The following is a 144,179-nucleotide window of genomic DNA, read 5'->3' as shown; positions in this document are numbered from 1 at the left end:
CTTTTATTATATATCCTATTGAGCTAAGGATTCCACCAGTGAGCTTCATTCTTGGTGCTTGTTATGGCCTTACTTCTGGTAGGTACAGCAGCCTCTATGCAGCCATTTACATCTTTGTACAAGGATTCTGCGAATAATTTTGCATAGGTTGCTGTGATCTTGGGGTTTGGGGGGCATTGAATTTTGACAATCTGTCCCATAATCAGATGCATTTTCCTTTAGATTAGTTACAGGCTTAGCTGGGTTTCCTGAGATGATTTTTTATTTTGAAGGAAACAGCTTTGCAATCTAACCTCACAAGTAAGGATGTGACACGTGGTCAGGGTGCAGTGCTCTCCCTTGTTGGTAAGTACTAGGTCCAGTGTTTATGACCTCTGGTTGGAGCACTCAGTAGCTGGTCTGGGGTGTTTGTGTTATTACATTTCAGGAAATGGTGTGCCTGGGAGTTTGAGGCAGTGTATGTTTCCCAGTTTATAAACAGATAGTTAATGACCCTCATGAAGAGGGAATTTTGCTGGATGTTGAGAACTTCTAGTTGATCTAGTTATGAATTTTGAGTTCTTTGGGGCATAGATTGTGACCTACAGTTAGCCAGGATATAGTAAAGAATTTTATCTTTGTTGACCTGCACTGGAATGAACTCCAGGGCATAATGTGTTTAACCAACATGGTGCATATTTGTTGTTAATGTAGATTGAGACACCTCCATCTTTGGCCCCTGTCTGTGCTGCTGGTCTAAATGTGTGGAAGGTGCTGTATCCTTGCACTGCTAGAGGACATTCTGCAGCTTTAAACCAAGTCTTGGTAACAGCACAGATATCTATATGCTCCAGAGTGAGGAAAATTTGTAGGGTATGGAGTTTCTTTTTGAGGCTCCTAGCATTGGGCAGCATAAGGTTACTTTGAGTATTTTTTTTTTTTTTTGCTGTGTTGGTTCTTTATGACTTCACACATGTTCCCACACCTATGCCTTCAGTTTATTGACTAAGGGACCTTTCGCTTTCCTGGTTTGTCAGTGCCTGACAGTCATATCCAAGGAACCCACTGTTAGCACTAGAATAAAGGTCTTCCTTCATCAGTGATAATCAATAGTGTACACTTTGGTAAACACTGACACTAGTGATGGCCACATTTCCTTGCCACTTCCTCAAATGCTGTTTTGAATAGGGCTAATTCAGGCACACATCTCTGACCACCTGAAGTATATGGAAAAGCATTTCTGTAAGTAGGATTTAAACCTATCTGTCTAGATGCATTAAACAGACATTTCCAGAACATCACAAGCTTCCTGGGTTTGTCCAACCATCATAATAGTGACAAATTAAACTTTTATGAGGGTTCAGCTTCAAAAGAAAAGGAAATCCCTATATGTAGGGATTCTTTCAAAGGTAGCACAAACACATATGACAGTAGGAAAAATATATCCAACAGAACCATGATGTATTTAAGAGTTGCATGTCTAAGGTATATTAAGCAAGCTTGAAAAAAGCTAGTCACTGGTGCAAATAATTGTGATGATATCATCATTCACAAAGGCACAAATGATATTGTCATCAAAATGCCACCACTGTATAGTAAAGGCAATTAGGAACTGCCTCAAAACTGGCAATATAAGTTCACTTTTACAAAATTCATGCTGAGAGCACCTACTAAGCATCATTCAAAGTGGAAAATCAACTGAATAAGTAGATATTTAAGGAAAGTGGCACATTTGAATGATTGGGATTTCACACAACACTCTTCACTTATAAGAAGTGCTTAAATGATCAACACAGATGCTGTGCATTTAAACAAAAGGGACAAGAGAGCCTTGTGATGAAACAATAGTTTATTAGATATATTCAGAAGAAAAATGACAATGTTATAGTTGTCAGGGCAAATATAAATATATGTTAGCAAATAGGGTTGCTTTAACTTTTATGACAATTCAATTTTTGATAAATAGAGTGTTAATTTTAAATAGCTCTTTAGCATCCTTGAACCAGGATATAGGTGTGATCACAGGTGGTAAAGGAATAGTGAGTTCTAATTTAAAAAATTATAATACATATATAGTAGCAGACATACCATGCTGGGAAACAGAGGCTGAGTGTTGTTGTTGGCTAAATTAACAGAAGGCCACACGACTAATAATGTGGTGAATAAAAAAGACTGCATCAAAATCATTTCAAATGTTAGGAAAATCAATGTTCCAGTAACAGATTTACCAATATCCTCAGTTGAGCATGGATCTATAGGAGCTCTTATGTTATCTGCAATCTGAATGCACACAATATAATGGCATGGGGAAGTTTTCAATCTCCATGGTACAATCTGGGAAGGGGTCACGATATAAAATGTACTTAGAAACTATTTTAATAGTTTAGAGGTGCTGGACTACTTCAGGCAAATTGTTAACAAACCTTCCAGATGTAGCAATATTTTCATCAGGCATGCATTCCACATCATATTAAATCTGGTAGCTGCTAAACTCAAATAATTTTTGCCAGGCTGCAACCAGTGAGTAGTTATGATAGCCATGAGCGTACCTATAACCACCCATCAGTGAATGAAGGAACCAAACATCATGAAGTTTCACTGCAAATTACCCAAATGTAAAACAACTTTTGCAAATTTTGGAATGGGAAAAATGGAACATTTTAAAAGATTGTATTTTCAAATTTAAGATTAAAAGAAGACAGACAAAAATAGGTAGGGGACACTTGTATCAATTTTGCAATATAAGTCAGGAAACAAAAATATTCCCAGAATATAGCAATGAGCTGCTTAGGAATCAGGCTTTCAAATATTAAAATCAATAAACAATGCAAGCTGATTAAACTGTATGTTAAGAAAGATCAAAGTGAATAATACAGGGAAGGTCATGGAAACTAGTTTTAAAAGTATTAAAAAGATTAACACTATCTGTATTAGAGGGGGATGTGTATCTTCAACAACGTGCAGAATACAATCCAAGTCCAAAATTGTCTATATCAAAAAGTCAAACAATTCACTAATTTGACTTTAAAACATAGCTACAACACTACATCTAACCCTAAATGCAATCCAAACCTTACAGGAAAAGTAATAGTAATAATAAAACACAGTTTTTATGGGGGGGGGTTTGTTCCCCTAGAAATACCAACTCCAATGTCAAACAACAGCGAGAGGAGGCAAACTCTCATGACATACTGTGTATGCTGTACTCAAAGCTAAGCAAACAGCAAAAAGTGTAAGTGAATGTAATGAAAATGTTTACTTATACTTCTATTACCGTATAATTTCCACAAAACTTCATCTGCATATATTTAAAAAGGGAAAAACAATAATCAACTACCAGTCCTATTTCACACCTCAACAAACCAAAAGTAGCATAACTGAATCCAGTAAAAGATTACCTTACACTGGTACTAATGAAATGCATACACACAGTTGACTATTGCAGCAACTAATGCATTAAGCATCAATGATACAGAACATTAAAACTGTGACCACCTGCATTTAGACCACATGAAAGGAACCTGTTCAGAGTATACACAAGGTGAGGAATATGCTACATGTCCAGAATATAACTGTACAGAACTGGCATTCAATCAGATATCAACATAGTATATATTTACCTGGAACAGTCATATTTGCTATCACTCTATGATGTTACCACCAAAAATTCTTACAGTATGTTGCCTCACAGCAAGAGGTTCTCCCGTTAGATTCTCAGCTAGTGTGCGGGGAGTGCCTTCTGTGTGGAGTCTGCATGTCCTCCCCACGGGTCGAGTGGCGTTCCGAAAGACATGTGTGAATGGGTGTGCTTTCATTGAAGATTGGGCATCGAGCTGGCAACTCGGCTCCGTGAAAATCTACTGCCAATCATTAGCAGACCGGAGTTCTGCTGTGGCGACCCCTAACCGGGAAAAAGCCGAAAGACAACAACAACAACAACAATGGTTACATGACCAGCTCAGCATCAGCCCAGAGTTACTGTAGAATGTCAGTCATACATGTACATTTCACAATGGACTACCCAAGTATAATTCTGTACATGATTTACTATGATCTGCATTATAGTTCTTTATCTGATGTTAAGAAACTTAATAAAGCTCTACATTTAAATATTAAATTTGTTATGAGTAAGACGTTTTATTACACTCAGCTGATGATAAATTATAATGCTTATATGACACCTTCAAAATAACTTCAGTTAATTTGTCTTATGTACCATGATATGCAGCTTGTCTAGTAATGAAAGATAACATGCTGCAGATTTATGGTATTGCCCTTATTCCCAAAGGCTTTAGGATATTTTACATATGAAGCTTTCCAAAGTTGGCCTTGGCCACATTCTATGGAGTTTGCAGAATGTTAAACTGCATTTCTCTCCAGTGGGAATAAACTTTTCTGATGCAAGAATACTGGCAACATTATTTGTGCTAAAGAAATATTATATTTCCACTAAATGGCTGTTCAGAAAATCAGCTTCATGGGGAAAACTCCAAGAAGTAGCTATAAAATATATGAAAACCTGCAAACTTATTCACAATAGTAAAACTACAAAACTTTGCTCAGTTGAATGCTAGGAAAAAATACCATGCATCATTTTTTGAATATTAACCTCTGGTAATCAGAATTGATTACAAATGTTGAGATTATGCATAATCATCGGTTTTGAATTTTACAGAGAGCTTATTTTTTTTTTTTTTACTGGTTACAGTGTTGTGCATAGTTGCAACAGCAGATGGCTGCTGCATATGGCTGTTTTGGTCTTACACTGGAATGTTTTCAGGTAGACCACTATTCCTGCTGCTTATTTATATTTACTTATTATTACCGTTCAATGTTATGCTTTATTATAACTTTGCTGTTTAACTGTTCTTTACTATAAGGTTTTAAAAAAACTAATACAATATAGTTTGAGAAAAAATCAGTCAATAACAGTTATACTTGCTTTCCATTTTGGTCAGGGATTAAAATGTAAAACATGAATAAAATATATCCATACTATTAGCCATGGGGATTATATGGGAAGGTACTGGCAGTACATCAGGCAAACTTACCTATGCACCATTTAGAAATGGCATGACTACAGTATTGCACAGAGGAAGCTAGGGCACCACATCCACAGGTGTGCAGAAAATATGGCACTTTACACACTGGGAGGACAAGCCATGGCAGACATATGGTCCCTACCCTGATAGTGCAGACACCTTACATCATTTGGGAGGGTGGGACAGCTCCTAGACCTTTGTGGACAATGAAGATATGTCCAGAGTTTTGTATTCCTGTGGGCACTGATATATTCCAGTACTTTCTTGCTGAAGTAACTGGAGAAATGGTTCCTACATCTCTGAAAGATGAGTTGATTGTCCTCATTCTGCTCAGAAGCTGGAAGACATTAAAGAAAATGAAAATGTACAATGTACATGCATATGTCATACAAGTGGACTGGAAATTACATATTACATTACAATAAAAAGCACCTATCATATTTACTATAAAGCTCACGGAAAATGTCCTTAACTTCTTATTTTCATTGGTGAGGAAGGTCAAGGTGATATTTTGGACACTGTAATGATGCCTGCACAGCTCACCTGAGCAGGTGATACCAGTTGCAGCAGTCATTGTCCTGGCAAAGCAGTGCTTGGCATTCGTCTCATGCATAGAACCTTCATAGGAAGTTCTCAGCAGACAGTCCTGGTCATCTCTGTACATTAAGTAGAATATAGACAATTAGACCACCATTTGTTAGCCATGCCACACACTGAATGCCCTCAGAAGACTTGGCCAGTTCACAGGTCACAGTCTAGAGGAATATGGAAGCTCATCGACATCAACACACACATTTCTATCATCACATGATGTGCAACTACAGGCACCAAAGCATCTTGACAGTGCTCAATGCTTCCATATAGTTGTTAATAAATGCATGGTGTGGCATGGTAGTATTTGGGTCTGAATGATACAATGATATGCTTGTCTGAAGGCCACAGAACCCACATCTCATTTCATTACTGGCATTTAGCACTTACAGGGCCCATGAAAAAGTTTAATATATCCATGTGGCTACTGGCATTACTGACCCACCAATACATGCACAGTGTGCTTTGCGGCCAGTCATGTGGGTACAAAATCAATGCAAGAGCCGAGAATTGCAGCCTTAGCTCATTGTGCATTACAAGAAAAGTGCAATTCAGGGAAACACATTCATAATTTGCTCATTAGCACAACTTTCTTAGATTGCATGAGAAATACTGTCAGACTGTGGACTTTGCTGCCTTTAATCAAAGAAAGTGGTGATTAAAAGGAAAGGTTGCTTGACATCTCAAAGAAATGCTGTAGGTGGATTAGACACTCTAAATTGGCCCTAGGTGTGAGTGCTTGTGTGTGTGTGTGCCTTCCATGGAAGGTTGGGCACCGGGCTGGCAACTGGACACCATAAAACTCTACTGCCAATCATGAGCAGACATGTGATCCACTGTGGTTACCCCTAACCAGGAAAAGCCAAAAGAAGAAGAAGAAGAAAAGGAAAGGTTGCTTTGAGATTTGCAGATGTACTACAGCTGAAGTAAGTGTGCAGAGGGTACTGCCAGTGTATCTTGGGGAATTGTTTTGATACACCACCTGTTCTTCTGGTTTTGATACAGTTATCAACCACTGACTGCTGAGTGGGTGAGGGGGACACATAGTGGGGGTTGTCAATAAGCAATGAAGTTTACTTCCCCAATGTTTTGCTCTTGACAAGCATAAGGCATACTTATTGAAGGTTGGCTAAAATGATCTTCTAAGGAGGCTTGGTACAGGCAGTTTGACACTGCCGAGTAATGTTTGCCTTCTTGTTTATCATAAGGGTGCAAGTAGTTTTCAGGCTGCTTCTCTGTGCTGAGTGGAGCTTATATATGGTTAAGGTGCTAATTTTGATAATGCTCCTCCTTGTTCTTTGGTGGGTAGCAGGGAAAATGGTTTTCAAAATGTGAATCCCTGGTTATGGCTGTAATGAGATGCATTTTATCATGGGTCTCACTGTTGTTGTTGTCTGTGGGAAACACCATACATTTCAGAATCGCATCATTCTGTTGTGATGTTGGAGGAAATTTGATCTTACAAATATTCCCCTTTGTTGGTGTTTGGGGGAGTGGAAGTTACATTTCAAGCTGTGCTTCTCTAGTGTTCCTTACTTGGGGGAGGGGGTTCCTTTTCAAAATGTGCTTCTGTGTTTTATTTATGGATGAAAAGACCTGATGATAATTAAATACAATGAGTGCAATACAGCTGCAACATGTATAGCTGGCCCATGGTATTGGAGGCATACTGACACATACATGCACCCCTCTATCTGGGGGCTATCATAAAGTTTGTTAGTGACATTATCAGGGGTGGCTTACTTTACACATTACCCTCACTTATGGGCATGCTTCTGACTTACCTGTTTTTTGATTGACAGCTTGTTCCATGGGTGAGGTGGGTGACATTCAAAGGCACACAGTAAGTAGGTGATACATGTAGCAACTCACCACTAAGGGGTAGTGGTACATGGGGACCCCAGCTATATCCATCCATATTTGTGGTGGTGGCTGTACCTATGCTGTACTGGAGCCATGACACACAGATCACATGTCAATATGCAAAGATCTGGTTGGGCTGCAGCAGCAGGTTTCACAGGTAAATGCTGCACTATGTAGTGTGCTAGAGGCACACCTGTAATTGGTTGCAGACTACTGAACTTTGCATGTAGACTTTTCCTCTGTTTGGATACAGTGTTTCACATTTTGTGGAACTTGTGGACTTTATGGTGTGGTACTGAAATATAGGTGCAGTGGATATCACAGATCAACAGCTTAGCATATGTATTCCCTCACATTTATAGTGCAGTATGGTACCAAAGGAGAGGAAGAAAATAGAGACGTTCTCCCAGGCAGAGAATGAAACCTTGCTGCATGCCAACCATGAAAATGGCTAGTGGATCTTCACTATGGAGCAAAGAAACTGGGCCTCCTCTAAGTCTGTCTAATGGGATCATATTGTGCAAGCAAATGCTTTCAGTGGTGATAAGTGGCAGCAAAATCAAGAAAGCTGGAGGGCTGCCAACATGATCTATTATCTTTATAACAAGACAACCCACATTGTAGAAGAGTGGATGGCCATGGGTGTGAATCTGTCTACACTGATATCCATAACTGACATGGAAAAGATCCTGGCATGTCTGTCTGAGGAGCATAACAACTCTTTCATACCTGACAAAGCAAATGACATTAGTGCAGAACTTCACTGACCACCACAAGTGTCAGTGAGCAATACTCCAGGTGGGTATTTATATATATACACACACACACACACACACACACACACACACACACACACACACATATCTATATCTGTATGATAGATCGATAAATATAGATAATGAAGTGCAAGGCATTAGATCTAAAATCTGACCCATGAAAGTATGGTAATTTTGTTCATATAGCCACATCAGACCTCAGCTGTGACATTAGTCTACACAAGGTATGTAGCCTGTATTTTTTACATGAAATATTTTATAATTGAAGTCTCACAGGTATCTTGGAGACACACAAAGCAGCACTGACACAGCTACATGTGTCTGTCTGTTTTCACAGCTGCTTCAATATGTTGATCCTCCAATGATAATATAGGCATGCATTATGTCAGGAAAATACCATTGACAGCTATGGCTGCCTTGTGAAACCTGTGGCTGTGGCTACGTTGGCAATATCAGGAAAACATATTATGGCAAGCATGTCACCTCCCATCCCCTCTTTTAACAGACACTGCTCTATTACCTGTTCAATGCAGCCCTCTTGGGATGCCATAGCAGGACAGTAACAATTCTACCCATTTCTGAATATAAGTGATATTACTGGCTGGGATTCACAAAGCTTATCTTGAGGAAGAATCCTTAACATGGCCAGTTTCCTCTTTACAGTAAGCCTTTCTGATTGTTATACCACTTTACAACTGAGGTTCCCATCATTGGGGGCATTGCAGTGGAGGCCAGTCTTGCTGTTACAGCTGTATGCTAATATGACAATCTAAAGGAGGAGCTAATACTAAGGAGCCACATGTTCTCACATGGAAATGCCACTAGCTTTTGCCTTATGCTGCAAGAGATTCAGACAATTGCTCAACAGAGTGAAATTTAACTGATGGTGGAAAAAGTGAATGTTGTCAACTAATGCTAAATATTCTCTCCCATGCAAGCAGCTACAGTGCAGGAAAGTTTATTGAAGACATGTTGGGGGAGCATGTGTAAGTTTCTGTATGTGTGTGGATGTGTGCATGCTCATCTATAGGGTCATGAATAAAGCTGCATGAATGCAGACGCATATATGTGCATGTGTGTGTGTGTGTCTGTGTGCCAACATGATGCCACCTCAAGGGTGAACATTACTGTCATCAGGACTGACAGCACTAGTGTTAGCTAATGTGTGATTTAGTGAAATGCTGATGAGTCACTCTTAAGATCTTTCTCATTGTAAACATAGATGTATATAAATCAAAATTTCTAATCATTGAAGTATTTGACACACTCACTGTAGGCATCTACTGCAAGCAGTGAGCAACATTCTGAATCCTCATGATTATTATTTCCAATCGGTATAATAAAACAATTTCAAAAAGACTTGTCCATTAAAACTCAGGCTGCAACTGTTTGTTTGCATTTAAAGCCAGAAGCAAAATATAGGAATATTTCATAGCTAACTGTCTCAATATTTCCAGGAAAAATGCCATAGGAGTATGTCTAGTTATTTTAAAGGTACAACCCTTTATAAAAAAGGCTAAATATAATCACAACAGCCATTAGTTTAGCGCAGCTTTCTTGAAACTAGTAGTACTGCGATAAAAAGCAATGACTCAAAAGGTATCTGTGAGACTTTTTGTGGGTGAATATCTAGAGTGATTAATGTGCATGGATTTCTTATGAAACATTTATTTAGACAAGCAAATGTCCCAAACAGTTTTCTGAAATGAATATGCAATTTATTTGTAACATCACACACACGTGTGTGTGCGTCTGTGTATATATATATATATATATATATATATATATATATATATATATATATATGGACCTACTTCATTTGCCCTAACTTCCGACTGACCGACACCCATTTTCCCGACCCCATTTGACCAAAATTTCATTTGACCAACACTTCATTTGACCGACAAGTATTATTGGCAAGTAAATGGGATATGCCCCCTTCCCCACTGTAGTGCGACCCTGGAGTTAGAATGTATAGTTAAGGGGGGTGTGGGGGGTATGGTTTTGGCCACATGACTGTTGAACATTTGAACGTTCAATAATGTAAAGGTAACCCATATATATATATATATATATATATACACACACACACCAAGAAAAAACACTGTATGCACTTGAGGAAGACAAAATAAAACCAAGAACTTTAGTGTGTGTTGGAATTAAACTGTTTAGCATGCTAAAGTTCTTGGTTTAATGTGGTCTTCCTCAAGTGCCTACAGTGTTTTTCTTGGTATTTTTATTTTTACACTGTATGCGGCAGTTTTTCTTGGTATATATATATATATATATATATATATATATATATATATATATATATATATATATATATATGGATCTACCTGAGATGGTCGACAAGCCATTTGATCGACACTCAGTTGGTTGACAGTTCATTTGGTCAACAAGCAGTTTTATGTGGGGGGCTTCGCCCCCCACACCCCCCAATGTAGGGGGCTGTGCCCCCCACCCCCCCTAACTATATATATCAACTACAGGGTCGCACAACATTGGGGAGGGGGACAAATCTGCTTGTCGACCAAATGAACTGTCGACCAAATGAGTGTCGATCAAATGGCTTGTCGACCATCTCAGGTAGACCCATATATATATATATATATATATATATATACATATATATATATATATATATATATATATATATATATATATATATATATATGCCTACTGAACATAATCAAAAGACCCAAATGCTGACATTCAAAATGTTGACCAGAAAACATTGAAATATCAACAATCTTGGCACATACCAAAATAAAACCTAAAAAAAAAAAACAAACAAAAAGAAAAAACACTGTTTTTCACAGGGGGATAAGCCCCCCCCCAATGCAGCCCCCATGTGTGGGAATGCATCCCTCTCACCCCCTACTAATTATATATACTAACTCCACCACTGATAGTATTGGAGAAGGGGCATATTTCTAAACCCCAAGAAATTTGTGCTCTCCTACAGTTGTCAACCTTGTGCTTAGTCAAACACATTTTAGAGACTAAACAGATGTCAACCAAGGCGACATTCAATCAAATTCAGTACTCATAAAAGATGAAGAGGGATGTGCCAAGGAAACATTAAGGAAATTCAGTGACATTCTCCTGAGGAAGCATATTTAATCTTGTAAAAGCAAAAGATTCAGCTTTGAGTTGTAAGAATGGCAGTTTCAATGCCAAACAAGGGACTTAAATGGCAAATTAAATGGTTCTGAACTTGTTAAAGAAATGGGAAATGACATGCATTAATTGTTCTCTTAAAGAATATCTTACCATGGTCTGTGTTGTTATATATCATACCAGTAAAAGTGATTATGGCAATTGTAAACCAAGTATGTTATAATATGTGACACATCACTGTCCATTTCATATATCATACACTTTTGTATTCCTGCTTCTTTAATGAACATTATTTTTTGTGCCAACATGCACATCATTTCTGCTTCTTTAGTTAGTCCAGGGTTAGCATTTTTTCTTAAAAAACTTTGGCAGTACCAAGTACCTAAAGCCATTCAAAGATACAGCTGGAATGTTCATTCGTATTTCTTTGGAGAGAGTCTTTCCATGATATCCATTCATTACAGAAGGTCACATGAGTTTTCCATTTTTTAAGTTGGATGTCATTTACATGCACGTCATGCCACATTTATGTCTTTGTCATAGTGGAGAGGAAGCAAATGCTTTTATAGATAGCATCAAAATCAGAGATAAACAAGTACTCCATGAAACTGTACGACATGTAAATTACAAATGGGCTATCTTTTAAGTGAGACATACACCTCAAATAACATATGCTATATAGTAAATTATCAATGTAAAATATCATCTGAATTTCGTATGTTGAATGGCAAATGCAGAGACTTAATCTAAACAGCAAAATACAACTTCTAACACTATAAAGAGATCTGGGAAATCTAACCATAGTAAAACCAATTATTCTAAAACAATTCTTCAAGAAGACCAGAAAATAAAGGCATAAAGTTGCTGACAAATACTAAAATTGTTAAGAATCATTTATTCTATCAGCTACATATATAAACAAAAATAGCCACTCTTTCCGAAATGTCAGTTAAATACCAGTTTCATCACAACAGGGCAGTCATCAGTTTCCCATTTTGAACAGCAAGCTCATGTTTATAAAACAGTTGTATATAGTAACCTGAACAATAAATACCAGTGTACTTCATATGAGGCTGGAATAATTAAAGTTATTCTTCAATTTTCACAGTGCTAGGCCTTGTACCTTTTGTTATTTTCTGGTATTTGCACATCGGTCTTGTAGTGCAAGTTATTTTCCTGTTGTTTGCCTTCTTAAAATAGCATGGCTAAACTATTTGTTCCTCAAACAGGACTGCAATATTAAATGTTGAAAAAAAATACATGTGAGATAAAGCAAAAGTTGTCAAAGATCTGATTATTTTTATGGAAGTCAGATTATAAAAGAAAGATACACACACACACATAAACATATACATATCTATATCTATCTATATGTAGATAAATATAGAGTTATAAATACATGTGCATATGTATATATATGCACACACATACACATACATCAATTTATTCATCTATCTGTGTATATGCGTGTGTGTGTGTGTGTGTGTGTGTGTGTGTGTGTGTGTGTGTGTGTGTAGTAAAAGATTAAAGCAGCTGAGACCATTTATAAAAATGCAGTGTATTATGTACAAATGAAAATAAGACAGGTTCTTCAAAGCAATTACAAAGTCATGTGGCTTAATTAAATGCAGACTAATTAGCATGAGCTCCACTGGGATTTTGCTGGCAGGAACAATGCCCGATTTCTATTTTTTAGGGAATTCTTTCACTGTGGCTGGTTCTGTCTCTCAGAGTCACTCCTCTGGATGGATCCCCTTCTAAATCCCAAAAGCAATAACACCGCAGTTCAGAATGATAAGACGATAATACTGAAAACTGACAATCACGAATGATTGCTATTTCCCAGGGCAAGTAAGCACTTGCCCGGCATGTGGACATATGCCCTTTTGCCCACTGTAGTGCGATCCCGGAGTTGGTGTATATAGTTGGGAGGGTGGGAGGGAGCAGCCCCCCCACATTGGGGCTACTGGGAGTGTAGCCCTCCCACCTACGTGATTTTTACATAGGTCGGTGTGTTGAACTTATGTGATGGACAAGTGTTTCCTTTCCCTGTGAAAAATTGGCCATTAGTGATTGTCAGCCTTCGACATTCTCATTTCGAGATTCTGGCATTCTGCTATTTGGGATTTGGGATTTGAAAGGTAATCCCTCTGGACACCTGTACCACTTTCATCAAGGACAAATTTTCTTTGATTGGATGTCCCTCAGCCTTGTTTTTATTTTACATTCACTAGCTCATTAAACAATTTTTATCTCACTAGTATAGGAGGTATCTTTCTGATCTTAAAGAAACATGTACAATTGAACAGAAACATTTACTTCATCTTAAGAATCAGCACTGCATTTATAATTTATTCTTTATAATAGCATCACAAACAATATTTACACATCTACTTGCACATTTTAGGTAACTTACATTATTTCAGTTGGTGAGAACAATCATGTATAAAGCATTAAGTCACCGTGTACCATTCATACAAATTCTTCATCTCACTGCTCATGTCTGTTATATATGAAGTTGATTAAATCATTGTTGAACTATGACAAAGTGGTTTAGTTATCCTTTTAGTAAAAAATATCATTGCAATTAAACTTAACTGAATAAGAAGCAACATACTAATTGTAAAATTACACTGGTGTCAGTTAAAATCAATTAATCCATATCCCTTGAAGTGCAGATAAATAGTAATTCAAATGATAATATAAGAGAAATTATGCATATTTGTTAGCTTTGAGCAAGCTAGTGATATGAAGGCACCATGTAACATTTCATATTATATCACTATTGCATTTTTTAGAAATTGGTGTACCGCATGCATATATGTTGTTTTACATGTCGCATTATTATATGGTAGTATTTATAGATATCTGCATGTTTATACCATCGGATCTATACTGGATGATCGAACCTTCAAAAGTTCGAGGGTCATATGATAGAATTTTTGAAAGTTCGAATGTTTTAATGGAGATCACCATACAGTGCAGAATGGGAAGATTTCTCTTTTCTGTACTGTAGTTTGATCTGGGAGTTGGTATATTTAAAGAGCGTGAGTGTGGGGAGTGCAGCGGGGCTTTCCCCCCTGCTTAAACCGTTCAGGTAGTTTATTTGTGTAGTTTATTTTTTTATTAGATTTTCAAATTTTTAAAAGATCAATCATATGATATCAACTATATGACACTCGAACTTTTGAAAGTTCGATTATCTAATATAGACCCTATACCATCAGTGATTCAGTTCTTGCGGATCTGTAGATAATGCACTGAGTTAAGAAGTTGTGTGTTGTCAGAACATTTGTAGTTCTTGCAGTATTTACAAGTCAGGTTTTATAGAAATGTCATTAACCTAATTTAGAAAGGCATGTTTTACTGTCTTGGTATATCATGGATTTGAGTCCATTTCACAGAAATGAGAGTGCGCATCTCATATTAGAAAGGGTACTTTGATATACAAGAAATTGAAAGAAAAAGGAAAGCAGACCAGAAAAAAAGAGAAACTGATGATGTTACATTTCTTTAATTTCAAAGTTACGTTTTTGACATTATGGCATTGTTGGGGTGCAATCCTAGATCACTTGATAGACTGTGACAAGGTAGTCTGCTTTATAGGACAGTTGATGTTTTGTGCCATGATTTGAAATGTTTTCTAAGTAAGTAACTGAATATATTCTGAATATATTTTAATCAGTTATTTGCAATAACTGGTGACATTTTTTAACAGATGAATATGTTGTTAGATCAATGATGTTCAACAAACACACTGCCTTAGTGGCATTCGGATAGCACTGCCCTGCTAAAATACCTCTGGCAGTCTACCACAGCCGAGAGTCCCTCCCGCTCCCTGTCTGTGAGTGTGATGTACCAATCACCTGGCAGTACAAGGACTGCCTTTCAGACACATAGACAGGACCCTTTGAGTTTTTTGGTGCCATAGAAATAGAAGGATTTCTTGGAAGACTGCTCCTTACTCTGGATCTCTTCAGCTGCTCAGCTCAGACAACAAGCCCTTTTGGATTTCATGCCTTCCCTCGGCTTTTTTCTATCAGTATTTGAATAATGCATTCTGCTGATGTGTGTTTTTTTGGACTGGAAAATTGTATGCACTTGGGGTTTTACTTTACCTGCATTATATGATTTATACTGTTTATTTTAAACTAATTATTGGTTTCCTTGAGTTTTTTAGCTATTGTAATGTGATTATATGCTCACTGGTGAATATTTAACATAATTAATTTAAAATAAGGACATTTTTGTTCAGTTCCCTTCATTGCTTCATGCTTCCAGAGCTGGAAGATAACTTTGTCTGTTATTTCTATTAATTAAAAGCTTAATTTGAAAGTTTTGACATGAAAACTTGCTGTTTTTTGTATTTATTCTTTGGAGTTATAATTAATTGATGTGACTGAGTAGTTTTGTAGCATTTATTATTATTTTTTTCATTTAGATTACGATTTTGTCATCATTTTGTATGTAAGGCATTTTCTAACTAGAATTGTACAAAAGTTTATACTTAATTCCTTGTCTAAGACAATTTTATGCTGTTTCTAATCATTTGGGCTAAAACTAGACTTTGTTTATTACATTTGGGGGGCTTTAATGACAGGTATTTTGTGCTTTGAAGTGTGTTACTGACACTACTGTCATTTTACTCAGTGCAGTAATCAGAAAAATATCCCTTCAGAAATTGGCTTCAGATTGCAGGATAGAGGGGGAATGGTGGGTTTTGTCCATATTTTTTGTCCCCTGACTTGATGGACTCAGATACTGTGACCCCCCTCCCCCCATGCAACTAAACATAGAAATAAATCAAGAAATATGCCTCAACCTACAGCTTCTGATTCCACAGTAGCCTTTAGCAGGCTATTGGACAACTTGGCTTCTTTTGCCTCTGGTCTACCAGTCCCCTGGTGTGCTGTTAGTACCACAACTCTGCTTGACACAAAAGTCAGACGTGTCCTTAGGGGCTGTACCATTGCCTCATCCAGGTGCAGGGGAAGTCAGAGGTGTAGAATATGTTGTCATTGTTGATACATCCCCTCCAGGGATTCTTCAACTAGTGAAGTGCATACAGAAAAGAGACAGATGACCCACCACATTGAAGGGCAAAAGTCTCTGACTGTTCCACCTGAGCTGATGGCTATGGCTAGATCTAATGTTCGGGCAGTTGCTTCTGGGGTGCAAATGTGGGTTATGAGTAATACCAGTCCTCCCACCCCTACACTCCCTCCCACCATTCAGCCACCCAAGGATTCTGATTTTGAAGGGGATCTGGAATCAGAGACTTCTGAACTGTCAGAGTCTGGTCAATCAGTTTCCTCTGAGGAAGAACACATTCAGAAACCCAAAACAGATGCTTTATTTTTCCCAAATGCTAGCTAGATTTAGGGATGTATTCAGTTGTGAGTAATCATCAGCTGCCCCTGAAAGCAGCAGGGTTTATAACCTTTTAGAGGCTGAAGCCCTGGATGTGGCGATCTTCCCTCCATTTATCCCAGTGTTGAAGGATATTTTTATAAATGCTTACAATTCTCCACTGCTGAATGAGTCACTACCTAAAAAATGTATTTAAGAAATTCAGGGTGTTCTCAGCCATCTCTGACCTCCAAGCCTCCTTGTCTGCAGAACCGGATTCTGTGTCTTCAGCAACCTCTTCTAGTAGCAAGCTAGAGTGGGTTGATATGTGCAACTGCCCTGATTGCAAGGTGTTGTGAAGGAGGAATCCACCAATCTCAACCTCTAATTCAATATCAGCTTTTAAAAGCTGGTATTGCATTTGTAGTCAAACCTGCATGCTGTATCATTCTGTGTGTCTTCTAAACTGTTTCTACAATTTAAAAGTTAAAAAAAAAAAAACAAAAGGATAAAACTTTTTGTAACTAAAACCTAAGTGCTGTAGTGCTCTATGCAGGCAGGGTATAAACTGTAGCAAATGTTTGCTACGTTTGCAGCAAACAGTTTGCTGCAGTGTATTAGAAAAAAATATTTATTTATTTATTTTAATAAAACATGAGTGCCTAACACCCAGAGTATAAACTGAAGAACTTATTATTATTATTATTATTATTATATTAAAAAAATGGAGGAATGGCAGGGCACAGAAATGGGACCTTAATGGCTAGGTGGGCCAAAGGTGCTGTACATCTGGCCACCTGACTGGTGTCCCAGTAGAGGGAATGTCCATTTTTGTTGCTCTTCAATGGAAGACCACGGGGGGGGGGGGTCTGTAATATGTCAGTTGCTACAATGTAGCAATTGACGTAATACAGTAAAGTGTTCTTGTTCTTTTCTTTTGCTCTTCCCCTGAAGAGCTGAGGGGTGGGGTGCTGGATCATGGTACTAGCCCAGAGTACTGGTTGAGCCAGCTATATTTCTGTCATCATCAAACCCAGGCCCTGGGTTGGTGAATGTGTGTGAGCAAGAAAGAGAAGCAGACAGACATTCAGATAAAGTAACAAATTCCCGGTGAGATAAAATGAGATTTAAGCTTATGGCTGAACCATGTAACTCTTTTTTGTGCGTGTGTGTGTCTGTATGGGTCCTCCACATTAAATTGGTGTGTGAGTGTCTGCAGGAACACTGCCAAGCTCAGTACTAGCTCTAAGTCTTGGTATGTTGGACAAGTGTGAGCTGTGGAGGGTATAGGTGGTAGTTCATCTTTGTCATACCCAACCAGGAGAACTGTCTCTGCAAGGAGTTGTACTGGCGCATCCACATCCATGCTCAGATGCACTGCTGCTACTTCCATGTGACTGATGTCTGCTGGACGAACTCCCCTCATGAGTATGCCCAGGACCATGACCCCAAGGCCTGCCACTTCTGAGTGTGGATACCGCAGCCACTGATGGAGAAGTGGAAGTAGTTTCACTATGGATGCATGATCATGCACAGCCATGTTGGCTAACATCCATGGAGATGCCATCCCCCTCCCAGCAGATGTTCCATAACAGACACCACCCATTCCAAAGTCTTATTCAAATGATCCATTGAATTGGCAACACAGTGAAGGCAGCCATATGTCAGCCTGTGCCACATCTACAACCCTAAGCATTTCTCTGGAGAACCTATAGGAATGTGCCTGTGCCTCCATGATGGCCTTAACCTTATGTCGAGTGGCACAGTAAGACCCACCAGGATCAGGTGGAGGGTGGACAGCAGGCATCCTCCAAGCACCCCTAAGAACTGTCCTGCATGGCACCTTGCCCGCACTTTGGCTGTGGCCAGAGTCAACAGGCACTGGAGCCACAGTAACCACATTTCCCTGATCGAGTGTCTCACTCTCCACCTGTCCAATATATGAGGGCTCACTGGAATGGGTTGGTGTACGCCTACTGGCTGTGTCCGATGGAATTACAGGAGATGGCTGAATGTCAACCTCAGTGTCAGATTCAACCTCTGCATCCCCTGACTGTTCCTCTATTTGGCCACCATCATCATCAGAGTCTACTGATACTTTGACATCAGATAGTAAGAGTCATACACTTCCACTGTCAGGATCACCTGTGATAATAAGCAACAAAACCAGGAAAGAAACCAATAGCTACATTATTATAGTCAAATATGTGCTAAGAAAGTAACAGTGGTACCATTAATACAGACAGTACAGCAATACACAAAACAGTACTGGCACCCACATCACACATATGGATAAAATTATATATTTCTTTGAACTGCTCATCACCACTGACAAAGAAAATATTTGTCTTACAAGGTGCAGTTGATGCTATGCTTCCCATGGATGATGGTCTTGAAAAAAGTTAATCAGACGTTAAGGACAACATAATCACAATTAACAGTAGCACAGGGAGTTACAACGTTTTGCCCTTTATATGTCCATTAACTATACTTTCAACAAGAACTTGGATGACAAGTCCAACCTAAACCCTTGTGTAATCGATCAGAATATGTTGTTAACTGTAGAAATCTACAATCCTCCCTCCACAAACCAATTTAATGCTAAACAGAACTAACATATTGCTGTCAATATTTTACAGAGGAGTATTTAACAACTGAGATACATAAGCCTACCTGGAAGCTCCTCCTGGCACATACTTATTGTCACTGAAACACCAATGTGGCACCAATGTCAAGGACATGCTGTTCTGCACTTTCCTGGGAGCTGTCTGGATCCCTGACAGTGGACATAAACTCTTCATTGCCTGTTAGTGGTGGGTCTGTAGCAGGACCACCGTACCTATCTGATCATGTGCCACTGCAGCTGTTCTCCTCCATGCAGATGAGATCATGTCAGTGGTCCTATGGTGCACCTGATCATATGTCCTGCTGTGGCTGCCTACTGCATTCATATCAGCAACTATCTGTTGCTAAATTTGCATTCTGCCTGACATATCTCCTTGCCCCCTCTCAAGCAGAAAGGCACCATGTCACCTAAAATCTTTCACAATGACTTGATTCTCAGGGTCACTGAAGTGGGAGGGGGGTTGGGGATTTAGGTGCCTGGGTACCATAGTCCTAGGTGGCCTAAAGCACAACAGAAGGATAATACACATAAGTATCATGTAACTAAAAAAGCCTTGTTTTCAAATAAAACAGAAAATGTAGCATTTCACTATTACCCACTGGAGAAACATAGAACGGTCAAGTTACTGAACTATAAAAAACAGAAATGGTGTGGTTGTAAGATATTACATTCACAAACAGAGCAAGACTGGATGCAAAACAAAGGAGAGTAACAATAGCAACATATCCTTGTTTGTGCTAAAACAGAAATGCAAATGTGCACCCCATCCCCAAAAGAACAGATGAATGACACATTTTGCTAACAAATCATTACTGAAATGTTAAAAATCATATCAAATGAACTGTCCCTGAAACATGTCTACAGATTTCCATTTTAAGCTATTGCCAATCATGTATACCTGTGGAATGACCTAACAAACATGCCCATGCTATCAGTAATCAGTAAAATTCTAAGTAATGCATACAGATAAAAGTAGCATTTGCTAATGCACATTATAAATACACACACACACACACACACACACACACACACACATACACACACACACACACACACACACATATATATTTTTTATTTTAAATTTGTTTATTCGGAAAGTCTGACTGTACACAGGTCCTTTTTCTTCGGAGGCCCGTGGAGAAAAGCTCCAGTACAGACAAACGGGAGTTTAACAAACATACAAAAAGGATACAGATGTAGCAATTACAGACAAAACAAGTACACAGACATTTAGGAATTACTGAACTGATAGCAAATAGATAAATAATGAATACAATACTTTTGCTCGAAGCATTCATATTATACATTGTTATCAGTAAAATACAATTTAAATGACACAGAAGGCTACTTTCCTACAGATGTTATTAACACTAGCTGTGAAATTTCTCTTTCTTTCTTTTTTTTTTTTTACTTTAAAGAGCAATAGTTTGCAAGGAGACCAAGGGAGGTCTGTCCTGGAGAGTTGCAGGAATAGAGACATGTGTGTTAAGTGTGAGTTAAGGAACCTTTTAAATTGTATGACAGAGCTTTTAGATTATATTTGGGTTGGCAGCTAATTCCATAGTTTAGGAATGTAATTAGAAAAGAGACAATTCCCAGTTAAGTTGTTGGCTTTGGTGGTATCTAGAAAGTGTAGGTTACTGCAGCAGACATCGAGAAGTAGTATATGAGTGTATAGTATTTTGGAGAGCAGGGGTTTTAACCGGTTGATGAAGAAGTTTGTATGTAAAGGTTAATTGGCTAAAGTGCAGAAGCTGAAGAAGTTTGAGCCAATTTAGTTGTTTTAGCAATGTACAGTGATGTGACCTATAGGAGGCACCAGTAGCAAACCTTGCTATTTTATTACAGCAGGATTCCAATTTGATTGTCAGTTTTGCAGAGGTTGATTAGTATTGGGGAATCGTAGAGGAGGGTTGATAAGAGGTGTGTGTGGGCTATAATAGTTTTGTGTTTCTTGTAAGAAGTTGTTTGTTTTTTTACAGGAGACCTAGTTTCTTGTGGTCCTTCTTGATAGTTTGGGCTATGTGAATATCAAATTTCAAATTATTGTCAATTTCTACCCCAAGCAGTTTAGTGTGTGTTATTGAGGTAAGCATAGTTTGATTTTTAGGCAAGATAGTAAAAGACTGGGAAGATGAGGGGGATCTGGATGGGACAAAAACAAGAAGCCTAGTTTTGTTGGGAATCAGAATGAGCTGGGAGTTAGTGAGCCATGTTTCAACAGATAGAAACAAATCTTGGGTTATGGTATGGAGGTCTTGTAATATGGGGACTGCACATATTAGGGTGGAGCCATCTGCGTATTGTACTACACATGCATGGGGTGTGGAGGTGCTGAGCTGGTTGATGAATAAAGAGAATAGTAGAGGTTCAAGGGTGGAGCCTTGTGGAACTCCTAAGGCAACTGGGAGCAGTGGGGAAAGGTGGTGTTGCCATTGGACGGCTTGCAGTCATCCTGCAAGGTAGCTTTGGAACCATGTGATAGAGTAGCTGCTGAAGTTTAGGGTGGAGAGAGAGTTGATGAGTTTATTGTGATTTACCATATCCACTTTGGACAGGTCCAAAAATATAGCAGATACATATTGTCTATTGTTTCTATGGTTGTTCACTGTATTGATAAAGGACATTAGTGTGGTGGTGGTGCTGTAAAAAGGACGAAAACCATGCTGGGTGTGTGATAGTAGTTTGTGTGTAAGAAGGTAGTCCATTAGTTGGATGTGCACTACTCTTTCTAGCATTTTGGATAAGGGAGACAGGATGGCAATTGGGAGACAATTTATAAGTTCAATGGAATGGTAGAATATGGGAAGTTTTCCAAATAACAGGTACTCAAATCTCAGATATTGATTGGTTGATGGGTATAACTACTGGATAGGCTATAGCTTCAGCTGCAGTTTGTAGAAAGTCAGCTGGAAGGTTGTCTGTAGCCAGGGTGGTTGGTTTCAGTTTTTGAAGTAGTTTTGTTATAGATTTAACAGACACTGGGTATAAGTTAAAGTGGGAAGTGTCATTTTTGGAGTTGGTGCTGTCCTGGAGTGCAAATGGGCTAGAAGTCCTGATGATGCCTTGAGAGTTTGCTAGAGCTTGAATAGTTTTTGTGAAGTATTTATTGAATTGGAATGCTATATTGTCAGAAGTGTTACTTATTACATTAGGGGTAGCTGATTTACCTGGATGAGTATGTTATTAAATGTGGCCCAGAACTTATCAGTGTGCTTTGTGTTTTTATTCTGGATATTGTAGTAGTAGTTTATTATGACTAATCTTACTAGTTTGTTTGCTTTGCTAAGCAGTTCTAGGTATGATTGCTTTGTGATATGGGTTTTGTTTTTGTGAAATTGCTCCCAAGCTTGTCTCTAGCCTTGAGTAAGGATCTACATTCTTAGTTAGCCAGGGTGCATAATTACTTTTAATTCTAATAGTTCTAGGTGGTGCATGTTAGTTTAGTATGTCTAGGATTGTGGCGTTGAAGGAGTTTACTGTGTCTTCTAGAGGTAGCTGTTTGAGAGATTCCCAGATGCAACTATTTAGAGTGGAGATGAAACTGTTTGGGTTAATTTTTTTTTTGTTTCTAATTAAGCAGAAGGTGGTCTTTATGGATTGGTGAGTATGGGTCCTAAGAAGAAAGGCTGGCTGATTGTCACTTAGGCTGTCAGGGAGACAACCTGATTGAGATGCTAGGGATGGGTTTATAACCAAAATCCAGTTGAAGATTGACTGTCATTTGAAAGATTTATCAGTCCTTGTAAGGGATGTGATGAGTTGGGTTAACCCATGAAGATTAATATGGGATGATGGATTATGTGAGGACCATTTAAGCCAGTCTATATTGAAGTCTCCCATCAGGAATGTTTCTTGTGGGAAGGTTATGGATATTCAATGAAGTAAGTTTTCCAAAATGGGAATATTATTTCCTGGTGGAAAATAAACACCTATGATGTTAATGTGCTTTTTAGGGTTAATTGTTAATTTGGCATATATAAGATCAGAGTTATTAAAGTCATGAGCGGATAAAGTCTAAGTGGTCAAGTATTAGGTGGATTTTAAAGATGATTGCTACTCTCGCACCCTGTCTTGCAATCCTGTCATTATGTAGAATATTATATCCTGCAGGTGTTATTTCTTTGTTTTTATTGTCAGGTTTTAGCCATGTTTGGGTTAATATTACCATATCTGCTAAGTATAGAGAGAAAGTACAGCATGCAAGTCATAAACTTTATTTGCAATACTCCTTACATTTATGTTAAGGAGGAGTAGAGAAGACTTGATTTTCCTTTGTAGTGGTACTAGGTTGATAGTGTTTGAGCTGTTTACTATGTTGGGTGGTGGCATGGGACCAGGATTAGGGTGTATGTCCCCAGATAAGTTTAACTGATTGAGTATGAGTACATAGAGTTTCTTAAGCTTGTTTAGCAGTTTTCCTTGTTTCTGAGAGGTGTGGGAAACGTTTCTTCCAGGACAGAATCTATTTAGTTGATAGTCCATGCAGATGGTAGAGAAAAGGGTAGGTGCTATAGCATAGTTTGAAAGTTTGTTTAGGTGTATTAGTGATGTGGTTTGCCAGGGTAGGGGACTGTTGTGTTGCAATAGAGTATGATATGATTTGAGGGAGTATAAGAGTAGAAGAACTGAACTAGTGACTATTCGGAGGAGTGTTATGTCAAAGTGAGTCTTGTTAAGGGGAAGCATTTTAATGGGGTAGTTTGAATTTTATTGTATGGAGTGAGATAGGCATTTTATGTAGGGTATGGATAGACTGTCTGTGTAATAGTTAGTGTGTGAGTATGGAGATAGGCTGGAGGTGTAGAGGTTTGTGTGTGAGTAGGCAGGATATTTTATATGGAGGTGTAGGTAATTTGCTTGAGTACTAATGTTGTACAGTGGGGCTGATTTGTATTATATTCATCTGTTTGAGTTAATTATTTGATGTTTGAGTTGTGATTGGTAGTTATTTGGGTGGGGTTGATACATATAAATGTAACTGAAATGGGGATGGGTGGGAATGGGGGTAGGCTAGGGGAACAGAGTAGGCTGGCCCTGTCCCTTTGAGCAGTTCTGTAAGAAGAAAAACAATCAGCAAAGCAAGTTATAGTCAAAACAGAGATTGAAGAGTGGAGAAGAGAGGTTGGAATTGGGCTTTTAGAGGTATTTGCAAAGGAAAAGTTGCTTTAGGAGAGAATGAACAGGTAGCAGGGCAAATAGAGTAGATAAAAAGGAGCAAAGAGAGAGAGCTTTTAAGTGTTCAAATATAGAAGGGTAATACAGCTAGAAATAGGAGGATAATATTGTCAAGGACAATATAATAAGTGTTTACAGAGGATAGAAACTAAAGCAATAGAAGATATTAGTCTTAAGATCAAGAGATGGGAGGTTAGTATGGAGTAGAGTGTGCTTGAAATGAAGGGTGATGTACGATAGGAACCATGTAGACAGAGACAAAAATTAGTAAGATCAATACTTTTCCACATACATTCCCTGATTGTGGTTAAGGCTCCAGGGAAGTCGGTTCAGCCTTCCTCCGATAAAGATATCCCCTGCAGTCACCTTTCGCTTAGGACTCAGTGTCCTGACCATGGAGAAATGAGAGATCAGTTATGGGAGTACTTCAGCATATATTGAAATTGTTCTGAGTTTGCAGGTCTCAATGACTGGATTGGCATATATATATATATATATATATATATATATATATATATATATATATATATGAATCTATTTCATTATGTCAACTTACCATAACATCGACAATCATAAAAGCGAGACCACAGTATCGAACCATTAAAATCACGAACTCCCTGAACATTGAATTTTCTCACAGGGAAATTTACTACTTGACCACCAACAGTAAAATTACAAACTTAAGCAAATTAAACCAACCAAAACTTCCCAACTAAATATACCAACTCCAAGATAGCACTACAGTGGAGAAAAGGCCAAAGTTCACCATGGTGTACAAGTGGTAACTTTCCCAGTGAGAAAATATGATGTTCCAGGAAATTGCAATTTTAAAGGTTCGACACTGTGGGCTCACTTTTATGAAAGTTGATGTCATGGCAAATCAACATAATGAAGGGGATCCATATATATATATATATATATATATATATATATATATATATATATATAATATATATATATATATATATATATATATATATATATATATATATATATATATATATATATATATATATATATATATATATATATATATATATATATATATATATATATACATACACATATGGGTCTCATTTCAATAAGGGATAAAAGACTTATCGTTCTTTCCTACGTATTTATATGACATGATGTTTATATGTATATTTTAATAATGTTTCACTAAAGGATAGTGTTTATGTATTTTTGTATTATATTACGTGTTTTACTGTTTATTATACCATGACACCCCATTAATATTCCAAAACGTGCATGCTGATTGGCCAGCGTGCACGTTGTAAATCGACTTATACTAATGGAAAAAGGTCCGGTCACCCGGACTTTTTCCATTAGTATAAGTCTCTTTTAAAACACTGTCTCGTTATGTTAAAAGAGTTTAACATAGCGACACAGGTTTAAAAAAAACAACGGAGATCTCCGTTGCTTTTTTTAAAGCTGTCTCACTATGATAAACTCCTTTAACATAGCGACACAGTGTGTAAAAAGCAACGGAGATCTTGCTTTCTCCGTTGCTTTTTTTTTAAACCTGTCTCGCTATGTTAAATGGGTTTAACATAGCGAGACAGCTTTAAAATAAGCAACGGAGATCTCCGTTGCTTATTTTAAAGCTGTCTCACTATGTTAAACCCATTTAACATAGCAAAACAGTAAAAAGCAATGGAGATCTTGCTTTCTCCGTTGCTTTTGGCCACAGCTCTGATGTACTGCGTAGGCATGCGCAGTACATCAGAACTGCCGCGGATACCAGACAGCTAAGGAAGGGCAGCAAAGAGGCATTATACAATGCCATTATTTAAGAAAAGTAATTATTTCTTTTCTTAAATAATGTCATAGATAATAGCAATAACCACTTCTGGGTGGTAATGCTGGATTTACCCACGGTTGTCTTTGTTTGGTCCCTCGGGCTTCGCCCTCGGGACCAAACCACGCCAACCGTGGGTAAATCCTGCATTACCCACACCCAGGCGTGGGTTATTGCTATAGTATAACTATTTGATTTATTAGTTAATTGTTTAAACTAGGTGGGGGTTTTGGTTTATAAGGAGATGTTTCTTAGAGATGTTATTTCTGAAGAAGTATGGCATTACAGATGAAAGTGAATTAAATGTGTTTTACGCTAAAGTATTTGGCTATCATTTGTACTAGCAACTAGATTTTTGCTGTGATTCTGTTCCAGCTGTTTGGTTTTGTTTTCATAGTGCAGGTACTCATAGGTTCATATGATCATAGGAGATTACTAGCCTATCGACCTTGAGGTCATATTAAGACTAGCCACTTTAACCTAGTGTAATATTATAGAAGTACTAGTCAATCCCAAGATTGTATTAAGTGATGACTGCTCATGTCTGGGAGGGTTATGGGCACTATCTTCAGTAAGAATTTATGGTACCATATTCACTCGTCCATGTTCCTCTTGAGCTGTGTCACAGAGGTGCTCTGTTTCACATGAATTAATTGTCTGTTTCAAATATGTGGTAGTCACTAGCAGATAGATATGTCCCTCTAGCATGTACTATTTAAGTTGCAGGCCATATTTAAGTCCCTGGAATGGGTAGCCCTAGACCCATTTGATTTACGGATATGCAGTAAGTTCATTAGGTTTGGGTCTTGGATTGCTCTGTAGGCTAGGCATAAGTCTCCACTAATAAGTCTATATGAGATGGAGGAAAGTGAGAGGGACTTTAGTCAGTCCATGTAAGGCACATGCTGGAGGCCCTTGATCTTCTTCGTTGGAAACTTCTGAGGTGCCTCTAATTGCTGCAGGTGCTTAGTACAATACATACTGAATGGGGCATTTTCCTCAATTATGGGCTGAATAAGTGCTGAGTATAGGGGAGTTATGACTTCTTTTGCTGTTGAGGTGATGCATTTACTAATCAAGTGAGCTATGTGGAATGCTTTATTTACAATGGTAGATATGTGGTGGTTGAGGTTAAGGTCACAGTTCTACCTATGATTCCAGGTCCCTTACCACTTCATGGGTACTTAGTGTATTGTTGTTGATTTGATAGTGAGAAGGGGCATTGTTTGTGCCAAAGGGAATGATGATGCATTTCTTTGCATTCAGTTTGTGACCGTGAGTAATACACCAGTCACTGGTCTCTCTGAGACCCTCCTGAAGTATACTGACATCATTTGGGGATTCGGTGATTGCACCTAATTTGTAGTTGTCTGTAAGTTTGGTCAGCTACAATCCTTTAGTTTTGACTGGAACTTCTGAAAAATATACCAAACGTTAGAGGGCCCAGCACTGACCCCTGTGACACCCCACTGGTAACAGATCTGCTTGTTGTAACGGGTCTGCTTGTTGATGTGGAGTCACCCACTTTGATAAGTGTTTGTCCAGTTTGTGAGGTAGTTGGCAACCCAACTTACAAATAAGGGATTTATACTCAGTTTGCTAAGTTTATTGGTAAAGCCTGAATGTGGAATTGTGTTGAAAGCCTTTGCCAAGTTGAGGTTTGCTGTGTGCACAGACTTCCCTTCATCAATGGCCTTGGTCACACTTTCAAAGAAATCTACCAGATGTAACAGGCAGGATCTGCCCTTTACGAAACTGAATTGGGTAGGATCCAGGGTTTGAAGGTCACCTATGTTTTTATTTATGGGGTCCATAATAATATGTTCCATGACCTTACAGATGAGGCTAGTCAGGATTATGGGTCTGCAATTCCCCAGGTTTGTTGCTAGGCCACTTTTGTGGAGGATAATAACTGTAGCTGTTATCCATTACGCAAGAACAAAGCCTGTAGTTAGGCTATGATTGAAAAAAATACTTAGTGGTGATGCTAGTTTATGTTTTAAACTGTTTAAAAGACAGCCTAGGATGTCATCTGATTCCATAGAAGTCATGTTCTTTGCCTTGGACAGGACTTTGAGGACCTGTTCTTCAGATATGTAAGGTGGAGTGGAAGTTTGTGAGAGGGTTTGTTGTAAGTTATGAAGGGATAAGGGTGTGAAATTTTCTCCAAACCTATCTGCTAGCAGGTTCACTATCTCTGTGGGTCAGTGTGTGTAATACCATTGACCACCAGTTCTGCACATGCTTGGGTCCTACCCTTTAGTTTATGTATACAGTTGTAAAAGGTCTTATGGTTATTCTTGGCAGTACTTGCTAGGTTTCTCTCAAAGGAGCTCTTGGAGGATTAAGATTTGATACGTTGACTTCTATGCCTGTTAATGCTGAGGAATGTGCTTTTCCATTGTTGGATCCTTCTCGTTGTTTTCTTGGAAAGTAACTTTTTGCATTTATTCTAGAGTTTGTTGATGCTGGAAGTCCACCATGCTTGATTTTACTTGGGGCTCTGACTTTAATTCTATCTAGTACAGCCAAGTTTATACACTTATGCAAGTGATTGTATAGGGCATTAGTGTAAGCTTCGGCATAGTTATCACTTTCAGCTTGGGGTGGGGCTTGGAATGCATTTATACCTTCACCTAGGAGGGTATAGTTTGCCTTGGAAATTTTTTTTTAGTCTGATTTCACCCTTTGTGAGTTCTGATGTTAGTGACAGTTCAAAGGTGATGGATTTGTGATCAGTTTTAACTAATGAAGGTCCAACAGTTGCAACAGTGCACCTGTTTGACATGTTAGTGAGGACCAGATCAAGAATGTTTGTTCCTCTTGTCAGGATAAGGCAAATTTTCTCCAGAGCATTTGAATTCACAAAGTCAAGGAACTTTTGTGCTAGCATGTTTGGGCTAGAGTTGGTTCCCACTTGATGGTGGGATAATTGAAATCCTCCATAACTGGTGTATTCAGTACAATTTGGATTGTCTTCAGTTTGGTTAAGTAGGCTTCATGGATTTCGTGACCCATGGAGGGGGATCTATAACTGGCTAGGACTTGAAGGGGTTCTTACCCACCATAACCTGGACCTGGAGTAACCCCATGTAGTTATCCAGTCTAACTACATGGGAGGTGAATTTATCTTTAATATCGATTGAAATACCATCTCCTTTGGTTTTCACACATTCATTTTGCAGTCTAAAATGAAGGCATTGTAACCTTGTAGGGCTGGGGTACTCTCTCTGAGGCGTTAAACCAGGTTTCTCTGACTGCACAGACTTCTACATCTTCTATTCATAGAAGTGCTTCTAGGGAATGCAGTGTTTGGTTTAAGCCCCTAGAATTTAGCATCATGACCCTTATTTTGTTCTGATTGGCTAATTTCATGTTGGCAATGCTGTTTTTGATACCTTGCCTAAAATAGGCACTATGGGTGAGGCAAGAGCCTTTGTCAGCAGCTGAAAGCTTAGGGGTGCCAGGTGCACTCCTTCAGTGTTTGTTGCTAATGGATTACAATGTGAATGATTACTGGTAGGGAGAAGGAAAACACAATAGCAATGAAGACTGCCCTATCGCTAGTGAGTATGTCAGGTTAGGCTTACAAAGTGTAGAAGTAATTTTATCATGGTTTGAAATTTTAAATAAGTAGCACACATTTCACAGTTTCTGTTCAGTAACATCCTATTTCCCATTCATTTGTTGACAACTGTATATTATTGCCATTTAATATCCTCACACATCTTAAGGACACTGATATAGAATGCTGTATGTCTCAGATTGCTGATCAGAAAAGACAAGAATGAGCAACAAACACAGAGAGATAAGACAGAGCTGCATTTTTGTAAGCAATAGTCATCCATGGTTGTGTGTTCACTCAGTGCACTATATCCAAAATTAATGCATGTAAAATGAACTGTCATATGGTTTGTTAGTACTGTGGATGATGTTGCAGTTGGTTGTATGCAGAATTATTTCATTTCCCTGCTGCAAAGTTGGTTGTGTGGCAAAGATGGATAAGGCAGCTTTACTGTTTTCTGAAGGCTCATTAGAGAGAGAGTTCAAATCCAGACCTATGTAAAAATATTTCATGTGTACTACAAACATTTTGCAGTTTTTATTTCATAGATTGGTTTTCTTCATTACAACTAGTTTTCTCATTTTAATTTTTTCCAGTTATTGTGCAGTGCACAGCTTAGCACAAACAAGGAAAATGGAACAACACAATGACTGTCAGGTTTAGCTGTGCTTATCTGGTTTGTATGACACTTAGCAGTATGCAAACCTGGATAGTGGCCCACACTGGAGAAAGATAGAACACCTGCAGCATGGCATCTGTAAAAGTGTAAAGGTAAAAAAGGATACAGACTTGCAATTTTTGCTTTCCATCACACAATGCCACTAAGTGACATTGCCCAGCAGTTAATCAGACTCCTCCACACCTGCACCCATTGAACAACTGCAGAAAGGACGCAGACATTCAATGACTGAAAAAGATGCATTCAGTTAATTCTGTGGAGCCTCACACAAACATGCTAAGCAGCTTTGAGTGGTGAATTCATAAAACTGAAGAATGAATAGGAAATTATGGAACTGTCATGTAACTAATTTTACGGCAGCAGGTGTAAGTGTAGGATTGCAATACATATGGTCCTGGGTTCTATACACTGTTGTGATGGCCCCAGTTTATAGCAATGAATTGAAAAATGTACAAGTGTTATTTCAAAATTCTTGTGGGAACAGGATAAGTGTAGGGCTGCCATACACATGGTCTTGAGTTCTAATACAGGAATCCCACAAATTTGTACTGTTTTTCCATTTCCCATTATTTTCACTTTCACTTATAACACTTTAGATAGTGGAGCTGATATGAATTATATGTATGAGGGCTAAGACACCCTTATTGTGTTTCCAGATGTATGGCTGAGGGTATACTGTCTACTATATTTCTATAAGTATAATTCTGCTCTCTGGACTTGGATGGCCTTCACTATTAAATAAGACACATGCACAACTGAATCTATATACAAGAACCTTGTCAGGTCACACACATACATGTGTAACACCTCAAACTGTCAGCTGTATTTATGAATGATTCATGACTATGTCTGAGCAGCACTTCTTCTCTGGCAAAGTTGGAAAAATCACTGCTGTGGAAGAAAATGTTTTGCCTCTTATGCCTAGATTTGAATCCCACACTTTAAAAATCTATTTTATCAGTGTATAAATCCAAAAGAAAATGTTACAGATCATGAAAAGTATGATCCCAGTGCATGTCTGCAAACTTAACTCACCTAACACTTACCTTCCAATTTTCAAAATATATTGCCAAGCTACAGCAGCAGACACCCCTTAAACTAAGGACAACTGTCAGATTAACCTTCCAATTTAAAAAAAATGTTTTTCTTCCCTGCTTGACATTGCTGCTCTCTGCATAACATCATGCAACCACGGTTGGCATTGTTGCTTGGGTTTGTGCACTACAGTAAACAGGATAACAGGAATCAGTGGGAAATCATTACTTGCCATTGTTCTAGCTCTGGTATTAGACATGTCTGGCATTAGAAGAGAAGGTGAACAGTTTAGAACACAGAGGTGGGGGTGTTCAGGATTCCAGGGTATTTATTGGACTCCTGGAAAATTGTCACAGTAAAAGGCTTCTGCAAGGAGATTATTCTCACTCCCAGTACAAGTCTGAGGCTTGGAGTAGTTTAGCTCAGGCTATATCCACTGCAACTGGCATCCCACACACTGGAGAACAGTGTTGACACCATTTTAATGACCTACAAAGGTGCAAGATGGATACCCTCAACCCATGGTTGACTGAATTTCAAACTGGTGACATCCCACACTTGTGTAAGTATGCTAATAAGAGTATTTTAAATACACAGAAAGCTAAATATATGCAAGACTGGTATGCATAATGCTCTTCTGTTCTTTTCTGTTCCTTCCACAGCTCACTACACGCATGTTGATTGAATGGGGAGACTGAGGGGTGCAAGTGGTATGCATGCAGGTCAAGAGAAGTATTATTGTAGCTTTAAAAGTTAAAGATATATTTTTGGTTTTCTATACAGTTGTAGCAAATTGAGCATGCATATCCTAACTGTAAAAGCAAATATGCATGCATTAGTCTGTAGCACAAACTGACTTTAGCTGTCAAGTATAAGACCGTAGTCACATGAGTAGCTAGTCTACCATACTGCATTTCTTTAATAATAATATTACATAAACTCTATACAAGTGGCATAAATGCCCTGCTGTTAACTGTAATCTGTATAATTGGACCCAGTATATGTGCAATACATGCTTATTACAAGGATTACTTTCAGCAATCTGTATTTACAGTGTGTAGTTGTTAGGATGTATACTTAAATGCAATACTTCAGATAAAATAGTTGTATAATTGTGTCAATACATTGCATGCCACATGTGATGGTACTAATTGTCTCCTTTTTTGTCTCACACTAACCCTTCTCTCTTTTTATTATTTTCTATTATGTGTTGTCAGAAATGTCTCCATGTCATCCATCTATAACAAATCACTAAATGCTTCACAGAACAGTGAGGAAGGCCTGCACCAGTGGGTCAGCCTGCCCCCACTCCACCGGCTCAATCACCAAAACCCAGTACATCTGAGACCGAACCTGGAAGCAATTCCTCTGCTGCCCCTACACTACCTGCATCCTCAGGTAACACTGTCCTGGCTGCTGGTACTGTGGAACTCAATGGGAGTAGTGGCAGATGTCAAGATTTTGTCACCCATCAGGAGATGCCAGGTTGGGACATAGGGTTGTGCACAGCACCATTAGTATACACATAAGCTGGATGGAGAGGCTGCTCTTCCTTATGGTATGTAGGAGGAGAAGACATCAATCATTCCTGCCACCAGTGGAGTAAGGGGACAGTGATGACATTTCATTAGGTGAGGAGTAGATTCTACTGTCTCCATGTTTGACAGGCATGAGCCTGGGCTGTCCTCTACCTCACCTCAGTCACTATATCCCCTAATCGTTTGTGTCCTTCACCATCCCTTTGTCTTGCCTTGTTTGTCTTGTTTATTTGAATTTTCTTCCTCACCTAACCAACTTACCTGACCCAGAAATACCAACATAGCTTACAAAGCAGTCCTCTTCTACTGAATTAAAAAAATAAAATAAAAGGCACCTGTCCCACAAAAAAAAAATGTATCGCCCAATACATAGCTCTCCATTTTGCATATGTGTCTTCTTGACACACCTAGTTTGGTCCAATTGGCTATACAATATAATTATATTGTTGTCACCCCCTTTTATGGGGGTGACAGTCCAAATTCAGCTAACATTCTGCACATATTTTCAGTTTACACTGTTGAAGAAATGGATAGCTATTTGGTTATTTTCTACTTCCCTCCTGCACATTCCTGCATTGCTTTCCCTTTGTACCCCCTGTTTTCTCCCCATTTCACTACTTTCCAATCTACACCCATTTTAACACCTATAATCTGGTCAAAAAATAGAATCACACTCAACACACATAAGTACATGAAAAACCAATGGATCCCTTCACGCTTTGCCTCTAGGTTGGCACAGAGTTTGGCATCATGCACCAATGCCACATGACACTGAGCAGCTCTACAATGTTGCAATTACCTCCCCACAATGCTGCTTTACCCTGATGCACTGTGTCAACACACAGTAAAACATGCTGAATGTACTATAAAGAATAATGCCACTGCATTATCAATGTTTATATAAAAGAACTACATATACCTTGATTGGAACCCAGTATCATCTGGGCTCAAAAAAGAAATGTGCTAATGCATTTACATCTCCTGCTACAAAGTCAGCTAAACAACAGGTGTGTTTCATATACTCAGTACTAACTCTCAAAATTTTTAGTAATGAGTCTCATGTTTGCGGACTGCTTAACTTTGTGCAAACAGGGAAACTAATGGAAATGTGCATCTTGCATGCACAAACACTTTTCCATCCATCACACAAACCCACATCATGTATTAGTGCTGTTTATTGTGCATTTACTCTTATGACATGAAACTACATGTGAAAACATAAACTGAAGACCCTATCTAACAATATGTCACATATTTACAATGCAGCCATGTGTTAGCTCCCCCATGCACTGCAACCCTTGTCTCTCAGTACTTACTTACAAATATATCAACTGCACTACATAAATTAATAACAAATGTGTAATATGCAATGCACATCAATCTGCTAACATGCAAAACTAGAACTATCATTACAGATGAACATAGCTACACATCTATTTCATGTAGGCCTCCCAACATTTTCTGTCCAACATCCACTGCTGATGCCATTAAGTATAAGTTATCCTGCAGCCTTGTAAAAGTCAGACTTGTGCCATGATACTTGTATAAAGTACTGAGGTCTGTAGTTTGTGTACTTAGGTAGGGGGTTCTGTACTCACTGCAGTCAACTGTGTGTGTATGCATGTGTGTGTCTATCTAGACAGAAGAGCATAAGTGTGTATCCTACAGTTACCACTCTGATCCCATGGACTGACACTCTTTCAGCACTTGCACATGCCTGCATATCCATTTCATGCAGGCCTCCCAAAATCTTCTTACCAACATCCACTGCTAATGTTATCCATTATAAGTTGTCCTGAAGTCTTGTAAAAATCAGACCTGTGGCATGGCATTTTCATAAAGTACTGAGCTCTGTAGTCTCCCTGCTTTGGTAGGGGGTTCTGTTCTCACTGCAGTCAAGTGTGCATGTGTGTGTGTGTGTGTGTCTATCTAGCTAGAAGAGCATAAGTGTGTATGCCACAGTTGTCACTCCAATCTCATGGATTGACACAATTTGACACTTGCACATGCCTACACATCCAGGCCTCCCAACATCTTCTCTCCAACATGCACTGATGATGTCATCCACTATAAGTTGTCCTGCAGCCTTGTAAACATCAGACTTGTGCTGTGGAACTTGCATAAAGTACTGAACTCTGTAGTCAGTGTACTTTGATAGGTGGGGAACAATTCTCACTGCAGTCAGCTGTGTGTGTGTGTGTGTGTGTGTGTGTGTGTGTGTGTGTGTGTGTGTGTGTGTGTGTGTGTGTGTGTGTGTGTGTGTGTGTGTGTGTGTGTGTGTGTGTGTGTGTGTGTGTGTGTGTGTGTGTGTGTGTGTGTGTGTGTGGCTCTAGCCAGAAGAACATAACTGTGTATCCTATAGTTAGCATTCCAATCCCATGGATTGAGACTATTTTGATACTTGCACATGCTTACACATCCATTTCATGCAGGCATCCCAACATCTTTTCTCCCACAGCCACTGCTGATGTCATCCACTATAAGTTGCTCTGTAGTCTGTGTACTTAGGTAAGGGGTTCTGTAATCACTGCAGTCAAGGTGTGTGTGTGTGTGCGTGTGTGTGTGTGTGTGTGTGTGTGTGTGTGTGTGTGTGTGTGTGTGTGTGTGTGTGTGTGTGTGTTTGTGTATGTGTGAGTTTGTGCACTTGCATGACATTAGCAAAAGCCTTTTACACTAGCATGTGGGACACTGCTATTACCATATTATCCTCACCAGTCACTGCTGATGTCATCACCTATATCTGATTTGTAGATGTGCACTATTCCCACTAGGGCAGGGTCAGAGACTGGCCTAGAGGCCAGGCAAAAGTAACTTCAACCTATACGATGCAGATTACAATGACATGGCTTTCAGTCTATCTACATACATAATGGCATGGCTTGTAAACCCTGTGTTTTCTTGGTGAAAATCCCCTGGAGTCTATCTAGCTGCTGCATTTGTCTGGTGAAGTACATGCAAAAGGGAGCATTATACTCGATTAATGTTCTGATGAGTTTCTAGTACAGTGCTGTTATATAATCTTCAGATCTGTATATGATGGCATGACCTATGATATGCACATCATCGCAATTCCATGCCACTATGGATCCTTGGTGCTCAAAGTTCAGATTCCTATCTATGTGTTTTCCCAGGTATAGCATTACTGTGTTTCAGCACCATTGGAGTGTTGTCAATGCCATATTTAGCAGGGAATTCCACTTTGCAGAAGGACAAAATAAAGACACATTTTTGTGTTTATTTGTAGACTGTGTGGCTTTGTCACCAATCATTTGTCTGCATTATCCCCTGCTGTAGTATGTTATCATCATTGGTGCACTCAATGATTGCACCCAATATGCAAGAATCAACAAACACGGTAAGCAAAAGACCGTATTCCTCAGCCTGAACTGTTGAGAAATAGATTACAAACAGTAAAGAGCCAAGCACAGGACAGATTGCTGGGTATGGCAATGGTGACAGCTCTATTGTTACAGGTTGATTCATCGACTTTCACAGTATGTGTTCTGTCAGTGAGCCAATAGGTTACCCATCTAGTTATGTAAGGGTTAATCCCCAGCTAGGAGAGTTTCTCATTGATAACTGCATGGGGGATTGTATCCAAACCCTAAGCCAGATCAAGATAGGCAGTATGCACTGTTTTATCTTCATCCAGGTCTATCACACAGAATCAGTGGGCTGTGCCATCATCAGATAGTCTAGACTCAGCATATACACCTTCCTGACATGGTTGAACACACATTTCAACACAGCCTTTTCATGGACTATGTTCCTGTAGAAGGGTGTACATCAACATACATACATCTGAGTTGGGGTGGGGGGCAGCACCTGATGCATGCATGTATAGCCACATCCTGACTCTCCTCATCTGTGAGGCAGACAAACACATCATCATGGACCTTTTCTAAAAGGGCACCAGTAATGTCCCAGCTGTGTGCAACAGACCTGTGTGAGTTGTTAATGCTATATCATGTTTGTTACATCTGTTAGATGTCTTCAAATACGTCATCAAGGGTATGCACGATTACAACATTATCATCCTTTTGAACGTGACAAGCCCAAGGCATTTGACATAAATCCACACTGAGGTATTCACTCAGCACTCTCAGATGTGGCCATAAACACCTATATCACCAAGTGGGTAGACCAGTGGATCACATGCGTAGCATCTATATGTTAAAATTTATGAAGTGACCTATATCTCAGGTCCATTGATAAGATCTGTACATCAGGGCTGCTTGACAGGCCCTTTCCTGTCTATTATTTAAGTCACGGCTGTCACAAATGACATACACATCTTGTGTCCAATCAGCTGTCTGAAGGACTAGCAATTGAGGGTAATCATTGACTTCAACTGTGATATTAGTATAATACAGACAGTATGAACACACACCAAAGATTGCTGCCACAGCCATGACAACACCTGCAATGAAACAAAAACACTGGGGGATTTATGTCATGACAACAAATGGCCAACCTAAGAATAATGTAGACATCACAACCTATAATCAGAACAATAAGTACGTAATCTGTGGTCTGAGGTAGATGGTATGTGGACCGTCCATCAGCATGTGGCCACAGTGCTGACTACTCCTTTGTATGTAACATGACTACTGAGTATGTGAAGGACATCTACATTAAAGGCCATAATATCTCTATAGTTAGCCTTCATCACACCAATAAATGCGTACAATGCATCCTTCTTCATGTACCTCACTACATATCTTCCAGTGATGTTTAACTGAAATATACCACCTTTGCCACAGTGAGCTGACACACATCTCATTGGCAATACCTGGGTATTCTTTTTGTTGCATATACATTACTGTTTGATGGTGCAGACCACCCATCAAGTTATTACACCACCTGAAAGTTTGGTAAATAATTAAATAAACAAGAAGTAAGGTAGTAATACTAAGCCAGTTTACAATCCCTTAATAAAACCACAATAAAACATTAAGCACTTTCATCTGAACTGGACTTCATCAGAATGAATACAAAACGCAATTAGCTCTCCAAATAAATACTAGTGCAAGCAGTCATAAAACACATCCCATTGGATAACAAGGTAGCAGCATGCCTGAAGATAATTGAAACCAGCTGAAGTCAAAATTGCAATTGTATAGGTTCTTAAAGTGACCCATGTGAAAACACTGTTAAAAATTATGTCAAATACAGACTCACCATTAAAATCCTCAAACTCACGCCAAGTCTAAGAACACTAAAAGATCAAAACACATATATTTAAATGTAAAACATAATAGTTTTGTAAATGAGAGAACTTGCTCTATAAAGACTTTATAGATGTTGGGAAAACTTATGGTGCAATACTGAACCTGTAGAGGTCATGTCATTTGATTCATAACCATTAGTGGAATCTAACTTTAGTTGACACATCAGCTTCTTGCATTCAAGCACGTCCTTTCATGGACCCCTCCCCAGCGGTAATTTTCTCAAAGATGTCCCATACATAAAATTTAAAATAATGTGAAACATTGTCTGCAATATGTCTATACAATGCATCATTCAAATTATTTTTACCAATGTCATGCATATGCTGAATAATTTTGCATTTTTTTAAAGATTTTTTCCATCTTTCCTTCATAAAAACCAGGGCAGACCTGGCAATGGGCTAGGTACACAACTCTAGAATTGTAGCAGTAATATGTCTACTTCAGAAAAACTTTTCCATACCCTGTTAGATCAAAGGATGACCCCTCAAAAATTTGTTAACACTGGTTGCACCTTCCACATTTATTTATCCACCCTGGTTCATACCCTGCATCTTCACTTTCAATCAAAGTTTTAAAGAAAGTATCTTTTCTTATCACAAAAACAGGGGAAGAACCTAAAATATTGAATTGTTCACCCCCTGTTTGAAGACATTCCAATTCCTATTAATTATGTCATTGATTCCCCTAACATCCAAGTTGTAGGTAAGGACCATAACCTTACTGAAGTCAACTATCGTTGGGAGGGTGGTAAATACTTGGCTCATGTAAACCTCTCCCTAAAATGGAAACAAATACAGATTGTTCTCTTTTCATGATTACATCCCCCATGATGTCCTGAACAAAATTAACAAGATACCCTCATCTCATAAACATTGATTTCATTTTTGAAGCCTCCTATAGGAAAACTTCATGTTGTGACACCTTGTGTGCAAGTCTCACCATTTGCCATTTTACTATAGCTCTTTTTTTTGTTGATCTGAATGCCAATGCTGAAAATGTAATAATGAGTTGGAATATGTGGGTTTCCTATAAATGGTGGACTTGGATCTTTGCAAAGGTCTTTTTTTAGCAATGGTAATGTCCAGGCAGTTGATTAAGTCAAGTCAAAAGAATTATTAATAGTAAATTTTTGAAAGTAGGTTGGACTGTTCAAGTAACAAAAAAAATCCTTAAGGCCATCAATGCTGCCCTTCCAAGAAATAATAATAGCATCAAGGCACCATCCGTAAAGTGAACAATGTTCAAAAAAGGGAAAGGACCCCATGGCAACGCCAGTACTTTTCTTTAAAAGCTGTCCTTCAAAATATATAAAATCATTCTTGAGTACAACCTCCATCAAGTCAGTGTATAACTTAATCCTGGAATGTTCAAACCACTATTGCTACACAGGTAGTCATAGAATCACTGAAGGCCAGTGTCATGGGGAATAACAGAGAACAAATTAACCACATCAATAGTGGCAAACATAACTTTATCATTAAATAGGTCTCCAGAGATAATGCTAAGAAAGTTTCAGGAGTCTTTATATAACCACAACAATGCAACCTCCTTTTCTGACAGTGATAAAAACAATTTGAATAATGCATTGTATGGACATATTGCAGACAATGTTTCAAATTATTTTAAATTCTATATATTGGTCAGCATTGTGGACTTTACCCAAGGGGGGGGGGTCCATGGTAGGACATGCTTGAAAGGAAGGAGCTGAGGTGGCAACTAACATTAGATTCCACTACTAAAGGATTTTAAAATGGCATAGTATTACTACCTCACCTCTTGCCTAGCTATTAATTTACTTGGTTCTTAGTTTGAAATTTGATTTTATGAATGTGTGATACCTGTTCCAGTGCTGCACACAGTACATACATAGCTGTTTGACAACATTGATGGCATGCGTCATTCATGACAGTGTGGATTGTGCCATATCTATCTATCTATCTATATATATATATATATATATATATATATATATATATATATATATATATATATATATATACACACATATATATATTTATATGGGTTGCCCTTATATTATCGAACGTTCAAATGTTCGACAATGATACGGTTGAGACCATATCATTGAACATTTGAATGTTCGACAATGTAAAGGTAAGATAATACGGAAGAAATAAAGTAAAGAACAGTGTCTATAGCAAGCCACCTGCACCCCCCACACCCCCGTTATCGAAATATACCAACTCCGAGATCACACTAAATTGCGGTCATGGCAAATGACTGAATGGACATCTCCATACAGTGCAGAATGAAAATATTTCCCATTACCACAATGTAGTGCGATCTCAGAGTTGGTATATTTAAGTAATGGGGTTGTGGGGGGTGCAGGGGGGCTTGCCCCCTGCTATGCACATTTTGTTTTGCTTAATTTTTTTTGTTTGTTATGTTTACATTGTCGAACATTTGAATGTTTGAGGATATGGTTTCGGCCATATGAGTGTCAAACATTTGAATGTTCCGTAATGTAAAGGTAACCCACATATATATATATATATATATATATATATATATATATATATATATATATATATATACATACATACATATATATGCCATACAAACTATTCATCTAGCCAGTATTGATCTTAATGTCACATACAAGTATAGCAGTGTCCCTCCTAACACCTCCAGCAGATGTTACAGTGTCAGGACAGTGTGCGTGATTACCCTCATAGATTGCAGACACTTCATAATAGTTGTACAAGTGTGTTTGTGCAAAACCATCTCTGATCACTCAGAATCACAACATGGGATTACTGGTGGTATTATTCTGATATTTTCAATGATTGTGTGTGCTTCTTTATTGTTGTCCATGAGCCTTTACCTGTGTTCCACTTGTTGGAGACCTCTACTGAAATTTTACTCATATTCAGGCAAATCAGTTTGCACAGCTTCACAATATGAACCTTACCCCAGTTGTATATAACATTCCTGATAGCTGTCCTCTGAATTGTTCCTGTAATGATGTTTATCTCACAAAGACATCTTCCCTGTTGTTATATCACCTGGTGTGACAATCACATAATACACATTTTTCACTGTGCAGTCTGTACTGTACCATATTGATATGTGATTGGTGCTCCTACTACAGCTGTCTTCCATTGACATGCCCTCATCTGCTGTACATTAGGGTGTTTCACCTGTCCTCTTTACCTGTGTTCATTCCTACCATTCATCTATGTGCCACTATTCAATACACACACACTTCCCTGACTGTTTATTTTATATGGCATTCCATGTGCCCTTACAGATTATTTACACAACTTCTGTACAGAATGCCTGGAATGGGATTTCACAATACTCTGCAGTTTATACAATGTCCTGTACTGTGTTTGGAACATATACATAACTATATGTTAAGTTCTGGTAATCATTGTGGCATTCCACGCAATTTCAAAGACCTACTGTGCTCTTGTAATCAGGTTTGCTATCCGTGTTGCTTTAGATGGTTTCCTGATGGGCAACACTGTTACCAGCCACAAAATCATGCTTGCTTATGTTTAAATGTGGTGCACAGCATGAATATGAAATGAACGCTGCTGCTCACCTCACATCACAGCACACACGTGTAAACTCCATATAGGCTTCGCGTGAAGCCTGCACTGAGTTTATTAAATCCCAGGAACTGTTTTTTAATTGCATGCTCCAATATTATGTCTTGAAGCATGCACAGTTCACTATCAACATTTTTTTTTAATTTTTTTATTGATATTACTGACACCATTATTTGTGTATTTAGACAATTTTTAGTACACCCATTCATATATATATATATATATATATATATATATATATATGTACATAGAACAGACACACACACGCACAATGCACACACACACACACACACACACACACACACACACACACACACACACACACACACACACACACACACACATACACACAGAGATATCTCTCCTCTCTCTCTCTCTCTCTCTCTCTCTCTATATATATAGATATATAATCTCTTTCTCTCTCTCTTTATATATATATATATATATATATATATATATATATATATATATATAAAATTTTGTGTGTGAAAACTTTAATGGCATAATCAGTCATTTAAGATATATGCATTTGCTTGAAGACGAAGCAGTTTTCTTTAGGTGGTAAATCATAGTGCAATTACATGGATAAATGGTACAGCATATGTTTTAAGATGAGGGCCCTCCCTCCTTGTATTCTGGGCATACTATACATTGTAATCCTAAAAGGAGGGTATTGTATCTACCATATAAATGAGAATATTGCTACCCATGGCTTGTATACCCATGATGGTTGTAACAGAATAAAAAAAGCATGTATTAGCATCCTTTTCGTAGCTACACTTCTATACTATATAATTTTGTGAAGTTTCGATGATGAATTATGGATTTTTCTCAAAGGCTATATGGAGTTGTGTGGCTGTCATATCAAGCAAATCAGTGAGAAATGGGTACAGGTCTTTCTTTTCCAAAGTTACTTTGGGAATGCTATTTCATCGAACTCCAGCTTTTTTGAAATTAAATTCACTATGAAGAAGAAAACATGATCTTATGAGGCAAAGCTCACTGTAGACAGTCGCCTTCTGCAGATGGCTGTGCCCCTACCTTCCTACTTATATTATATAAAGAGAGTTACAGAAAGAGCAGTTTACCCCCTCCCCTAAAACCATCTTCATTGAAGAAATGCTTGACTTCCCTCTTTTATATTGTAACTTAGTTATTAATGATATGCAGGATCATATAATTAATTATGGTATTTTCTTGTAGATAATATAAATAAGCAAAGTATTAATTTTTTGCACATGGTGACAAGAACATCATAAACTAAATACCATAACCAAATAATCAGCTTCATCTCCCTGTAAAACAGTATCAGTTTCACCAAACGATATATGCAAAACACCTGCTAATATTATTCAGATCTCATCCAAGAGGTAATTCAGTTCATACAATTCATTTCCTATATGTGTATCAGTAGTGAAAATGACAGTAGTAACTTTCTCATTATCTTGTTTAGCTCCAACTGTTAGGCCTAGTAACATTCTCTGGATTCTTACATTTTCCGTGTACATCCCTGAAAAATGTTACGAGGCTGATAAATGAAAATTATTACAAGAGTTTTTGGGTGATATTATTATCTCATAAGGAATGTAGTGCTGAGCAGACTCAAACTCATGTTTAAGCCTACAGACCTTAAACAAGCAATACCCTTTAGTTTTATACCTCATTTCTTTACAGCTATGCATGCCATAAATTAAGATTTGTTATATAACAAGATAACACAAAATAATAATATACCATCTTTTATCAGCTGTTGGCACTTAGATACATAGTATGGACACACTCAGATCTGTACAGACTGCACAATGTGTAATACATAGGAAGAGTAGTAGTGCATAACCCAAATTATTTAATATGCTTGGGGCAGTCCATTTGCAATTGCTAGAATTACATTTTATTAGGCATGGATAGAGTACTGAAACCATCCTATTAAACTTCAATGATGCAATAAACTTGGGAGAGCAATTCACATCTTCTCACATCAACTATTTTCTTAGACCTATCAAAAAACATTTGACACAATATTTCAGTCTCTTCTTCTTCACTAATTAGTAACAGCAGATCTTAGTTTAAATAATATAAACTGATTTAAAAGATACCTGCCTAACAGATATCACTCACTGTGTTAGGAGCTAACCTTTTTTTCCTTTGACCCCTTCGCTAGAGTCTCTCAAGACTCCATTGCGGGGCCAAACTTATTCAATATGTTTTATTATAGACATGCATACCGTTTTCAACAAAGCAAACATTATTCAATATGCCAATGATTCCAACTTTTCTCAGCAAACAACTTTAACAACCAGTTGCACTAATCCACTCAAGAAAACTTAAACAAATACAAAAAAGGTTTAACACAACTTCTATTGAACTCCAAAAAAAACAAAATAACATTTTTGGAGCAGCTACTGTTATAAACAAAGCATACACATTCACATCACTTCTACAGATAATACGTCAGTCGAGTGGGTCACCCACACAAAATTATTCAGCATATTCATTGATAATAAACTCCACTTTGATGAACACATTGACTATGCTACATGTAAAACTAATAAGAATTTTGAGATACTCTACAAATCAAAAGCATATGTTAATGAAACTGTCCAAAGGACAATAGCCCAGCCCTTGCTTTTATCAAGCTTTTACTCTTCCTAACTTCCTAATCATCTTTCACAAAACTTAGCTTAATAAGCCGGAGGAATCTTATAACAATATTGCTAAATCTGCATCTAGTCTTACAAGACAAAAAAAAAAACTCAGCACTGCATAGCGTTATAAAAGATCATATGACTGGAGCTAAGGAATACAATTTCTGTAACCCAACTAAGAACAATTTATAACATTATCTACAATCCAAATAAATAACCTACCTCTACAGACCTAATTAATTTAATACAATACAAAATACAAAGGCTTCTAAGATCAGGTAACCAAAACTTGTTAGATATATAAAAAAAAAAAAAACAATCCTACAATCACCATACAGACTCACAATACATACGCTGTATACATAGCCAAGTTATAAAATTCTTTCCCTGGAAATCTGCCAACTAAAAACAATATTCATGATTTCCTTAACAAATTAAAGTAACCTCAGATCCAGCTGAAAATGTAATTGTAGTTGACACTCCCCCATCTAGTTATATCACCTCCTGTATTTCATTTTCCTGAAATTAACTCCAGAACACACCCTTCAACATTGTTATCTAGCTGAAAACATTTATATATTGCTCTGAATGCATACCATAATTTCCCATTCAACTCCCACATCACATGTATATAGACAGAACAGATATTCTTCTTGGGTTCATATATACTGTAAATACTTTTCTGCTATTCTTAATGATGTCTTCCTTAAAATGTTTTCTGCCAACAGTTTTATTAAGTATTATACCTGTACTCATATTCTTAAATACTTTGTCCCTTTTCTGTTTACTGACAGTTTTAATGTGGAAATTTTCTCTCTTAGCCTCCATTGAAAATGGGCTTCTACTAAGATGGGCAATCCTGATAAACAAATCAAATGTATAAATTAATTAGTAATCAAATGAATTAATTCATTTTTATATCATGAAAAAGTAATCTCCATGGTAATTCTGAAGTCTCAAAAAACCCACTAAACAAGTATAGTGGGTCCAAAAACAAAACAGTGTAAGAAACTTCTCTGTGTGGAAAATTTTCAGTCCATATATCTCTAGTTAATCACTGTATATTAACCAGATGAGACAATAGTAGTAGAAGTAGCGAACTTAAACTTGTCTTAAGTCAAAAAAAAAAAAAATATATATATATATATATATATATATATATATGTATATATATAATATGAAATATTGTACAGAATTATTAAGTATTTGAAAGTATATATACTTTTTATCAGGCAAGGAGTAGTTTATATGACTAATTTCATTTTATTTTTATTTTATTTTATTCAACCAGTTGGTTTTAAATACCATGTTAAATCAGTTTTAATTTAAGTGTATATTTTGTTTCCATCATTATACATTTTTTCTTATTATTTTTTCATAGGTTCATAGGTAGGTACTAGGCTATCTGCCCGAAGACATTTATAAGCCTAGCCAGAGTGTGTCAGCTTTCGCCGCCCCATTGATTAATTAACTGAGCCTCTGTCAAGCAGAGCTAATTAAGTGATCCCAGGGGTGTATTTTCTGTTACCCATCCACTCGTCAAGGCTTCTCTTGAAGATTGTTAGTGAGGGGCTCTGCCTAATGTAGTTATGAATTTGGTTCCAAAGCATGAGGAGTCTCTATGACAGGAATCTATCCCTCCAGCATGTTCTATTTATTGTTGTGGCAAGGTTTAGCTCACTACAGCGCATGGCTCGCAGTGACTTGGATTTCTTTAGGTGGAGCATGTCCATCAATTCTTTTTCTTGTTCTCTTTTTTTTCCACTTTATTCAAAATGATGTGTAATAACAATACCAACTAATTATACAATAATATTTTTATAGATAATTTTTAGGGTTCTTGTACACTGACCTGAAAAAGTCTAGAAAGATGAAAGCGATCTTTGTTAACAATAGGTTATGAAAATAAAATTTTTACAATTGATTTTTTACATGCAAAGTGTATATGTATATATTTATATATATTTTTCGATTGCCAAATGGACTAAGGTTGATATATTTCCAGCCATGTAGTATATTGTCTTGGATAAAATCACAGACTTAATAATCTGGTTAAATAAGAGGTACCACATCATTATAAATTTTATTTAAAGTACATAAGGGTTATATTATTATGACAGCTACTAAATAGAGCAGGACCAGCTTGAATGTCACACTGATGGGGGAAGGGATGTGAATTTAACATGTGTACCAATAACAAAAAACTACTCCCTTGCCTGATAAAAAGTATATATATATATATATATATATATATATATATATATATATATATATATATATTTACTTGGATTGCTTGTCTGTGTACTTAATAAAGGATTTTCGACTGGAAACAGACCACCTGCCTTGCTTGGATTGCTTTCAAATACTTAGTAATTCTGTACAATATTTCATATTATATATATTTCTTGTGACTTAAGACGAGTTTAAGTTCGCTACTTCTACTACTATTGTCTGATCTGATTAATATACAGTGATTAACTAGAGATATATGGACTGAAAATCTTCCACACAGAAAAGTTTCTTACACTGTTTTGATATTATACAAAAGCAAACAATGAAGAGGTAATTATTAGAATGCTGTAAAGAATTCTTCAAATGCTGAGTGCAACATCATATAAATTCTTTATATATATATATATATATGTATATAGAGAGAGGTGTGTGTGATTGTGTGTGTGTGTGTTTTGTGTGTTTCGGTGATTCCCCTAGAAAGCAACAACCACCAATTTTCTGACAAACCATTTAGTTACTCGCAAATTCTAACTAATCACCAATTGTCAATTCCCACAGAAAAAATAGTAGTATATTTTTCAATAAGACAAGTCCTTCACTACTCCTTGATGTGGAGGATATTTCATTCCCCAGTGAGGATAATGGGAGTAATGAAAGTCTGGAGGGCACTAACTCTTGTAAGTGGTTGCATTATTCTCCAATTTGACAAATTGATTTTTTTTCTGTTATAACACTTTTATTATATTGCCATATCTTATAATATGCATGTGTCTAGAACTGCTTAAGAGTTACGATAACATCAAAATTTCATAGGAGCATAGGATCACAGAAAGTTATTAGGCTATTGGCCCTAGGGCCTTTACAAGCCTAGCCATGTTATACCCTTGTTCCCTTATAGACCAAAATATATATTCTATATATTTGCAATGCAAATCTAAGACCAGCACCAGTTGTAAATCTGCAATCAGCACTGGGTATCCCTGTCCAAGAGGGACATAGGTGAAACCTCCCAGGGTAAATTTATGATTTCCTATTCAATTGTCCATGTTACGCATAGGGTCATTGATTATCTCTGTTTTACATGAATTAGGAGTTTGTTCCAGAGGAGCAGAAACCTCTGGGAGACATATCTGTCTCTCCAGCATGTCCTGTTAATGTTGCAAGCTAGGTTAAGGTCCCTAGAATGCGTGACTCTTGTCCAATTTGATTTGTGAATGTGCCACATTTCCATTAAGGTAGGGTTCAGGACTGCTCTGTAGGCCAGCTGAAAGGCATCCGTAAGCAGTCTGCACAATACAGAGTACAGTGACAGGGCCTTCAGTCTGTCCATGTAGGTCCTGTGTTGTAGGCCCTGAATTTTCTTTGTGAGAAACCTTTGAGGTCTCTCCAGCTGCTGCAGGTATCTGGTAAGGTACATACAAAAGGGAGCACTGTACTGTATTACTGGTCTGATGCGGAATGGTTACAGGGGAGTTATAACCTCCTTAGCTTTGCATGCTATTCCCTTACTTATGAGATGTGCAATGTAGAAGGCCTTCCTTACCACTGTGGACACATGGTGATCAAAGTTAAGGTTGTTATCCACCTGCATTCCCAAATTTCTCACCACTGGCTTTGAATTTAAGGGGTTATTATTAATATTGTGATTTGCAGGGACTTCTCCTTTGCCAAACAGGAAAGATAATTCTTTTTTTTTTTGCATTTAGTTTAAGTCCGTGGCTCTGGCACCAACCATTTATCTGTGTGAGCCCATTTGTAGAATGTTGACATCACTGGGGATTCTATGATTGCACCCAGTTTGCAGTCATCAATGAACTTGGTAAGCCACAGGCCATCTATTTTCACCTGGATTTCTGACAACTAGATTCCAAACAGTAAGGGGCTGATCACAGAACCAAGTAGAACACCACTGATAACAGGCAGAAGTTGAATCTCCAACTTTGATTGTATGTGTTCTGTCAGTGAGCCAGTTGGCTACCCATCTAATGATGTATGGGTTAATCATCAGCTGGGTGAGTTTTGCAATGATGCCCGAGTAGGGGATTGTGCCAAAGGCCTTGGCTAAGTCAAGTTATGCAGAATGTACTGTTTTGCCTTCATCTAGCATTCTGGTGACATTCACAATGAAGTCCGCCAGGTATAACAGATATGATCTGCTGATAATGAAGCCAAACTGAATCGGGTCAAAAGTTTGCAGGTTTGCTATATCCTTGTTAATGAAGTCCATGATGATTCTCTCCATGGTCTTACAGATAAGGCTGGTTAGGCTTATGGGTCTATAGTTCCTAGGGTCTGTTGAGGGACCCCCTTTGTGCAAGGGGACTATGGTCACTGTTTTCCACTCTGCTGGGACAAAGCCAGTACTTAGACTGTGGTTGAAGAGAGTGCCCATCTGTTCCACTAATTCCTGTTTTAGACTGTTTAGTAAACAGCCTGGGATGTTATCTGGGCCCATAGAGGCTGTTTTTGGCCTTGGAGAGTCAGATTATGACCTACTCTTTGGAGATACTATATAGAGGATCGGTGACTAGTATGCTTTGGGGAATGATTGGTGGGGACAGGGGGTGACGTTTTCATCAAACCTGTCTGCTAACAGGTTGGCAATGTCCTCAGGTTCAGTATGAGTGGTACCATCCACTACTAATTTGGCACAAAGCTGGGCCTTCCCTTTTAGATTTTGGACAAAACTAAAGAATGCCTTGTGATTACCCTTAGCTAGGGATGCTAATTTAGTTTTGTGATTAGCTTTATAGGACTTTACAAGCTGTCTAATTTGTTTGTTCAGGCTGTGGAAGGTGTTCTTTGTCTGCTGAGACTGTTCCCACTTATACTTTGACAGCTGTTTCTTTCTCTTATTGTACAACCTATTTATGCTAGGTGTCCACGAGGGTGCTTATTTTTTGTGAGGAGCTTGTTTTGGTTTGTTTAGATATGGCTGAGTCTATACATCTGTAGGCATTTATACTGTGCATTTGTGTGCACCTCAGTATAGGGGTCATTGCTGTCAGTGGTGGCAGGGGATTTGAATCTATTTATGCCATCACTTTGGAAGATATAGTTTGCTTTGCAGAAAATGTTCAACCTTTTTTCTTCTGGGGGGATCAGGTAAAATCATTACATTGAGCAAGACTGATTTATGAACAGAATTTACCAAGGAGGGTTCCCCACATGGGGTGGTGCAGCGATACCCCATGTTGATAAGTACTAGGTTAAGGACATTAGAGCCGTTTGTGGGGTCCAGACTATCTGTTCCAGACCATTTCTGTTAACAAAGTCCAGGAACCTTAGGGTGAGTGCGTTTGTGCTCATATATGTTTCTCGGTTGATGGAAGGATAGTTAAAGTCACTCAAGACCAGGGTGTTTGGCTGTATTTTGAGTGACTCAAGTAGAACCAGGTAGGCAGTGTGGGTGTCATGGTTCATGGTGGAGGTCCTATATGTAACAATGATGTGGAGGGGGGCGTCTTTCTTTCAGTTAGTGGGACTTGGAGTGGCTCTAGGGAATCGTACTGTTTAACAACTCTTGAGGTGTATTTGTCTTTAATGAAGATTGATACGCCTCATCTTTTGGTTCTTTCATGTTCATTTTGTGGTCTGAATGTGTGGAAGGCACCGTAGCCTTGCATGGCTGGGGTACTCTCTGTGACCTTGAACCATGTGTCTGCGAATACACGGACATTGGCATCTTCCAAAGTAAGAAGTGTTTCCAGTGAGTGCAGTTTCTGGTTTAGGTTCCTAGCATTAAGCAGCATAACCCTGAGTTTGTCTCTAGAGGATATTTTTACATCGAAAATTTTTTTCTTATGACATTACCTAAAAATGGCACTATGGGGAGGCATGTACCTTTGCCAGTAAACGAAAGCCACAAGGTGACAGACGAAGACCACCTCTGGCAAAGCAGCATTGTCTGTCAACCATATCATTCCATTTCAACAGGTAGCACCCTTACCTCTGTTGCTAGACTACCAGAAGGCTGTGGGTTGTATTCCTAATCCACTTGATTGGACTGTGGACACTGCGGTGCAGCATTAGGAGGGTGCTGCACTCCTAAGAGTGGTTTGTCCTTAAGATGAAATGTTAAACTGAGGTCTCATCTGCTTCAGCTGGTGGTAGCTCAGGTGGATGTAAAAGATCCTGCAATGGCTATTGAAAAAATGTAGGGGAAGCTCCTGAATGCATTAGCTAACTTTCCCCTAGCAGTATAAATACCACCATGGGTTCCCCTGAAAAAGAGGTAACTAGCCTAGTGGAACTAACCTGGCCAACAAAGAATAAATCAAAAAAACATTTGTTGACCCTCTCCACATTTAGCCATCCAAATCGTCACCCTTTTCACTCCACCGATGCTTTCATTCTTCTGAGGATTTGTCAAAATCCAATTGCTAGCTAGGGATGGAGTTGAACTGAGGTAAGTCATCATCCATGCATGGTTTAGATTTATTAAGGGTCTTCCCTTTTTTTCTGTCCTGCACCCAAAATTCAATGAAATCAGAGCAGATCAGTATCTCCCACTGATCTTCAAATGTGTCCTTTCAGTCATCAGGAAGGTTAGAACCTGTGACGGCAATAGGAAATGCAGTCATCCCCCCTCAAAAATAAAAAAGTCCTTGCTCTCCCTGTGGGGAAGATGGTTTTGCTGAAATGCCATACATCCCCACCCCTCCCTCATGTACGTCCTCAGGAATGAGATCCACTATTAGAAATTAGGTTTCTGCTGCTGAGTCAGTACAATAAAATATTTTTATTAAAAAAATACAATCTGTGCTATTGCTCAAATGAGTGTTGTTAATATTAAGGTAATGCTTCTTATATCAGCATTGAATATTATCTGAAAAAGTAAAATATGAACATTTTTATGGCATCATGTGATGGTTGACTTAAAGGTGTGCATTCATCACTCCTTGAAAGACTAGAACATTTGAAAAAACATTTATCCGTGGTGAATCAAAGTTCTGACATGAATACTGTGCTGCATGATGAAAGCATCAGCTGTCAGTTGGAGATATGGCTACCAACTCCAGAATACCCTCTTTGTTCTGTCTGAAAAATAGGAAGCAATTTATTATGCCAACTTTCAGGCACTAATAAGCATAAAAGGCTCAGTGCCATCTGCTGTTACGATATTCTGCCTTCGCTGCTGTACCATATGTCAGTGTCTCTATATGAAGCACACTATTATTTGGTGACCTCACAATCCACTTTCTACTTATTGAAGTTGCCAAAGCTGTGATTACTTTCATTCAGTGTGCCCAGTTAGTTTCAATTAAGTGTTTATAAGTGTATATGGTAACAGGTAATGTTTTGCAGCTTTTGCAAAGTACAAATGCTTGTCACTATTCTTGTTGCTACCGAAAGTCGTTATGAAATATTTATTAGCATACTAGAATTTACAATTAAATGCCATCATATTTCTCCTATAAAAGGTTACCTGTTATGCTGACAGTTTTGCCTGTCATCCTTCTGTTAATGAAAGGAAATTAATTATTCTGACTAAGACAGAGTACTCGTATGTGAGACTACAGCAGTGATGGAGGATATACAGGTCACAGCACTTGCAAGAAATAATGCTACATAAACTTAGCCAGCTGCATGATGCTCAGAAACATACAGCTACATTTCAAGAATCATAGTGACAAAAAGATGCTAAAGCTTGAGCTTTTATATTCATTTTAGTTATTCAGAATGCCTATTAATAGGCCATATTGCTGTAAGAATAATGCAAAAACATGAAGACATAAGCATGTATTTCTGTAAACTTGGATGATGAGTTTCTCACTGTCTGTGTATGACAGACCCTTAACAAAGCATGTTTCACTCTATAACCTATGAACAAGATTCATATTTCTCAGGAAAAAAGGTCCACAGATATCACTGCTCTATCCCAGAAAACAAATTAAAGTAAAATAAAATAGTCAAGTTACTCTGAAAGTCAACTCATCTTGAGCTAGATAGGAAGAGTTATGCTTCTCCGCTTTAATATGATTCACAATTCTGTGCAAACTGCATAGCAAGAGATTGCACAAACATTAAATCTCCATGACTATGAGTCACTCAGTTGACCAGATTGGGCAACTAATCAGCTGAGCTATCTACCATCTTGTGTAAGCAGGTAGAACAAGAACCTAAAACATAATCCAGAGGGTAAACACCCTTGTTTACTGATTCATACAGAAGTACAGACATATAGACTTGTAGACTCTTACACACATGCATACATACATACATACATACATAGATACCTACATACATGAGTGCAGCCACACGTGCACGCACACACACACACACACACACACACACACACACACACATGCATGCATGCACTCGCACTTAGAAATATTGGATGATCAGAATACTCTGCAGTTATCCTTCATGCCCCCATCCATACAAGTCACAGATCAATCCAAGCAGTAAGCATCAAACAGACACACATACGCACACACACATGTTGTCTTAATAAACACTCAAGCACATATAGGACTAACAAACACTCTCACCATGCCATCTTCCAGACACACACACACACACACATACATAGGCACACACACACACACACACACACACACACACACACACACACACACACACATGCACACACACTTGCGTGCACTCAATCACTCACTCACACACACACACACACACACACACACACACACACACACACACACACACACATATCCATACATGCCCACACACACAAAATCACACAACCACACTATACTTTACTACTTATGTGAAGAAACAAGGTGAAGCAGTTCAGCTTCCTTCACTGGACTGTAATTTGCATGCAGCTAAATTGCTGAGCACATACTTTAATAATTTATATACTGCACTGCACTGTATGAATATTCTGAAGTATGGACATCCCTAAATTGTCAGATTACAGAAGACTTCTAACAGAACAATGCACCTGAATGCCCAAAGGCCTAATTAGCTTTGGTCAAGCCCACAGACAACAATGTTTGCATGAAGCTTCAAAAACTATCCTTGATCAGAACAGAGTTGCTGTCATGAGCATCACGCTGTTGAACAGTTGTGTACCTCTGCATAGTACAAAAATCCATTTGTACAGTTTTGTGTAATACACAAGTCATGTAGCAATCCCAATAGGAATCTTCTTAACAAATCAAACTATCAACTGAAAGTACAGTTGTGTACACTTACCATAAATGTAGATTTCCAAGTGTATTCACTGTTGCAGTCATTACATTTGGGTAATCTGCTGGCAGGTTGCCCTCAGTCAGCCTAATTAACAAAGTCTTGGGTCCTGCATCAGTTTCTGTCCCTTCTTCCATGACGTTAGGTCGTCAGGGGTATAAAACATGCAGCCGATGCCATTACATCAGTTTTTCTTGCCCCAGATGTCAGGTGCCCCCCCAAATGGGGAACAATATATATATATATATATATATATATATATATATATATATATGTAAATAATTTAGAACGCAAAAAAATTCCTCCAAACAAAAGCAAATACACCCAAAAAGGCTTTTAAGCATAGTAAAAGAAGGGAGAGGTATAGTAAGAGAAAAAAAAACAGGGAGCTGGAGGGTGGGTAACCAGGACTGCAACAGTGAATACACTCGGACATCTACATTTATGGTAAGTGTACACAATTGTACTACGTTCTTCATGTTTCACTGTTGCAGTCATTACAATTGGGTAGAATCCCAAAGCTATGGTTGGGTGGATGGAATTATACAGCATTAGGAGCAGCTATACGGCCCTGCAGGACAGCAGTGGCAAAGCCTGCTCTGGATTTAGAGAAAAGAGGTAAATGGTAATGCTTGGTGAACGTATGAAATGAACTCCGGGTAGCAGCTTCTAGAATGTCTCTGGTAGGAACCCCTCTGAGAAAGGCTGCAGAAGTAGATGCAGCCCTAGTGGAATGGGATCTGATCCCCTTGGGGATAGGTTTACCATGGTGCATATAGCAGAAATGAATACAATGGCTTATCCATTTGGAAACAGTCTGCTTTGAAATAGCCTTTCCCTCTGCCCCTGCAGCAAATGCCACCAATAGTTGTTCAGATTTTCTTAGAGATTTTGTCCTGTTTAAGTAGAATCTAATTGTCTGTGTACATCCAATGAATGCAGAATCCACTCACCCTTGTTCTGTAGATTGGGGAAGAAAGTTGGCAGATGAATGGTCTGATTAAGAGCCACACTGGATACCACCTTAGGCATGAAAGATGGACTGGTCCGGAGAGCCACCCTGTCAGGATGAAAAATAATGAAAGGCTCCACTGCCATAAAAGCCTGTAATTCTGAAATCCTTCTAGCTGAAGTGACTGCTAAAAAGAAAGCTGTTTTCCGTGGGAGAAATTTTAGGTCTGCAGTAGCAGCTGGCTGAAAAGGAGGGAGAGTGAGTTTTTCCAAAACAAAATTGAGGTCCCATGCAGGAGTTGGTGCTCTCCTGGGAGGTATTACATGTTTGGCCCCTCTGAGATACTGCTTTAGCAGAGGATGAGAGAAGAGGAGCGGTTCTGTGTTGTAATGTGCTGAAATGGCAGAGGCATGGATTTTTATGGAAGAAAAAGATAGGCCCTTGTGAAGCATGTCAGTTAAGTATTGCAGAATTTGAGGAATACTGGGCATTGCTGTGCTTATTCCTTGTGATTGGTTCCAGGCACAGAATCTTTTCCATTTGTCAGCATAAGATTTTCTAGTACTTGGCCTTCTAGCCTCCAAAATGACATCCATCACTGGTTTGCTGAGGGATGCCAAGGGTGAAATTAGTTGATTAGCCATTTTGCAAGATTCAAAGTTTGGAGCTGAGTGTGCAGAATGTGGTAGTTCTGCTGAGACAGTAGGTAAGGTGTCTGAGGCATGTGCCACGGAGGAAGGTGTGACACATTGCACAGGAGTGGGTACCAGTGTTGGCGAAGCCAGTCTGGAGCAATCAGAATCATTTTTGGTTTGTCCTGTTTGACTTTTAGTAGAACTTTGGAGAGCAGAAGCAGAGGGGGAAAGGCATAGACTGATAGGTTTTTCCAGCTGAATGATAGAGCATCCACTTTCCAAGCTTTTTTGTGATGAATTCTTGTGCAGAATTTGTCCAACTGATAGTTCTGGGGTGAGACAAAAAGATCTATGTTTGGGTTCCCCCATTCGCGTGTCAACATGTTTAAAACTTGTGGTTCCAATTTCCATTCGTGAGGGTTCATAAGATTTCTGCTTAGTTCGTCTGCTAGAGTATTTAGCTTTCCTGGCAGGAATTGAGCTTGTAGTTGTATCTGATAGGTCAAGGCCGTGTTCCACAATGCCATGGCTAGTCTGCAAAGGAGGTAGGAATGTGTACCCCCTGCTTGTTTATGTACCACATAACTGTGGTGTTGTCTGTCTTTATCATTAGTTGTCCTGGATGAAGGTATTCCTTGAAGGCTGTCAGCACATTCTGTACATCTAGCATCTCTTTCTGATTGATCTGTAGGTGTATTTAATTTGGGCTCCATTTGCCCTGAATGCACTTCCCTGCCAGATGAGCCCCCCAAGCATAGTCTGATGCGTCTGTTGTTAGGGTTTGGACAGCAGGGGGTGGAGTGAATGGCAGTCCCTTGTTTTGGTGGCAGGCCTGTGCCAACCATAGGAACTCTAGTTGCAGGCAAGGTATAATAGGAATCATTGTTTCCAGGCTGTGACAATGTTGACTCCATAAACTTTTTAAGTACCACTGAAGTTTCCTCATATGCAGTCTTGCATATGGCATTAGAAGAATGCAGGAGGCCATGAACCCCAAGGCCTGCAGAATTTGTCTTGCAGATAGCTGAGTTTTTGTGGCCACCTGTTTGAAGTAAGTCATCAATTGACTTTGCTTTTCTTGCATAAGGTAAGTCATCTAGGCAGTTGTATTCAAGCTTGCACCCAGGAATGTAATTTTTTGAGAGGGTACCAGCTGTGATTTCTTTTCGTTTATGGTGTACCCTAGACAAGTTAGAACCCTTTTTACAAATGCCAGATGCTTTACAAGAATGTCCTTGTTTTGTGCCTGAATTAGACAGTCGTCCAGGTATGGATATATTTGAATATTTCTTTGCCTGCAAAATGCAATTACTGGTGCCAGGCACTTTTTGAAGACCCTGGGTGCAGTAGATAAGCCAAAGGGCAGTGCAGAGAACTGGTAATGCAAGTAGCCTGCTTTGAAGCGAAGGTATCTTCTGCAAGATTACCTGATTGGGATATAAAGGTAAGCCTCTTTTAAGTCTAGAGTTACCAACCAGGCATCTTTGCCTAGCATAGGTAGTAACTGTTGAAGAGTTGGCATCTTGAATTTTGTAATGTCCAGAAATGTGTTTAGAGTGGATAAGTCCAGAACTGGATGCCATGATTTGTCTTTTCTGTGTACCAGGAAAAGTCTGGAATAAAAACCTTGTCCCTTTTCCTCTTCTGGTACTTGTTGAAAAGCCCCCATACTCATGAGGGTCAGAACTTGTTCCTGGGCCTCTGCCCACTGATTTGGGGGCATATCTGGCCATCCATTTGGGATTGGCAATGTGTGGAAGTGAAATCTGTATCCCTGGGATACTATATTTAAAACCCATTTGTCTTGGGTAATAAGTTGCCAGTTTCGTGCATGAAGTGCTAGTTTTCCCCCCAAAGAGGTGGCTAAGAGGTAAGTGCTTGGTAATTGTAGATGAAAGTCATTGAGACTGCTTACCATAGGGAGGTGCCTTGTTGCTTCCAGATTTGGAGGTGGAGGCACCCTATTGTTTTATTCTAAAAGTTCCTTGTGACTAAAACCTGGAGCCTTTGGAATGTCTTGATTTGACTTGAGTGGCTCTCGAGGGGACTGGAAAGGACCATTTCTTAGTAGGCCAGTGCCTACTAAATCTTGGAGGTTGCACTTGTAAGAAATATTTCACAGTTTGCATAGATTTAGCTTTATCTTCCATCTTTTTTAACACTTCTTCAGCCTTATTACCAAAGAGACGGTCCTGTTGTAAAGGAGCATTCAACAATTTTGCTTTAACATCAGGAAGAGTTTGCTCTTTGAGCCAAGCATGCCTTCATAGCACAGATCCAGTTACAGCGGCCCTGCAAGAGGCCTCCAAGGAATCAAAACCACATTGCAAAGTATGTTTTCCAACTTGTTCAGCTGAATGCAATAAATCCTGCAATTCTTTATTTTCCACACAGTCAGAGATCAACATCATTTTCAGTTTAAGTAGTCCCATGATATTCTGTTGATATTTAAGCATATGAAATTGACAGTTTAAAGCCTTGATTGCCAAGGTTGCAGACGTGTAAACCTTCTTACCCCAGCTATCCAGCGCCCTGGAGTCTCTATCAGAAGGGGTACGATTTTTGGCAGTAGAGGCCTTAATGCCCTTGGGACCCTGAGAAATAGTTTCAAGATCAGCAGTAGGGTTTTTGAAAAGGAATTTGTGGGAGTCAGGAACCCTGTAGTATCTGTCTGGCTTGCAAGGAGCCGGAAGCCGAGAATCAGGAGTCATACTAGATTCTGAAAATACATCATCAACAATGTCTAGAACAGGAGGTATAGCCAATGGCCTATGCTGAGGAAGTAGAAGAAAATCCCTAAGTCTCTTTTTAGATTCAGAGAAATCCTGACTTTCCCAGTGGAAATGTTCCCTTAAGGCATGCAAAGTTTCCCCAAAATAAAAATCCTCAGGGGGAGAGGCAGAAGGAATGGAATCCTCTGCATCAGAGTCCTCATAAGTAGGAATAAACAAATCCTGTTCATTAGAAGAGTCAGAAGAAATAGAATCCTGTTCAGAAGATTCATAATCAGTGTCTTGCCTAGGCCTCTTAGAACGAGGGGGTTGGCTACCCCTGATCAGAGTAATTAAATCTTCAGCCATTTTGATCATTTGTTTTTTAGGCATAGGGGCCTGCACATGTGGCCCAGGCGTCAGTTTTTTAGGCACAGATTTAGATTTTGGCCTTAGTTTTGAATATGGCATTGGTCTAATATACAAATCTGTAGGCCTGAAAACACCCTCAGAAGCTGGTGCCTGCACAGCGGTTCCGGACCCATCTAAGCTAGAGACATCCACAGGTTCCATAATTGAAGCATCTCACAGCATACTGGACTCCAACTGGGTCTCAGTAGAGGCCTGCGAATCAGAAGTAGCAGGTATCAGGGGCTGCAAAAGCACCTCACTGAGTACTGGCGACTGGCTTAGGAGAAGCGTCGTCATCGGTTTTGGACCTCGACGGTCTGTCTCTGTCTTTTTCTTTGTGTTTTTTAGGTATTCTGGTAGTTGGATTGCTAACTGATGACATTTCTGGATAGTTAAATCTTGAGACAAAATATTTAGAAGCAAAAATATACCGACGTTTAATCGTGCGTTGATTAAATTTAGCACAAAACTGACAGCAAGGCACGTTGTGGTCAGGGCCTAGGCAAGGAATACAGTACAAATGAAAATCCTTATGAGGTATTTGCTTCCCACAAGTAATGCAATTATTAACTTTTACTGACATTGGTAAGGAGCAAGAAAAAGTTTCCCCAACGGGGTACTTAGCTTTCAGTTGAAGACTTCGGTTCTGAAACTCGAAAATGAAAATTTCAGGAGTCGGCCGACCGGCACTTGCGAACTGCTTCTGCTTTGGGCACCACGCAGCAAGAAAGACTGATGTAATGGCATCAGCTGCATGTTTTATACCCCTGACGACCTGGCGTCATGGAAGAAGGACAGCAACCGATGCAGGACCCAAGACTTTGTTAATCAGGCTGACTGAGGGCAACCTGCCAGCAGATTACCCAAATGTAATGACTGCAACAGTGAAACACAGAGAACATCAGATAAATACTAATATTAAATGCCCCAAAAGCTGCTATAAAAATATTGCTAGGAGAATTCAGGAGAATATGTATCACTGTCTTGAACTTTCTTGAGATATGTGGCTCCCATTTTCAGTAATAAATCATTAAGATCAATTTTGTCCTAAAAATCTCTTTAATGGGAAAATGCTTGCGTCATCTAGAACAAAATATGTTGCTTATTGCATGCTACTGTTAACTGGCAGTTTCATAATATGGAGACTAGCCCACATTCATCACAGAAACGTATCTGTTAAAATGTAATCAGGCTCAATTGGGCTTAATAAACAATTATTTTGTTTATGTCATTGTTTATTTGTTTGTTTACATTTGTATTTGTTATTCAGGGTATAGCAATAGCCCCAATGAACTGTTGTCAGATGCAGCCCAGGGGTGCAAAGTCAGCATAGTAAACAAAGTTAAACACTGGAATTGACAATATATAAAACATAAATTAACAATATTTGCAACATAAGACAGACATAAGGAAGAACAGGAGCTATACATAACAATAGTTCAAGGCAAAGAGTTAAAGCTGATAAAACTTAACAACTAACTCAAAAGTTATTAAAATAACCAAACATACAATGTAATATAAATCTAAAAATAATCTGTAAAGGTAATGGCAGATTACATTCATTGCAGAAAAGGTGTCTAATTCTGAGTGATGTATATCTAATATCTAGAATAAAATTAGGCAACAATAATTATATTTAAAAACAGTATTATGAGTGAGTCACCGATCATAATGAATTTGTTAATGAGTCTGAGAAATGGATTACAAAAATTATCCGTGAAAGTGAAGTAGCAAAAGTTGTAGAGGTAATATTTTTGAATTGCTTTTGAAAGCACTGGTTTGTAGTTATTTGTAATTCATCGGAATTTTAGCTGCCCAGGTGTATTACAAGTTAATATAGGGTAAAAAAATTAAAAGTGTCTGATAGCATTAAAAGCTGTTAACACATTCTGCACTACCAAACAAACAGAAGTCAGAACCAAATAGGCAACCAAATAACCAAAGGCTTTAGAAGTCGCTATACACCATGGGATAGGTATTTGGAAACAGATAGCCCACTACCATAAGTGAAATAAGAAGGACACTGCTGATGTCCAGGTTGGAGATGAGAGTGTCATGCATTACATGCAAATGACTCATAGTGAATTACAAATGAGTACCAAAATGTTAATGAGAATCACTGCATATATAAACGATGAAATCAAAAATGTCATTGTGATTCATAAACACATATTTGCTGAAAGAGTAGCTGTGATCATTTTACCTGATGATCATTTTTTGTTGATGAAGAGTTGTATAGCTTACACTAAGATGCTAGGGGCTGCATCTGCTTTGGCTGGTCAGCACTTTAGTGGCTGATCTGGGTGGTCTATATTATATGTTTGAAGTCTGAAAACTTCGAACGTTAAATAATCGAATTTAAATGTTCAAAGTTTCAAACATCGAACATATAATAAAAAAAATTAAAAAACAAACGGAACTTACCTGACTAGTGTAGGCAGGGGAGCTGCACCCCCTCCACACCCCCTGCTCTTTAAATATACCAACTCTGAGACCGCAGTATAGTGCAGTTAAAGGGAAGATTTCTCTTACTGAGTGGGGAGTGCAGGGGTCTTGCCCCCCTGCCTATAGCTGTTAGTTTTGTTTTTTGTTTTTTTTACATATGTTCGAAGTTTTATAACTTCAAATATCTAAAGTCAATATTTTAATGTTCAAAGTTATAAAACTTCGAACATATGATATAGACCCGATCTGGGAGTTAGTGTACATGATGTTGTGTGATGCCACCCACAGTGTCACAGAAGAATCCATCTGTGGTTCCCATTGTCTCCATGACCAGGGTAGAGTTGACTGCTGCCATGTAAATACAGACATTATACTGGAGCTAGAAGATATGTGCCATCTTCATATTGGATCAATGGGAAAGTGTGGACTAACTATCCTAGCTGGCATGAATCTTTGCATAGCATTAACCATCCTTGTAACAAGGACCTTTTAGTATCTAACTAAAGACATACTAGGAGGTTTGCAAGCCCAAGACTTGCAAATCTTGCATTACTTGACATTTCTATTTCTTTGTAAGCTACTTTCTGAAACTGTAATGTCATATTGGTCTCTCTATTTATTTCCACAGAAATGTATAATGATGCAGTGTTTCTCTACTTATGTTTAATCTTTTGTTTCTTATTGATTGTAAAACATCATCATGTATTATATACACTTAGTAATCTTAGTAATCCAATAATTAGCATTTCTGTATAGCTGATTGTACAAATTGTTCTTAACTAGTTTGACCAACTTCTTTGTTCTATGTTTACTACTGATATATTGTATTATTGTATGTAGTTTCAGTGTGGATCTTTATACCCCAGGCCACCACTGAAAAAGGACATGTGTCCAGTTGGACTTTCTCAGTAAAAAAATGTAAAATAAATATTAAATAATTAATAAATAAGTTCCTTGATGTGAAGCTTGTGAATATGGAAGAGGATACTTGGTTTCCATGAACTGGAAATGAGAGAACCACAACATAACTGATTTACCTGAGGTCCTGGCAAACATTCACTGCACCCACATTGATATAAAGTTCCCATATGGTGTCTGGTGTATCAAACAGAACAGTGAACATGCTGTCATCTGCCAGGTGGTAAGCAATGCAAAGAATACTACACATAACTTGTCTATGTATCATCCAGACAGTTCTCAGGGTTTCCACATCTGGCACATGTGTGACTAATGCTAACATTTTATGCGGGGGAGGGAACTTTCCACAGCATCATCTGTTTTGTAGTTGTAGATAGTGGGTGACTTGAATGCATATATCGGGACAGACAGAACAGGATATTAATACTGCCTGGGTCCACATGGGTGAGGCAACAGGAATAAAGAAGAAGAAGGAGAAGCCATTCTAGACTTCTGTCTGGCAAATGGCTTGATAGTAGCCAACACATGGTTCAGAAAGAGAGACAGTCACAAGATCACATATAAGAGTAGACAACATGCAACTCAGGTAAACTACCTCCTAGTAAGGAAAAGGGACTGGGGTAGAATCCATGATTGCAAAGTCATCTCCAGTGAAACAGTCAGCCTACAGCATAAACCACTAGTTGCCACAATCAGCAGGAAGCAGTGGTTAGAGAATACTCTATGGTCAACAGAGACCAGGCTGAAGATCTAGAAGTTCACTGGAGAGAAAGTACAATAGTTTATGAATTACTCAAGGCTCTAGCACCCCAAGAAGAGAAGGAAATAGGTGGAGTTGAACAAGAATGGCAGCACCTAAAAACAGAATATGTTAGGACTACAGAAAAGATATATGGCTAAGCCAGGTGTGGAAATAAGGTACATAAGGAAAGTTGGTGTTGGAATGTAGAAGTCCAGGAAGTCATCAAAAGAAAGAAGGAGTGGGGGGCATGGCTAAGATCCCTAAGTGATAGCAACCCTTTTCTGATGCTCTGCCTGTAAATATTGTTACTGAGAGGATTTTTATGTTCTAACTTAAAAAACTTCTAAGTTTTTTTTTTCAGAAGTTATACTTCTTGATATTGTGGATTACCTACAAAGAAGAAATCAGAGTTTTCACAAACTTTTATCAAAAAATTTTCTGCCAGACGTTCTACAACTTAGTACAACTGGATAAAAGCATGAATCGTACAAGAGCCTCTCCTAAGACGATTCCATGGAAAAAGAACTTCATTCAATAATCTCTAGCATACAGGACCTCTCTGTGAAAATGGACAATTTAGAGAAAAGTATGGAGAACATGAAAAAGGAAAGTAAGAAACAAATGGAAGACCTGAACTAACTTATTACTAACCATTCTGAAAAAATAGCAGTCATAGAAGAAACTGTAAATGACATTGATAGAAGACAGATGGAAAAAAGGCACTCAGATGGAATTCCTTCTAAAAAAAAAAAAAAAAAAAATTATTGGAAAAAGTAGAAGATCTGCAGTCCAGATCAAGAAGGAACAATATCAAAATATATGGGGTACCCGAAAAAATGGAGGGAAGTAATATGGTCCTGTTTTTAAATGACTGGCTGCCCAAAATATTGAACCTTCCTGAGTCCTTCTCATTTGGGATAGAGAGGGCTCACAGGTCTCTAACTAACATTTCTCTATCCAAAAATCCAGCTGCAATGAGATCTATTATAGTAAAGTTTTTATCAACACAGGACAAAAACCTAGTACTGAGAACAGCTTAGTCAGGAAATCCAATACAACTCGATGGGAAAAATATAAGGTTTGATAATGACTATACTTCCACTACAATAGCAAAAAGAAAATAATGTGTTCCTCTCATCAAAAGTTTGAAAAAGGCTGATATAAAAGCGCAGATATGATTCCCTGCAAGAATTAAAATCACCCTCTCTGATGGGCAAAACATATTCAACAACCTTGAAGAAGCAAGAGATTATGTCAAGAAAAACAAGCTGTTGGACAAAATAGAAGATATGGATATCTCACTACCAAGTCTGAAAAGACAAGCTATCAATGGTGAACTATCTACAACTGACAAAACCAATAAAAAACTAAAAGGGAAATAAATCTCCTAATCTTCACATGTAATATTATTCATCTAACAGAATTTATCTTAATGTTATAAAAACAAACGAATAAACCCTAAGGTAAAGGTAAAAATTGTCTTATATATATATTTTTTTCTCACTGGTAATTATAAAATAGAAATCTATATGAATAGTCCCTTTAAACTGCATCTAGTTGCTTATTACTTGTTTAAAAGCTTATATAGGCACCAACTGCTACTGTTATGCTGACAACCTTCTATACAGATCCAGTGTGTCTTTATGTAAATTAAAACTTATAAAAAATAAAGTATATAATACCCTGGAGGCACAATATCGACTTAGTAAATTTACTGTTGGAAGGTGAAAGTAATAATTGATACTTTATATTTAAAAGTATTGTGCACTGTGAGTTACTTAATAAGGGGGGACAGTAAAATGCAGTTCTTAAAGTGCAGACAGATTTGTCTTTATTATATGTTACTGAAATTGAGTGTAGAAATGTAGCAAGATTGAAGTTTTATGTGTACAACTGATTCAATATGTTTAAAACCATAGTGCCTTTATAGTGTACTTATCAATATAGCAGGCACTGTTAAACTAGCTGTGGCAGGTGCCATTAACATAATAGCTTCATTTTTACCATCAGCATGGTGGTTGTGCATGTTCAGTTCCCTTTTTTCTTACTTACATGCACAAATCTTGCTAATACTATCCTTGAGACACTTTTTGCCACTAGAATGTTTAAAAGCTTCACTTACTTGAGTCTCAAGCACAGTACTTCCCTTTTCTCACATACAACCATCACTCTGTTGATTCACAGCATGAAGGAAAGAACTGCATGACCTTTGAACTTTTGTCATCACTGTGTGATGCTGTGTGATGGAATGAATGCTGTTTTTCAGTAGCCGGGCTTCTTAATGGACTGTACGAGCTTATTCAAACTTTAAAAATGCAAATCCATTCAAATCTGAGCAGGAAAAGGTACTGGAAACGTTTTTGCTTACAAGATTACTTAGTAAAGCATTCTGAATATGAAAATAATATGTTTAATTAACCTGAAAGTTATAGATAGCTATTCACAATGCCTATAATGTCTAGAACTGCAGGGTAAATTGAAGCTGTTTAATGGAATTAAAATGAAATATATTGTACTCTTGAACAATAAGTATGCACTATGATGGGTAAAAAGAGAAAAGGAAAAGATACACTGGCATGAATATGTTTAGAAACATATGTACTAAATGCTTTATCTAACTATATACTGATTTAATGGAATGTACAAATCTATAGATTTAGACCACAGAAGCTATACATGTGTAATTTCCTAAAGATTTATACAGTAACATAGATAAAAAAAAAATATATATATATATATATATATATATATATATATATATATATTTTTTTTTTTTTTTTGAACACCCCTTACTCTAGTTATTTGAGACATCTCCCTTTTACTACTCACAATTTTTACGTAATGTTATGTGTTCAGCAAAAGCTGATATGAAAAGTTTGATAAATATATAATTCTCACTGTAGTCATTTGAAATGTATGCTAAATACTAGCTAAGTTAATGCTAGGAGGTCATTATTTTTATTGCATTCTGTTGCGAAGTCTTAGTACTAATTACAAAATATAAATGGTTTAATATAAATATGCTATTAAGACAAGATAGAATCCATAATACAATATAAGCATAAATGTATCTGCTTAGTTCTTTCTCAGCAATGAGTAACAAATGCTCTACTACTAGTAGACGTATAGTTTTTACCATTTGAAAACAGTATGACTTGTGTGTCACTGATATTAGACACTCTATTTATGAGCATAGTTGTCTGAATGAAGTAATTGATATGCAATTTTATGACACCTTAAAGGGTTGATTAGCTGCCCTACACATATTAAGAGAGTTGTCATACTTTGCTACATATTGTACTATTCATTAAATCTTGGCAGAAGCATTAGACCGATAATGGGCAACGACTGTAGGATGGTAGAAGGTGGCTTCAATGACTTGTTCATTGAACCAGGAATATCATATTCCATGTTTGGAGTTGTATATAGTTATGAATATGTATTTGATATGTTTAAAGTTATCTTTTTGTCCATAATAGAATACATAACACAAAAATGTGTCTTCAAATATGTCTGTATATAAATGTGTTTCACTTAATACTAATGGCCTTGACAATAGCATAAAAAGAGGAAGTTTATGTAAATATCTCAAAACAAACAAAGTGGACAGTGCTTTCATACAAGAAACTCATTTAATAGAAAAGGATGTAAATAGAATGTTTTTAATGGCTATTCAATACTTGTTGAATCTCATTACCAGACCAAGAGAAGGGGCACTATGATCTTGTGGAAAACAGTCCTTACCTGTACCTAATGTTATTAAATCATATCCAGACAAAAATGGTATGTTGAGTATGGTAACATTGGAAATAAATAGAAAATATATCACTTTACTTAATGCATACTGGATACCTAGTATCGGACCAGAAACAGCAAATAAATACCTAGAATTAATCTCAAGCAAAGCTAAATGAGACATTATATGTGCAGGGGACTTTAATTGTATCCTTTCTAAGAGTGACACTACTAAAAGTGGCAATTTTAGATTGTCAGCCACAGCCAAAAGACTAAATCATTTTATTAGCACTTCTAATGTGAGGGATGTCTATGTCATAAGAGAGTCAAAATCCCTTTAATATACACATTACTCTTATAGGTTTGGTACACAAACAACTATAGATAAGACATTTAATATCCAAGATACAGGAAGTTATGATCAGTTCATGTCCACTGTCCGACCACAACACTATTTTCTTTAAAGTACACAACACCTAGGGATTTGATTTACTGGCAGAGACTACCTACCTATCACTAAACTAAAGGGTTTTAGAGAATGGATATTAAAAGGAATACAATTCTTTCTTGATATAAATGATAATAATGGCACTTCTAGAATTATACTCTGGGATACATTAAAATCATATTTATATTGTAAAACTAAAAGTTGATATCTAAACAAAAGGAAAGAATGGGCCAAGGAGTTAGTAATAATACAATCAAAAACTGATATATTAAAAAAGAACTTAGACACAAAAGATGTTGCTAGAATTTCTAAAACAAAACAACTGAACCTGACATACACAAAGATTTTAAATCACAAAGTAGCAATAAAGGATTGCAGTCAAATCTAAAAGCTTGACAAATGCCAATCATATTAAAGAAATTATAGATAATTCCAAGAAGAAACCTAAACATGTAACTGATTTAAAATAATACTAGAGGCCTTTAGAATACATCATGAAAGAGAGAATAGCACCAAAACAATTAATACTGACAACACTCTAAAGGACATATTCTTGAAAGACAACATAAAGAAAAAATTAACAAAAGAGCAAAACACTAGACTACTTAAACCAATATAATTAAAGGAGCTTAAGGAAAGAATACAAAACATTAAAAATAATAAGATTCCAGGTCTTGAAGGACTAATAGGAGAAATATATAAGATACTTCCAGATGAAACTCTAATGATCTTAACTGATGCTTTTGAAGAATTCAAAAAGAATGACAGTGCTTTTTCCTTCATGGAAGTATGCCATGATTTCTCCAATCTTAAAACATGACAAAGACCCTTGCCTAGTGACTTCATATCACCCTATTCCTCTTTTGAATGTGGACTACAAGATTTTTACATCAATCCTGGCAGATAGTTTAAATCACTTTTTGCCAAAAATAGTAAAAGATGATCAAACAGGGCTTATATCACACAGAAAGGTCCAAGATAATGTCATTAGACTTTTAACCTTAACTGACTATGCAAACAAAAAGAAAAAGGAACTAGCAATCATTAGCTTGGGTCTGGTTAAAGCTTTTGATTCTATAAGTTGGCCATATTTATTTAAAGTATTAGAAATCTATAAATTTTCCTCAGATTTTATAAAACTGTTAAGCAATTATATACCATGTCTACATCATATATTAAAATTTGAGCTTTTCTATCAGGTCCGCTTAAAATAATGAAAGGCACCAAAGCAAGGGTATCCTCTATCTCCCTTATTATTTGCTATATCAGTAGAACCCTTAGCTAATTACATAAGAAGTAATGACAAGATAAGTAGCTTTTATATTAATGCAAATTATAATTCCAAAATTCAGCTTTTTGCTGATGATATTTTATTAACAATCGGGGACATAGACTATTCAATTGAACACATTATACAATCGCTACATAATTTTGAAAAGATTTCAAGTTTAAAATTCAATCATAACAAAACTGAAACTATTTTGCTGAACAAAAAAAACAAATCCCATCCTTGAAAAATACAGTAACTTTAACTGGACGAATGCTATATTTAAATATTTAGGGATATATATATAAAAACTAATTGGGAAGATACTATACACATAAATTACACAATGTTATTAAACACTATCAAGGACCACTTAAACAAATGGAATAAAATGTTCTTTACCATGAAAGAAAGGTTAATCTTAGTTAAAATGATTATACTACCTAAAACTTTGTATATCTTCCAAACTATAATACCTTCTCCTTCAAAAAAACTAATGAAGCAAATTAACTATCTATGGTTTCCAAAAAATAAAACAATAATTAGTCATGCATGGCACTACAGAAATTGGGAAGAGGGTGAAATAGCTTTTCCATACTTAGATCTATATGCAGAATCAATCATTCTCAATGACTAAATTGTAAGTACACATCTAATTGGAAAAACTTATATAAAACAATATTAGTAGGAAATATTAGTAGGCAATACTGAGGAAACAATAAATAATGATATGTTTTCTGAAGCAGAAAAAACGTATTTGGTCATAAAAAGTTTCTTTTATAATACAATAAAAAAGAAACTTTCTCTCCCTTTATTAACTACATAATAAAGAACTTTAAACAAATAATTTACAAAGATTACAAGACAAGACACCTTTTGTTTTTAATGTTTCCTATAGCTTTTTACAAACAAATGTTTGGACTCTTACGATATGAAAAATAGGTGAAATGAAAGGAAATGGATTGGTGTTTGGTACCAATTTCTTGACTCCAATTATGTTCAGGAGGCTACTTCCCTTATAGCAAGATATAACATAAATCAAAACAATTGGCTAAACATACAAACATTCAGAGAGTGTATAGTAAATTAACTCAAAATGTCAAATAGTGAAATGCACATCTAGACCCAAAATTCAAACACTTTTTTGCGAAATTAATGCATTTTGTATTAATTATAGTTTTTCAATATCAAGATATATAGAACACTACGTTCGGACATACAAGCCCCAGATGAATCTCTATGGAATTAAGAAGAAAAGGTTAATACATTTAGATTCTCAGAAAAGGAGAAAGCAATAATACTTAAATCAGTTAGTAATACTACATCATCTCCTATTTGGAAAATTTACACATGGAAATTAATTCACAAAAGTTTCTTTACTTCTCATAAAGTATCACTGATATCCAGAAATGAAATACAGGAATGCTGGAAATGTGAAGAAACAATATGTGCAGACTGGGCACATATAGTTTTAGAATGTGAACTGTAATCCCCTTTTGGATGGAATTTCAATCTTTTATAAAAGTGTTATGGCTGGATAAATGTGAAGTGACTGACTCACTGTTATTATTTAATGCTCCAATAGCTCCAATACCAGCGTCCATTCCAAGTACACAAGTGCACCTACTCTGGTCCCTCCTTGCAATAGCAAAAAAAAACATTACCTCAAATTGGAAAAGTAAAGAAAAATTATACCATTTGTAGAATTTATATCACTGGCCAAAACTGTATGTAATAGAGAACTACTGACTATAACTTCAAGAACTTCAAGAATGACACATAAACAACTGGCTTTGTTAAAACTTAAGGAATTGTTAGGTAAAATGTGAATATATTATCAAATGCATATCTGTTATGGGCACTGTATATAGTTAGGTTTAATTATGTTGTTTAAAAGTATTGTTACATCTGTATTCATAAAAATCAATAAAAATTGTGTGAAAAAAAAAAAGAAAGAAGGCGTGCAGGAAGAAGTGGGAGATAGAAAAGACTGACCAGGCTAGGAAGGACTACTGGTTGGCTAACAAAGAAGCTAAGAAAGAAGTTGCAATAGCAAAGAGTATGGCATTGGAGGCACTCTACTAACTTCTGGAAAGTGACTCAGTAAGTGGCACAAAGAAACTATATCAGGTTGCAAGGCAAAGACAGAAAGATAAAGAAGATAGTCAGACACCCTTCATAATGGATGCCGGCAGCAATCTGCTCATCAGTCCACAGGACATCAAAGGCAGATGGAAGGAATATTTTCAGCAGCTTCAGAATGAAGATAACCCCACAGAAGCTGTACTGCCCCAGAAACAACCTATGATGACAGAAGAAGAGCCCACCATAGAAGAAGTAAGAACAGGATTAAGGAAAATGAAGTCAGAAAAAGCAGCAGGCTCAGATGAGGTCACAGCAGATATGCTAAAGATGCTAGGCAAACTAGGGGAGAAACACCTCCTAAGGGTACTAATAGCAGTGTGGAGAGAAAACCATATCCCAGATGACTGGAGAATAAGAGCACTCATGCCGGTGTTCAAGAACAAAAGGGACATTTACAACTGTGGGCAGTACTGAGGCATCAAACTCCTATCACATTGCATGAACATTCTGGAGAAGGTGATTCACAAATGGATATGCAGAGTAGTAGAATGCAAGATGGGAGATGAGCAGTTCAGATTCAGATCAGGATGTAGCACAATTGACCCGATGTTTGCAGTGAGACAGATACGTGAGAAGAAAATAGTGATGAGGAGAGAGTCCAACTGGCCATTCCTTGACTTGGAGAAAGCATATGACAAGGTCGCAATAAAGCTGATATGGGCAGTACTGCAGTGGTCTGAAGTCCCAGAAACATTGGTAGAATTAGTGTAGGCTACGTACAAGGACCCAATGACTCAAGTACGAACAGTATACAGCCCCACAGAGGGGTTCCCAGTGGGAGTGGCTGTACATTAGGGTTCAGCTCTCAGCCCACTGCTGTTCATACTAGTGATGGACTACATTAGCAAATAGGTCAGTGGGATAGATCAACAAAGTTGCTGTATGCAGATGATGTGGCATTACAGGCAGACTTTGAGCTAGAGCTTCAGCAAAGGGTAGGAGAATGGAATGCAAAACTGAAGGCACATGGGATGAAACTAAGCATAGTTAAGATGGTGGTAATGGCAGCAAATTGGGAAAATCAGAAGAAGCTGAAAATAGAGATGGAAGGGACGATAGTGGAACCGGTAAATAGTTTCAAGTATCTAAGAGGGGTGGCTGAGGAGAAGGGAAGTCTGAATGAAGAGGTCAAAGCTAGAATCAGGGGGGCTGCAGCTAATTAGCATAGAGTGTCAGGTATAGTCTATGATAGAAGTATGCCAAAGAAGCTGAAAAGTAAGGTGTACCAGACAGTGGTGCAACCAGTACTACTGTATGGTACAGAAACCTGGGTAGTAAAGGCAGAACAGCTGAAGAAACCAGAAGTGATGGAAATTAAATGTCTGAGAAGAGTGGTAGGATGCACATTGTGGGACAGACGAAGAAATTCTGACATAAGAGCAGAAGCCAAAGTAGCTCCAATTGCAGAAAAGATCAAAGAGAACAGATTATGGTAGTTTAGACATGTGCAGAAAAGCAGAAGAGTATCTGGTGAGGACGATTTGGGACAGACAGGAAGAAGGTAAGAGGAAGCAAGGACATCCAGCAAAGAGATGGATGGATTGTGTGAAAAAAGATCTGCGACAATCAGGCAGGAGTGTGGCAGTGAATCAAGAGAGTTGGCAACAGTTAACATGAAATCCTGATCCCATGCAGAAAAAAAATGGGGTTGATGATGATCTATTTTGTAGTTACACATGTTGCCCACCAGTACAACCAAGATGGTCCTCTCTAATGTTCATAGTTTGCAGATCAATCTTAATTGTGTTTGTTGTTATGTATTTCAGGTGATAGTGGATATGTCTTGGAGTCATGGTTGATGACGCCCAGCCATAGCCCCCAGAGTACATTGGAAATGGCAACAAACACTACATTGTCTCAGGCAGGGAACATTGGAGAATATATGTTCAGAGTGCTGAAGGCTTGCTTCCATTTCCTGGAAACATGCAACAAGTTATCTGTAGGATGTGCAATGCTACATAGCATGGTGTTACAAAAACAGTTACAGAAAGGACAATAGCATAACTAAGGCAGGATGAGAGTAGCAACTGCCCCAGGTGGAAAGTGACAAAGTGTTGGGGGTGCAATTAGCTGATCCAGACTCTTTTTTTTTAACTAAAACCTGATTATTGACGTGCTCCATGCAGGCAGGTTATTAACTCTAGTAGCTGTTTGCTACATTTGTAGCAAGCAGTTTGCTATGGTTTAAATGAAGAAATTGTTAATTTATTTACTTTTTTGTTTAATTAAATTTGCAGAAGGAGAGTCTGGGGCAGGAAGGGGGATGTTGGTCATCTGAATACTTGGTTGATGGGCCAGTAGAAGGAATTGCCACTTTTTTTTTTGCTCCTTAGTGGAAGAGCTAGGAGAGGTTGGGCATGGATTTGATTGTAATAAGCTGATCACTGCAATGTAACAATTGACTAATTACAGTGATGTGCTCTTTTTTAATTCTTCATTGAGGAACTGAAAGGGTTGAGCACTAGTTTGTGGTACCAAAAAAGGGCACTGGTTAGGGCAGCTCTTCTTTTGAGCAAGGGGAACTGGCTACCTTGGCTCACATGCTAGTGCGAACAGCTGAGGAGGAGGTAGGTGAGGAGTCTTTGGAGAATCTGTCAACCGAGGGCCCTTATGAGATACAGATGCAAAAGCAAAATGTCATGGCACTGGGAAAGGGGACGTGTCTGCTCCAGAACTATACACCTTGACAAGACAAACACAATCACATGAATGTACACACACAAACTATATAGATTACATTGCAAAAGACAGAGTGTTGGATAGGAGACAGTCATCATCATTTGCAAAGGTGGTGGAGACAGTATCTGGTGACAGCAATGATAGAATAGGTGGAAGGGACATGGCTGTTACTTGTCATAAGCATGAGAATGGCTCAGGGATTGCGGGGTGTCAGGTATCACTTTTTCCAGTCATGGGATTGAACTTCCAGAGGTGAAATGTTGATTATATTTATTGTGTGACCCTACAAGGCCGGATCTGGAGGCAACTGGTCCAGGAGATGGTGCAGCACATCATGTCTATCACCACGGCCCTTGCTGAGGTGTTTTGGCAGAGTGATGGCATTCACTGCACCATGTTAGGGCATATGCAGATGTTACTCATGGTTTGGCTACAGGGGAGTTGGCTGGCAGTGAACTTTGAGACCCAGAATAGATTGCCTCTTGGGATGTGTTCAAAGTAGAGCCAGAAAACTGTCAGCTACATCCATGAGACCATCTGCAGACAATGGTAGAGGCCACAGTGAACTAAATGATTTTATCCATGCCTACGAGAGTGTTCACTGCCAGGGATGGAAGTCCCAGTGAAGATGGAAGAATGTATGCCACAGTCAGGTGCAGAGGCAGCCATAGCTGGTGTGGAAAGTGTGACCTTCTTGGCACTATTGTTTATCATCTATGTTTACATGCTGTGAACTGCTGCAGTGAGCAACCATGCCCTAGCACAACCATGATGGTTGGTTCACCTAAACCGCATTGATGCAATAATGGATGCCTGGTGAGTTGTCACTGCCCTCAGTATGGAAGTCTGTGGCCCACTGCATGTGGTACTGACAATCACACAGTCTCTGCAGTGGTTACAGGTGTTCACAGAGACCACAAGCATGATGAGCAGTATGGACACAGGCTGGTTAGTGGCCATCAGTACTCTTATTTTATTTTTTTTAATTTTATTTTATTTTACACTTTTTGACCGGGAAAGTCCAACTGGACACAGGTCCATTTTCAGCGGAGGCCCGGGGAGAAAAGCTCCAAACATTAATACAGAAAAAAGTAGCTAAAACTAGTCTTGAATATGGAAATATAGTACAAAACATGTTTACAAAAAGAAAAAAAAAACATTATAAATATATTGCATATGAGGATAGGTAGGTCTTGGGAGAAGGCTCCCAGCCCTACTGCAGTTTAAAGGGGGAATAATTAGTTGTAAAGAAGAAAACAAAGCCATGTATGTTAAGAATAAATTAGAGTATAGATCATAAAGGTTCACATTGTTGCTTGCAGACTGATGCTAGGTCTAACTCCCAGAACAAGGAATGTTCTGCTGTCATGGTGCTGACTCTCATCTGCACGCATCTACCCAATGATGTGTGTGTGTGTACACCTCAGAGGAGATGTGGCCACTGATGCTGCTTCGGTGCTGTTGACTGTGCATCAGAGAATGAGGCTGACATAAAAGGATGACCTACTGTAAACAAAAGCGATACTGGAGGCTTATTCTGCATCTTTGCAGTGCACTCAGCTGTGATGGGGGTGGGCCTTGAATGTTACAACTGATAACAGTACAACTGTGTACTTTGATAGTGGCAGATGCATGGTGCCATCATCATTAGCTTATAAAAACATGCTGACATCTGGCATGTGTTGACTTTTTTTTTTGTCTGACCCAATCTCCGTGGAACCTATGAATTCATACAAATAGCTCACGTGTGTTAAATCTAGCACGCATGTGTGACTGTCACCATTGTGTGGCCCAAAGATTTTTACATGTCAAGAATATAAATAGCCTATGGGCATGGATATTCCCCGTGGAGCAGCCATTAATGTCCCTGGATGACAGAAATGCAGATGTGTATATCTAAGTAAACCTTGCAGAGGTGCTAAGAAATATTCTTTTGTAATGGCACATGCCACTACACATCTATTAACCTCTTGCATCCCTTAGAGACACTACAGCAGACATACTTTATAGTGAAGATTGTCTCTGTTGCAGCCCAGATGTCCCTGGGCATCATATATGCAAATTGTGCTTATCTGAGTAATCCAGGCAGTAGTGTTAGGCAAGGTCCTACTGGAGTGCTTGCAATGCTACTCACCTAAGGCATCCCTTAGACAGGTGTCAACAGTCCATTGTTTTCATCCAGACCACTACAAAGTATGAGGACTCTCTCTCTCACTGCCACTGCTGAGAGATACCTGGAATTCCTCAGTCATTTAGATGCTGTTTTGTTGAGGGTCTGTCTTGTTGATCAAACTGACAATGGCTATTTCCTGAAACTTGGCCTTGGCCCTGGTCATCCTGTGACACACCTGTATCATTCTCGTACTATGACTATGTTGTCAACTATATTGATGTTCTGCACCACTCCCTGACACAACTTATCACAGAAAGCTTTGTCTGCTTTACTCAGGGGCCAGGAGTAGTATCTCTGTCTCCTGTGGGGCACAGATTTTGTCATTCTTTCAGTCACATGACAGAGAAGGTACATCTGTGAATATATAAACAAATCAGTGTAGGTATGCAGGGCCATCCATGCCAAACAACACCTGTCTCCTCACCATGTTTAGTACCTCTGGGGTGACTAACAGCCAACAAAGGACTCTGACCAAACCACAGGATCAAGGACACCAATTTATTGAGCGTATTCATTTACAAGAATACAAACTTCTTCAGCATAAAATCTTCCACTACTAGGCCAAACTTATAAAGAAGGAGGTGGGTAAAAAAGCTGTCAATCATTAGGAAAGCTTATTATGTTGCTTCCCCGAGGACTGGTGCAAAAGAAATGTAGTCATTCAACCCAGATGCAACATAACTAATCAGCAAAATCTGCCAATGTAGTTCCTTGCAAATCTGGTCTGTTTCCCACCCTCACTCCCCCATCAAGTGGAACTTTAGCTAAAATAAAAAGAAACATTCTAAAAACTGATAAAATGTTTCAAAAAGAGCATTTATCATATCCTTAGACTTAATGAAGCGATAATGTTTGTGTATTTGCTTCTTAAGTTTACTTTGTCTCCTCCCAATATAATATACTGAACAGGAACTACATGTAGTTGTGAAGATCACACCAAGAGTGGTGCAGTTAAAGTTGCCAGGGCAGGATAAACTCTGGGGTGTTGTTGAATGTCCATATTTGGACCATCGTGTATAAATCGACACAACTTACAAGTACCACATTTGGATGAGTGACCGTATCTGCCAATACCTACTAACCTATGGTCCACGTGTGTACCTACTCTAGAAAAGGATTTAAAAACAGGCTGGGACTGAATATCTAGCTTGACCAATTCGGTCCAACTATCTATCACTAAGTTCCATTTGCTGTCCATGCTAGACCATACCTTAACAGCTTGACTGAAATGGTGTAGAATCATTGATTTAACAAAACAATTCACTTCTGAACCTGAAGTTTTAGTCATAAGTCTGTATAAAACAGGGGCAAATATGTTTTTTCTCTTGTCACAGATGTATCTTGTCACTTCATCCAATAATTCCAAAGGATATCCTCTGGCATGGAGTATCTCCTTTAGAATGTGACAATTCTTCAAGAAATTGTCACCATCTAAGGAAAGTCTAGAAAACCAGATAAACTGCCCCTTAACAATCTCCTTTTTTTGGTAAAACTATGTGCACTGCCAAAATGTAAGAAACGATTGGAGCAGGTAGGTTTCCAATATATTTCTGAAGTGAATCTGCATGATTTTTTCACTACCCTCCCATCCAAAAAAGTATAACATAGTCATCTATCTGGAATGTAATTTTCCAAAAAATGTGATGGTTGTCCCTAACAAATGCAAAAACGTCTTCCATGATATCCCTAGTGCCATGCCAAAGGATGAAAGGAAGAAAATATCATCCAAGAAATGAAAATAAGCTTTAAAAATTGGGCAAACTGGCTCCTATAGATATACTGCTGTTCACAGTAACATCAGACCAGATTTGCAAATATGGGAGTGCATGATGCTCTCATAGCAACCTCAAAAAGCTGCTTGAAAAATTCTCGTTTGAATGTTAAAACATTATGTAAAACCAAGTCCATGAATAAACAAACATTCTTGATCTCTATTAAAGAAGGATCAGTATTTTCTCTGATGAATTCTTGAACCTGTTCAAGCTAACAACTCATGGAACTGCTGTGAATAAATCTTTGTTATCACTGGTGACCAGAATATCCTCTAATTAAATGTTAATGAACTCAGCTTATCCAAAAAACTTCCATGACTCCTTAAGAGCACTTTGAAACCTACCCAGGAATGGTTATAACTTATGGTCCACATACATAGCTAAGGGCTCCATCATACATCTATTAGAAGAAATAATTGGTCTCATAGGATGATTGGTCACTACATTTAAAGATCTTTGGCATACCAAAAATGATAGGTATACAAGGTTTTTGGGCCCTAAAAAATTGAACTTCTTGGGAGGTAATGTGCCTTCATGAAAGCGATTAGAGATAGTCATATTGATCAGTCAATAAGACTGATTCATCTCATTGAGAGAAGCTACCATGTGCACTTCATTGTTCACGATCATGGAAAACATTCTACCAATATGGTCAGCTGTGCTTATCAACACGATGCCACCTCCACTGTCAGGCTTCAGAATCCATAAGTCTTTCTGGTAAGGTATTTCCCTTAGAGTCTGAAATTCATGCTGAGATAGATTGTAACATTTCACAATTGGATTGTTGAAACCAGATCTCCTAAACTCCGTGATACACATCTTTTTTAAATAAAACCTCTCTGGTGTATATATTCCTGTGCACGGTGATATAGTTACTGCTCTGACACTCTGCCATAGTCTGGTGGCTCTGGGCATGTCAGCTTTGCTAATACTACAGTACATGCCAGTGTACTGGAGGCCCAGTCTCTCCAGTAGCCTGTCCTGCTGTAGGAATGAATGTATGTATGTACATATGCATATGCAGCCATGTATAGACAGTGACACAGCAGTATTGTCACTTAGATTCCATTCCCCCTGTACCCTGTGTGTATGCACACCTCTTTCTCAAAGGACTATCTGTTGCCTGTGCTGTGGTGCAGGAGCACCTATTCCTCCCTCCCCCAAAGCACTTTCACCTTCTTGTTTGTTCCATGTGCCTTGAGGGGAGAAATACCACTATAGCACTACAATCTGCCCTTCTTGTTCTCTGTGCTCTGAGTGGATGAAATCCATCCCTCATAGGACTGCAACCTGTCTTGATTGTTCCATGTGTCCTTTCAGTTTTGACTTCTCCAAAATTTTAAATTAGTTGTAATGGCTAGCAAAGTGTTATTACCCACACACTGTGCCCTGGTTTTAATTTCTCAAAGTCTTTTGGGTTTATAGTAGCATGACAGGAATGGACCCTATCCCTAAGTCAAAGTATGATTTAATCAGTTTATGAAATTAGTATTGTTTCAGTCTTTGATGATAGCCAAAAGTACTTTCACAGGACCCCCCAATGGGTCCAGAATTGGCTTTTTCTGTAATTCATATGGAGTTACATGTATCAATAGCATAGCTAAATACAACTGTAAATTATTTTTCTATGAGGCTCACTGCTCCTACTACTGTTGTAACTGCCTGGGTATCTTTTTTCCACTTTGCGCTCATTTTTGCCTACAAATCCTTGTATTTTATGACTTTGTGTCTCTCTGTATGTAAGACACTGTAATAATGGGTACAGCAAATTCAGTGATTAATGCAGTTTTTGTCTTCTTTTCATTGACTTCTATATCTGGTTTTCTCACATCTATTTTTTGAACTATTAGTAAAGGGTGATCCAGTGTTATATAAACTTTATCATTCTCTATAAGGCTTTGGAGCTCATGTTTACAATACCTCTCAGCTCCTTCAGTATTATAATGTTTGCACAATCCCCAGTGCAACAGTCTTGCCACATTATTATGCCTTTCAGTATGACAGTCTTCTGCCATTAGTGTACCATACAGAGCAACAAGATGTGTGACTGTTTCCAGTTCTGTTTAACAAAACATGCATTTGTCTGTTTCTCCCACATGTTCAATAGATTTTGTAAACCATCATGTATGTAGTACACCATGCTGGGATGCCAATAATAATATTTCATCTTTTGGTTTAAATTCACCTCACCTTAACCATTCCAGTGTCAGATCCTGATTGACATAAGGATGTTCCAGGAGTTTGCTGTACTTGAAAAGATATTTATGCCTTTTCCACATTTCTTGCCTTCTCAGCTGATCCTTCTCCTTATATTATTTCGTTTTTTGGCACATTCAGTTGCTGCCTGATTTTTATTGACTTCTGGTTTGATTACCATTCTCATTTAACACCGATACGCTTCTTCTAAACTAAGCAGTTAAATCACCTTAGATTTGTTCTCTCATGGTTTAAAACATTCAGTATGTTTAGATCTGGTGAAGTCAGCAGATATGAATGCAGTCCTACAATTGCAGATCTATACACATAATCAAGTTTGAGGAGGCCCATACCTTCTTCAGAACAAAGAATGTATAATCTTATATATATTGATTTTTATATATCATCTAATAAGTTTCTGAGTGGTGCCAAAGTCTGCTCTTAAGTTTTTCACTTAGATCTGCTAGTTCTCTCCTGTCCTACACTTTTACTAGCTTATTAGTATAACACTTTACCAGACTTCTTGTAGCAATTATTATAGCACACAAAAGTGCTACCAGCACTAAACATTCTACAAGGAAACAGCTCCAGTACTTAATATTAATGCCCACTCCTCCAGGCGTGTCTATAGGTCAGTTCCCTGTGCTCTCTCCTATTAACCTGGTGAACTTGGGCATCCTGAGGCAATGTAGCAAATGCATTATGTACACTGACAACCCTCTCCCCTTACCTCCCAACACTCAGACTTGCGAGAGATGTACTTATATATCCAAAGTGGAAGCCATGCATTCTCCAGCCAAGACCGGAATAGCTGGTCAAGAGGAGAAGGTCAACACTTGCACCACACCACATGGAACACATAGCCCTCCAGAACACACACCGCACTGCCTTCACATAAAAACACAAACCACACACCTACCTTCATGGAGGCTCTCAATAAAAATCTTCCAAAACAGCAGCGACCTCCAAGGCAGACATGTACTCGACCACCACAACACAACACTAGTCACGAGACACATAACTCTCCTAAACAGTGTGCCACTCAACCAAAGCCCTAAGGCAAAACAGCATGCCCAACACACTAATCATAAGTGACTTGATAGTGAGGCACACTGATGTCCCACTCACTAGGTTGAATAAGGAGAAAGTAACAGTCAGCTGCCTGTCAGGTGCCAGGATCTTCCACGTAACGCATGCACTCATGTCCCTCAACAACAGGCACAACTATGACTCTGTCTTTGTACATGTGGGTGTGAATGACCTGAGATGTACCTCCCTGGACTACATGAAAAGAGACATGGAGGAGCTCTCGTATTATGTAGCCCAGGCCAGTATAACCCTAGCTCTTAGCAGCATCCTACCATCACTCAGAATGATACCACAGTACAAGCAGAAAATGATGGATTTCAACAATTGGTTAAGTTTCTGGTGTCATTCTAACGGGATCCAGTATCTGTCTGCCTGGGATGACATGACTGACAGACCTCGATGCTTTGCCAGAGTGGGCTTGCATCTGTCACCCCTGGGCTTCTGGATACTGGCCAAGGCTCTTGCCACCCTATAGTGCCTTTTTTAGGTGGCGTTCCAAATACCAAATTACCACCATAACAGCTACAACCAAATGCAATATGAGGGTCATGCTGCCCAATACTAGAAGTTTAAATCTCAAAATGCACTCACTAGAAGCACTCCTTAAAATGGAGAACATTGACATTTGTTCTGTAACAGAGACCTGGTTCAAGGCAGCAGAAAGCACCCCTGCACTACCAGGCTATAACTCATTCCAAACCTTTTGGCTCAGAACATGGATCGAACCTTCAAAGGCGGTGGTGTTTCCATATTTATAAGGGATACGCTCACCTCTAGACTGGTAGCCCAACATAATGCATCTGAGATACTTCAGGTGCAGCTAACATTGAGTAAGACACCGATACAGGTCGTAGCCTGCTATAGGTCCCCAACCATGTCCCAAGACTCATACTCCAAGTTCCTAAGCACCCTGGAGAATATCAGGGTCCAACCTAACACTCTCATACTGGGTGACTTCAACTACCCCTCCATTAACTGGGAAAACTACTCATGTACCAATACACTTGCCCAACGTTTCCTGGAATTCATTAATTCCAATGCCCGGGACCAGCTCATTCTTTCCCTCACTAGAGGTAACAACATCCTTGACCTGGTCATTACTAACATGGGTGACCATTGCTCTACACCAATAGTCAACTCCTCCCTGCTTGGATCCGAACACAAATGAATCACCTTGGAAATCCACAAACCTCCCACCCCCGCAAAGGTAACCACCGTATTTTCAAGTTGCCTCATGGGTTTACAGAAGGTACGCCATTTTTTTCAGAACTATTGGGACTTTATGATAATACTGGTTTTGAGCTTCTGAAACTCATTATTCGTAACAATAATGACAAGTTAAATGTTTTAAAGGATAAATTATGTAATTTAGATAGAGGTATTAAGGCTGATGTTTTATTTGAGTACAATAAGTTTAAAATGGAAAATATTTTTAGAGATTTAGATAGATATATTACTAAAGGCTTAGACCTTAAGAATATGAAAATTGAGAGAGATACTAATGATTATAAAAACAACAGAGTATATAATCATTTTAGGGAATATAAAAATATGAAGTCACAACAACAGATTCGGAACACAAATGTAGTAGGGAATGGTCGGAATTTTAATCCAAATTTCAATACAAATGTGAATATTAATTCACACTCCAATTTTAATGATTTTAATACTGATGGTGACCACGAATCACGCTATCGAGGCAATTTTGACAATGATGAAGAGGCACAGTCAGTTTTTTTAGAGCAGCCAGCCCTAAGGAGGTCAGAGAGAATAAGGGAGAGGCAGGGCAGCCAAAATTATTATGCTCAAAGAAACTACAACAATGGAGGCAACAGAAGGGGCAGATGGTAGCACAATGTGATACACAATGTAATGTAGATGTTGACTGTTTTGATGGTATACAATTTGGAACCTCTGTAACATTACATCAAAATTTGGATGTTGGAGTTGAGCGACAAAATACTGTAAGTGTCGACACTGGCATGAAAAACTTATGTTATGGAAGTGAGATTATAAACTATATGGGTTTTAATTTGTACAATTTTACTGAAAAGACATTTGACACTAAATATTTAAAATTGTTTAGTAAAGGATTCACATTTGTGCCGACCTTTAAGTTAGACATCGGCAATGTCCTGATTAATTTAAAAACATATACTAGGTTATTGAATTTAAAGGTCTTTTTTCATGACTCAAATTCAGTCGCACAAGATGGTGGACTCACACTCAAACGTCACAGTACCTACATACCACCTCAGAATCTCACTATACACATATTTGAAAAACTTTGTGAGACACACATAAGAAGGATACTAAATGAAAAAACTAGTATCACACACAATCTAACTTCAGCAGAACGTTTCTGTTTAAAGGAGCTTACTAGTTCTAACAAGTTTAGAATAATGAAACCAGACAAGGGAGGCGGTGTAGTTATTATGTTGACTTATGATTATATAAATAGGATGGTTAGACTTTTAGACGATGAAGACACCTATGACAAGGTGAATAGACATGATGTAGATAAGGCCTACACTAAAATTGATTGGCTGCTTTATGAATTCTTGATGGATGGAATGATCGATGCACAAATGTATCATTACTTTACAGTGGAATTCCCAGTAATACCATCTATTTTTGGGATTCCAAAAATTCACAAACATTTAGACAATCCTCCATTTAGACCTATAGTCTCCGCTAAAGGATCAAAGACAGAGGCCTTGGCTGCCTATATTGATTTTAAGTGTAAGAAAGTATTGATAGAATTTCCACATATTATCAGAGACTCGTGGCACTGTTTGGATTCCATTCGTGCTTTTGTCAACTCCGTTGATGGTAAATTTGATTTTTGCATGGTCACCATTGATGTTGTCAATTTATTCAGTGTAATTCCACACCAAGAAGGCCTTGAGTTGTTTGAAGTTTGTCTTAACAAACATAGCAACTCTGAATGTAGATTGTTGACACAGATGCTGGAACTGGTTTTAGAAAATAATTTTATTTATTTTAATGGTCAACATTACAGACAAAAAAATGGTGTTGCAATGGGGGCTAAATGTGCCCCTATTTATGCTAATTTGGTCCTGGCAGCATGGGAGGAGGAACATGTTTTTACTAGTATATATTGGAGTAACATCTTGATTTATTTAAGATTTCTGGATGATATCTTAATTTTTTGGAAGGGGTCTCAAATTGAGCTCAAAGAATTTATTACATATATCGGTCTAACGACTAGTTTTTTGAAATTTACTAGTCACACTTCATTTGAAAAGATCAATTTTTTAGATATTACAATCTCAATTCAAAACGACAAAGTAGAATCTAATATTTACCGGAAAAAAACTTACTCCAATTCGTTCTTACATTTTGACAGTTGTCACCCGAATCATCAGAAAACAAATTTAGTTAAGGGTCAGATGGTGAGGCTGTCTAGATTAGTGAGTAGCGAAGACACGTTTTTAAATGAACTTACTATATTGAAAAATATGTTCACTTCTAGAGCTTATCCAGAGGAGTTGGTATCAAGAATTAGTAATAGCATAAAAAGTAATAGATTAACACTATATAAACCCATTATACACTATGGATTACCATCCAAGGATACATCTAATGGTAGGAATGTTGGACACGACACTTTTGTTATCCCGTTTAATGAAAAATCTCAACAAATAATTAAAGTGATGTATGATTCATGGAATATTATTACAGAAATTAATGTTGATTTAGGGAACATTCTCGGGAACAAACCAAAATGTACTTTCAGTAAAGGGAGAAGTTTAAAGAATTTATTTGAGAAACCCACACATAATGAAATGAACATGAAATCAAAAATGAACAAATGTGGTGGTTGTCGTATATGTAGATTTATTAATAATGGACCATATTTATCTATATATAACTATGAAAAAACAATTAGATGTCCAGGAGTTTGTGATTGCAACACTTGTATGGTTGTTTATGCTGCTACTTGTACAAGTTGTCAGGCCTTCTATATAGGAAAAACACACAGAAAATTAAAAACTAGAATCATTGAACACACTAGTGACATTAGGATAAAGAAACAAACTAGTGCCTTATACATTCATAGTACGGTGTGTGTTAATTTCAAAAAGTTCTTATTTTTTGTAATAGATAGAATACCACAATTTAAATTGTACAATGGAGGCGATATTAAGACTTTGTTGGAAGCCAAAGAATGTATTTGGCAATTAAGATTAAACGCCAACAGGTGGCCCGGTATCAACGACCAAGTCTCCATCACAAGTATATTGAAGTTAAAATCACAAATTATTTAGAATTAAATCACACACCTATAATGTTTTTATACATATTTTTATATACATATCATAAAAGAGTTTAGTCAAGTAGAGATTTATGAATTAAATGCATAATATATCTTTTAAACAATTTTTTTTTTAACTTTTTGGTCATAAACTTGTTAAAAAATTTTTCATTCCCTTTTTTTACCATGTTTTATCTAGTTTATTTACATATTTATTATATTCAATATTTATTGTATACATGTTTACTATGTCATTTTATTATTGCATAAATTTATTTAAATTTGTTTTTGTAACACAAAAACAAAATTTAAATAACATGATTATGTTAGTGTGAGGAATTGTTGGATGAATAAGAAACCTATAAGTTTATATTTATAATTAAGTAATATACGAGTTAAAACTCTTGGCTACTGACTTCATTAGTATTTTAGTTTCTATTTGTATTTCTATTTGTATTCTGGATTCATTGTTAATGCGGAACAAACCCTTCATTATTGGGTGTTGATTGATTAAATCAAGTAATTAAAGTATTAGTATTTAAGGGACGTTCTAGGTTAATATAGTTTGTACTCTGATGATGCCCTAACATGGAAGGGTGAAAGCGCTTAGTACTGCTGTTACAACTTTTTTACTGTTTTCGTTGTGGTCCAGTTTTGTTTCGAATAAAGAAGATTTTGCACCAAGTTCTAGGAGTCAAGGTTCTGATTGTTGCTGCTTACTAGTGAACTGGTCGGAAGTTTGTTGCAAAAGAAATGTAGTCATTCAACCCAGATGCAACATAACTAATCAGCAAAATCTGCCAATGTAGTTCCTTGCAAATCTGGTCTGTTTCCCACCCTCACTCCCCCAACAAGTGGAACTTTAGCTAAAATAAAAAAGAAACATTCTAAAAACTGATAAAATGTTTCAAAAAGAGCATTTATCATATCCTTAGACTTAATGAAGCGATAATGTTTGTGCATTTGCTTCTTAAGTTTACTTTGTCTCCTCCCAATATAATATACTGAACATGAACTACATGTAGTTGTGAAGATCACACCAAGAGTGGTGCAGTTAAAGTTGCCAGGGCAGGATAAACTCTGGGGTGTTGTTGAATGTCCATATTTGGACCATCGTGTATAAATCGACACAACTTACAAGTACCACATTTGGATGAGTGACCGTATCTGCCAATACCTACTAACCTATGGTCCACGTGTGTACCTACTCTAGAAAAGGATTTAAAAACAGGCTGGGACTGAATATCTAGCTTGACCAATTCGGTCCAACTATCTATCACTAAGTTCCATTTGCTGTCCATGCTAGACCATACCTTAACAGCTTGACTGAAATGGTGTAGAATCATTGATTTAACAAAACAATTCACTTCTGAACCTGAAGTTTTAGTCATAAGTCTGTATAAAACAGGGGCAAATATGTTTTTTCTCTTGTCACAGATGTATCTTGTCACTTCATCCAATAATTCCAAAGGATATCCTCTGGCATGGAGTATCTCCTTTAGAATGTGACAATTCTTCAAGAAATTGTCACCATCTAAGGAAAGTCTAGAAAACCAGATAAACTGCCCCTTAACAATCTCCTTTTTTTGGTAAAACTATGTGCACTGCCAAAATGTAAGAAACGATTGGAGCAGGTAGGTTTCCAATATATTTCTGAAGTGAATCTGCATGATTTTTTCACTACCCTCCCATCCAAAAAAGTATAACATAGTCATCTATCTGGAATGTAATTTCCAAAAAATGTGATGGTTGTCCCTAACAAATGCAAAAACGTCTTCCATGATATCCCTAGTGCCATGCCAAAGGATGAAAGGAAGAAAATATCATCCAAGAAATGAAAATAAGCTTTAAAAATTGGGCAGACTGGCTCCTATAGATATACTGCTGTTCACAGTAACATCAGACCAGATTTGCAAATATGGGAGTGCATGATGCTCTCATAGCAACCTCAGAAAGCTGCTTGAAAAATTCTCGTTTGAATGTAAAAACATTATGTAAAACCAAGTCCATGAATAAACAAACATTCTTGATCTCTATTAAAGAAGGATCAGTATTTTCTCTGATGAATTCTTGAACCTGTTCAAGCTAACAACCTGCGGAACTGCTGTGAATAAATCTTTGTTATCACTGGTGACCAGAATATCCTCTAATTAAATGTTAATGAACTCAGCTTATCCAAAAAACTTCCATGACTCCTTAAGAGCACTTTGAAACCTACCCAGGAATGGTTATAACTTATGGTCCACATACATAGCTAAGGGCTCCATCATACATCTATTAGAAGAAATAATTGGTCTCATAGGATGATTGGTCACTACATTTAAAGATCTTTGGCATACCAAAAATGATAGGTATACAAGGTTTTTGGGCCCTAAAAAATTGAACTTCTTGGGAGGTAATGTGCCTTCATGAAAGCGATTAGAGATAGTCATATTGATCAGTCAATAAGACTGATTCATCTCATTGAGAGAAGCTACCATGTGCACTTCATTGTTCACGATCATGGAAAACATTCTACCAATATGGTCAGCTGTGCTTATCAACACGATGCCACCTCCACTGTCAGGCTTCAGAATCCATAAGTCTTTCTGGTAAGGTATTTCCCTTAGAGTCTGAAATTCATGCTGAGATAGATTGTAACATTTCATAATTGGATTGTTGAAACCAGATCTCATAAACTCCGTGATACACATCTTTTTTAAATAAAACCTCTCTGGTGTATATATTCCTGTGCACGGTGATATCGTTACTGCTCTGACACTCTGCCATAGTCTGGTGGCTCTGGGCATGTCAGCTTTGCTAATACTACAGTACATGCCAGTGTACTGGAGGCCCAGTCTCTCCAGTAGCCTGTCCTGCTGTAGGAATGAATGTATGTATGTACATATGCATATGCAGCCATGTATAGACAGTGACACAGCAGTATTGTCACTTAGATTCCATTCCCCCTGTACCCTGTGTGTATGCACACCTCTTTCTCAAAGGACTATCTGTTGCCTGTGCTGTGGTGCAGGAGCACCTATTCCTCCCTCCCCAAAGCACTTTCACCTTCTTGTTTGTTCCATGTGCCTTGAGGGGAGAAATACCACTATAGCACTACAATCTGCCCTTCTTGTTCTCTGTGCTCTGAGTGGATGAAATCCATCCCTCATAGGACTGCAACCTGTCTTGATTGTTCCATGTGTCCTTTCAGTTTTGACTTCTCCAAAATTTTAAATTAGTTGTAATGGCTAGCAAAGTGTTATTACCCACACACTGTGCCCTGGTTTTAATTTCTCAAAGTCTTTTGGGTTTATAGTAGCATGACAGGAATGGACCCTATCCCTAAGTCAAAGTATGATTTAATCAGTTTATGAAATTAGTATTGTTTCAGTCTTTGATGATAGCCAAAAGTACTTTTCACAGGACCCCCCAATGGGTCCAGAATTGGCTTTTTCTGTAATTCATATGGAGTTACATGTATCAATAGCATAGCTAAATACAACTGTAAATTATTTTTCTATGAGGCTCACTGCTCCTACTACTGTTGTAACTGCCTGGGTATCTTTTTTCCACTTTGCGCTCATTTTTGCCTACAAATCCTTGTATTTTATGACTTTGTGTCTCTCTGTATGTAAGACACTGTAATAATGGGTACAGCAAATTCAGTGATTAATGCAGTTTTTGTCTTCTTTTCATTGACTTCTATATCTGGTTTTCTCACATCTATTTTTTGAACTATTAGTAAAGGGTGATCCAGTGTTATATAAACTTTATCATTCTCTATAAGGCTTTGGAGCTCATGTTTACAATACCTCTCAGCTCCTTCAGTATTATAATGTTTGCACAATCCCCAGTGCAACAGTCTTGCCACATTATTATGCCTTTCAGTATGACAGTCTTCTGCCATTAGTGTACCATACAGAGCAACAAGATGTGTGACTGTTTCCAGTTCTGTTTAACAAAACATGCATTTGTCTGTTTCTCCCACATGTTCAATAGATTTTGTAAACCATCATGTATGTAGTACACCATGCTGGGATGCCAATAATAATATTTCATCTTTTGGTTTAAATTCACCTCACCTTAACCATTCCAGTGTCAGATCCTGATTGACATAAGGATGTTCCAGGAGTTTGCTGTACTTGAAAAGATATTTATGCCTTTTCCACATTTCTTGCCTTCTCAGCTGATCCTTCTCCTTATATTATTTCGTTTTTTGGCACATTCAGTTGCTGCCTGATTTTTATTGACTTCTGGTTTGATTACCATTCTCATTTAACACCGATACGCTTCTTCTAAACTAAGCAGTTAAATCACCTTAGATTTGTTCTCTCATGGTTTAAAACATTCAGTATGTTTAGATCTGGTGAAGTCAGCAGATATGAATGCAGTCCTACAATTGCAGATCTATACACATAATCAAGTTTAGGAGGCCCATACCTTCTTCAGAACAAAGAATGTATAATCTTATATATATTGATTTTATATATCATCTAATAAGTTTCTGAGTGGTGCCAAAGTCTGCTCTTAAGTTTTTCACTTAGATCTGCTAGTTCTCTCCTGTCCTACACTTTTACTAGCTTATTAGTATAACACTTTACCAGACTTCTTGTAGCAATTATTATAGCACACAAAAGTGCTACCAGCACTAAACATTCTACAAGGAAACAGCTCCAGTACTTAATATTAATGCCCACTCCTCCAGGCGTGTCTATAGGTCAGTTCCCTGTGCTCTCTCCTATTAACCTGGTGAACTTGGGCATCCTGAGGCAATGTAGCAAATGCATTATGTACACTGACAACCCTCTCCCCTTACCTCCCAACACTCAGACTTGCGAGAGATGTACTTATATATCCAAAGTGGAAGCCATGCATTCTCCAGCCAAGACCGGAATAGCTGGTCAAGAGGAGAAGGTCAACACTTGCACCACACCACATGGAACACATAGCCCTCCAGAACACACACCGCACTGCCTTCACATAAAAACACAAACCACACACCTACCTTCATGGAGGCTCTCAATAAAAATCTTCCAAAACAGCAGCGACCTCCAAGGCAGACATGTACTCGACCACCACAACACAACACTAGTCACGAGACATATAACTCTCCTAAACAGTGTGCCACTCAACCAAAGCCCCTAAGGCAAAACAGCATGCCCAACACACTAATCATAAGTGACTTGATAGTGAGGCACACTGATGTCCCACTCACTAGGTTGAATAAGGAGAAAGTAACAGTCAGCTGCCTGTCAGGTGCCAGGATCTTCCACGTAACGCATGCACTCATGTCCCTCAACAACAGGCACAAATATGACTCTGTCTTTGTACATGTGGGTGTGAATGACCTGAGATGTACCTCCCTGGACTACATAAAAAGAGACATGGAGGAGCTCTCTTATTATGTAGCCCAGGCCAGTATAACCCTAGCTCTTAGCTGCATCCTACCATCACTCAGTATGATACCACAGTACAAGCAGAAAATGATGGATTTCAACAATTGGTTAAGTTTCTGGTGTCATTCTAACGGGATCCAGTATCTGTCTGCCTGGGATGACATGACTGACAGACCTCGATGCTTTGCCAGAGAGGGCTTGCATCTGTCACCCCTGGGCTTCTGGATACTGGCCAAGGCTCTTGCCACCCTATAGTGCCTTTTTTAGGTGGCGTTCCAAATACCAAATTACCACCATAACAGCTACAACCAAATGCAATATGAGGGTCATGCTGCCCAATACTAGAAGTTTAAATCTCAAAATGCACTCACTAGAAGCACTCCTTAAAATGGAGAACATTGACATTTGTTCTGTAACAGAGACCTGGTTCAAGGCAGCAGAAAGCACCCCTGCACTACCAGGCTATAACTCATTCCAAACCTTTTGGCTCAGAACATGGATCGAACCTTCAAAGGCGGTGGTGTTTCCATATTTATAAGGGATACGCTCACCTCTAGACTGGTAGCCCAACATAATGCATCTGAGATACTTCAGGTGCAGCTAACATTGAGTAAGACACCGATACAGGTCGTAGCCTGCTATAGGTCCCCAACCATGTCCCAAGACTCATACTCCAAGTTCCTAAGCACCCTGGAGAATATCAGGGTCCAACCTAACACTCTCATACTGGGTGACTTCAACTACCCCTCCATTAACTGGGAAAACTACTCATGTACCAATACACTTGCCCAACGTTTCCTGGAATTCATTAATTCCAATGCCCGGGACCAGCTCATTCTTTCCCTCACTAGAGGTAACAACATCCTTGACCTGGTCATTACTAACATGGGTGACCATTGCTCTACACCAATAGTCAACTCCTCCCTGCTTGGATCCGACCACAAATGAATCACCTTGGAAATCCACAAACCTCCCACCTCCGCAAAGGTAACCACCGTGAAAAACTTCTCCAGAGCTAACTTTGGGCTCCCCTATCCAAGGGAACATGGCTTTTAGCTGTAGAGGCCTTGACCCCTTTGGGACCCTGAGATATTGTTTCTGGGTCAACAGCAGGGTTTTTATAAAGAAATTTGTGAGAGTCTGGAACCCTGTAGTGTCTGTCTGGCTTAACAGGTGCAGGAGGCAAAGAGTCAGGAGATAGGCCAGACTCTGAGAATACATCATCTACAATGTCTAAAACAGGTAGAATAGCAAGATGTCTATGCTGGGGAAGTAGAAGAAAGTCTCTGAGCCTTTTCTTTGATTCTGAGTAATCCTGGCTCTCCCAGTGGAAATGCTCCCTCATAGTATGCAGGGTTTCCACAAAAGAATAATCCTCAGGAGGAGAAGCTGAAGGGATAGATTCTTCAGCATCAGAATCCTCATAGGGAGGCAGAGAGTATTCCTGTTCTGAAGAGGAGTCAGAGGAAATGGAAACCTGATCAGATGAGTCATATTCTGTGTCTTGCCTAAGCCTCTTATCAGGAGGGGAATGGGAACCCCTAATGAAATTAATTAGGTCTTCGGCCATTTTAAGCATCTGTTTTTTAGGCATGGAAGTCTGTCCAGGAGAACGCTGTACTTGTTTCTTTGTCTTTAAAGCTGTTTTAGTCTTTGTCTTGGAAGCTGAGGTTGGCTTAACATATAACTGTGTAGGCCTGAAAACACCCTCAGAAGCCGATGCCTGCTCAGCGGCTCCGGACCCATCTGAGGGAATAGTTTCTGAGTGTCCAATACCTTGAGTATCCAGAGGCCTAGCTGTCTCCACGTGGGAGTCAGTAGCGGCCTGTGGCTCTGAGGTAGTGGGTGTCAGGGGCTGCAAAAGTGTCTCACTAAGAACCGGCAAACCGGTGACTGGCCTAGTGGAGGCTTCGTCATCGGTTTTGGACATTGGATGCCTGTCCTTTTCCTTTTCTTTGCACTTTTTATAAACTCCGGTCGTCGGCTGTTCTGACGGCATTGTATAATTAAACCTTTGGCCAAAGTAATGAAAGGCAAAATCATACCGACGCTTAATAGTGCGTTGGTTAAATCTAGCACAAAACCGACAGCTAGCAACGTCGTGGTCAGGGCCTAGGCAAGGAATACAGTAAGAATGAAAATCCTTATGAGGTATTTGCTTCCCACAAGAAATACAATTGTTAACTTTTTCTGACATCGGTCTGGAGCAAGAAAAATGTTTCCCCAATGGGGTAGTTAGCTTTATTGAAGACTTCGGATCTGAAATTCGTTTCGAAAATCTCAGGAGTCGGCCGACCGGCACTTGCGAACTGCTTTTGCTTCGGGCACCGCGGGGCAAGAAAGACTGAAGAAAATGGCATCAGCTGCATCTTATATACCCCTGGCACACTGACGTCAGGGAAGAGGCGACAGCAACCGATGCCAGACCAGGACTTTGGAATTCAGGCCAACTGCGGGTAGCCTGCCAGCAGGATAACCCAAGTGAAATGACTGCAACAGTGAAACACGATGAACATAAGAGGTGGTTAACTTCACGGCACCCATGCAAATGGAGAATAGTTGCAGGACTGCCAAATCATACACCAATGCACTGTACGAACACGTACACAAATGCATGGATCTCACCATACCCAACAGAACCAAGACACACTCCTACAAAAAAAAAAAGGAAGTCAATCTTGTGGTCACCTGCCATAAACAAACTCTACAACAGGAGGAGAAAACTGATGCAGAATAAGGTAAAGTCCAAAGAATGGAAAAAAACTCCCTTATCAACCTCAGCAAAAAGTTGAGATCCCTCATCAAATCCTCTAAAGCTAGCTATGAAAACAGAATTGCAGCAGCTAGTAAAGACAACCACAAGGTATTCTATAGTTATGTAAAGAATCTCCACGGCAATATCCAGATTTGCTCTGAGCTACTGCACAATGGTGCCTACTATACTGAGCCAACAGATTTTGCCAATATACTGGCCGACAGATTCAGTGCAACTTTACCCCTCCAAAGGACCAATCACAATACCAGTAGATTGACAGGCACCCAGTATTACTGCTGCAAAGGTTAAAACAGCACTGTCCAAGGCCAAGAATACAGCTTCTATGGGACCTGACAATATCCCTGGCTGTGTTCTACATGAACTACAGAGTGAACTGGCACCTCATCTGTGTGCCATGTTCAATCACAGCCTCACCTCAGGCTTTGTCCCTACCAAATGGTGCACTGCTACAATCATCCCTCTTCACAAAGGAGGAGCGACTACAGACCCTGGGAACTATCGCCCCATTAGACTGATGAGTCTGATATGCAAAGTTATGGAATGCATCATCAAGGACCTAATAAACAAGGATATAGGGAGTCTCTAAACTCTGGATCCCACACAGTTTGGTTTTGTGAAGGGTAGATCATGCATTCTCAACTTGGTCATCTTCTTTGAGTCAGTCACCAGAGCTGTGGATGAAGGCAAGGTGGTTCATGCAGTCTACCTTAATCTGGCCAAGGCCTTTAATACCATTTCCAACTCAGGAATCATAGAAAAACTCACTAAGCTAGGCATCAACCCCTATATCACTAGGTGGGTTGCAAACTAGCTCACAGATAGAACCTAACAGTGTGAAAGTAGCTTACAGCAAGTCAGACTGACAACCAGTCATGAGTGGACTCCCACAGGGTTCGGTCCTGGGTCCTCTCCTGTTTGATATCTACTTCTCTGAAGTCCAGGCCAACACGAAGGGACTCTGGCTGACAAAGGTCGCAGATTATTGCAAGTTGGGAGCCATTAGTAAATCCCCAAGTGATGTTGACATCCTAGAGAAAGGCCTCACTGAGACCAACGACTGGTGTCAGAACCATGGCCTTAAGCTCAATGCCAAAAAATGTGTCATCATCCCCTTGGGAAAAACCCAGTTCCCTTGAATTACCACATCAATGGTAGTCAACTGAACACAGAAGGCGTTATAAGAGATCTGGGAACACAGGTTGACAGCAACCTTTCTTTTGACTACCACATTGCTACTGTGGTCAGAAAGTCCTTGTATGTGGCACATCTCATTATTAAGGGTTTAGCATCAAGGAAGAAAGAGGTCATTGTCTCCCTCCACTCTTCCCTCATTAGGCCAGTCATCAAGTACAATCCCCCATTTGGCATGTACCTCACTAGACACCTGCAACAAATGTTGAGGCCACAAAAGTACCTCACAAAGAGGATCCTAGGCCTTAAATACTTGTCCTATATGGATAGACTCAAAAAACTCCAACTATTCTCTGTCTCATATCGCCTACTTAGAGGTGATCTCTGCTTGACTTACAAAGCCATGTCTGGCCCAGCTCTGTTAGAAATGCTACATGTAAAGAAATCCCAATTCCTCTGCATCATATGCTCCACAGACCTCAACCTCATTACCACAATCAACAGAACATGCTGAAGGGACAGGTTCATAACCCAGAGACTGCCCATGCTCTGGAATAGACTTCTCATACATGTCAAGCAGAACACCTCACTGGCCCTCTTCAAAAGAAATCTTAATGAGTGGATGAGAAATAGAAAATTCACCCCGGGTATCACTCCAGTGGCTCTACTCGACAGTGGTACTGAGCACTAAGGTCAGGTGGCACAATGCCAGGGTAATTCTATGGGCTAGACTTGTAAAGGCTCCAGGGCCATTAGCCTAGAAAAAAACTATGAACCTATAAGCGTGAAACATTTTTCTTGTTTTCCTGTCCAACTGATCAAATCTCTTTTAGGGTCAGTCAATCACCCCAAAACTGTAGGCTAGAATAGGTTAGAACAGGGAGAGCAAATTGGTTTATAGCTTGGACTTTGTGCCTAGGTGTCAGGGCCGTTTTCAGTATTAATTTTAGTCTTCTAAAATATTCCTTAGCGAATTTTTTTTTTTTTTTTGCATTTTTTCATGTTTTATTGTCGCTCCTTCATGAGTTCCCAAATGCTAATACATTTCCACTCCAAATCAAGTTCCTTTATATCACATTCCTGTCTCAGACTGATATTTTCTTAGTGGTGCAACTTTCCTGCTTTAAATGTTGCTTTCTCACATTTATCAAGACTAAATTACATTTGCATATCATCTGAGAAAGTTTTGACCACTTGCTGTTGTGCTTTCAGTTCCACATCTGATGAACTATACAGTTTTAAATCATCCACAAAAAGAAGTTGAGAAGTCTTTACTCAGCTGTTTTCTGGGATCCAAATTGTAACCATGACCTCATTTGTTAAGTAAATAGATTAATGAGTTTAGGGCAAGACAAAAGATCAGCAGTGACAAGAGTCACCCTGGAATGTCTGCCTTTGAATTTTTATCCCTGGGATAATAATTTGCCCTTTATTATGGCGTACTGCAAGGTGGTCTGCCACTGTTTCACAGTCACTGTAATGTAGTTTATCAGTGTATGGTATATCTTATACATTTTTAAGCACTCTTATCCATGAATGTGGGATACTGTCATATGCTTTCTTATAGTCTATACATGCCATACTTAGATTCTTCCCCTTTTTACAGTACTCCACTATGACTTTATTTAACAACAAATGATCCTTTGTTCCATATGACTTTTTTACTTTCTTTTATTACCATTTTGTTCTATTACCATAATTGAGTTTTCTTCTAAATGCCTATAAACTCCGTCGGCATCAATTCTAGTGCATAGTTTGTACGTTGTTGGAAGGCAAGTTATTGGTCTATAGTTTTTAGGGTAGCTTGTAGGTTCACTCTTAAGTTGGAGCATTGTTTTTCTTGTTGTTAGCCAGGCTGGTGTCTGTTCAGGGTGCGCATATAAATAGTTTTTACTCATGGCTAAATCTTCATGCAAAGATGTCAATGCTTTTAGCCAGAACTTAGTTACTGCATCTGGGCCTGGGGTTTTCCAGGTAGAGGGTTTTCTTAACTTTATTTCAATCTCTCTGGCCGTTACTTTATCCCATTTCATATCCCGTACATTTCAACTTCATATTCTTTCTTTTGTTCTATACATTTAGCATCTTTGTTATGTTTCATAGGATCTTCATAAATATTTCACTTCCTTTTGCCTTGTTTCCCAGTTCTCTAAAAACTTTTTTGAGTCATCAGTAGATTGCTTATTTTGTACTTTTCCTTTATATTTATATGTGTATCTTCTATTTTTTCTGCCTGTGCTGATATTTTTAGTTTATTATTTGTGATAGTGCATCATAAATCCTGATCTGTTATAATACTAAGCATTGCTTTTATCATGTATTTCTTTCTAAGTATTTTTGTTGATCTGTTCCCTCTCCTGTAGTCTTCTAACAGTGATGGTTAGCAAACTATAATGGTTAGCACCCACACACTTTGCCACTATATGACTATGTTTGTGTTAGGAAAGACACTTTGAACAGTGACTACTATCACAATCATCATCATCAGACTCCTTTTTCCCATTTTCTACATGGGATCGGATGTCACAATCCAGCCATCTCTTTGCTGGACTCGCTCATTTTCTCTTGTCTTCTTCTTATTTGTCCCAAATCGTCTTCATCAGATGTTTTTCTGCTTTCCTGCATGTGTCCAAATCACCATAATATGTTAATTTTACCTTCTTTGCAGTTAGAATTACTTGGGTTTCAGCTCTGATGTCCTCATTTCTTCACCTGTCCCACACTGTGCATCCTCTCTCCAATGTCAGTCATTTCATCTCCATTACCTCCAGCTTTCTCATCTGTTTTGCCTTCACTGCCCAGGTTTCTGTACCATACAGTGGTCACAATACAATGTTGTACAACTTAAATGTTCATCGTCTTTTTCATTCTTCTGTCACACATTACCCCTGACATTCTGTACCAGTTTTGCTGTAGCCCTTCTGTTTGTAGCTTTGACCTCTTTCATTCAAACATCACTTCTCCTTAACCTCCCCTGCTAGATACTTGAAGCTGATAACCTGTTCCACTATTTTCCCTTCCACCTCAGTTTTCAGCTTCTTCTGATTTCCCCATTCAATTCCATTACAATTGTCTTAGCTGTGCTAGGTTTCATCCAGTGTGCATTCAGCTTTGTATTCTATCATTTGCTGAAGCTCTTGCTTAGAGTCTGCCTGCAGTGCCATCTCATCTGCATATAGCAGCTTTCTTGATCTGTCCCCACCAGCCTATTTGCTGATGTAGTCCATCAATAGTATGGACATCATTGATCTCAGAACTAAATCTTAATGCCCACCCACTCACACTAGGAATCCTTCTGTGAGTCCAAACACTGTTCATGCTTGTGTCATTGCATCCTCATATATAGCCTACACTAATTTTAGTAATGTTACCAGGGCTTTAAACCATCACAGGATTATCCAAATTAGCTTTCTTGGTGTCCTGTCCTATGCTTTCTCCAAGTCTTGTCGGGCTTGTTCCTCATTTCTAGCTTCTTCTCAACTATTTGTGTCACTGTAAACATTGGGATGATTGTGCAGCATTCTGATCTGAATCCAAACTGCTCATCTCTCATCTTGCTTTCTACTACTCTGTGCATTCATTTAACAATCACCTTTTCCAGCACTTTCATGCACTATGAGGAATTTGATATCTCTTCACTGTCCACAGTTGTGAATGTCCCCTCCTTGTACACTAGCACTGGTATTCATCTGGGATACACCTTTCTCTCCATACTGCTACAAGTACCCTCAGAAGCCTTTTCTCTCCTAGTCACCCAACATCTTGGTCATATAACCCATAATCTCATCTGAACCTGCTGCTTTCTCTGATTTAATTTTCCTTTGTTCTGTTCTTACTTCTTCAAGGCTGAGCTGCTTTTCTTCTTTTATCATAGGCTGTGTCTGGGGCAGTGCAGGTTCTGGGGGTTTCCTTCATTCAGAATCTGCTGAAAGTACTGCTACCATCTGACTTTGATGTCCTGTAGACTGGTAAGCAGGTTGTTGCAGGCATCCCTTATGCAGGGTATGTGATGACTATCTTCTTATATTTGCCATGCAACCTGATAAAGTTTCTTTGTGCCAGCTATCAGAAGCTGGTAGAGTGCATCTGTTGCCTTGTATTTTGCAACGTTTTTATTGGCCTCTTTTTTAGCCAGCCTGTATTCCTTTATAGCCTGGTTTGTCTTTTCAATCCCCCACTTTTTCTGCACTCCTTCTTTCTTTTGATTACTTCCTGGACTTCTCCATTCCACCACCAACTTTCCTTATGTATCTTATTTCCATACATGTGTTGGATACATATTTCTTCTATAGTCCTCACACATGCTGGTTTGAGGCACTGACATTTTTTTCATCTACACCTATTTCCTCTTCTTCCTGAGGTGCTAGAACCCTGAATATATCCTTGAACTATTGTGCTTTTTATCCAGTCAACTTCCAGGACTTCATCCTATCCTTCTCTGACAACTGCTTGCAGCTGATTGTGGCAACCAGTGGTTTATGCTGTTGGACATCTCTTTCACGGGAGATAGCCTTGCAATTGAAGATTCTACCACTATGTCCTTTCCTTACTAAAAAGGAGTCTACCTGAGTTGCAAGTTGACCACTCTTGCATATGATCTTGTGGCTGTCTCTCTTGCTGAACCATGTGAGGCCACCATCAAGCCAATTGTTAGATAAAGGTAGCAAGCAGTTCTGCAGTTTATAGACTACACAGAGCACTACAGTGGTCAAGATTTAGTTAAAAAAATATTTTAAACTGTTGTAAACTGCTTGCTACACCGTAGCAAACAGTTGCTACAGTTTAGAATACTTGGGGAGTACTACTGTGGTCAGATTCCACTTGTTTTTTAAAAGTCAGTATGCATTCAAGAGTGATTGGGATCAAATGATCGCACACCCTAACACTTTGCAGCTGAGACTGTTGCCCCAATCAGTCCACCATAGCTACACTTTTGCTGTCATAGCCCAGCTGTGAGTTATTGTCTGAAATGATGAATACTGCCCTATACTGGAATCTGACCGCCCTGTTTTGTTACCAGTTTTGATGATATCCTTCATTGTCTTCTGAATCCTCTCCCTCACTGCAATTTCCACTCAATTTCTAGTCTGCCCTCCCCATGAGTAGTAGAACCTGGATCCAAAGTTAAGTGGCTTTGCTGGACTGCCATTCCATCTTGTTTTTCTGGACATAGACAATGTCCAGCCTCCTTTGTGCCATCATATCATCCACTTCCAAGCTACAGTATAGCAATCCTTAGTTTATGTTTTTTACATACAGCTTTTTGTCATGAAGGCTGTCTGAGGTAACACAGTCTGAGCTGGGCTGACAATGGGACACTGACCAGCCAGCAGCTTATTAACCCAGGGATACTAGGTTTTATGGCAGCACACACTGGCCAACAGGGATACATAAACCTATCCCACATTTTGCGTGGATTCCAGACAAATGTCAGTTTATGCCAGGTCCTTGACTCACTTATTACCAGCAAATACCCATGCCTATTTTGGCAACATTAGTCAATATGACCAAATAACCTAGAGACAAATATTACAGCATCAAGTGTCTACCCCTGAGACAGTGTGCAGTCCATGATCCCAGTTCTCCTATATAAAGGATACTGCAAACCACAGCTGATGCCCAAAGTGGTTGGCCTATACAACTCTTCCCAAAAAAGCAGCATGTAGAGTCTGTGGTGTTGCCCCCAACCCCATTGTGGGAGACGTTTGAGATGAAAACACCCAGAGACACAAGAAGAACATGCAGACTCCACACAGGCATTGGTTAGATGTTAGAATCAAAATGATTTTCTTGTGCATTGGAGGCAAAGACCTTTAACCATTATGTCAACTCCATCTTCATAATGGCTGCAATACTGGGTTCATTATCACTTATCCTGTCTGCTTTCACTTTCCTTTTCTGCCAGCATAATCTAATGTCTGTGTGTTGCTCATTGAAACTTGGTCTCTTGCAAAATGGCAACAGTGGATTTTGTCATAGTAAAACAGGGCTTATAGCACAAGTACTATGCTGATCACATCTCTCATCTTGGAATCACAAGAATAACATGATGTATTACCATCTGTATTCCATGACACAGGCTTGGGTTTGACTTGTGCATGGGATTTGTTCATGTATGATGTGGGTACCTGTTGGTCTGCTGCTGCAGGTAAACATCTGCATTGCTGTAATGGCCATACTTGTCATGTTACTCAGCTGCCCATTATGTCTGCACATGAGCAGTGAGGTCACATAGAGCATGCTCAAACTGTGGAGTCTTGTCATTCATATGAAGATTTGTATCATGCTAATGACTGTGGTCATCGTGCTCCCTTGCTGATTGTCATGTCAGTGAATGGGCAGTGAGGTTATATAGGGAGTGAGTGGCTCCTTAACTAGGCCACAGTGCTGTCACCCTTTGCCATGCTAGTGAACATTTACATTACACCACCATAGATGATCACTGCGTTACTGTGCTGCCCATTAGTGCAAGCCATATGGGTATTGAGGCATGCAGCTTTGGGCCCCAGCTACCATTTTTGCTGTTGGACTTGATCTGCACGAGGGAAATGGTCTCAGTCTATTCAAATTCTTGCAAGGTTATCATGTAGTGTATTGGAGGATGGGCATGGTCTCAGTCTATTCAGACTTGAAATCTCATCATGTGGTGTACTGGGGGATGGGCATGGTCTCAGACTGATAAGACTCTTACAGGGTTATCATGTGGTGTAGTGGGGGATGGGCGTGGTCTCAGCCTGTTCAGACTCTTGCAGGATTATCATGTGGTGTAGTGAGGGATGGGCATGGTCTCAGCTGGTTCTGATTCTTGCAGGGTTATCATGTGGTGTAGTAGGGGATGGCCGTGGTTTCAGCCTGTTCAGACTCTTGCAGGGCTATCATGCAGTGTGGTAGGAAGTGCAATGTCTTTTTATGCTTGGTACACATCAGCATAAAGAGTGCCTTTATAGGAATATGAAGGTCCCCTAAATAAGACCTTTGCCTGGCACAAGCTAGCAAGGGTGGTGAGTGATGCCACTGGCATAACCTGCTTTGCAAGCAGAACTGATATATATATATATAGATGCTAAGATTTTAAAGAATGCAAGCTTCATGAACTGGTCATTTCTATTCAGGGGTGACCACTAAAACTAATGTGAAAGGATTCAGTTTTGTAAATACTTAACACAGTCCTAATAAAGTGGATTTAAAATGCTTATAAACAGGATTTGAAGCAGTATATCCAATGGCAAGAAGGTATTAATTTATATTTTAAAGAATTTTTTGACTATTATATCCAATATTATGATTTATAAATTCATTAAGATTAATTAATATTAAGATTTTTTAAAGTTGATTATTTTACACATAAGAATATTTAATATGCAAAATTTACATTTATAGTTATGTTTAAATTTATATGATTAATTTTAGTATTCATCGTATAGTAACATAATGTGATTTTAATAGGAATTTTTTAAAAACAGTTTTTAATTAAGTGGGACCCTTACAATACAATTGTAATACAATGAAATGAAATGCTATTTAAATATTATATAAATGATATAAAAAGTAATGATGGTAGAAAATATTTAGGAAGTCTTTCATAGGTTGTTTTTGCTGCTGCTGATGTATTTCCCATTTCCCATGTTCTATTTTTGTAATTGTTGTTTATACCAAGTATATATCTTTAAACATAAGAGAACTATATAACAATGAGATTACACTAAATTGTATAATTGGCTAAGGAAGTGACAAAAGTATAAATTGAATGCACATTGAGTACAACACTGTCTTGAAAAAGCCTGGGAGAGCCGCGCTTGACTGCATTTGTGATTTTAAACTTTTTTTCGTGCACATTTTATTTGTGAAGTTCAAATTAAAGCAGAGTTTTCTAAAAACTATCCGGTTCCTGGTGATATCTCTGGTCGTGTGCTTGTTAGCATATATATATATATATATACATAAAATGATCTGAAAACGCTCTACCTTGGCCTTCTCTGCCAATGGAAATAAAAGATTATGGGGGAGAAATAGTCTCGATATTACTTTATATGACCTGTTTCTGCTGTGTTGTTATACACTAGGCATGGCAACTACAGCTGTGACTTCCATCTGCTCTCCTGGATATGCTGTATTTATTAATCTGTCTTTAATTGTATGCAGTGACTCAGAAGACTGAAGAGAATGCCAGGTGAGACACCTAGATTCTCTGGGTTGAAGGATAAGTGTACTGTATTGCTGGCATTACCATATAACTGCATTGCAACTGTACTGCTTACCATAACACTGAGCAACTATATGCTTTTTTTTTTTTTTTTTTTTTTTTTTTTTGCATTTTACTATTAAACCACTGCATAGTTTGCCAGTGTCTTAGTTTGTAAGTTTGTCATCCAGTTAACGTGGTACTGTCTTTAACAGCTTCAGTTTTACCTGAACTGGTACACCTGTGCTGTCATCTGCTGGATAATAGTGAGTTCCACTGCTACTGATTTACAGTCTATGCTGATTTAATTTTGTCTCCTTCATGATGCTTCTTTAAGAAGCTGTACCATACCACAATGACAGAAGTCTTATTTTCTTCTTGGTTTCACTTTTTTAATTATGTTGCATTATTGCTATCTTTATCTCCATTTATTTTTTTTTCAGCAGGTTTCTCTATAGAGCAAGCAGAGGTGAGACAGTAGACAATATTTTCTACAACAGGAGTTCACCTGTAAAAGCCTGATAGTTGACCTGGAGGCTACACTGGTGGTCTCATGTTGCATCACCTGTGAGTGGCTTAGGCTACTCATCAGAGAAGACCATTTGAGCCACCTGTTATTTGCTTGAGCAGCTGGTGAGGGCTGATGTGGACTAATGTCTTGATTTCTGCATTGGCATCCTGGAATGCCTTCTCATGTGGTGGGTAGAGTGATGTAGACTGCAGACTCCAATGACTAGACAACTAAAGGAGGAGCCCACCATGATGACAGCAACAGAGAAGATTGACTTCTCGATGGTTTCCCCTCCATGCCACCTTGGCAGTCCATCCTTTGTATTCCTCATTGTCATATTCTCCTTTCGTGTATGTCATTGCTCAGCTGCTGTTTGCAGTACATTTTTCTGCATCACCAGTTGTCTCCCTATAAATCTGTTTATCTCTATTGTCATCCATTCATAATGTCACAACTCCCCCTATCAGTCTTTGTCTGCATTACACATTTGTGTTTGCATTTACTTTAATTCCTGTACAATCCTCCCTATGTGTGCCTTCCCCATGCTACTTTCTCCTATGCACTCTTCTTATAAAAATAAAAAAAGGCACCTGTCCCACAAAAAATACACTTCTTTCCCCCATACTACTATTTCCTCCACATTGTACTTCTTTATAAACCTCTGCTTATTTTTCCTCCTTTCTGAATGTCTTATAAACCCAGTTCCTTACCATTTATATAAAATAAACTTAAGGAACTTTGTTCCATAGCTCTTGTATGGTCTCCCAGATGTGCCCATGTAGCAGATATGCAATGATTCTAACCAAGTATGAAAATACATACCATCCTTTGGAAGTCAAAGTAAGCGATTAGTAACTAATGAACTGACATTTTGGAATAAATAACCTCTGGAGTGGACTGTTTAGATATTAAATCTATCTTTCTATATCCATATAAGGTCTGTATTGAAAATTCAAATTTCAGTACTTCATATTTTAATTTAAGCTGAAACAACACATCAGTCCATATTTACAACTCAAATACTCATTAAAAATGTGCTTTTACATGCAGGAAGTTAGGGAGTTCCACTGTTATTAATTTAAATTGCAATGCTGATTTTACTTTGTCTTCTACACCCTGCTACTTTAATATACCAACTCCAAGAAACCACAATAGTGAGAAATAAGACAAAGCCCCATATTACAATATGTGTGATATCATGTAGACCACCAACTGTAACCAAAAAAAAGTATAAGTGAAGAAATGTTTAATTTACACTACAAAAAAACACTGCAGTCTAGGTAATTTCTAAATAAAATATTCATTCACACTCCTAAAAACATAAAAGTATAAGTGAATCTAACTGAAAGATTTATATACGTTTCTAACCAAAGGAAATGTACAAGATCAAACATCTTAGAACAATATAATAAACATCAGTCTAATTCATCGAACATTCAGCCATATGCATCTCAATATTCCAAATTAAACTCTAAATATATCTATATATATATATCTATATCTATATTGGGTCTATATTATGTTATCAAATGATTAGGTGATTGAACACCTAAACATTGACCACATAATATCAAACTGCAAAATAGCGAACTCCACTGGGAAACATTACCGTCGGCAACAACAAAAAAAAAAACTTTACAGCCAAACTAAATGGGGGCTTTGAACCCCCCCACACCCCCTGACATGGGGGGCTGTGCCCCACACACACCATTAACTAAATATACCAGCTCTGAGATCACTCCACAGCGGAGAAAATGGCAAAATCTAGTGAATGGCAAAGGGAAATCTTTCCCTGCGTTAAATTGGCCGTTCGATGTTTTTTTTGCTTTCGATATCACATGGACGATGTTTAGCTGTTCGATCACCTAATTATTTGATCACGTAATATAGACCATCTATATCAATATCTATATCTATATATATATATATATATATATATATATATATATATATTATACACACACACACACACACACACATATATATATATATATATATATATATATATATACATATATATATATCTATATATATATATATATATATATATATATATATATATATATATATATATGTATATGGGATCCATACAGATGCTTGACTGCATCTTTCACCAAATCCCAATTTGGTGAGCATACTTGCGCGAAAGTGCTGTTCACCGAAGCAGCACTTTCGCGTAAGTATGCTTGTTGTTCTGGTCGTACTACGGTGCGGTAAGGAAAAATTCCCTTTTCCCCACTGTAGTGTGACCTCGGAGTGAGAATATTAAAGTAGGGGGAGTGTGGGGGGTGCAGGGGGGCTTGCTCCCCTGTATTCAAGAAGATTTTATGTGTGTGTTTTTTTTTTAACATAATTTAACGAAGGCACTTTTTCGATGAATGCACTTTTGTTAAAGTGTGTTCGGTGGTAATGGATTTGGGCTTTTGATCTTTCGATCAAAAGTCCTAGATCCATGTATATATATATATATATATATATATATATATATATATATATATATATATATATATATATATATATATATATATATATATATATATATATATATATATATATATATATATATATAGATATACAGATATATATTTAGATATATAGACAAAGATACATATACATTCACTTTACCAAACATACATTTGTCCGACAAATGTTAGACAAATGCAGGTTTGATTTAATGTTGATAATACTGATGGAACAGCGGATATATTGATGGTATGGAATATCAATGCAGGTAAGTGGGTCTGGGGTTGACAGTGTGTGTGTGTGTGTGTGTGTGTGTGTGTGTGTGTGTGTGTGTGTGTGTGTGTGTGTGTGTGTGTGAGAGTTAGAGTTAGGGTAGGAGACGAGTGAAGGATGGGTGTTGTGTGTGTGTTTGTATATTTTAGGGTAAGGGTTAAGTTAGGGGATAGATGTAGTGTTTGTGTGTTTTTGTGAATGTTTGGTAGTCAGAGTCTGTCTTGTGTAGTGGCAGTATTATGGGATGGTTTTAATGATGTTACGGTATAGGGTTAGGGTTGAGGAAAGGGGCAGCATCAGGGTTAGGGTTAGGACCCATTACTAAGATAGTGCAGGGGGCTCTAATACTGCCCCTTCTCCCAACCAAAACCCTACACCTTAACATCATTAAAACCTTCCTGTAACACTGCCACTACACAAGACAGACTCAGACACACTAACACAATTGAGTCTTGTGTTACAGGAGGATTTCAGTTTTAATATTTGGAGAGGAAATTGTTTTCCTCTCTTGATATTATTTTTTGGTTTTGTTTCTGTTTGCTATTGTGTATGATTAAAATTATTTTGTCAGAGTATCACATTCGACATTAGGACATTTCAGTCATACATAATAGACCCATATATCCATATACATTGTCACCTCACAGTAAGAGGCTCTCCAGTTCTGTTCTTGGCTGGAGTGCCTTCTGTGTGGGGTCCGCATGTCCTCCCCAAGATCGACTGAAATTTTAAAGACATGAAGGTAGGTGCATGTGTGTGTGGGTGTGCCTTCTCTGAAGGTTGGGTGCTGAGCTGGCAACTCAACACCATATAAATCAATGCCAATCATAAGCAGACCAGAGATCTGCTGTGGTGACCCCTAACTGGGAAAAGCCAAAAGACCATCATCATATACAAGCATGAATATGGATATCGACATATATTTATAGATGCATGTATAGATATATATACATATGTATGTTTCCTTGAATTTTCAACCCACTAGGTGGTGCAGAATGGCCAGCCCTGCAAACCATGTTTTTGTATTTTGTGACCTTGGGAGTGTCATTGCCTTGGGTTACAGCCTATAATTTTAAACTAAATGGTGTCTAAAGAGCATATGTTCATTAAACCAGACATAATTATTTCTAGTAAACCAGATGCAAGAATTAAAATGTGATAGCTGGTGGCTTACATTTTAGTAATGTCTCTGACAACTTATAATATGGTCTCTATACTGTCAATGCAGGTGTTTAGAAAAGCATCCTGTTATTTCAACCAAGGTTTGATAATGAGTTTCTCAGTCATGGTGTGAGAGTCTCCATTACATTTTAATCACTCACAACCTAAGAACAACAAACAGGTCTTTGTCCACTTTATTTATTTCCCATGATTGACCCTCAAATACTCAGGCCAGTAGATAGAGGAGACATGTAAACTGAGCTAGATAAATCCTTTGCTGATGCGTCATCATACTGGTATCCAGGAACTGTTTTTAGAGTTACTGACTAATAACATATCTCCAGCTGAAATATTTTCACAGAGGCAGTGAATCTTATTTTAATATTTTAACTCCCTAACAGCTGAAAATCAACTGCCCCTGACAGCCTGTCCTCATTAACTGGATCTACTAAATCAGCCAAGCTATGCCTCCCATGAACTGTATCCATATCATGTGTCAGGCCAGTGAGGGGATTAAGGCACTTTCAGCAGCATCACATACGCAAACAATGATTTTTTTTAAAGTTATGCCCTTAGTTCTCTTCAACTTCGCACATATGTTCAAGCCTGGGATAGACATGCAATGGGCATGTTGTTGAATTGCCCAACCTCTGCAGTGATTCAGCCAGTACCCTGCCTCCCTAGAAAACCATCCTCCTCCCCTCCCTGCATGTTTCCACATTCTACCGATCAGGCATGAAGTGTGCTCATGCATGCAACATGCCTGGATGGGCACTCCTTTCCTCTCTTGTCAGTGTTTCAGATGCCTGAGCTGCTAACTGAATTTGGGTAACTTGTAACGGTGTCAGAGTTTCATCCCTGTCCCCCTTAGCACTGACTATAAAGGCAATGTTATTCTCTGTTATATGCAAGAGCAGGGAAGGGAGAGGAATCCATTTTGGTGAGAGACCAAAAATGAGAAAATAATATTTATGAGTAGACTCTTTCATATATGTTCCAAAATTTAAGAGAAGAGAACACAGCATCATAACCAACTCTCTATAGTACTTCTTTTCTTGTTCTTTACATTGTTCAACAGAAGGCAGAATATTACGTTATAGAATTCTTATTTTCCCAAATTAAATGAATGGTTGGTTATCATAGCAATGCATGCATGCTCCTGTTTGGCAGTGGCACTCATCTGTAGACAGGCATATATGGGGTATACCTGCTACTATGCTTTTAAAGAAGGGGAAAAGAATTATTTTTTTTTACTAAAAATCTAAACATACACCAAGGTGGACCTTATAAAAAAAAACACCTTTTATATCCTCCACCATTTGGGATGACTAGAACTTTATTTTATAGTATGATACAGAAAGAAAACTGCATGCTGTTGCTATTGTATAATGCAGTGCATTTTATAAGCAAATGTTTATTTTAACTGCTTCATTGTTATTTCTGCAATACTGAATTAACTGCATAACTTTGATGTAAGTGATAGAGCTCATTAAATATGTTTTTAAGTCTGGTATGCAGCTAGATTTTAGCAGTATCCAACTTTTGAAAAAAAAATTGTCTTTGATAGTTGTCACACTTATTGTCATTCCAAGGGGATCTAATTTGTATTAGCCTGGAAGGAGATGGTTGACAGTCCTGTTTTGCCTGGAATGGTCTGTACCTCTCTCTCTAATGTGTTTTTATACTGCTTAAAATCTTCTCCAATTCCATAGTGTCTTTCTAAGCAGTGCCAGTGCCCTCCCTCTGCAAACCTAAGCAAACCATATCAGGACAGTATAAATACAGTGATGTACAACATTAGAAGCCGCAATAAGAAAATGGCCTCCTGACATTAGAGAATACTGCCACCTGCATCATCACTAAACATGGTTCCAGTACAGTGTGATAGCATACCTCCATAACAAGACTCAGTGCCTACACTCAATCAGACCCTCAACTGAGAATGTCACTATTAAAAGTGAAGGAGTGTCCCTATTCTTCCAAAGTACCATCATATCAAAACTTATATGACAAGATAAAAACCTCAGATTCCTCCATATATTAGTAGCTAGCAAGAAGATCTCTTACGGTATCCTCGCCATCGACAAACCATGTACTGTAGCACCCAAAAATGAATGGGGCATACATAAACACGACATCTACTTGCATCACTTTTCAACTGGAGCCTTAAGTCAGGTTTTGTGCCTGAGGAATGGAAGATGGCTACAGTCATTCTTTTGCACAAAGGAGGTCTAACCACTAATCCAGGTGACTATAGGCCCGTAAGCCTTACGAGCCTCATATGTAAGTCCATACCTAAAAAAAGGTAAAATAAAATAAAGTCTTGTTTTACTTTTGCTGAGTCAAGATTTCAACAAAAACTTTTCTGAGAATTGAGGCTCACTGAAATTATTTTCTACAAGTTTGCACGAGTCCTTCAAATTATATCTTGTTGCACATTTTGGAAAAAATACTATATACAAAACAATTTCAATTATGGATGCTAAACTGTGGCTTTTCATAAAAGCTAAATCTACTTATATTTTATATTGTTCCATTACACTGCAGATCACTACATCTGCATTTTTCTGTAATTCCAACAAGGAAAAAGATTTTCTACTGAAAAAAAAAATGGGCAGGATTCAAAGAAATTCTCAAAAGTATTGATTGTCCAGCATGAGTTTGTCAGTTCCCTCAGAGACAATGCCTACAATCTTATTAATAGCTCAGTGCCATGTCTCTGATTCAAATACTGCAGTACCATACCTGTTCGTGCTAATCTTCTCAATACCAGTTCACACACTGTGGTAGCACAAACACCTTTCTCTTCACAAAAACATGCACAAACACAAACATCACAACATATACAAGAATCCACACACAGTCCCCCCTAATCAATTGTTCTCTCTCTCACATGCAGCTTCCTCAAGTCCAACCTTTGTGATATAACCCCACACCAGGGAACAGCTGCAGCAAGAAAAGGATATCTGAATCAGAAATGCTTACCGTGATGATGAAACCTTCTGAGTTAAGGAATCTACATCACAGTAAACTTTTCTAAATTCCCAGGTTTATTTTTTAAAGTTTTAGATGAAAGTAACTCATGCTTTAGAGCTGTGCAGTTTTTCTAACATATCAGTTTTTCACATGTTATGCATCATAAAATTCAACTCAGGTTCTGCGTTCAGTGAAACCACAAGCTCTAAAAAACAACTGAATATTACATAAAATAAAACTGTTTGAAAACCTGCTTCATCCAAAAGTAATTTAAGCGATAACAGAATAAGTGTAACACTGAATGTAACTACAAATCAGCAAAGAATACTAAGGAAAAACACTTGATTTATAAATTCAAAACAAAATAATTATGGAAACCTAAAGTAAAATAATACAAACCCTAGAAGTGGAAAATACCCCCTCCCATATCTAGATAGAAAATGCATTCCTGTATGTTTTGTATGCTTAAATGGTCAAGTGGAACAGAACAGTGTATACACATTAACGGAAATACCTTTTTTCAACAGTTTTGTACTGCATTTCAAATGCAGGCACGTCTAGATTTTATTTTGCTTAGGCAGATATTGTCACAGTTTTAAATTGTTTGCCACGTCAGCCATATAGCTTCCCAAGACTTAATAATTCATAGAAATTTTGCTGAAGTACTGCTGTTTTAAAAGATTTAGCTGGTGATGCAGTTCATTCCACAAGAAATGCCCCATGAAATACTTCAAGTTCAAATAACCTCTTGACAATCTTGACAAGAAGACAATTTTGATAAATTTGTTTTGTTCTCTGAAAACCTGATGAGCAACAACATGACCAATGCAGAATAAATGTTTTTGGATTTGAACATCAGCATCTCCAAGAAGCACTAATGTGAGACTAAACAGAGTAAAGCAGAACAAATAGGTATAAATACAGATATATACACTTGTAAAAGAAGAATATTATAGCAATAACCCACGCCTGGGTGTGGGTAATGCTGGATTTACCCACGGTTGGCGTGGTTTGGTCCCGAGGGCGAAGCCCAAGGGACCAAACAAAGCCAACCGTGGGTAAATACAGCATTACCCACACCCAGAAGTGGGTTACTGCTATTATACCATGACATTATTTAAGAAAAGAAACTATTACTTTTCTTAAATAATGGCATAGTATAATGCCTGTTTACTGCCCTTCCGCAGATGTCTGACATCCGCGGCAGTTCTGATGTACTGCGCGCCTGCGCAGTACATCAGAGCTATGGGCAAAAGCAATGGAGAAAGCAAGATCTCCGTTGCTTTTTTTTTTACTGTTTTCGCTATGTTAAAAGGGTTTAACATAGCGAGACAGTTTTAAAATAAGCAACAGAGATGTCCGTTGCTTATTTTAAAACTGTCTCGCTATGTTAAACCCATTTAACATAGCGAAACAGTAAAAAAAGCAACGGAGATCTTGCTTTCTCCGTTGCTTTTTTTTTAAAACCTGTCTCGCCATGTTAAATGGGTTTAGCATAGCGAGACAGCTTTAAAATAAGCAACGGAGATCTTTCACGGACCTTTTTCCATTAGTATAACTCGATTTACAATGTGCATGCTGGCCAATCAGCGTGCACGTTTTGGGGGGGGTCATGGTATAATTGGCAGTAATCTGAGTGTTGCTCCAGTTGATTTAAAATTTAACAATCTGGCTATTCTACAGAATCTTCAAAGCAATATTGGGATATCTTTAAATCATTTGTATGAAAAACAGACTATATTAATCATGATTAAGTCATAAAAATGTACTCAAAAATTCTGCACATCAATTTAGTACTCAACTTACCGTGTCAGTCTTTAAAAGTTAATAAATATTGCTCCTAAAAGGTGTAACTGACTTGGAAAAGTGAAGGAGGAAATGTTTTGGAGTGAAGAAAAAAGTGCAAAACCATGATTTCTAGCAAATTAGACACCTTAGCAAAACATTATAGTTGAGAGCACATAAATAAACATAATCTGTACTAGATCATAATCAAACATATTATAGTAAGAGAAGCTTCTAAACAAGGAAAAATGTGTTTTGGATCAAAAGCTGCTAAAGTACTACACTGTATGCTTGACTATAATTGATAATGTTACAAAAATAAAATTAATCCCTCCCTCCTTCTAAAAAAAAAAAAAATCTCAGACCACTATGTCAAGTGTACAAATCAGGTCCATACATACTCTCAATGTCTATGATTTATTTATTTATCTTTTCATTTATTTATTTATTTTTCTATCCTTTCTTGACCAGGTTAGTACTACTTGGCTAGTAACCTGTTTGCAGGGAAGACCTAAGGTGGTATTTGTACTACCAGGGGGACTTTGGCCAAGGTATCAGGGAACTTCTCATACTCTTTTTTCATTAGGTACCATTTTTCTTCTACCTGAGCTACCATCAGACGGAGCCTTGGCTTAACATCTCATCAGCTGGATGACACATGCTGGAGTACAGCACTCCATTTATGCTGCACTACAGTGGCAGCAATACATCTACCTGGTGTGGAAATAGAATCCACTGCTTTCTACAAAAAAGACAAGTGCGTTACTTGTTGTGCCACCAACACTGCTATAGTGCTAAGATTTTGCTCTCTTATTTAGCCTTGTTTTTCCTAGAATTATGATGCCTGTGACAGATGTGAGGAACAACCTTTATCCATTACTTGGGGAGGTGTGCAACTGCAAGTAACTAGAGTTTTATCAAAAAGGAAAGAGCATTATTTCAACTCTGCTTAAATAAGTTGCACTTACATATAGTGACCTGTGTGGCTATACTTTTTTGTCCTTTTTTGCTGTTTTCCATGCATTAGCCAGCAAAAGTTATCTATTTGCATGTTTTAGTTTGTTCTGGGACTGTATTTTTAATTTTCAGATTTGTAATTGTAGGAAGATTGTGCTTCTACAGTATACTATATTGCTATTTCCACAAGTAGAATTTTTTGTAAAAGTTATCCATTTTGTATTTTAAACCATGCTGGGTCATAGTCTTGTGGCTTAATTTACAGTTGTGGCAGGACAATGTACAATGTGCCAGATTTGTGCCTTAATTGCTTATTATTGCATTTTTCCATAAACAGTGTTACTGGTAATTTTTTGAATAATCTGGCTGCCTTAAACTATAGTAGAAGTCCAATAAAGAGAGAATTGTCTCTGATCCAGTTTGTGCTCCAGTGTATTTATAGCCTCCGTTTATTGCAGCATAACACAGTAAAATGATAAAAGATAAGCGCTTTTGTCTCGGAACAAAACCCAAGACTTTATCAGATGAAAAATTGTTACAAACCACTTAAATCTGAACTTTTAAAATTCATCACATGACCATTCCAGAAATTACATCCTTAAAGCAAGTGTACTTAAAAAGCACACACATATATATATATATATATATATATATATATATATATATATATATATATATATATATATATATATAGTGATCTGTAGTGAGAGTAGGGAACAGATGGAGGACACCCTGGAGAGATGGAGATATGCTCTAGAGAGAAGAGGAATGAATGTCAGCAGGACTAAGACAGAATATATGTGTGTGAATAAGAGGGAGGATAGAGGAATGGTGAGGATGCAAGGAGTAGGGGTGGCAAAGGTGGATGAGTTTAAATACTTGGCGTCAATAGTTGAGAGTAACAGTGAGTGTGGAAGAGAGGTGAAGAAGAGAGTACAGGCAGGATGGAGTGGGTGGAGAAGAGTGTCAGGAGTGATTTGTGACAGACAAGTACCTGTAAAAGTGAAAGGGAAGGTCTACAAGAGGGTAGTGAGACCAGCTATGTTATATGGGTTGGAGACAGTGGCATTGACAAAAAGGCAGGAGTTTGAGCTGGATGTGGCAGAATTAAAGATGTTAAGATTTGCACTGGGTGTGACGAGGGTGGACAGGATTAGGAATAAGTATATTAGAAGGTCAGCCCAGGTTGGAAAGTTTGGAGAAAAAGCCAGAGAAGCACGATTACGTTGGTTTGGACATGTGCTGAGGAGTGATGCTGCATATATTGGGAAAAATATGATAAGGATGAAGCTACCAGGTAACAGGAAAAGAGGAAGGCCTAAGATAAGGTTTATGGATGTGGTGAGAGAGGACATGCAGGTGGTTGGTGTGACAGGGCAAGATGCAGAGGACAGGAAGAAATGGAAACAGGTGATCTGCTGTGGCAGCCCCTAACGGTAACAGCAGAAAGAAGATGATATATATATATATATATATATATATATATATATATATATACACACACACACACACATACACACACACACACTCACACACACACACACACACACACACACACACACACACACACACACACACACACTAATTTAAAATACGTCATATTCAAAAGCATTCTGCTCATTCCCCACTAAAACGGTTCAAAATGTTTAAAAATGCAATCAATAACATTCATATAAAGGATAAGGGAAATTATAATTGTGATACGCAGGGTGTGGTATATGCAGCAATCTGCCAGTAATGTTCAGTGTTTTATGTAGGTAAAATGGAGAGAAAAATAAAGGAAAGGATTTACAAGCACCTTTACTGTATCAAGAAGAAGAAATTGACAAATACCCTGTACAAACACATTGAACATTTCCAAGATCACTTTAAATTTATTATTTGAGAAAAGCTACACCTTAATGTGAGAGGGGGACTATGGGATACCATTTTAGAGAAAAAAGAACTGCTTTGGCGAGTATGTTGAAATGTGGGTTGCCCACCAAGTTTGAATGAGGTCACTTCTATTACGTGTTTATTAAAATTGCAGGTATACAGCAGGTTTCAAACATTTTTAAACATTTTTAGTTAGCAATGAGAAGAATATTTTTGAATATGATGTATTTTAAATGAGTATGTGTATATATATATATATATATATATATATATATATATATATATATATATATATATATATATATACATATATATATATATGTGTGTAAATGTGCTTTTTAAGTACCCTGCTGCTTTAAGGATGTCATTTCTGGAATGGTCATTTGATGAATTTTTAATGTTCCAGTTTAAGCAGTTTATAACAATGTTTCATCTGAAGAACTCTTGGTGGTGCTCCAAGATGAAAGCACTCATTTTTTTATTTTACTGCCTTGTGCTGCAATAAATGGAGGTTCTTGTACCATTATGTTGATTTTGTTTCCCGTTTGTTTTGATGCTGCTTGGTAACAGTTAATCATGTACTGACTTACAGTTGTATTCTGTGTCTGTCCCCCCCCCCCCAACAAATTAATTTAAAGTTTCTGAAAGTGCTCTAATTTTTAGCTTTATTTGATTGTATGCCTTTTTAGCTGGCTGCTGTGGTGTTTTATAAGGCTGTCTCTCTGGTCTCCACCCTTTTATGGTAATTTCCAAAGTCACTCCATCCTCTCTTTCATTGCTTTTGTCTGTTATATAAGCTATTTATGCACTCTTCTCACCCACTGTTTTGCATAGACCCATGATACTGAGTGCCCACCCATCATAACAGTATTGCTTCTTGAGTAAACCTCCTTTACTACATACTATCTCCTGATCATTTTCCTAGAGCTCAGGAGAGCTGGGAGTCCTAGCCTACATTCCAGAAGTGTTATTTGTATTCAGTGCCATCCAGCAAAGTTAAATTCATTTGATTGCTAAATCATACTTGCTTAAGCTATTTTGAGAGATCACTACTGTTTTCTGATTTTATATGTGCGTTAAGCTCTTCCTCCCATTGTTACTGCTGTAAGACTGTCTTTATGTTACCTTCAACAAGGGATTTACAGCTAGCTGTTTAAGTGGTTTGTGGCAGCATTGCACTTTTGGGTCTCTTCAATTGTGTTTTTACATTAGGATGACTAGGTTTAATCATCTTGTGGCAGGAGGTGTTAGCCTGATCTATCTGAGTTGGGAAATACACAAAACGACTTGTAGATTAGTCATTTTATTGGCCAGAGAGCTCATTAGTTAGCATTCTGTATTTTGTGTGCTGCCTGCTATAAATTTTGCACATTTGTGTATGTTAGCAGTACTCTCTACAGTGGCATACACCTAGAAAGCAAATGTTCACTTTAGAACAGTCCATAAAACTGTATCCTGTAAAACAGCAATATAGGACAAATACCTTGTGTGCCAACATGCTTAGGGCAGCAAGTTAGGCATTGAGTAGCAATACCTACAGCTGTAGTTGAACTCAGTATTGTGTAAACATTAAAGTTAGCAGAATGTAGTACTGTGTATTATGATCTGTCCCAGTGAAGCACCCTTATTAGTCTGCATCAGCAAAGGACCCTTAATAACCTTCTAACCCAGGGGTGTCCAACCTTTTCAGTTGCAAGGGCCGCATTGAGTCAACAGAAATGGTCTGGGGGCAAACGGCAAGTGAGGACCAAATCTCACATTAACTGAAGAGCAAAAAAAAAAAAAAAAAAAAACGCATCATAATGGCTGTATTGTAGGTGAATTTGAACAGTAAATAAATTAATAAATGCATAATATTTGCCCTAAAATTCAATATCTCATTCTAATTATTTAAAAAACAGTTAAATCTAACATCTTCGTTTATTTGTAAAAAAAATTAACAGGTACAAACCTTTCAATTTGTATGAGATCATACCTGTGATTTTGCTGGTTTCCATGTCTTCCATCATGTCCTTAATGGCCATATGTTGTCCAAAGCGCTCATGTATTCTTCTGTTTCTAGCTTTGCAATCTGTCCCTGAAATATGGCACTGGCAGTATCAGGAATGATGAGACTTTTACTTCTCATGTATACATCCTGATAATTATCACAGAAAAATAAACACTTTTTTCCACTCAGTACAATGTAATGTATGTTTATAAGGCATCTTTCACATCTTTAATTCTTGTAGCATCCATTCTTTAATATTCAACCAAAAGTGTTTTAGAAAAACTCCAGATGCTTGAAGGCAAAGTTTTTAACTAATTTTCCTTAGTAAGGAAGTGTAAAGAAAGAAAATGTGTAACAGATAAAACATGCAATGGAAAATGTTAATAGGTTTAATTTTTCCATTATGTGGTGTCATGCCTTGTCCTACCACACTGCAGCATACATAAGTGTCAGAAGACGATGTACACAACACCTAGTAAAACATTACAGCCTGAAGTAGGGAATGTAGCTAACCAGCAGTAGTGAAGAATGGTACAATCCAAAAGTATGAAGTTAAGACGTATGAACAAATGCACAGTGCAATCAGGATTCTAAACTGACTATACAAACAAAATAGAATTGCCCAGTTTTGGGGCCCTTTTCAGCACTCTTAAGAGGAGAGAGTAACAAGTAAGAATTTACTATTACACCAAAACAGGAAAAGCCAAAAACTCTTCCCAAACACAATCCAGTATGCCTCATATTTAAAACATGTTACAACCCACCAACCCCCACATTTTCCTCTCACACCTCAACCACTATTCACTGTTTTAGAATAACTATAGTTAGGTAAAAATGAATTCCAAGGACTTTGTAATATCACTAGTTTAGGTAATTTATGGTACAAAAAACAAAAGAATTTCCTGACTGACCATACTAAGACTATACCCACGAGTAATGGCTCATTGCTCTGTTAAACTGCTGAAGAGCTCCCTTACTCCTACTATGGACTGCATCTCTTCTTCTCAGAGATGCTAATCTAATACTTCATTATAATGTATTGGTTTTACTGCTATATGTAGCAAGTTAAAATATTTTGTTCTACTAGTACTGACGGGCAAATGGTCCTTCCAGATTAATGCTGTACCTCCAAAACAAATGTACATAAAACAAATGAACTCTTCCAGGCCCATTTGGTCAGGGCAGTAAGAGTGTGAGCAAGTATGCGATCAAAGATGAACCACTCATCTAACAAGTCGGCCACTGATCCAGATCTAAACAACCAGCACAACACAGGAAGCAGGCCTAATAGCCCAGGAAAGATGCTGCACAAATTTTACCACCTCCAGATCTCAGTTAATCCACAGTATAAAAGCAAAACAAACAATCTAAAGCAGCCAAACATGCAGCACCCACAGCACCTAATAAAAAGTCTTCCATGTTCAGACAGTAATAAGACAAAGGGAAAGCTTCTAGTCTGCAGCCAAAACACAATACAGTCCCCACCACCAGATTATGCGACCAGCTGGGACACACTGGAGGATAGTGCAGAAAACCTTGTCAGAGCATTTATAGATGTAGCAACACATCTGGGTTATTCCACCAAGGGCATTGTCCTATTAGTAATTAACCACAACTACAGCAATGGATTTGTTATGTTGCTTCCTACACAGAGCCTTTCCAATTCCTGGGTTGGTGGGAGTCCAAGGAAAAGACTGTGCACTAGAAATAAGACTGCCATCCAGGGATGGGTCAGCTGTCCCTGTATCCTGAGAAGCAAGGAGAAGAGGGCAGTCAATATCTAACGACGTTTCTGTTATTAATACTGATTAGAGGTGAAAACTCAGAATTTACGGCAACCAGACTATACGGAAAACACCCATATTAGGCGTAGGTGACAAGTCACCTCATTAGATTCTCCCATGCTGAGAGAGAGAGAATAGATCATTAGTCTTACAATAAACTGCAAAGGTTGGAATTTAAACAAACAGTCAACTAATAATAGATTTGCTAATATAACACATAATGGCAAAAGAAACAAAGTGTGTAGTAACCCGTGATAACCGGAAAGTCCTGCACACCCTTTACTCGTATCTACTAACAGCAAAGTAGTTGAGTAAATCGCTGAAATAATGCAAGTAACAATTACATAAAATGTTCTGTATAAATACCACACAGATAGATACAATAACTAATAGAAAAAGGATCTGGGGGGTAACAATCAAACTCTGCCACCTTAACAGTTTCTCCACTAAAAAATGCAATGCCCAAACTGTGGAATAATGCATAACACTCTATTTAACCCTAGCTAGTTCTAAGGGAGCAGACACAGTGTCAAAATACTTAACTTACCTTTTGCTATGTTGTAGTGTAGTCGGTGTGTACACAACGAAATAAAATAAATCCTCTCTCCATGATCTCGCTCCTTCCTTCAGCTTTTCTTTACCAGTAATATAAAATACAACGGCGGTGTTTAAAAAAGAGGCGCATACCAGCGAAAGACGCTGGTATAAAAACATGAAAAAAGAAAGTTGGGGCGTCGCCAGAACAGCAAGTACGCGGACGTGTAAACACACGGAAAAAAGTGAAATTAAAATTAAATTTAAATTTAAGGGTGGGCCGCATGGAAGAGCTCTGAGGTTGGACACTCCTGTTCTAACCCCAATATACAACCGCCTTATAGCTCACCAATCAAAGTGCTGGACACTATGGGTATGCAATTTCCTAACTTCTCTGTAGTCAACTTGATGAATATGAAAATCTTGAGACATGTATACTGACAACCACTTATTCTTTAAAGAAACAGACACAAGAGATGTGCTTACACAATGACACTGGAGGCTACACTATCACATGCAAACACAAATCAGGTTTTCAAAATCATGCACAGAATATCCACTTCATATAGCACATAATACACACTTAGACTAACATATGCTGAGGCACTTAAAAGCAATCTTCTTAAACAGCAAAGATCACCTAGACTGCCTGTTGCCAACGCTATTCTTCAGCATAGCCCCAAGGCACTTAGAAAAAGCAACATCTAATACTACAGATACTATCACTGTCAGTGTAGCCCCAAACACTAAGCCCCTAAGGCAGGCAAACACACTTCCCAGGACTCTCATAATTGTAAGATATACTGATGCCCCTCTAACCAGCTTGAGCAAGGGGAAGGTAATTGTTAGTTGCTTATGTGGAGCCAAGATCCGCCAAATCATGCACACACACTGAAGTCACGATGCCACAGGTATCAGTTTGCTTCCATCGTAGTCTGTGCAGTTGTAAGTGACCTGAGATGCACCTCCCAGGACTATATTGAAGACAGACATTATCGAGCTTTCAGACTATGTGACTCAGGCTGGTATAAGCCTAGCATAAAATGACATATTACCATCACTGAGGATGATGCACCAATATTAGGAAAAAATTACTTATTTCAACAATTGGCTGTCTTTCTGGTGTCATTTTAAGGGGATTCAATATTTGTCATCTTTGGTGGACATGGTTAATGGGCTACTTTACTTTGCCAAGAATGGGTTGCACCTTTCTCCTCTAGGTTTTTGAATACTGGCTAAAACTTTATCTACCCCAGTTGTGCTTTTTTTTAGATAATGGCAAATGTACAAACCTACCAACATGGCAAAATCAGCTCAACTGAACCTCAAGGTGTTATTGCTCAATGCCAGGAGCTTAAATAAAAAACTTCACTCTTTCCAAACTCTACTCATATGTGAGAATAGACATCTCTGCAGTTGCTGACACATAGTTTAAAGTGACAGAGAGTACACTGGCAATGAAAGGTTTCAGTGCCTTTCACACTTTTAGACCAATAGGTGCACAGACAAGGTCTAAAAGTGGAAGTCTCTTCACTATAAATCAATAACAAGTATACCTCTATGGTGGGAAAACAGATGACAAAATCCTGTGTAATATCCTAGCCAACTACAGGTTACCCTCCATGTCTCAATAATCTCACAATGCATACTTGGACCTACTAAAGACAATTATCATTCAGTATAACATCCTACTCTTGGGAGACTTGAATTACCCTATGTAGACTGGGAATCCTACATAGCTTCAAATATACAGGCACAGAGATTCCTGGACTTTATAAATACAAACACCTTTGACCAAATAGTGAAAGCACCCACTACAGGCTCCAACATACTTGACCTCATGCTCACAAATATGGAAGATTGCTGTACCCCCTCCCCCAATGTCTTATCCTACCTGGTAAGGTCAGACCATGAAGCTGTCTCCTTCAAAATCAAATTTAACTTTGTAATCCCATTAAAACCAGTAACAAGAAATACTCTAAGGCAAAGTGCCTTTTATTAAGTGATGGTCCTTCAAAATTCAGTGTCCCTCAAAACCCCAAAAACATAGCAGCCTAATCTGAATTACCCACAGAAACTCTGTACAACTATGTCAATGGCTATATAAAAGGTTCTGTACCTATCAAACGTAAGCCCTAGACTACCGCCAGAAACAAACTGCCCTGGAGGCATCTAACCTTAAACAGGATACACAACAAAATGATAATATCACAGCAAAAATCAGGAAGCATGATTCCCATAAAGATAAAACATTTTCATCAAATTAAATAGGCAATTAAGAGGGATAATTATGTCAAGCAAACCCAACTTTGAGGATGATATAACCTCCCAGGTATAATATAACCATAAGGCCTTCTTTAGATATGTCAGAAGCCTCAAGGACAGCACACAGCAATGTGCTGAACTGATGGGTAATGGTGCCACATTCACAGATCCTGACAATATAGAGAACCTGATAGCAGAACAAAATCATTTCCAAATTTACATTCCTCTCACCTCAACCATTCTCCCCCAAAATACTGTCAAACATAACTTATCCAACTATAATTAGGGATCATGTACTAGCTGTGCCTGCTATAACCAAGAACATGGCCTCAGTGGGCCCCAATAACATCCCAGGATGCCTCCTAAACATCTAAAGTATGACTTATCAGGAACCCATTGAATCTTTATTTAACTATAGTCTTAAAGCAGCATTGTACCACATGAATGGAGGACTAAAATGATAATTTACTTCATAAGGGAGGACGTACAATAGATCCTGAAAACTACAGACCTATTAGTCTGACTAGTCTTATTTGCAAAGCCATGGAAATAATTATCATGGACTTTATCAGCAAGAACATAGAAGACCTTGAGACATCGGATCCATCCCAGTTTGGCTTTGACAAAGGAAGGTCATACTTACTGAATCTGTTGGACTTGTTTGAAAAGGTCACTAAGGCAGTGGATGGGGTGGAGGGTGGAACTGTGCTTACAGCCTACCCAGATTTGGCTAAAGCATTTGCTCAATACTCCACTTGGGCATTGTAAACAAAGTTATGGAAATATGTATAAACCCCTTTATATTATGCAGGATAGCTAGCTGGCTCACTGATATGACCCAGGAGGTTAAAATCATTGAAGCCACCTCCACGAAGAGGCTGGTCACCAGTGGAGTCCCTCAGGGCTCTATGCTAGGCCTTCTTCTTTGGTATCTACTTCTTAGATGTCAAAGCCATTGTCAAAGACCTCTGGCTAACCAAGTTCTCAGATGATTTGCAAAATGGGAGCAGTCATCAAACCCCCCCCCCTAAGATGAGAACACCTTCAAGAAGATATGACACAGATAAACACTTGGTGCCAAAGCCATGGTTTAAAACTCAATAACAAGAAATGCATTATAGTACCTTTTGGGAATTCAGCCACCCTGGGTAACTACATCAATAAAGCACCCCTAAAATTTGATTCATTAGTCAGGGATTTGGGATCTCATGTAGATAGCATCCTAGTCTTTGACCAACATGTGTCAAAGGTAGTAAGACAATTCTATGTCACTCAGCTAATAAGCAAGGGCATAGCATCTAGGTCCAGAGAAGTCATCATATCAATGTACTCAGCTCTCTTTTGATCCATCATAGAATATAATATTCCCTTCAGTATGTACCTGACCAGACACATGCAATAACTGGAACATTCACAAAGGTTCCTGACCAAAAGAATACAGGAAGTAAACACAATGTCCTATGCTGATCACATCAAAGCCATGTGTCTTTACTCAGTATCATACAGACAGCTGGGAGGTAATACATGGCAGTCTTGGACCCTGTTTTGATTAATCTTTTGCACATCTGCAAAACAAATGGCTTAAGAACTGCTACAGTAAAATTCCTAAACTTTACTTACAACATAAATAGGACATGTTGGAGAGACAGATATGTTGCTCAGAGAATTCCCATTCTCTCGAACAGGCTTCCCATTCATTTGAAACAGAGTTTCTCCATATCCCATTTTATACACAACTTGGACCAATGGATGGTTAATCGGAAATTCACCCTTGGTCAGGCATCTATGTCTCTGATGGAAACAGACAGTCATTAAGTTACCCCCTATATAAATCAAATTTGTGAGTCACGTTTGGGTTGCATGACTAGACTTATAAGGGGCATAATAGTCATTAGCCCAGTACATACCTATGAACCTATGTGTTTTTGGGTATGTACTTTATTAAATACATAAACAAAGACTACACAAAGATTCACTGCCACTAACTATACAGTTTCTAGTGTAAAAAGTCTTTCTATTGTGAAAGATAAGAAAGTGTTACTCTTTCCGAGCTATGATTTAAAGGCTAGTACACTATGGTTTTCAATGCTCAGAGATTGAGATGTAAAATTCAGGGGCACAGATAGTCCTTTATTGACTGAAGGTTACTTCATGACCTGTCAGTGTTTAAACTTTGAATACATTAAATACTTTAATATCTTAAAAGGTATAGCTTCTGACAGAAATAACCTTTTAACAACCTTTTGACTTGAAAAAAGGATTTTGCAACAGATCTGGTATAAAATGTCTGATGAAATCCTGATATGGATTTAGATTTTGAATACGATGGTTCTTGTGGAAACTGGCTTGATTACCATAAGATACATTCAACCAATCACATCCCAGTGTTTGAATATCATTAGACAACATTGGTGAGATAACGCATCTCATCTATTATTCCAATAGCAAATTTGTTAGGTGGTAGTTAGTTTTGTTTGAGCTGTCACAAGCTCCAAGAATTTCACAGTCACTGAAAGTCATCTTGTTGCGAAACCGACATCTTAGTTGCTTTTCAGTCATGTTGATTTGCAGCAGTTTTCATGCAAAAAACTATTTTGCTATAGCCAAACCCCTGTTTGTCATGGTGTTCTCTACACCTCTTACTACTTATACATCTTTGTGTTAAGAATGCACTATCATGGTGAATGGCACACAGTCTTAGTTCTCTATACAAGACGTTTCCCTTACACCCATGATTGTACAATTCAGCTGCAGATGTTATCGCTCATTAAAAAAGACACTCAGTGAGAAGAAATCAAATGCACACTTCATGATGAATTATACCACTATATAATGGAATGCATCTGATATAAATTCCTTCGTGAGCTGGGCTTCAACTGATGTGCTTCAAGTTACTATAAGGACTTACCCAGAAAGATCAGCATATGCATGCAAGGTATAGCTATATAGTACAATTAATGTTTATTTCTAGGTATGCGTCCATCTTGCTGCTGACACTAAATGTTATGTAGTCCATGGAGTGCAGTGATTATGCTCTCATATTCAAAAAAACACAAACCAGTTAAGTGCTTCTATAGCATGAGACCAGATCTTAGCAATTGTTAAGTATCCACTGTGACACTTGTTAAGATCGAGTATTGCACTAAGTAGTTAAACATGCCAGTACTGGCCAGCAAATGACAGTGGCAAAATAAAAAATCAGATTTATTTCTGCCTATTATATGTGCTGGTAATGCATTTTTGATTTTTTGTGACATAACAAGATCTCTTGCACTGTTTTTCTGACAGCACTCACAAAGTACTTCAAGGCTTTGAAAGTTGGCAAAACATTTTTTTTTTCTGTAGCTAGTACTACCAGAAGCAGATCAATCTCCATACACTACAAAGAATAACGATCAGGTCTTCAATCATAACCCTTTCATGTATTCTTGATACAACCAGATAAGAAAATACCGATTATCATTTCCATGTCTAACTTCTGTGTTATATGTCATTTTATACTAGACTGTCCAATGTTTAACATCTAAAAAAGGTCATGGCTTTTAACCTCTGCAGCTTGCAGTTATGCACAGATTTTTTGCATTACATGCAAGCAGCACTTGTTTATCAACACTGGTCCACCATTTCCATGGCTGTGTTTTGTTAAAAAAGTCATGTCCACAACAAAAGAAAATGATGTAATTTTGTTAAAATGTTACTCATTTTCTTACTGAGCCATAATTTCCCATTAATCTGCAAGTTAATATTGTGATAGCTCCTTTTTCAGAAATCTGCATTTCTGTTCTGAGCAAAGAGCACAAGAACCTCTCTATGTGCAGATAGTGTTATACCATAAACATTTTATGCTGCAACACTACATCATAAACCACTGTGGAAAGAACCATGTAATAAATGGAGTGCTGTGGTTATGCTTCAAATTTAGGTAAAAAAGGCAATTGTGGTAAACAACTTTCTATGGTTAGAAGGGTGCTCAACAAAGTTTTATTAAGCATATAATACTTCTGTTAAGCTTTACCCCCAGATTTACTAATTTTCCATGCAGGACTAGCTTAGTCCTGCATGGAAGAGGCCATTTAGGAGCAGGATGACAGCGCGCTATGCATATTAATGAAGGAGCAATGCCTGAGCTCCTAGAGCGTGTAAGAGTGCAGGGGGCATGTCTGAGAGCAGATCTCTTAGAATATACACGACCCTGCAATGAAGAACAGCAGAAAGCCCTAAATGAATGAGTGAGACCACTCGTAGGTGTCCCCATACCCCCAGCAACATCCCCCCACTTGTACAAGAGCAGTAGTAAACACAAACAATATAAAGATACCTTTTTTTTTTTTTATGAAACAGATTAAATTTAACAGTAAGTGCGCAGGTTTGCCCATCACTTAGCTATGGTTAATGGAGCTTAAATGGCAGGAGAGGATAAAAAGGAAGATATATGCAAATGAAGCAGAATAGCAAGAGTGTAGTGGGCAGAGCATTCGCCTTATGAGCAGTCATTCGCGGTTCAAGTCCCACTGCAGCACATTCCATTTTCAATGTCAAATCATGTTATGATCAATATTTTTAGTTGCATAACCTACTAAATAACATATATTTGTGAACTGGAGTACTGCATTAAATGTAGATGTGAGGTTTCAGTGTCATAATGTTGCAAAGTCCATAGATAATCACATGTGCCCCATACAGTATATGTACACAGGAATCAGGGATACAAATTGAAGGTAAAATGTGTAATGAATGATAGCTCCATACAGCTTCCAAATTCCCCACCTTCCCAAGAACCATTAGACATTACTGTCTAAATTAGTGCAGTGGTAAATGGGAATAAGCATTGGTAAGCAAGTGTAAGCACTATTAAGCAGTAGTAAGCGGGAGTAGGCATATGTAAGCAGTAGTAAGCGGGTATAAGCCCATTTGCATGTGGGTAAGCAATGTGCACACAGGTTAAGCAATATGGAAGCTAACTCTCTGTAACATCTTTAACCAAAGGTTAGCAGTGCTTACCCTCATGCAAACCCATGCAAACCCGCTTACAAGTGCTTAAAAGTGCCTTAATCACTCTGTATCCAACAGCCGGTGTTCTGCCCAGCAACAAAATAAACAGCCTTGTAGGTCTTTAATCCAGGACACTATACACTATAGTCACAGTAGTTAACCACCAAGCCATCACAGCACTACATAAGAATGAGGTATCACCAAACAAATCCTCACTATAGTAAAATCAAACTGAACATGTGAAAGGAATCAGTATACAGTCATATGTTCTACAACCTACTACATAACATAAATATGTGAAATGAAGTACAGAAGTAAGCCCAGATGTGAGGTGTAATTGTAATAGAGTGTTGAAGTCCCCTATTAAACACAAGGACCCCATACAGTGTACGTACACATGAATCATGCATACCAGACATATATATAAGATGTATTGAATAATAAATCAATGCCAAAAAGCAAATATAATGCAAAGTCAATTTTAAGCAATGCTAAGCATTGCACAGGCCAGCTTAATAGATGTAAGCAATGTGTAGGCCAGCTAACTCAATTTGTCCAGTGGCATACCCCTTTAAACAATGCCAACCTTAGGTAAGCAGGTTTACCAATAGCTTAGCCTTTTCAAAACTGTCCAATCATGGCAAACTGTGGGAATTCGGCCCTACTTAAACCCAACAGGCTGGAATACACCTCATAACTGGTTGTAGCTTCCCCTTGCAGGCACCATGTCAGAAAGGGGAGAGGGAATGCGCTTTTAGGCACAGCACTGGGGCATCCAGGAGTCCAGAGTCATGGCAGAACTCCTTGTCAAAGACCATGAGCAGAGACTGCTGCAGGGCCTGTACCAGGTTCCCAATATAAGGCGGAAGCCTGGGGCCATCTCGCCCTTGACCTCACCAGTGCCACTGGCATTCCCTGAACTGGTGAGCAGGACAGGCTTCACTATGCTGACCTTAAGTGGCAAAAGGGGGATCTCTTGGATCAGTGGATACAAGAGGCTAGGATGGCAGGGGTTATCCCAGCTGTGTGTAAGTATCACTCCACTACCTGTTTAATAATTGCCAGCTCATGTATATTATGGATAGGTATGGCTAAATATTCCTCTTATGTCCTTCACAGCAGCAAGTGAGCGGGCCATGAACCAGGAGGCCCATGGTTGTCGGCTGGAGAGGTTGCAACATGGGGCAGGTTAGTAATACTCTTGCATGTACTGTCATAGGAAATAAATCTAAAAGAATTAGTAAGTTAATTGCCAGTATAAAACCTGTATTGTTTAAGGCAAATACTGCATACACCAGAGAATATCACAGAAAGAGTTTATATGTAAATAAAAGCATAATAGCCTGACAATAAAGGTCTAACTGTTGGACTGCATGTGTATACGCTGGTATCATATGGTAATGTAGATTTGCAATCACTTAATAGTACTGTTGTATTAAGCACTGTTACCCACACTGTGCAACACAAATAGAATGTGTAGAAAACAGTGAAAAGACAGACAAGAAAATCCAAATAGCACATGCAACTGAGATGTGAACTGTTGTATTTTTAGCACACACAGCCATGGTTCGAATCCTGGGAGTGGTAGTAGTCTGCATACAGAATCATACCCCACGACTGTACAGATAGGTCAAGAATGTCCAGTAAATTGGCCCATATCTGTTGCCTGTCACTCAGTCCCTCTGGGAAATCAGTGGGATGATCCCAGACATACAGGCATCAAACAAGATATACAACTGATTGTCACACATCTATAAGAACAAACTTGTCACTCTAGAAACTCCCCAAACTGTTATGAGAGTAATAAGCAAAGTATGTCCCATCTACAGCCCCATGTTGTCAAGCTGTGACCAGCGTATGTACAGTAACAGAGTGAGATGTAAGTGCATAATAGTAATGTGGAATCTGGTACTTTATGTGGCAGCATTCAGGTAGTGCTAACAAACATTGCTCCCACAGGTCCGTCAGATACGAACACTGTGCCTAGAAATAAAAGCTTGATACCCTGTACTGGTACTGTTTACTCTGGTATTGTATGGTACTGTGAGTGTTGCAGTAGCTCTGAATAATAAGGTATTACTCATCACTATCACCCACACTGTGCTACATAATATAACTGTCTAGGAAATCCTGTATAAGAGTGTTGTAATACAAGTTCAGAATGTAAAACCACAGGAGAAGAACAAGACAGAAATCAAATAAGAGATATACAGCAATATCTATATAGCACATACAACTGTGATGGACAGTGTTTTAGTTGTAGTAGACACAGCCAGGTCTGAATCCTGGGAGTGGAAGTAGGCTGCATACAGAATCATAACCCACAACTGTACAGATAAGTCCAGAATGTCCAGTATATCGGCCCATATCTGCTGCCTGTCACCCTGTCCCCCTGGGAAATCAATGGGATGATCCCAGATGTTTAGGCAGCATCCAAGAAATACAACTGATTGACACACATCTATAAGAATAAACCTGTCACACTAGCAACTCTCCAAAATCTTATGAGAGTAATACGCTACCTATGTCCCATCTGCACCCCCCCCCCATGTTGTCAAGCTGTGACCAGAGTGTGTACAGTAACAGAGTGAGATGTATGCGCATAATACTAATGTGAAATTTGGTACTTTGTGTGGCAACATTCAAGTAGTGCTAACAAACATTGCTCCCACAGGTATGTCAGATACAAACATTGTGCCGAGAAATAAAAACTTGATACCCTGTACTGGTAATGTTTACTCTGGCATTGTATGACATTGTGAGTGTTGCAGTTGCTCTGAATAATAAGGTAGCACTGATCACTGTCACCCACACTGTGCTACATAGTATAACTGTCACGGAAATCCTGTATAAGAGTTTGTAAGTCACTAAAGGTCAAAGAGGGTAATAGTCTACATATGTCCCAGTTCACCTGCATGTGGTCAAGACATGGCCAGAGACTGTGCAAAAAGAGATGGACAGGTATGTGCATAACATCAACCTGGAATCTGCGAGTATGTGTAGAAATAGTTAGTGTTAACAAACAAGTCCTCCACAGGTACACCAGATAAGAGGTGAATACTGCAGGTAAAACCAGTTCATGTATATAGATGTCGACAGCCATATCACTGTCCAAACTAAGGCAATAGGGTAGTGTAGTAATATTTGTAAAGTACAGATAACAGCGCTGATTAGAAAGTAATGTGAACTACAGGAATATACTAGTTGTTAATTGACATCTTTCTCTCCCCCACCATATCTCCAACAATACACTAAATACCCACCTCAACTAGTACATGATGACTCCACTGTAATGTTGGGACATATGTCCTATTGTTTGATAATTATTTAAATCTATTTCTATGCATGTGCTATGTTGAAATACCCAACATTGGAGGCATGGTGCCATCAATGTATCTGCATGCTGTTGTTATTACCACTCTGGTCCCATATATGCATGTGTTCTGTTTGCCATGCTACTGTTCCATACCTGGTGTCTAGGTTAAAGGGAATATCTATGCAAGCTGTTATACCTAATCCCAGAATGTGTTGACCATTACTAATCCACATATGTTGATAAACCAAAAACACCATAACACGTATGGGAATGTGGTTCCCAGCAGACCAACCTGTCCCACCTCAGCTGGCTGTAGCACTGGGTACCAGCACATCTGGGGCCCAACCCGGGACCTCCTCGTCCGTTGGTCCTGCACTACCTTTGGGTGGAACCGCCTCAGGGGATGGGGCTCACCCTCCCGGGAGCAGGTGTGGACAGGGACCTGTCACCCATCACCAGGTCTGGGTCGTGGTGTTTAGCTAGCTCAATCAGCAGTTTGGAGATCTGCTACACCAGCTCGAGGCCCACATGTCACGACTAGGGGGTCAGCCTAGCTCTCTGACTCAGCTCTCAGCACAGCCACCTTCAAGGCTGTGAAGGTGCAGTGGTGACTGCCCATGCATGGGTATCTCAGTCCCACTGTTTCCACTAGGGGCTCATGGGCTTCCGATTTCCCAACACCCCTCCCCATCAAGATGTTTACCCCCCACATGTGTCATATACAGCCGCTGTATGGTCTTGTTTGTCTTGCCTGTTAACCTACCCAGCCTACCTCCCCAAATATAACTACTATCCCACCCCAACATCCCATTCTCATCTGAAAAAAGGGGCAATCTGTACCCAAAGGAAATATCTCCCCATACATAGATGTCCATTTCACACACATGTCTGCTGGACAGATGTAATCTGGTCTAATTGCCATCACAACATATTATTGTTGTCCTCACCTGTCTCTTAGGGGTTTGAGTGTCCAAATCTACCCCCAAATTAGTGTATATGCATAGCTGTTGCTGTAAAAGAAATGGGCAGATATGGACCTTCCCTACATCCTCCTGCACATCAGTAGCTATTTTCCCCACTGTGTTTCCCTCTTTGTGCCCCCTTTTCACCACTTTGCTATCAACCCTTTTTTCTTTTCTTTTAAAGAAATTACCACAGAGGTAAGCAGGAGTAAGCACTTTTAAGCAGCAGTACGAGGGTTTAAGCTTGTTTGTGCAGGGGTAAGCAATGCCTACACAGGTTAAGCAATTTAGAAGCTGAGTATAAGAAACTGTAACCGAAAGTTAACAGTGCTTACCAACGCGCAAACCTGCACAAACTCGCTTACAACTGCTAAAAAGTGCCTTAATCACCCTGTATCCAAAGGCCCTTGTTTTCCCCAGCAACAAAAAGGGCTCGAACCCAGGACCATGCACACCATAGACAAAGTGATTTACCACTAAGCCATGTCAGATATAAAAAGCCCTGATGTTTTCACAAACATAGCATCCAGCCCAGTCATTCAACAGTACAGTATATATATATATATATATATATATATATATATAAAATATATTTATAGATGTAGATATAGATATATATAGAAATATATGCACACACACACACACACACACACACACACATATATATATATATAAACATATATACATACATATGCATCCATCTATCTCTCTCTATATATATATATATATATATATATATATATATATATATATATTTATACAGCAATATATATGTAAGCATAAATACATAAATATATATATCTATATAGGTATATACAGACATACATCTATAGATATAAAAGGTATCATAACAAAAACATATATGTCCACATGCACCGTTAACGGGGGGTGAGGGGGCATAAACAACATACGTCTTGTACGTACAGATATCCCTCCCCACAGCAAAATACATCTGCCTGCAATACAATACCAACTGTTGCAGATCCCATAACCAGGAACTGACACAACATAGGCACAAGATGTTAACATTACTCCATCCCACCTGCATGATGTCAGGCTGGTATCAGTAACATATCATGCAGTACAGGCTGGCTACCATAGGGAATGTACAATGTGGAAGCAATCAACATTCCTAAGACACATATACACAGACACACACACACACATACACATATATATATATATATATATATATATATATATATATATATATATACACATATATATATATATATATATATATATATATATATATATATATATATATTTAACTACACATACACACACAGCGATATGTATAGGAAGATACATATGTAGAAGGTGCACACAATACGGAACAGCCACTATGCCTACAGCTGCTATCTTACCAACTGGATACTGCTTGAGGCACCCATACAAATGACAATTGTTGCCTGCAACATATACCCACAAAGATGTCAAAGGATACAACACCACACACAGGTTTGCATACACGGGAAAGCTTTATCTGTGTACTATTACAGTTGTATATGCCATGTCATATAGCTGTTTAGACACTGACATACATATAAACAGAGTAATGCAACTGTGAAACAGTTATACTAATATAGTAGTCTGGAAAGGTTTACATATGTTGCTGTCCAGGCTGAGGCCTTCAAGTTGTACAATAGTAAAGACAGACTGGGCCACAAGATACCAATCAATCAACAGTAAGTAATGCAGATGTATTGTCCAGCAGCCTCTATTTACACTTTGTACACAGTCTGTATGGGGTAAGGAGTTGACACAATGGGGTGTATCTGTTACATAACAAGGCATAACTGACACCATCACAATCACACTGACAAACAGAACAGTCTGTATGGTAGGAAGCAGTAGGCCTGCATTTACCCAAGGTGAATTGTATGATATTATACATCCAGATACATTAAGGCAGCTTACCCCTGATACCCCCACATGTTGTAACAGCCTAGGTTAGTTATGGTGCCCCCCATAGACTGAATAATACAGGGCCATATGCCACTGTTACATACACTGGCCTCTGGAGTGCATAAGGGCACACATGTATTGTGTAGGTGAAGCCCACACATGTAAGGACCCAACCCCACAATATGTGTGGGGACCGCAACAGCAGTGGACTGATGGCAGGAATGGTAGCATGACATACTCACAGCCTACTACACAACAACCCTTAACAGCATGTCATATGTACAAAGCCTGGTATGTAGGTGGAGGTCAGAGACTGGAACATAGGCCCATATGTGAAATACTGTTGTCATACACTAAGCAAGTCACTGGTGTTACAGGATAGTCTGCAACATACCCTTAGTCAGGTATATGAAGTTAGAAACAGAAATGGATGTAGTCATGTACTGATAGCACTCAACACACACACTGCCAGTGATATATCTTACACACGAACTGTGTGGTGGACAGACAAAACATAATAGGCACACCTCTGGCCATCAAGTGGATAGGCCCACAGTTGAGAGCTATGCAGACAGACTGCAGTCCAAGTTAAACTAGTATGTACACACAAACCTGTAACACCGGTGCTATACAATGCATGCAACAACACTACTCACACTCTGTCTATAGTTCTAGAACTTCCTACAAATATGTAGCTGGCCTGAGTGTGCAGGTCCTCCTGCAAGAGGTATTGCTATCTGCTAGTGTAACACTGCTGCCCACACACAGGAAGGATGTCCACCATACAGGAAAGGTAAAGGGACCATGCCCATATGATGTAGGGATTTAGAGTAGTTGGTTGCCATGACAGTGGTCATGCTGCATGTAGGTAGCAAGTGGAGGACACTGACTAGTGCAGAGGCCATCACCTGATTATGTGCATCACCTACTAAAGCCATGCTGCAATCTATTCAAAGAAGCTCAATCCATTTACTGGAGAAAGACTGAGACAGAGAGAGAGAGAGATAGAGAGAGAGAGAGAGAGAGAGAGAGAGAGAGGCACAACAACAAAAAAAAAAAAACATCCAGAAGAGACATCATTCCCATAGCAGGTATGTGAAGTATATATGCATGCAATTGACCATAGTACTTGGTCCATAATAATGGGATAGATGATGTGGAATTATTTATATGTGCCTTCAAGTGTTGTTGTTGTAATGATGTTCAGCTGAACAACTGCTAAGGACAATAGAGTCTGTCCCCATGGGTAGTGGGCCATACTTGTCAACCATGCAGAGCAGCACTGACTGATAAGATGTAAGCCATCGTAGTGTGTGTTGTGTAATGGGAAGTATGTATATTACTGTGGCCAACAGCTGCTGGTGGAAGTAATGCCATAATAATGGACACGTGGGTTCCACAGCCCACTTCTTGCAGGATACTCAGGTTAACCTGTATTGTAGCATGCAGGAATGCCATAGGTGTGTAATAGGGTTACCTGCAATCTGGCCCTACATATAACCGCCTAATGTTAGGCTGTGTCCATATGTGGCACCTGTCTATGTTGTAGCAAGGCAGAACAGTGCAGCTGTGCAGGATGATGTTGTGAGAGTGTGGACCTGATGTCTGAAGGTATCCCATATATAGGTATGCATACGTGTACATAGATATATATATATATATATATATATATATATATATATATATATATATATATATATATATATATATATATATATATATATATATATGTGTGTGTGTGTATATATATATATATATATATATATATATATATATATATATATATAGTTGTTTGTCTTTTTGGCTTTTCCCGGTTAGGGGTCACCACGACAGAACTCCGGTCCGCTAATGATTGGCAGTAGATTTTTATGGTGCTGAGTTGCCATCCCGATGCCCAACCTTCAGCAAAGGCACACCCATTCACGCATGTTTTTCGGAGGCCACTCAACCTCGGGGAGGACATACAGACTCCACACAGAAAGCACTCCAGTCGAGAATCAAACAGGAGAACCTCTTGCTGTGAGGCAACAATGCTACCACTTTACCACCCTGGCTTATATACATATATAAATATATATTATGTGTATGTATATATACATATATATATATATATATATATATATATATATATATATATATATATATATATATATATATATATATATATATATATATATAGATATATATATACATACACACATCTACATGTACGTCCAAAAATATACAGATACCCATATGTAGACGTATATATAGACACATATATAGATATAGACCTATATGCACATGTCTACATATATACAAACACACACACAAACATATATGTATGCAAATACATATCCCCTATATTACCACCACAGTGCTGCATGCTATGTGCAAGGAAAGAGCACACATAGCAATACACACAGATATCTACAGCTGTCAGTGTGTGCAACATGGACAGGTATGTCACATGCAAACCCCTTGTTGGGACCACATTGCCCTTGTCTGTGAAGTATGGAATGGGAATATGGGGAAGTATGCAGGTATAGTTGTGGAGGTGGTCAGGGTTGGTAGATATAGAGGACAGCCTAGAGGGGTGGTATGTGACACATGTGGATGGTAAACACCCTGGATGGTGTGTGTGGTCTGTGATGTGGATGCCCCATGGGCCCCAATATGGACAAAATAGGAACAAGCCTCTCACCCACTGCTAACACAACAGCAGTCCATGTCCCGAAGGTGCCTGGCCTGGAGGCTGAGCAGGAGGAGCATGTAGGCCCTGTGAATGTGTACTGGGTGCCTCAAGGTGATGTAGCACATCCCACATGTGTCTGTGGAGCCTGTTATGGATCAGACCCTGGACCTGACCTCGGGGGACAAGGACATGTCTGTGTGTACCCCTGGGGAGGGGGGGGAGAACATCCTCTGAGTTGGTTCCACCTGAAGGTATTGCTGGACCAGTACATGAGGAGGCCCCAGGTTGGGTAACACATGTGATGTGGCCTTGTAACATGGGCAGATGAGTTTGGAGAGGTGGTTCTGCTGACCAGTAGCACATCTACATGCTATTGTGTCACTGTTATAGAACATATGTTGGTAGTAATAGTCTACACAATCCCAGAACATGTCCAACAGCATGCATAGATAACCTTAATAACACAGAATGTCAGATGTGCAGCAACCACATAGCAAGCCTACCACAGCCATATATGGAACAATAGTAGCCCTGACAATGGCATGAGGTGAATAGACTAACAGGCCAACAATGATAGTGCCACACAAGGAGCATGGCTACAAACACATTGCACAAAGTGTGGTACAGTACAATATCTGCTCACTGGTAGGTATGCTGTAGTCATACCTATTGAGCTGGGTTTACAGTCTGTTGTCACTGATATGGTGGTGGGGGTGACAGTGATGTATATTAAGAACTGTGGCAACCTTTCTGCATGACTTGCTGACACCTATATCCATCTTTATGTCTTTCAGACAAGATGTCCCATGGAAGGTTTCTGGAGTAATCAGCAGCTGAAAACGACATTCTGGTGAACCACATCATACAGCACTACTCTGTCTTGTTTCGCCAGGCTGCCCAGCTGCCCATGATCAGCAGGAGTGGACCACCCTCTGGAATGACCTAGTCCACAGGGTCAATGATGTCGGACTGCACAACTGCAGTTATGTGCAGGTCCAGCATCATTGTTCTGACCTGCTTCGCAATGCCCGTCGATGTGCTGCTGCAGTCCGTGGGGATCACCTCGCCATGCCATCCAACCCCCGACATGTGTGGAGGAGCTCCTATCCAGCCTCGTGGCACCTGCCCATATGCATAGCCACCAACCGCCGGATACCTTTGTGTAGGAGGGTGCTACCCACACACCGGCCGAGTAGTGTACAGGTAAGGCCACAGGGCACATCAGTAGACCAATGTTGCATATACATCTGCATCTGTGCAGGTAGATTATGCATATCTGACATGTCATAGATATGGTTTGTTGCTGCATAGTAGTGCTAAGCAGATGTGCATATGTGATAGCATTCTGGACATGTACTGTTGATGTATTGTAATGCTGCACCCACCCTGTAGCAATACCACAGGTATGGCCACTGACTTTGCATCTCTCACCCTCTTATGTAGGTCTCTCCATTATACCACCAAGACAGTATCCTGTAGCCAGTGATTATGGTTTATGTAGATGCTTGCCAATACACCGGGTATGTAATGGCTATGGTATATTCCATGCACACATCTATGACACCTACCCAGAATGCATGCTGTACATGTGCACATATTGTTGTTGTTAAGTGCACGGCATCACAGTGGTGACCATGATGGGGTATTGAAAGGGTATGCCAGACATCTGCAAGATAACTAACATCCTGTCATTGCAGAATGTGTCCACAGGGAGTAACATAATGGTGGAAGACATGGCCTACAGCAGGGACATGTTTGGAACAACACCCATATACAGAGCAACACCAGTGTATATACCTGTAGGACAATGGCAACTGTTGCAGAGTTACACTATGGCATAAGGTATTGCTATGGTCCACATTATCAGCTGAGACTAGGCTGTAACACATGGTGTTCAGTATATGGTACAGTGCAAAGTAACACACATGTGTAGGCCTTACTTGTCAAGCATCTGAAAAAAGGCTGAAGGTGGGGGGTTGTCAGCATGACACACCAGGGCACTGCAGCAGGGATACTGAGGATGCTAAGAATGGCTGTATCTGCACATAGTCAGGTTCAGGAACTGTGGCAGAGATATCCTACCCCCGCAGCAATAGTGATGGCAGTGTGTGAACACCAAGGGATGTGCACATGAGTAGACCTTGCAATCATGCAGAATAGGGGGACATGTGTAGGGCAGACTGAACATACACTAGCAAATTCAAATGACCCATGCTAGTATACCCCTGCCAGGAGTAGTGACTGCTGTTGTACACAACAATAGGTGTAACAAACCATCATGATAAGGGTGTGCACACATAAGCTGACACGGAGTGTATGCATCGTGGTCAGCATCCGCACACCTAACACATTCCGTAGACACTGCATGTGGAAGTACAGGACATGTCACATATCGGGCTCATGTACTGTTAAGATATGCAGTGATGTGGTCCCATGGCAGATTAAGGGTGGGTGCATCATATTGATAAGGGTGTGTACACCCCCCCCCTCATAGCCACGGTGTGCTCTGATGGTTGTCGATGCAATAGTATTGGATTGGTCACACATGGTCTGCTGATGTTGAGAGCTGTAAATCAGAATCAGGTATTCACAGATGACATCTGTCTACATATCATCCAATGTATGTGTTGCTGAAAAAACATAGGGGCTGTGTGCATTAAAGCTGACATAACTGACACAGTATTGTACATTCAGCAATGGGTTGTACATCTGTGAGATTTGGTGCACAGTACATGGTAGGGTGCAGAACAGGTGCACAGCAGTACTGTGTACATTGGTGCAGCGGTATCCAGGGGAAGGGGCATCACCTAGTGGCATAGCACATGCATCACACATATGTATACTGTTGCTAGCATGGATTGCTATGGCTGCACTGCATGCTATGTACTATATGTTATTCATGCTGACAGATGGGTAATAGGAGGACTGCGTGTACTATCATTGTGCAAACTCACCTGTATGTGTGTGTGCGTGTGTGCATCCTGGTGGGTAGCTAGTTTGTCTTTAGGGTCACTCTCTTGAAGTGGAGGGAGGCTGATGCATGTAGGATGTGTGTGTGTGTAAGTGTGTGTGTGGGTGGCCATGTATGCACATGTGATTATGGGGTTGTTCATACAGCAGTACCTCCCTTTGGGATTGTGCAGTACATGGACATGGACTGCCACTTTACACACTAGGAATACTTGTCATGTATGTAATCACAGGACAGCTGATAGTATAATAAGGTCTGTAGCATGGAACAGGCATTGAGAGAGAAGGTAGACACCAGGTATACCCTTAATATCGCATTCAGCAGAGAGGTGACCAACAACCCATGTATGCAGCACTACAGATGCATTGGGGAAGTACTAGTCAACACCAGGGAGTGTATCCATGTATTATAGTTGTCACATGACAGGCTGATTGGGCAGCATATCTGGCATGTACTGAGCAATACATACACATGACACTCCAGTGTGTGATATTATGGAATGAAAATAGTAGCCCACACATATAGGGGCCATGCTCATGATGTCCGGACATACACAGGGTGAACACTGAATGACAGCAGTGAGGCCATCTAAAACCACTACACATAGGTCAGGCAGGTAATGTAGTAGCAGGTCTTGTGTTGTGATCAATTGCCTAGGCATTTAGAAGACTGATATGTTAATAAGTGGTATCAATTTGTGTATGTTACCAAGTGTGATGCAGGATGGGGAACTCATGGAAATATATGTGGGACTGTCTGTAAAGTCACAGACAGGTAGGTATTCTGTGAGTGTGTGTGTGTGTGTGTGTGTGTGTGTGTGTGTGTGTGTGTGTGTGTGTGTGTACTGTTATGCAATGCTGTACAGGTTTTAAAGTGTGTTTACTGTTTTTCCCCACAGGTGGCGAGGTGGGTCAGAGTCCCTCCTGCATGCAATCTGATGTTGGTGTCCATACCAACATCAAAGATGATGATAGTACTGTTGAGGCACAGGTGGGGTTGCCAGGGGCCAAAACAACACCAACATTTGACATCCCCCTTTTAGCCACCCCAACCCCGCACACAGTTTTAGTGCCTATACATACCCCATCACCCGTGGCCATAGCGGGGGGACAGCTGACGTTTGGTGGCAGTGCACAGGAAAGTGTGGTAACCATGCCTACTCTGTCTGATCACAGCAGGCATAGCCAGATGTCCGGCAGGGCACCACATAGGCAGATGTCCCAGGGTGCTAGTGGTAGGGCCACTGGTGATCATGCCCCTGGCAGATGTGAGACAGCTGGTACCAGCAGGTACATGTTTCAGGCTGTCATGGTGGCGCTGGCATGTAAAGAATGTTACACCAGACTGGGCCTGAAGGTGCAGAAGGTTGATCTCAAATATGCAAGTGACAACTCCCATGAACTGGCTCATGCCATCCGTGCATTAACTAAGTTCATGGATAGATGGTCTGGTGAGGTGATGGCCCTCATTGACCGTGGTCTGTCCGTACTTCAATGTGTGGTGGGAGTGCAGTGATGGCCGTGTGAATGTAGGCCAGCAATGCCAACAGCTGGCAGTCAACATGGACATGCCAGGACACCAAGGGGCTCCCGTAGTGGCAGTACCAGCCCTGGTACTGCAGGGAGTTTGCTGTCCACACCACACCACAGCAAGCCAAGAGCAAATGGTCCTGGCCAATCCCAGGAGGGACCTGGTTCCAGAGGACATTTGTCATAGTCAGGTGAGAGTAGCACATCGAGGCCTGTCCCTGGACATGGCCATGGAACCCCTGGCAGGCACAGTCCACATGTCCATGGGCAGAGGTAGTGAACTGCACACCTTGTAACTTATGGTCTGCAGTTGTCCATAAACACCTGTGTAGGGCAGCCACATGACAGAACTGTGTGTATGCAGACTAACACACTATACAAACACACCTAGGGCAACCCCATACCTACACACACCACATCACCATGCCCAGTTCACCTCAGTACATCCCACATACACATGGTGTTAAATGTATGGCCCACCGTCAGCCTCTGGCAAACCAACAACACACCCTATGTATATGATGATACCTGTGCCACATCCCTGTCATCCATGCCATCAATGCAGGGACAGACTAATATGGTTCTAATGCACACTGTGACTGTACTACAGTATACCACAGTACTGCAGTGTAACATATTGTAAGGAGTAAAGTGTAATGCATATATGCCAGGTAGTGTAGCCATCCAGCAATGATGCATTATAGTTGTTAGTAACACTGGTTGATTCTGGTCTCTATAATGTTTTCCATTTGTATTGTAGGTGTACATGTGTCAGCATGAGGATGGTCTGCAATCAATTTACACAATGGGGTATGCCACTGTGGTGACACCATGGCTGTGACATATCTGGGGTACAGTTGAACACAGGTCACAGGTTTGTAGAACAGGTATTGCCTGTGCTACATGGAAAGGTGACCCACTGGGGATTGCATAATCTGCAACCTGATGTAGATCCATCCACATACACGCACACTCTTACTTGGCAACACTGGGACTAGACCCCTACCTAGGTATGTAGTGATACTGAAGTGAGTGGCTTCCATTGCACACACCACATAGCATTTAGGGTGAGGTGTGTTCCAGGTTGCATGTTACATGCAGAACATCCCCAGACATGTACAGTATGCTAATGGGGGATGTAAAGGTTATATATGGACAATACATAGTGATATAGTGTGACATACCTTCATATACACATTAATAGGCACATAACAGGCAGACACACATCCGAGAGACCTGGGCCTATTGATGCTAACTAACTTGTCCATGTGTCCAATATGTGTTACAGGTAGGCTGCACACAGCACACGCAAAACTGGTCTGGATTGTGGTATCAGTTACCTGTATGGTTGATGGTGACAGTGGTAACCATAACATGGTACATGGGACATGTACCGTGTGCACCTTGGTGTAATGACAGTGTACACAATACCCTCATTCTCCAGTGGATATTGTGCTCCCTGAAACCCATGATAACACTCTGGCATAGCCACCATCACACATTGGCCAGGACTGTGATACAACCCATTGTAGATCACAACAGTGGTACTACAGGGATATGCATCTAATGCATATACCACACGCATAATAGGGTGTTGCATTGTCATGCCTCACCTATGGGCAGCAACAACACTATATGTACTACTGTGTGGCAATGGGTATTGTAATAGGAGTATGTGGCCTCGGAATGCTGCACCCTACAGATAAACGGACATGCACACATACACACATTTGCCATAACACAATGGCTATCCCATACCTATCAACCCATTTGTACAACACTGTTGTGCTGGTACTGCAAGGTTCATGTAGCCAGTATGGAGAGGAGTTTAACAGGGTACATGTAATGTCCCATACAGCAGCAGTCACAACTGGCTATGGCAATGGGTGTTGCAGTGGTTGTGAAGGCCCTTATGGAATTCCCATGTACAGGTGTGCCAACATACAGACACTGCTATATTCAGTCATGCATATGTACACATGTGTCAGTACTGGGGTGCATCACTGCAGGTGGTCATAGCTGTGTACCTAACTATTGCCCAAGGAGAGATGGTTTGTGTAAGGGTTGTGTGTACAGTGGTATCCTGCCACCTGCCATTTGGCAGCAGACAAACTATCGACATATACTACTGTGGTGATCCTCAGGGTGAGAGTGACATGCATCAGCCATTCCTCCAGGTGTCTCCTGGACATGGCCACTGAGGTGATCACGTTGACATGCATGCAGCATGCATTACAACACATGGTTAGTGTCTGTGATGGAGACCTGTACCCAATCATGTTCTGTGGACTGTGGTAGTGTAGTGGAGGTAGCTATGGCATGTGGTGTGTACAGGGTGTTATCTCCAATATGTGCCAGTTCTTACACAGCTGGGCAGACATGTCAGTGTCAATCAAGCTTAGGATGTCTGTACATATCCCAGCTGGATGCCTGCCATCTGCACATCTGTATAGGGACTGACAGTCATCAGCTTGGCAAGTAGCTATGCAGTAGGATGAATGTGTTGAAAGATAGACATTTGACAACAATATGTATGCCATAACTACATGTTAGGAGCCCTCGCTATCATGCTCTGTACAGACGGTAGCCTACAGTTACATTCCACATGTCAGATCATTACCCAGTAGGGGTTATATACTGTGACACAGCTCACACACCAGGGATACAACAGGGAGGCCTCAGAGTCCAGCTATGCCTGCAGGTGTGCCTGTTGTCAGTACTACATTTAGCACACTACTCTTGCCACTGTCAACAGCAGTACTGCCATGATCAACTACATACCAGTGTGACAGCACATACCCTGGGCTACTACCCCTGTATGTAGCACATTCACATGGATAACAGTGCTGTACAGGCCTCATATACATCTGTGTCCCAGACATGACACTCACACCCCTTGCTACTGTAATGACAGCCATAGTGCATGTATAGCACATGGCATTATATACACTTATTACAGATGTCATTACCCTGCTATGTCATCAGACTGGGTGGTGTGAATTGGTTACCAGGTCTAAGCCATATTTAGCAGGTATCAACATTGCTGCAATATAACAGTTAAGCTGATTTGTGCACTGGTAAGCAAAGCCTACACTGTGTAAGTGCCCGGACATTTACCTGTAGCTTAGCACTGCTTTGCTTCACGCAATCCCATGCAAACACACTCAAATCTGCTCAAAACTGCCTTAAGCACTCTGTATCCAACACCTCTTGTTCTGCCCAGCAGCAAAATTAACAGCCCTTGCAGGTCTTGAATCCAGGACCCTGTATACTAAAGTCACAACAATTAACAACTATGCCATGGCCACTGTAAAGACAGCTGTTTTTCCAATATATCTGTCAATACACATATTGATCAGTATTGAACAATTGCCTTACATATTGATTAGCATTGAACAATTGCCTTTACTTCCACAATTGTGCAGTACTTATTAATATGACTGTTGCTTCACATATGTTGTTTTATCATAATGTACACATAGTGGATACATACGGTGAGATACATCTGGGAGAGTATACACAACTGTGAGGTTTACACATGCCAGGAATATGGATATATACATATAATAGGTTGATATATGTCTACATGTAAATTCACATGTATATTTATACATATGTCTGTATACACATATGTATAGTGTAACATATATATGGCCATGTGTACATCTCTTCATATGTACATATATACATATATGTATATATAGATATTTGAATATATAGCTATTTATGCATGCACATCCTATGTGTACAGATATGCCTATTTATGTAGATATATGTATATATCTATAACTATATGTGCATACATATCTATTCTGATAGACCTACCTATTACTGTCAATATATATGTAGATATCCATAAGTATATGTGCATATGTATCTTTATCTGTATATGTATAGACATATATTGCTGTGTATATGTATATATCTGAGTGTTTATATGTATATATATATATATATATATATATATATGTACATATTCATCTATGTATGTCAATATGTATATATGTATATATCTATATAGATATATGGATATGTATGTATACATATATGTTCACCATATGTCCTGAACATGGAGTGGAGCCCTACCTAAGCCCCAATAGTCCCGACCTCTTAGTGCAAGGAGATGCCTGGTATGTATTACAGGTATATATGTAGACTATTGCTACTGTGATAGGGGATGTCTTCACAGACATGTTGTGTGTGGGAGGTCACATCTGCTTTTAACATGTGCACCATTGGCCACTGACATCCTAAGGACATCATAGTACAGTACCACTGCTAGCACAGTAATGATCCTGTGGACTACAGCAGAGATATGGTCAATAAATGTGGAAAGTCTGACACACTCTGGTCAGTCCAGTGGTATACACAGAACCCCTTAGCCCAAGACATGTGGACCAAGCCTGACAATGTGGATGTTAACAGCCATGTATATCACATAAATACTAGTATACATTGTCCCATAGGTTATGCATTCACACACCTCTGTCTGTCCTGACACATACTAACCACTGGTACAGAGGTGCCAAGGCCACATACTGCCCATTAGTTAGTGACATACATCTGTACAGCATCCCACTGCTTTGTCTGACATACATGACTGTTATAGGGGCCTGGCAGCAGTACATCTGGCAAGTATCTGGACATAACATTACACTGGTAAGTACGCTAAGCTGCTAGGCATGTAACAAATCACTGTACAGGCTACAGGCAGACTGCAACAACACTGGCCTACATTTCTTATGGGGGAATACACCTGTACCTCCATATATAGCAGGCTCTACAGGCATGTCACAGCACAGAGTAACAGACAAGTGTGAAAGTGCATAACCACAACCAATGTGAACATAGCCACAGCCACATTTGGTAGCTAGCGTAATATTACAGTATATGGACTATCTGATCAACACGATCCTCATATGTGCTACTCACACAGTAATCCTACATATACTGGGTCACTACACATTGTGGTCCAATGCCTGTCTGTGATATGGGATATGTGTGTGTTTGGCCCTACAAACATGTAAGCCGATAGGGCAACATACAGTGGAGCAGCATGTAACATCAGATAGAACAGGACCAAGAACAATGACATCTACCACAGTCTGTACACAGGCCAAGGTACATATTCACAATATACACACCGTCGACAGTCACCATGAGTACACAGACCTCAGTACTGTACACACAACCACAGAATGCCCAGGTT

The sequence above is a fragment of the Protopterus annectens genome, chromosome 1.part0 (genome assembly GCF_019279795.1).
Source record: "Protopterus annectens isolate FY-2018-M chromosome 1.part0, PAN1.0, whole genome shotgun sequence".
In the NCBI taxonomy this organism is placed as follows: Eukaryota; Metazoa; Chordata; order Ceratodontiformes; family Protopteridae; genus Protopterus; species Protopterus annectens.
This window is presented reverse-complemented; position numbering follows the sequence as displayed.